This window comes from Nerophis lumbriciformis, linkage group LG32 (genome assembly GCF_033978685.3).
Source record: "Nerophis lumbriciformis linkage group LG32, RoL_Nlum_v2.1, whole genome shotgun sequence".
NCBI lineage: Eukaryota > Metazoa > Chordata > Actinopteri > Syngnathiformes > Syngnathidae > Nerophis > Nerophis lumbriciformis.
In genome coordinates, this window is record NC_084579.2 from 28,911,119 (window position 1) to 29,036,998 (window position 125,880).

The 125,880-nt window shown below is 38.4% G+C and overlaps 1 protein-coding gene across 4 annotated transcripts; it reads right to left on the reverse strand.

Moving 5' to 3' along the window:
* Positions 1-43,380: 43,380 nt before the first annotated feature.
* thbs4b (thrombospondin 4b) lies at positions 43,381-105,726 on the reverse strand. Of its 4 annotated transcripts, none has more exons than XR_012049267.1 (23): positions 105,349-105,726; positions 80,268-80,465; positions 75,322-75,575; positions 75,149-75,251; positions 75,001-75,083; positions 74,891-74,942; positions 73,301-73,452; positions 69,238-69,375; positions 67,076-67,153; positions 66,849-67,001; positions 66,661-66,765; positions 61,875-61,982; positions 61,644-61,803; positions 58,198-58,316; positions 58,030-58,082; positions 57,752-57,945; positions 55,493-55,671; positions 53,550-53,598; positions 53,270-53,466; positions 50,867-51,039; positions 46,413-46,552; positions 43,786-43,920; positions 43,381-43,727 (listed from the first exon to the last, which is right to left on the reverse strand). XR_012049267.1 is itself a non-coding variant. In XM_061927290.2 (23 exons), exons 2-23 carry the CDS (start codon positions 105,428-105,430, stop codon positions 43,865-43,867), a joined length of 2,826 nt encoding a protein of 941 aa, XP_061783274.1. In that variant the 5' UTR covers positions 105,431-105,516; positions 105,619-105,686; the 3' UTR covers positions 43,381-43,864. The 4 variants fall into 4 exon arrangements, 3 of the variants coding, with proteins under 3 accessions (XP_061783274.1, XP_061783276.1, XP_061783277.1); XM_061927290.2 differs by having other exon boundaries at positions 43,381-43,920; positions 105,349-105,516; positions 105,619-105,686; XM_061927292.2 differs by lacking the exons at positions 80,268-80,465; positions 105,349-105,726 and adding an exon at positions 78,964-79,091 and having other exon boundaries at positions 43,381-43,920.
* Between the last annotated feature and the right edge of the window lie 20,154 nt (positions 105,727-125,880).

The following is a 125,880-nucleotide window of genomic DNA, read 5'->3' on the forward strand; positions in this document are numbered from 1 at the left end:
TCTGCTCCGTCAAAACTTCCCATAGTGACGTCAAATGTTGCATTGTTCTTTTTTTGCCATGGTGTACTGTTGTGGATGAGAATGGAGTTTTTTGCGTGGATGATGATGTTTCTTTCATTGCCTGTGATTGAGTCGTAGTCTGAGGCGAAGTCTAGTGCTTGAGTCAGTAGGTCTTGCGTGATGGAAGGGTAAAATTCCTCGATATCAAAGGAGATAAAGTTGTCTTGGATGTTGTTGAACCATTTGATTACTGCTGCTGTATTTCTCCATTGGTTGAGTGGTGTTTTGTCCTTGATTTTTGTGTTGACTCTGTCCAGGATTATTTTGCTGATTTTTCCTATTTCAGATTTAGTTGGGTTTATTAGTCGGCATGTTGGGTTATTTGCGAAGTTGGGTTTGTGGTCCTTCAATGTGATGAAGGCTTCCTTGTTGGCTGTGGCGTCCACCAATAATGTTGAATATTCAATAACATGGTAAATTCTTGCATCCAGCACACCTTACAATAGTGGTAATAAAAGATGCAACCTATGCTTGAAAGAGAAACTGTTTATTATTTACCGTCCAGACCTGTCATCCCTCAACAAGCGCAGCGAAATTGTAACAGCATGCCACCATAGACGGAAACACCTCCTAGGTAACACATGAGCCAATCACCACGCCCCTAGGCCAGCCTGTACCCACCCACTCTGTGCCCTATATAAACCATGGTATGCGAATGCTCCCATTAAAATCTCCTGATGATTGAGGGTACCCCCCCTCATGAAACAGGCCTGTAGAGATGAAATAGTCTTGTGATTTTTTTTCCCACACATACATATATGTACATATATATAGATGTAAATATAAACGGAATTCAATTATTTGCAAATCCTTTTCAACCCATATTAAATTGAATGCACTACAAAAACAAGATATTTGATGTTCAAACTCATAAACGTTATTTTTTTGCAAATAATAATTAACTTAGAATTTCATGGCTGCAACACGTGCCAAAGTAGTTGGGAAAGGGCATGTTCACCACTGTGTTACATCACCTTTTCTTTTAACAACACTCAATAAACGATTGGGAACTGAGGAAACTAATTGTTGAAGCTTTGAAAGTGGAATTCTTTCCCATTCTTGTTTTACATAGAGCTTCATCGTTTAACAGTCCGGGGTCTCCGGTGTCGTATTTTACGCTTCATAATGCGCCACACATTTTCAATAGGAGACAGGTCTGGACTGTAGGCGGACCAGGAATGTACCCGCACTCTTTTTTTACGAAGCCACGCTGTTGTAACACGTGCTGAATGTGGCTTGGCATTGTCTTGCTGAAATAAGCAGAGGCGTCCATGAAAAAGACAGCAATTAGATGGCAGCATATGTTGTTCCAAAACCTGTATGTACCTTTCAGCATTAATGGTGCCTTCACAGATGTGTAAGTTACCCATGCCTTGGCCACTAATGCACCCCCATACCATCACAGATGCTGGCTTTTGAACTTGGTCTCGATAACAGTCTGGATGGTTCGCTTCCCCTTTGGTCCGGATGACATGATGGCGAATGTTTCCAAAAACTATTTGAAACGTGGACCCGTCAGACCACAGAACACTTTTCGACTTTGCATGAGTCCATCTTAGATGATCTCGGGCCCAGAGAAGCCGGCGGCGTTTCTGGATGTTGTTGATAAATGGCTTTTGCTTTGCATAGTAGAGCTTTAACTTGCACTTACAGATGTAGCGACAAACTGTATTTAGTGACAGTGGTTTTCTGAAGTGTTCCTGAGCCCATGTGGTGATATCCTTTAGAGATTGATGTCAGTTTTTGATACAGTGCCGTCTGAGGGATCGAAGGTCACGGTCATTCAATGTTGGTTTCCGGCCATGCCGCTTACGTGGAGTGATTTCTCCAGATTCTCTGAACCTTATGATGATATTATGGACCGTAGATGTTGAAATCCCTAAATTTCTTGCAATTGCAATGTTGTTCTTAAACTGTTTGACTATTTGCTCACGCAGTTGTGGACAAAGGGGTGTACCTCGCCCCATCCTTTCTTGTGAAAGACTGAGCATTTTTGGGAAGCTGTTTTTATACCCAATCATGGCACCCACCTGTTCCCAATTAGCCTGCACCACTGTGGGATGTTCCAAATAAGTGTTTGATGAGCATTCCTCAACTTTATCAGTATTTATTGCTACCTTTCCCAACTTCTTTGTCATGTGTTGCTGGCATCAAATTCTAAAGTTAAAGATTATTTGCAAAAAAAAAAAAAAATGTTTATCAGTTTGAACATCAAATAATAAATGGGTTGTACTTGTATAGCGCTTTTCTACCTTCAAGGTACTCAAAGCGCTTTGACACTACTTCCACATTTACCCATTCACACACACATTCACACACTGATGGAGGGAGCTGCCATGCAAGGCGCTAACCAGCACCCATCAGGAGCAAGGGTGAAGTGTCTTGCTCAGGACACAACGGACATGACGAGGTTGGTACTAGGTGGGGATTGAACCAGGGACCCTCGGGTCGCGCACGGCCATTCTTCCACTGCGCCACGCCGTCCCAAATATGTTGTCTTTCATAGAAATATTATTACTATGGACCTCGTGTGCCCAGATTTTAAATAATAGCAAGTGTTTTTCATTGACAATTAAGAATAAAGGCATCTTCTTTCTAACATGTGCTTTGATTGAAAAAATCCCTTGTTGGTAGGTCACATGCTGTATTACACAACAAGGTTTTGAGTGACATTGTGTTCTGACACATTCAAGCAAATGCAAATGAGACATTTGATAAAATCCCCAGCTGTAGACACAATACTTACATAAGTGAAAATCCTGACTTGAAGAATCCTCCTTTTTTTTGTCAATAATCACTATATAAAGCCTTTATTATATTAAAAATAGAGCACAGCACCTGCTTGTACAACGCCCCCCCAAAAACCCCCAAAAACAATCAGGATAATTTATTTGGCTCTGAAAGAGCAGAGAGCAGAAGAGTACATACATGGCAAAACGTCCTCTCATCCAATCAGGCTTGGAGTTTCCTGGGGATTCTCTGCTACGTCTCTCACAGGAAGCCAAAGACAAATTTGGTCGGGAATGAGTCGAGCCAGGGAGCGTCACACATCTCACACTTTTTTTTCCTTCTTCTTCTTTCCACACACGACTCAACAGCCCACGGGAACAGTCTGACTGTGTTTGGCCTTCTTTTCTCATGCAACACACACACACTTTCTTGTATATGTTACCTTCTTGAGACCTCTGAAGAGTGTCTACCTCTTTAGGACCACCCTTTCTATAGGTATATAAAGATTTATATGTACAACATGAATAATATATACATACTATGCAAATATAAAAATGCTTGTTGTGAAAAATCAGTTGGAATTTCACAAGAAAAACTTTATAATAAAAGTCGTCATTTTACTCAACGCAAGTCAAAATTTTACAAGAAAAACGGAACATTTGTGCAATATTATGAAAAAGTTGGAATGTTACTCTAACATTCGCAATTTTACAAGAAAAGCTAAACATTTTGACAATTTTATGAAAAGAGTCATAATTTTACTCGACAAAAGTCACAATTTTAAAAGAAAACTTAAAAATGTTGGCAGTATTATAACATTTAATCGGAATTTTGCTTAGCAAAACAAGTCACTATTTGACAAAAACAAAAACAAAAATTGGCAATATTGTCATAATAGTCAGAATTTTATATGACATATTCACCATTTTGCATTAAAAAGTAATAATTTGACATAAAAAAATTATAATTTTAAGAGAAAATATTGTAACATTACAGAAACAGAAATAATATGAGAAATTGTTTCCAATTTTATAAGAAAAAAAGTTGACACATAGTTAGAAAAAGACTGCTTTTATTTTTTTAATTTATTGTTTGTAATTGGTTTTTAATCTTCATTATTTACTTTGTTATTGCAGTATGTCTTTATATACATATTTATTTATTTGTTTTAATTAATTTTGGCCACAGGGGGCGCATTTCAATTTCTTACACACACTTGTTATTTCATATATTGACCAGAGGGGGAGCACTTTTGAAACCGACACACAGTCAATTTGAAAAATCCATCCTTTCTGGGTCCACCCTAATTTGGATAGATTTCACCACCAGGGGTGCAAATGAGACATTCTCTGTTAGATGCAATGGTTTTCCGTTTTGGGACCATGATCCAGGGACCCCCCACGACCCCAAAAGGGACAAGCGGTAAAAAATGGATGGATGGATGGATTTATGTCCTAACTTATTCACCGGTCCTCATATGGAAGGTACTTTTCCTTGTTGTCTCAAGAAGGGTAGAAATACAAGAACACACATATACACACACGCACACACACCCACACCCACACACACCCACACATACAACACACAACCTGTCAGCCTCTCACACAGTCGATGCTAATTCAAGTGGAGACACCACCAGGCTATTTTGCATGCGAGAATGTCGCCAGCAATTAGTCAGTGTCGTGTTCTTTTTCTACACGGGAGAACATTTGTGTATTGTTTGCATGCTGGTTATCAAACCATATCAATGTGAAGTTAATAAAACGAGGAAGATCGGTTTCTTTTCACTTGTTTACCGAACTTCATAGAACACTTGCGGCACCTGCTCTTGGCTCGACTCGGCGGAATGATATCAATAACACACATGCGTAAGACCTAGATCTCCTGTAGTATAACTGCACATAAAATACAAACCCCGTTTCCATATGAGTTGGGAAATTATGTTAGATGTAAATATAAACGGAATACAATGATTTGCAAATACTTTTCAACCCATATTCAATTGAATGCACTACAAAGACAAGATATTTGATGTTCAAACTCATAAACTTTTTTTTTTTTTTGCAAATAATAATTAACTTAGAATTTCATGGGTGCAACACATGCCGAAGTAGTTGGGAAAGGGCATGTTAACCACTGTGTTACATCACCTTTTCTTTTAACAACACTCAATAAACGATTGGGAACTGAGGAAACTAATTGTTGAAGCTTTGAAAGTGGAATTCTTTCCCATTCTTGTTTTATGTAGAGCTTCAGTCGTTCAACAGGTCTCTGTGGTCGTATTTTACGCTTCCTAATGCGCTACACATTTTATTGATAAATGGCTTTCGCTTTGCATAGTAGAGCTTTAACTTGCACTTACAGATGTAGCGACAAACTGTATTTAGTGACAGTGGTTTTCTGAAGTGTTCCTGAGCCCATGTGGTGATATCCTTTAGAGATTGATGTCAGTTTTTGATACAGTGCCGTCTGAGGGATCGAAGGTCACGGTCATTCAATGTTGGTTTCCGGCCATGCCGCTTACGTGGAGTGATTTCTCCAGATTCTCTGAACCTTTTGATGATATTATGGAGCGTAGATGTTAAAATCCCTAAATGTCTTGCAATTGCACTTTGAGAAACATTGTTCTTAAACTGTTTGACTATTTGCTCACGCTGTTGTGGACAAAGGGGTGTACGGTACCTCGCCCCATCCTTTCTAGTGAAAGACTGAGCATTTTTTGGGAAGCTGTTTTTATACCCAATCATGGCACCCACCTGTTCCCAATTAGCCTGCACACCTGTGGGATGTTCCAAATAAGTGTTTGATGAGCATTCCTCAACTTTATCAGTGTTTATTGCCACCTTTCCCAACTTCTTTGTCACGTGTTGCTGGCATCAAATTCTAAAGTTAATGATTATTTGCCATCCATCCATTTTCTACCGCTTATTCCCAGCGGGGGCGCTGGAGCCTATCTCAGCTACAATCGGGCGGAAGGCGGTGTACACCTTGGACAAGTCGCCACCTCATCGCAGGGCCAATACAGATAGACAGACAACATTCACACTCACATTCACACACTAGGGCCAATTTAGTGTTGCCAATCAACTTATCCCCAGGTGCATGTTTTTGGAAGTGGGAGGAAGCCGGAGTAACCGGAGGGAACCCACGCAGTCACGGGGAGATCATGCAAACTCCACACAGAAAGATTCCGAGCCCGGGATTGAACCCAAGACTACTCAGGACCTTCGTATTGTGAGGCAGACGCACTAACCCCTCTACCACCGTGCTGCCCATGAGTATAATTATTTGCAAAAAAAAAAAAAATGTTTATCAGTTTGAACATCAAATATGTTGTCTTTGTAGCATATTCAACTGAATCTGGATTGAAAATGATTTGCAAATCATTGTATTCCGTTTATATTTACATCCAACACAATTTCCCAACTCATATGGAAACGGGGTTTGTAGATCCCTACACCACGTCACCCTTCCTTTTGAGCTAACTCATATCTTTAGATAAACAAGCTGTTGATATACATGAAGTAGGCTGTATTCTTTAACAGTTATGTCATATCTCGTTTCCATATATTCTATTGGAACACACTCACACACACTCATTCAGTTCCATTGAACATATTGTCTAAACCTCTGTAATATAACTGTTTGCAAATTACCTATTGAACTCTTTGTCTCTGACAGACCATAACACAACTCTACTCCAAGGCTATTTCAATCCTGTGGAGGGAAAAGTTAATAATCTCTACATATGGTCTTTATATCGCTCAGGAGGCTTCACCACTCAGTCACTGTGTGTTTTCGCCAAAGACAGTGAGGCCTCTGCTGGTGGTGGCTGGTCAGATCTGGTAGAACTTCTCTATCAGCCTGAACCTCTTGCACAGGTGTTGGTGGCTCTGGTGCAGATGTGTCTTCGGTCGTGGTCATGATGGTTTCCAGAAGTTGCATATGTAGCCCACATATGAAACTTAACTAGTTGCCCAAAACACCGGCCACCGAATGGCGAACAAGGTCTGATTGACCTAGACGATGACATGTTGATCTGGCTGAAAATCTAGAGACACACGACAGAAGAAGAAGAAAAGTGGTCATGATGTGAGTCTTCTTAGACTCTAAGTCTAAGTCTAAGAAGAAGAAGTGGTCATGTTGTGAGTCTTCTTAGACTCTAAGTCTAAGTCTAAGAAGAAGAAGTGGTCATGATGTGTGTCTTCTTAGACTCTAAGTCTAAGTCTAAGAATAATAAGTGGTCATGATGTGTGTCTTCTTAGACTCTAAGTCTAAGTCTAAGAAGAAGAAGTGGTCATGATGTGAGTCTTCTTAGACTCTAAGTCTAAGTCTAAGAAGAAGAAGTGGCCATGATGTGAGTCTTCTTAGACTCTAAGTCTAAGAAGAAGAAGTGGTCATGATGTGTGTCTTCTTAGACTCTAAGTCTAAGTCTAAGAAGAAGAAGTGGTCATGATGTGTGTCTTCATAGACTCTAAGTCTAAGTCTAAGAAGAAGAAGTGGTCATGATGTGAGTCTTCTTAGACTCTAAGTCTAAGTCTGAGAAGAAGAAGTGGTCATGATGTGTGTCTTCATAGACTCTAAGTCTAAGTCTAAGAAGAAGAAGTGGTCATGATGTGTGTCTTCATAGACTCTAAGTCTAAGTCCAAGAAGAAGAAGTGGTCATGATGTGAGTCTTCTTAGACTCTAAGTCTAAGTCTAAGAAGAAGAAGTGGTCATGTTGTGTGTCTTCATAGACTCTACGTCTAAGTCTAAGAAGAAGAAGTGGTCATGATGTGAGTCTTCTTAGACTCTAAGTCTAAGTCTAAGAAGAAGAAGTGGTCATGATGTGAGTCTTCTTAGACTCTAAGTCTAAGTCTAAGAAGAAGAAGTGGTCATGATGTGTGTCTTCATAGACTCTAAGTCTAAGTCCAAGAAGAAGAAGTGGTCATGATGTGAGTCTTCTTAGACTCTAAGTCTAAGTCTAAGAAGAAGAAGTGGTCATGTTGTGAGTCTTCTTAAACTCTAAGTCTAAGTCTAAGAAGAAGAAGTGGTCATGATGTGTGTCTTCTTAGACTCTAAGTCTAAGTCTAAGAATAATAAGTGGTCATGATGTGTGTCTTCTTAGACTCTAAGTCTAAGTCTAAGAAGAAGAAGTGGTCATGATGTGAGTCTTCTTAGACTCTAAGTCTAAGTCTAAGAAGAAGAAGTGGCCATGATGTGAGTCTTCTTAGACTCTAAGTCTAAGAAGAAGAAGTGGTCATGATGTGTGTCTTCTTAGACTCTAAGTCTAAGTCTAAGAAGAAGAAGTGGTCATGATGTGTGTCTTCATAGACTCTACGTCTAAGTCTAAGAAGAAGAAGTGGTCATGATGTGAGTCTTCTTAGACTCTAAGTCTAAGTCTAAGAAGAAGAAGTGGTCATGATGTGAGTCTTCTTAGACTCTAAGTCTAAGTCTGAGAAGAAGAAGTGGTCATGATGTGTGTCTTCATAGACTCTAAGTCTAAGTCTAAGAAGAAGAAGTGGTCATGATGTGTGTCTTCATAGACTCTAAGTCTAAGTCCAAGAAGAAGAAGTGGTCATGATGTGTGTCTTCTTAGACTCTAAGTCTAAGAAGAAGAAGTGGTCATGATGTGTGTCTTCATAGACTCTAAGTCTAAGTCTAAGAAGAAGAAGTGGTCATGATGTGAGTCTTCTTGGACTCTAAGTCTAAGTCTAAGAATAAGAAGTGGTCATGATGTGTGTCTTCATAGACTCTAAGTCTAAGTCTAAGAAGAAGAAGTGGTCATGATGTGAGTCTTCTTAGACTTTAAGTCTAAGTCTAAGAAGAAGAAGTGGTCATGATGTGTGTCTTCATAGACTCTAAGTCTAAGTCTAAGAAGAAGAAGTGGTCATGATGTGTGTCTTAATAGACTCTAAGTCTAAGTCCAAGAAGAAGAAGTGGTCATGATGTGAGTCTTCTTAGACTCTAAGTCTAAGTCTAAGAAGAAGAAGTGGTCATGATGTGTGTCTCCTTAGACTCTAAGTCTAAGAAGAAGAAGTGGTCATGATGTGTGTCTTCATAGACTCTAAGTCTAAGTCTAAGAAGAAGAAGTGGTCATGATGTGTGTCTTCATAGACTCTAAGTCTAAGTCTAAGAAGAAGAAGTGGTCATGATGTGTGTCTTCATAGACTCTAAGTCTAAGTCCAAGAAGAAGAAGTGGTCATGATGTGTGTCTTCTTAGACTCTAAGTCCAAGAAGAAGAAGTGGTCATGATGTGAGTCTTCTTAGACTCTAAGTCTAAGTCTAAGAAGAAGAAGTGGTCATGATGTGTGTCTTCTTAGACTCTAAGTCTAAGAAGAAGAAGTGGTCATGATGTGTGTCTTCATAGACTCTAAGTCTAAGTCTAAGAAGAAGAAGTGGTCATGATGTGAGTCTTCTTAGACTCTAAGTCTAAGTCTAAGAAGAAGAAGTGGTCATGATGTATGTCTTCATAGACTCTAAGTCTAAGTCTAAGAAGAAGAAGTGGTCATGATGTGAGTCTTCTTAGACTTTAAGTCTAAGTCTAAGAAGAAGAAGTGGTCATGATGTGTGTCTTCATAGACTCTAAGTCTAAGTCTAAGAAGAAGAAGTGGTCATGATGTGAGTCTTCTTAGACTCTAAGTCTAAGTCTAAGAAGAAGAAGTGGTCATGATGTGTGTCTTCTTAGACTCTAAGTCCAAGAAGAAGAAGTGGTCATGATGTGAGTCTTCTTAGACTCTAAGTCTAAGTCTAAGAAGAAGAAGTGGTCATGATGTGTGTCTTCTTAGACTCTAAGTCTAAGAAGAAGAAGTGGTCATGATGTGTGTCTTCATAGACTCTAAGTCTAAGTCCAAGAAGAAGAAGTGGTCATGATGTGAGTCTTCTTAGACTCTAAGTCTAAGTCTAAGAAGAAGAAGTGGTCATGTTGTGAGTCTTCTTAGACTCTAAGTCTAAGTCTAAGAAGAAGAAGTGGTCATGATGTGTGTCTTCTTAGACTCTAAGTCTAAGTCTAAGAATAATAAGTGGTCATGATGTGTGTCTTCTTAGACTCTAAGTCTAAGTCTAAGAAGAAGAAGTGGTCATGATGTGAGTCTTCTTAGACTCTAAGTCTAAGTCTAAGAAGAAGAAGTGGCCATGATGTGAGTCTTCTTAGACTCTAAGTCTAAGAAGAAGAAGTGGTCATGATGTGTGTCTTCTTAGACTCTAAGTCTAAGTCTAAGAAGAAGAAGTGGTCATGATGTGTGTCTTCATAGACTCTACGTCTAAGTCTAAGAAGAAGAAGTGGTCATGATGTGAGTCTTCTTAGACTCTAAGTCTAAGTCTAAGAAGAAGAAGTGGTCATGATGTGAGTCTTCTTAGACTCTAAGTCTAAGTCTGAGAAGAAGAAGTGGTCATGATGTGTGTCTTCATAGACTCTAAGTCTAAGTCTAAGAAGAAGAAGTGGTCATGATGTGTGTCTTCATAGACTCTAAGTCTAAGTCCAAGAAGAAGAAGTGGTCATGATGTGAGTCTTCTTAGACTCTAAGTCTAAGTCTAAGAAGAAGAAGTGGTCATGATGTGTGTCTTCATAGACTCTAAGTCTAAGTCTAAGAAGAAGAAGTGGTCATGATGTGAGTCTTCTTGGACTCTAAGTCTAAGTCTAAGAAGAAGAAGTGGTCATGATGTGTGTCTTCATAGACTCTAAGTCTAAGTCTAAGAAGAAGAAGTGGTCATGATGTGAGTCTTCTTAGACTTTAAGTCTAAGTCTAAGAAGAAGAAGTGGTCATGATGTGTGTCTTCATAGACTCTAAGTCTAAGTCTAAGAAGAAGAAGTGGTCATGATGTGTGTCTTAATAGACTCTAAGTCTAAGTCCAAGAAGAAGAAGTGGTCATGATGTGAGTCTTCTTAGACTCTAAGTCTAAGTCTAAGAAGAAGAAGTGGTCATGATGTGTGTCTTCTTAGACTCTAAGTCTAAGAAGAAGAAGTGGTCATGATGTGTGTCTTCATAGACTCTAAGTCTAAGTCTAAGAAGAAGAAGTGGTCATGATGTGTGTCTTCATAGACTCTAAGTCTAAGTCCAAGAAGAAGAAGTGGTCATGATGTGAGTCTTCTTAGACTCTAAGTCTAAGTCTAAGAAGAAGAAGTGGTCATGATGTGTGTCTTCTTAGACTCTAAGTCCAAGAAGAAGAAGTGGTCATGATGTGAGTCTTCTTAGACTCTAAGTCTAAGTCTAAGAAGAAGAAGTGGTCATGATGTGTGTCTTCTTAGACTCTAAGTCTAAGAAGAAGAAGTGGTCATGATGTGTGTCTTCATAGACTCTAAGTCTAAGTCTAAGAAGAAGAAGTGGTCATGATGTGAGTCTTCTTAGACTCTAAGTCTAAGTCTAAGAAGAAGAAGTGGTCATGATGTATGTCTTCATAGACTCTAAGTCTAAGTCTAAGAAGAAGAAGTGGTCATGATGTGAGTCTTCTTAGACTTTAAGTCTAAGTCTAAGAAGAAGAAGTGGTCATGATGTGTGTCTTCATAGACTCTAAGTCTAAGTCTAAGAAGAAGAAGTGGTCATGATGTGAGTCTTCTTAGACTCTAAGTCTAAGTCTAAGAAGAAGAAGTGGTCATGATGTGGTGTCGGTTGCGACGAAGCACTCCCTTTTCCGTTTGAATGAGATAAGACCTTGGTGTCTCAAATCTCTTGAGGACTTTGCCTGTTTTTCGTCTAGCTTCAGGGCTGTAGTTTCCCGGACTAAGCTCAGGTAAGTCTCCGACATTGAACCTTCTGTTGAAATGACGTCTGTAGCGTTGTTTTGCGTTGGCGTCCGCGTGCCTCACCTGCTGTAGTTCTGGCCATGCTGGCTGCAAGTGTGACTCCAGCATGGGGATGGTTGTCCTTATCTGTCTGCCCATCATCAGTTGAGCTGGGCTCACTCCTGTAGATTGAATAGTGGTGGCACGGTGGCTCATAAGAGCAGCTAAAGGGTCTTGCTGTTTCAGTATTTCTTTTGCTGTTTGAACAGCCCTTTCGGTTTCGCCATTAGCTTGGGGATAGTTGGGACTGGTTGTAATATGTTGGAAGTCATAGTCTTTTGCAAACTGATGAAAAGCTCGGCCTGTAAACTGTGGACCATTGTCCGTAATCAGAATGTTGGGACAGCCCCACCTTGCAAACATATTTTTCAATCTGAAGCGTGTTGTCTCACGAGATGTGCAATCTTTTTGTATCTAGAGAAATCCTCATCATCGGCGGTCACTCGAAACAAGTATGACCATCCTCCTGGGAGGGGGGTATCCCTTTATGGAGGATGCCTGTGCGTGTCTTTGTTTGACGTGGGGAGACTGGTGCACAGACAGTCACCACACGATCCTTGACAGATCCGGGTCAGGGTCCAGTGGCACGAAGTCCAAGACGACTGGGGACCCTTTTCTGCTGCAGCCTTCATCCGCCATCCCAGCCATTGTCAGTAAGACAAGATAATTAACGTTCGAACTGAGAAACGTTGTTATTTTTTGCAAATATTATCTCATTTGGAATTTGATGCCAGCAACACGTGACAAAGAAGTTGGGAAAGGTGGCAATAAATACTGATAAAGTTGAGGAATGCTCATCAAACACTTATTTGGAACATCCCAAAGGTGAACAGGCTATTTGGCAACAGGTGAGTGCCATGATTGGGTATAAAAGCAGCGTTCATGAAATGCTCTGTCATTCACAAACAAGGATGGGGCGAGGGTCACCACTTTGTGAACAAATGCGTGAGTAAATTGTCCAACAGTTTAAGAACAACATTTCTCAATGAGCCATTGCAAGGAATTTAGGGATTTCACCATCTAAGGTCCGTAATATCATCAAAAGCTTCAGAGGATCTGGAGAAATCACTGCACGTAAGCTGCAATGCCCGTGGCCTTTGATCCCTCAGGCGGCACTGCATCAAAAAGCGACATTAGTGTGTAAAGGATATCACCACATGGGCTCAGGAACACTTCAGAAAACCACTGTCAGTAACTACAGTTGGTTGCTACATCTGCAAGTGCAAGTTAAAACTCTCCTATGCAAAGCAAAAGCCAGTTATCAACAACACCCAGAAACGCCGCCGGCTTCGCTGGGCCCGAGCTCATCTAAGATGGACTGATGCAAAGTGGAAAAGTGTTCTGTGGTCTGATGAGTCCACATTTCAAATTGTTGTTTTGAAAACTGTGGACGTCGTGTCCTCCGTAACAAAGAGGAAAATAACCATTCGGACTGTTGTAGGCGCAAAGTTCAAAAGCCAGCTTCTGTGATGGTATGGGGGTGTATTAGTGCCCAAGACATGGGTAACTTACACATCTGTGAAGGTACCATTAATGTTGAATGGTAAATACAGGTTTTGGAGTAAAAGATGTTGCCATCCAAGCAACACTATTTCATGGACGCCCCTGCTTATTTCAGCAAGACAATGCCATGCCACATTCTATATGTGTTAAAACAATGTGGCTTTGTAGTAAAAGAGTGCGGGTACTAGACTGGCCTACCTGCAGTCCAGACCTGTCTCCCGTTGAAAATGTGTGGCGCATTATGAAGCCTAAAATACCACAAAGGAGACCCCCGGACTGTTGAACAACTTAAGCTGTACATCAAGCAAGAATGGGAAATAATTCCACCTGAAAAGCTTCAAAAAGTGGTCTCCTCAGTCCTCAAATGTTTACGGAATGTTGTTTAAAGGAAAAGCCATGTAACACAGTGGTACAAATGCCCGTTTGCCAACTTTTTTGCAATGTTTTGCTGCCATTAAATTCAAAGTTAATGATTATTTGCAAAAAAAAACAAGTTTCTCAGTTCGAACATTAAATATTTTGTCTTTGCAGTCTATTCAATTGAATATAAGTTGAAAAGGATTTGCAAATCAATGTATTCTGTTTTTATTTGCCATTTACACAATGTGCCAACGTCACTGGTTTTGGGTTTTGTAAATAATAATAAAATAATAAATAAATAAATAATAAAAACAATATTCTGGTTATTTCATTCACTATATACGGCTATTATGCGAGACTCCTTGACTAGAGGCGTTAAATGGAGCGTTTATGGTGACCACTGATCTGACCATGTGTTTTACACATGAATGATGTCATGAGTTATTCAATCCCTGAAAGATTGAAGATAAACTGACACGGACATGTGTCTTCATATACCCTCGTTTGGAACATCATGTTGCCTATCATGAGTAGGAGCTCTTGCTCGGACAAAGGAAAAATAATATATTGCTAAAAAAACGTTCTGATCATTTTTGTGATCCGTCCAGTGCATGCAATGACCTTTAACCTCCGGTAAACGACAGAATATGTTGTTCATCACTGAAGATGTTCAGGGTTCTTTTTAATGAAGATACAGGGATTAATATATTTGAATCATACAATCCTATGCTGCAATGTAGGCAGCGTTACGCAATACACACACTTGTAAAAGGAGCTATTTTTACAAGACTTGAGTAGGTCACTGACCAGACGTTAAAAGCACAGCCTCTTTGTCTCCCCGCTGGAATGAAAAGCTCTCAGGTGGGAGGCTTGTTATTTTTAATCAACGCGACTGCCGTTCATTCTGGCTGATTGTGCTCGGTTGTCGCCGTCTGAAGTAGATAAAAGGTGACTCACGAAGTGGACCCGACATCTCTCGCTGCTGCCGACGCTTCTGTCCTTCACGGGTCGCGAGGGTGAATCAACATTGTGTAAGCCATAAAAAAAACAAAAAACGATGTGAAAATAGAGCAGTAAAGCTTTTATTAAAGTGTGGAAAAAAAGTGATTATCCAACCATATTATAGGATAGGACCGTTTCTGCAATCAGCAGTGTGTCCTCTGATTTAAACAAATCAGTCCTTTAAAAAGGAGTGACTATGTGTTAGCAAGACTACCAAATGTATTGAAACAGGATTTAAACATAATAGCACACGAGACAGGTGTAGAAATCACTAAGCATATACTCACATACATACATACATACATAAATACATACCGTATTTTTTGGGGTATAAGTCGCACCGGAGTATAAGTCGCACCTGCCAAAAATGCATAATAAAGAAGGAAACATTACGCAACTTTCATAAACTATGAAAAAAACTGCGACTTATAGTCCGAAAAATACGGTACATACATAGGTACCTACGCTCCCACATACATACACAAATACAGTACATACCTACATACTCAAAGTTCGTACATCCACACGCACATTCACACGTGGACCCCGACTTGAACAAGTTGAAAAACTTATTGGGGTGTTACCATTTAGTGGTCAATCGTACGGAATATGTACTGTACTGTGCAATCTTCTAATACAAGTTTCAATCAATCAATCAATGAATGCCTACTGTTTGCTGTTGTTGTTTTTGTCTCTCTGTCTAATCCCCCTCTTGTCCCCACAATTTCCCCCTCTGTCTTCCTTTTTTTCTCTTTCTATCCCCTCCTGCTCCGGCCCGGCTGCACCAAATGATAATATAAATACATTTAATAAAGTCAAATACAAATAAGGCAACAAGAGAAGTAGCCTACACTTCTCTTTTGTAAAGTAAATCTGAAGAGCCGACATGGGTATCTACATCAACTATATGATTTGCCTGAGAAGCTGGACAGGACAAAAAAAAATAAATAAATAAATAAATCACTAAGCTAGCTAATGCTAATCGGTAGCATGCATATGGCATATCCAATGTAAATTAGCATCGAGCTAGCTTGTAAGTGTAGCCTTACCCTCAATTCCCCCCAAAAATGGATTAACTCACTGGAATATAAAGACAATATAACATACATCCATAAACGTGGATGCATATGCAAAAGTGCAATATATGTATCTGTACAGTAATCTATTTATTTATATCTGCACCTTATTGCTCTTTTATCCTGCACTTCCATGAGCTAATGCAACGGAATGTCGTAATTATCTGTACTGTAAAGTTCAAATTTGAATGACAATAAAAAGGAAGTCTAAGTCTAAGTCTTACGTTCCAGCGCTTTCTCTCAGGCAAACTTCCTTTGTCGTCACCATTACCTATGAGGCAGTCCGTTACGAGTACACCTGTTTTTGCTCATCAGTGCCATTTTGACCCTCTAAGGCCACCATATTTCTCATTCGTGTCCTGTGATGCCAAAGTAGTGCAAAAGAAGTCTGAGAAATATTTGTTGTTGTTGCTTCAAGCATCAGCTCTTTCACGTACACACATACTGGAAAAGTTAGACTCCTTTACATTTTTTTTCTGCTATTTTTTTGTACTTTAGGAAACTTTACGCCCCTGAAAATGAGACACCTTTCAACCTTGGCAGCGCTACACCACTTTTTTCTATAGTTAAAGTAATTTTTTTTTTGGATTACGAATTGTTTATCTGGTTACAAAAAATACAAAACATGTTTTGTTAAATAATAATAATAATAATAATAATAATAGATTTTATTTGTAAAAAGCACTTTACATCGAGTAAACAACCTCAAAGTAATACAGTGTATTTAAAAAAAAATAAATAATAATAATTAATTAAAAATAAATATTTTTTTCTTACTTACAACATTCTTTGGGGTCGTAAATCCTTTTTTTGTTAATAATATTTTGTTTTCAAATAATTATTTTATGACAAATTGTTATTTAGATTACACACATATATATATATATATATATATATATATATATATATATATATATATATATATATATATATATATTTTTTTTTAGGGTGTGGGGGATTAAAATATTTGTTTTGGTCATAAATCTTTTTTTTTGGTTTTAATTTTTTTCGGGTAACACATTATTTTTTTTGATTGCCAATCGTTTTTCCGAATACAAAACATTTTTTTGGGCTACAACATGTTTTTTTTTTTTTTACTTAAAATAAAGTTTTTGGTTATAAATGAATTTTGAAGGTTGCAAGTATTTTTTGTTTGTTTTGCAAATCTTTTCTTTGGTTACAATTCAGTTTTTTGGGCAGAAAATCAATATATATAATATTTGGGTTCCAAAATTGATTTTCAATATATATAATATTTGGGTTCCATGGTTACGAAGCATTTTTTGGGTTGCAGCACATTTTTTTAGGAATAATATTTTTTTTGTGTTACAAATGAAACATTTTCGGTTGAAAATCTGTTTTTGGTTTGGGAAAGTCTTTTCTTTGGTTACTTTTTGGGTTGCAAATATTATATTTTTTTTATCAAAATTATAATTTTTTTGGTTAAAAATCAAAGTTAATGCTGCAATAATTTAATGAGAAATTTAAAAAAATGTGAAATGTGAAAAGAAACATATTCAGTGTAAGTCTGGGCCAATGGAGACGGGGGATGGGGGGGAGGGGGGGTCCAGACTGACGCCAAGGAAAAAAACCTCATAGCCATAGCACACAAAAACATTATTTTGCTTGTGAAGTGAATTAATTAACTCAGATTATGTTTAGCATATGGTGAATGTTTCCTTTCATCTGGGGGAAAGCAAACCACCAGTTTAAATAGTCGGTATTTCAGTTTGGGCACATAATAACATAGGGCCCTTTAGTACTGACATTTGTGTGTGGATTGGATTCGTTCTTGCGAAAGAAAAGGCAATCAAATTGGACCTTGGTATGCAAAGGTGATGGCCCTATCCATGAGAAGACACTGCATGTGTAGCCTAATGACAGCATCTAAGGCCCCTTTTACACTAAGCCGGATAATATTATCCAGGATAAATCCCACCTAACCTTATCCGTATCCACAAACAACAATGCCACTGTTTAAGACCCCTTACCCCCTCCGTCTGCCGGCGCAACACGACCTAATACGCATGCGCGGAAAATGTGCACGTCATAGTCACTTCCAGTGTTGCTTTGTGTGCAAGTTCTTAAATTTAACTTATCTGAACAATATCCAGTGTTGTGGTATTTCAATTAACTGGAATCCAGTGTGCTGTAGTGAATCACACCTGAGCCATCATAAATTAATCAAATCTTTAATAAACACTTGAAAGTAAAAAATGTGATAAAGAACATTTTACAACAATCAATCTAGGGATCGAGATATCTGGTCAGGATACTCCTCACTTTTTTGCCTTCACCTTCATTGTTCATTCGTTTTTGGTGACTTTATATACTCTGGACCTAGACGTTGAGTCTGCGACATACATGGCGGACAATAACTGATACAGTCTGCTTTGCCAGTCTAAATGCATTCACCGTTTTCCGTAGTCTTCCATCGACGACCAGGTAATACAAAGCACGCGCTACCTTTTTTTTTATATCACATCCACGGTAGCTCGCATTCTCGTTGTCTCTCCTTGGACAAATGGACAATGTTTTTTGGTAAGTAGAATCACAGCTGACCTGTACATTCGAAAGTTCTCTTGCCGTCTGAGATGTGTTGTATCCCAAATAGCTGCAATCACTTTCTCTTAAGGTATTCATGTGTGATTTCCACAAGCGTCTTTACAGATGGATAGAGAAACACGGGAATGTCTGGATGACTCGCCTTCATATTTCCAGTGGTTAGCTCCGGGTTACGAAACCGCTTTATTATGAAGCTGGCTGTGGCGCCATGTCTCTTCTTCGTTCTTCTGCTTCGTCTCTGTTATGTTTTTGGACATTACTACTTGCCGTAGTTTTGAAGCAATGCATGATGAGAATCCGGATGTTGTGTGTCAGTGTATTAATGTAAATAAACACACGCTGAGAAATAGCTCCGTGCCTGCCTACTTTATGGGTTATAGATAAACCTATGGATAACGGAGACATATATAATAGTCTCCTTTTCAGGTGGGAGAGGACACTGAAGGCAGTGCCTTTAAGGCACGCCCCCAATATTGTTGTCCGGGTGGAAATCGGGAGGAATTCGGGAGAATGGTTGCCCCGGGAGATTTTCGGGAGGGGCACTGAAATTCGGGAGTCTCCCAGGAAAATCGGGAGAGTTGGCAAGTATGCTTGCAAATCTTGTTTTGGTTGATAATAATTTACAAGTATTATTATCCCTAGAGAGGTGTTTAGGGCACATCCGACCGGTAGGAGGCCACGGGGAAGACCCAGGACACTTTGGGAAGACTATGTTTCCCGGCTGGCCTGGGAACGCCTCGGGATCCCCCGGGAAGAGCTGGACAAAGTGGCTGGGGAGAGGGAAGTCTGGGCTTCCCTGCTTAGGCTGCTGCCCCCGCGACCCGACCTCGGATAAACAGAAGAAGATGGATGGATGGATGAAGTATTATTAGTCATTAATACATGCTAACAATACAACCAAAAAACTATTTAACCCCCAAGAAATTTGCATTCAATCATTTTTTTGTAACCAAACAGATACAAATGTAAAACATTTTTAAAATTAAAAATATATTTTGTACATTTTGAAACATTTTTCTTGTTTGTACATTTTTTTTGTTTGCAAAAAAAAAAAGAAGAAAAAATATGTTTGGGTGCAGAAGAAAATGTATAAATCCACTCCTTTTGTAAATCAAACAACAACCAGAGTAGTGTTATGAAAATCAGTTTGGTAGTTTTTTGAAGACATTTCAGCAAATTGTTGAGAAAGACGCGGCAGCGCTGAAAAGGACACATTTGAAGGAGCCAATTAATCAGCGAGATGGCAAGAAAACGAGACGTTCTCTCTTTTCGCCTCCCTTCCTCGTCTGGCACTTTTCTCTCCCACACGTCAGAGAGCGACAATGGCGAGACGAGACCCATGTGCTTGTTGTTACATGAATGCAATCACCGTCTGTCCATCAAAATTGCACAACACCTCTTATATAACAAGGAGAAGAAAGGATGTGAAAAAGGAAGAGGAGCCTACTTTACAATCAGTCTAGGATTTGTGTGGCAAGATGTATCATTACTTGGGTTTGGTTATATAAGATGTCGTTGGAATTGAACCCTCCAAGACTGCAAACGATAGTCGCCTTTCTGCTCATATGCTAGTGGTTGTGGCCCTGTACAACCAGCTAGTGTTTATGCCAGGGACCGGCCCTGATTCCAATAAAACAAAGGTTGCAAATATTATATTTTTTTTATCAAAATTATTATTTTTTTGGTTAAAAATCAAAGTTAATGCTGCAATAATTTAATGAGAAATGTTAAAAAATGTGAAATGTGAAAAGAAAAATATTCAGTGTAAGTCTGGGCCCCTGGAGAGGGGTGCGGGGGAACTGAGGCCAAGAAAAAAACCTCATAGCCATAGCACACATAAACGTGTGCAAGATGGAAACAGCGAAGAACACAAAGGACATTAAAGACATTAAAAGAGCAGAGCTGATGCAACCAGCCACTTCTACACACAGTCACAAAAGTAAAACAACAAACAAACATACAAACCCCGCTTCCATATGAGTTGGGAAATTGTGTTAGATGTAAATATAAATGAAATACAATGATTTGCAAATCATTTTCAACCCATATTCAGTTGAATATGCTACAAAGACAACATATTTGATGTTCAAACTGATAAACTTTTTTTTTTTGCAAATAATCATTAACTTTAGAATTTGATGCCAGCAACATGTGACAAAGAAGTTGGGAAAGGTGGCAATAAATACTGATAAAGTTGAGGAATGCTCATCAAACACTTATTTGGAACATCCCACAGGTGAACAGGCAAATTGGGAACAGGTGGATGCCATAATTGGGTATAAAAGTAGATTCCATGAAATGCTCAGTCATTCACAAACAAGGATGGGACGAGGGTCACCACTTTGTCAACAAATGCGTGAGCAAATTGTTGAACAGTTTAAGAAAAACCTTGCTCAACCAGCTATTGCAAGGAATTTAGGGATTTCACCATCTACGGTCCGTAATATCATCAAAGGGTTCAGAGAATCTGGAGAAATCACTGCACGTAAGCAGCTAAGCCTGTGACCTTACCTTCGATCCCTCAGGCTGTACTGCATCAACAAGCGACATCAGTGTGTAAAGGATATCACCACATGGGCTCAGGAACACTTCAGAAACCCACTGTCAGTAACTACAGTTGGTCGCTACATCTGTAAGTGCAAGTTAAAACTCTCCTATGCAAGGCGAAAACCGTTTATCAACAACACCCAGAAACGCTGTCGGCTTCTCAAGGCCTGAGCTCATCTAAGATGGACTGATACAAAGTGGAAAAGTGTTCTGTGGTCTGACGAGTCCACATTTCAAATTGTTTTTGGAAACTGTGGACGTCGTGTCCTCCGGACCAAAGAGGAAAAGAACCATCCGGATTGTTATAGGCGCAAAGTTGAAAAGCCAGCATCTATGATGGTATGGGGGTGTATTAGTGCCCAAGACATGGGTAACTCACACATCTGTGAAGGCGCCATTAATGCTGAAAGGTACATACAGGTTTTGGAGCAACATATGTTGCCATCCAAGCAACGTTACCATGGACGCCCCTGCTTATTTCAGCAAGACAATGCCAAGCCACGTGTTACATCAACGTGGCTTCATAGTAAAAGAGTGCGGGTACTAGACTGGCCTGCCTGTAGTCCAGACCTGTCTCCCATTGAAAATGTGTGGCCCATTATGAAGCCTAAAATACCACCAAAAAAAAATTAAGTTTATGAGTTTGAACATCAAATATCTTGTCTTTGTAGTGCATTCAATTGAATATGGGTTGAAAATGATTTGCAAATCATTGTATTCCGTTTATATTTACATCTAACACAATTTCCCAACTCATATGGAAACAGGGTTTGTATACACTGTAGTGGCCTCTGCGGTGTTCCACGCCATCGTCTGCTGGGGTGGGGGAGGGGGAGCATGGCCAGAGACAGGAGCAGACCCAACAAAGCAACCGAGAAAGCCGACTCCACCCTCGGCTGCCCACCAACTCTCGACCAGTGTCCAGTCTGCATGGATGAGCAAGGATACGTTCAAGGAGACCGAGGTGTCCGATACCTCGCAGAAACCAGTCTGGGTTTGAAGGTTGCCAGGAGAACGGTACATTTCGGACTGCATCGTGCCGAGTGTGACATTTGGTGGAGGAGGAATTATGGTTTGGGGTGGTTTTTCAGGAGTTGGGCTTGGCCCCTTAGTTCCTGTGAAAGGAACTTTGAATGCTCCAGGATACCAAAACATTTTGGACAATTCCATGCTCCCAACCTTGTGGGAACAGTTTGGAGCGGGCCCCTTCCTCTTCCAACATGACTGTGCACCAGTGCACAAAGCAAAGTCCATAAAGACATGGATGACAGAGTCTGGTGTGGATGAACTTGACTGGCCTGCACAGAGTCCTGACTTGAACCCGATAGAACACCTTTGGGATGAATTAAAACGGAGACTGAGAGCCAGGCCTTCTCGACCAACATCAGTGTGTGACCTCACCAATGCGCTTTTGGAAGAATGGTGGAAAATTCCTATAAACACACTCCGCAACCTTGTGGACAGCCTTCCCAGAAGAGTTGAAGCTCTAAAAGCTGCAAAACTGAGTGATTTCCTCTCCTGTCGTCCTTCATATCGACAGCCATCAGACTGTATAATGCATATGTTCCTTTTTGACTGTAATTAAATGTATAATGTATTTATATTATTCACATGTGAATAATGCTGTATAATAGACTGTATTTATATTATTCACATGTAAAAAATACCTATTCTATCCATTCTAAAAGGTGGACCGACATCATATTGAACCCTATGGGTTAGGAATGGGATGGCACTTCAAGTTCATATGTGAGTCAAGGCAGGTGGCCAAATACTTTTGGCAATATAGTGTACATATTACTGAGAGAAGTTTTTTCAAGCAATTGGAATTTGATAACAATTGGCTCCACCCCCACAGGAAGTTGACTTTTAATTACAGGAAATAGAATTAAAAGCATTGCGATTCAGATAAATTCCTTATGTAAAAGGAAAAATTGGTCACGTTTAAGAACTGTTTTGGCTTGAATGTTAAGAATATTTCGCAAACTCAAAAATGAAACGCTAATGTTGTAAAGTTGGATAAAGTAAAGCATTCTGAGAAAGTTTCATCGTCATAGTAATATTTGTACCAAACACGAGTGTCAAACTCTTTTTATTTAGCTCGCATGGAGGAAAATATGTGCACACACGGGCCGAACTATTAACATCATGCCATTAAAACCAAAAAATAAAGACAACTTCAGATTATTTTCTTTGTCTTACTTTGGCCCAAAATAGAAAAAACACATTCTGAAAATGTTACGATAAAAATACAGATAAAATACTGGCAGCGGTAAAGTTTAGATCCATGAAGGAAAGAAGAAAGTGAATGAATGTTTATAACTAAATAAATGTAAATATGCATAACGATTTGTTTTCTATTGTTTTTTTATGAATTAAGTAACGTTTATGACAACCTTTTTCCAAAACACAATATAGAATGTGAGATACAACAGGATAATGCATACATTTATCATTTGTTTTCAAAACGGTTACAAAAACATACATAAAAATGTTTGGGGTGCCACTTTTTTGTAACCGTTTTGAAAACAAATGATAAATGTATGCATTATCCTGTTGTATCTCACATTCTATATTGTGTTTTGGAAAAAGGTTGTCATAAACGTTACTTAATTCATAAAAAAACAAAACAGTGTTGGAGCAAATAATTTAGAAACCGGGTCCCAGGGACCCCATTCTTTGCTCCAACACTGATGGAGTATTGGTGCGTGCAAAACAGCAGCAGACGGCCGTGGCCTGCGGGCCGGTTCTAATACTAATCAAATTTCATCCTGGGGGCCATAGATCATTCTATCAGATTCGGCCCACGGGCCTTGACTTTCTAACATGGGTACAAAATATGCAAAACAGTCAAGTGTGGAATATACTGTAGAATATGATTCTGGAAAACACCAAAATCATCAATTGGAATTTTTTTGCAATTCTTATTCCTTTACTTCCAAGTGGAATTGCAATTCTACTTCCTGCTTGTAACCTCAATTCTAATTCATGGAATCAAATTGGAACGTGGGAAACATTGTCAATCTAATTCAGAATTTGCCACAGTGGAGGTTGTGTAATTAATTCTTTCAAATATATTTGAGTGGGGTAAATTTTTATATTTTTCATTTCCAAAACCCATACAATATATATATATATATATATATATATGTACTGCGATGAGGTGGCGACTTGTCGAGGGTGTACCCCGCCTTCCGCCCGATTGTAGCTGAGATAGGCTCCAGCGCCCCCCGCGACCCCAAAGGGAATAAGCGGAATAATGGATGGATGGATATATATATATATATATATATATATATATATATATATATAAAGGTAAACTATATATTTTTGTGTATATATATATATATATATATATATATATATATATATATATATATATATATATATATATATATATATATGTATGTGTGGGAAAAAAAATCACAAGACTATTTCATCTCTACAGGCCTGTTTCATGAGGGGGTTCCCTCAATCATCAGGAGATTTTAATGGGAGCATTCACATACCATGGTTTATACAGGGCACAGACTGGGTGGGTACAGGCTGGCGTAGGGGCGTGGTGATTGGCTCATGTGTTACCTAGGAGGTGTTTCCGTCTGTGGCGGCATGCTGTTACAATTTCGCTGCGCTTGTTGAGGGATGACAGGTCTGGACGGTAAATAATAAACAGTTTCTCTTTCAAGCATAGGTTGCATCTTTTATTACCACTATTGTAAGGTGTGCTGGATGCAAGAATTTGCCATGTTATTGAATATTCAACATTATTGTCTTTGAGGTCCCAAATGTGTTTGCTGAGTTCTGTGGTATTCCGCCGGTTTTGGTTCCTGAAAGAAGCCTTGTGATTGTTCCATCTGGTTTTGAACTCTCCTTCAGTTAATCCTACATATGTGTCGGATGTGTTAATGTCCTTGCGTGTTACCTTAGATTGGTAGACAACTGATGTTTGTAAGCACCCCCCGTTGAGAGGGCAATCAGGTTTCTTTCGACAGTTGCAACCTTTGTTGGTTTTGGAGTCGCTCTGGGGCCGACGGCTCATTTGCAATTGTTTTGTTGTGGTTTGAGATGATTTGTCGTATATTGTTCATACAGCTGTAGCTCAATTTAATGTTGTTCTTGTTGAATACTTTTCTTAGGGTGTTGTCTTTGGGAAAGTGTTTGTCAATCAGATTGAGGAATTTGTGTCCAATGTTAGTTGAGACGTTTTTGCTGTATGGGGGGTTGTACCAGATGATGTCGTTTCGTTTTCTGTTCTTTTTCGGTTGGTTTCCTGGCGTGGATTCATAGGTGAGGGTGAAATTGTATCCGCTTTCATCAAGGGCTTTTTGGTACGGGGGGGTTGCTTGGTCAAATTCAGCTTTGCTAGATGACAGCATCGATAGCCTTTTATTAATTCCGGTAGGTATTCTTTTCGTGGTGGTGGGTGGGTGGTTGCTGTCATGGTGCACGTATTGGAGTGTTGTGTTGGGTTTCGTGAATGGTTGGTAGCTGTTATTTCTCAGGTTGAAAGTGACGTCAAGGAAGTTGACGGTTTGCTTGTTGGCTTCAATCGTGATCCGTAGGCCGTTCTCTTTGAAAATTTGGCATATGCGCTTCTTGGTATTCTCGCTGCTCCTTGGCGAGGCGCGACACACTGCCAGTCCGTCATCACGGTAAATACCAAGGTTCAGATTGAGGCTGGCGAGCTGGGAGAGGAGGAAACTCCCAACGAGTTCACACGTTTCTGCTCCGTCAAAACTTCCCATAGTGACGTCAAATGTTGCATTGTTCTTTTTTTGCCATGGTGTACTGTTGTGGATGAGAATGGAGTTTTTTGCGTGGATGATGATGTTTCTTTCGTTGCCTGTGATTGAGTCGTAGTCTGAGGCGAAGTCTAGTGCTTGAGTCAGTAGGTCTTGCGTGATGGAAGGGTAAAATTCTTCGATATCAAAGGAGATAAAGTTGTGCTGTTGTTTGTCTTGGATGTTGTTGAACCATTTGATTACTGCTGCTGTATTTCTCCATTGGTTGAGTGGTGTTTTGTCCTTGATTTTTGTGTTGACTCTGTCCAGGATTATTTTGCTGATTTTTCCTATTTCAGATTTAGTTGGGTTTATTAGTCGGCATGTTGGGTTATTTGCGAAGTTGGGTTTGTGGTCCTTCAATGTGATGAAGGCTTCCTTGTTGGCTGTGGCGTCCACCCTGTCCTCAATGTCCAGTTCAGCCGCGATCCTTTTATTTTCCAGGTGGATGTTCTGTAAGGTGCTGGGTTGTGCTTTTTTGTATGATTTGGTGATGCTTCTGTCCAGTAAGGTGTGATGTTCTGGTATGTCCATTCTGTAGAAGTTTGTGGTTTTATCGGCAGCTATGATGAGGTTGTTTACTTTCTTGATGCGCTCCTTGTCATTTTTCAGCTTGGTGAGGAGTGGGTTGCGGATTGGCTTGAATTTGACTGATTGTATCATTTTGAGCATGTCGTTCTCAAAATCCTTTAGTTCCTCAACTGTGGGTGGGTTCTTGGTGGATTTGAATCCGTAAGTTTTCTTTTGCGTTCCTTTTGTTTCAGGGTGGAGGAAAAAATGTGCTTTCCACCGCATCTTTCTTAGGAAGTGTTCCGTCTTTTCTATGAGCCTTAGCTTGTAGTCATTCTGCGCGGGTATGGGAATGTTCTTCGTGGAGTAGTCGATGTTGAATTTTTCCATTTCTGATCGTCGTACAGTGCTCAACAAATGTCAATTTGGAGCGGAGTATATGTCTTAATAAGGTTATCCAAAAAATAGTGCTCGATACCGTAGTAGAGCGCAATATATGTATGTGTGGGAAAAAAAATCACAAGACTATTTCATCTCTACAGGCCTGTTTCATGAGGGGGTTCCCTCAATCATCAGGAGATTTTAATGGGAGCATTCACATACCATGGTTTATATAGGGCACAGAGTGGGTGGGTACAGGCTGGCGTAGGGGCGTGGTGATTGGCTCATGTGTTACCTAGGAGGTGTTTCTGTCTGTGGCGGCATGCTGTTACAATTTCGCTGCGCTTGTTGAGGGATGACAGGTCTGGACGGTAAATAATAAACAGTTTCTCTTTCAAGCATAGGTTGCATCTTTTATTACCACTATTGTAAGGTGTGCTGGATGCAAGAATTTGCCATGTTATTGAATATTCAACATTATTGTCTTTGAGGTCCCAAATGTGTTTGCTGAGTTCTGTGGTATTCCGCAGGTTTTGGTTCCTGAAAGAAGCCTTGTGATTGTTCCATCTGGTTTTGAACTCTCCTTCAGTTAATCCTACATATGTGTCGGATGTGTTAATGTCCTTGCGTGTTACCTTAGATTGGTAGACAACTGATGTTTGTAAGCACCCCCCGTTGAGAGGGCAATCAGGTTTCTTTCGACAGTTGATACAATCAGTCAAATTCAAGCCAATCCGCAACCCACTCCTCACCAAGCTGAAAAATGACAAGGAGCGCATCAAGAAAGTAAACAACCTCATCATAGCTGCCGATAAAACCACAAACTTCTACAGAATGGACATACCAGAACATCACACCTTACTGGACAGAAGCATCACCAAATCATACAAAAAAGCACAACCCAGCACCTTACAGAACATCCACCTGGAAAATAAAAGGATCGCGGCTGAACTGGACATTGAGGACAGGGTGGACGCCACAGCCAACAAGGAAGCCTTCATCACATTGAAGGACCACAAACCCAACTTTGCAAATAACCCAACATGCCGACTAATAAACCCAACTAAATCTGAAATAGGAAAAATCAGCAAAATAATCCTGGACAGAGTCAACACAAAAATCAAGGACAAAACACCACTCAACCAATGGAGAAATACAGCAGCAGTAATCAAATGGTTCAACAACATCCAAGACAAACAACAGCACAACTTTATCTCCTTTGATATCGAAGAATTTTACCCTTCCATCACGCAAGACCTACTGACTCAAGCACTAGACTTCGCCTCAGACTACGACTCAATCACAGGCAACGAAAGAAACATCATCATCCACGCAAAAAACTCCATTCTCATCCACAACAGTACACCATGGCAAAAAAAGAACAATGCAACATTTGACGTCACTATGGGAAGTTTTGACGGAGCAGAAACGTGTGAACTCGTTGGGAGTTTCCTCCTCTCCCAGCTCGCCAGCCTCAATCTGAACCTTAGTATTTACCGTGATGACGGACTGGCAGTGTGTCGCGCCTCGCCAAGGAGCAGCGAGAATACCAAGAAGTGCATATGCCAAATTTTCAAAGAGAACGGCCTACGGATCACGATTGAAGCCAACAAGCAAACCGTCAACTTCCTTGACGTCACTTTCAACCTGAGAAATAACAGCTACCAACCATTCACGAAACCCAACACAACACTCCAATACGTGCACCATGACAGCAACCACCCACCCACCACCACGAAAAGAATACCTACCGGAATTAATAAAAGGCTATCGATGCTGTCATCTAGCAAAGCTGAATTTGATCAAGCAACCCCCCCGTACCAAAAGCCCTTGATGAAAGCGGATACAATTTCACCCTCACCTACGAACCCACGCCAGGAAACCAACCGAAAAAGAACAGAAAACGAAACGACATCATCTGGTACAACCCCCCATACAGCAAAAACGTCTCAACTAACATTGGACACAAATTCCTCAATCTGATTGACAAACACTTTCCCAAAGACAACACCCTAAGAAAAGTATTCAACAAGAACAACATTAAATTGAGCTACAGCTGTATGAACAATATACGACAAATCATCTCAAACCACAACAAAACAATTGCAAATGAGCCGTCGGCCCCCGGACAGAGCGACTCCAAAACCAACAAAGGTTGCAACTGTCGAAAGAAACCTGATTGCCCTCTCAACGGGGGGTGCTTACAAACATCAGTTGTCTACCAATCTAAGGTAACACGCAAGGACATTAACACATCCGACACATATGTAGGATTAACTGAAGGAGAGTTCAAAACCAGATGGAACAATCACAAGGCTTCTTTCAGGAACCAAAACCTGCGGAATACCACAGAACTCAGCAAACACATTTGGGACCTCAAAGACAATAATGTTGAATATTCAATAACATGGCAAATTCTTGCATCCAGCACACCTTACAATAGTGGTAATAAAAGATGCAACCTATGCTTGAAAGAGAAACTGTTTATTATTTACCGTCCAGACCTGTCATCCCTCAACAAGCGCAGCGAAATTGTAACAGCATGCCGCCATAGACGGAAACACCTCCTAGGTAACACATGAGCCAATCACCACGCCCCTACGCCAGCCTGTACCCACCCACTCTGTGCCCTATATAAACCATGGTATGTGAATGCTCCCATTAAAATCTCCTGATGATTGAGGGAACCCCCTCATGAAACAGGCCTGTAGAGATGAAATTGTCTTGTGATTTTTTTTCCCACACATACATATATTGCGCTCTACTACGGTATCGAGCACTATTTTTTGGATAACCTTATTAAGACATATATATATATATATATATATATATATATATATATATATATATATATATATATATATATATATATATATATATATATATATATATATATATATATATAAAGATAAACTATATATTTTTGTGGATGTATATATAAAGATAAACTATATGTTTTTGTGTGTGTGTATATATATATATATATATATATATATATATATATATATATATATATATATATATATATATATATATATATACACGAATATATATAGTTTACCTTTAGGTTTCCCCTCAAGTTTGGTCTTGGATACCCGGAAGAGTCATAAAAATGTTAATTATATAAAATATTAGTAATAATAAAAAAATAAAAATCTACACTTAAATCTCTAGATCAACTTTAGGTCCATCTGTCGATACAAAGTAATTTTTTAAATTTTTTGCAATTGTCAAACCCTGTTTTTATGGCTTTGGATAAAATATACAATATTTTCCCTTAAAAGATTTTCAAAGTGTAATAATATTTGATGTGACGTATTTGGAGGCTTAAATGTCATTCATATGACAACATAGATTTTAATTATTATTATTATTTTTTTAAACAAATGACAGTTAAAAAACTAAACACTAAAACATTCTCAGGGATCCAAAAGGTTCCCAATCATTAAAAGTGTTAAAAATAAGTCATACATTTTATTGATTGATTTATTTTGAAACTTTTAACGCTTAAAGGTGCCATATGTAGTAATGTGGCCAGAAATGAGCTGGACGAAGTGGCTGGGGAGAGGGAAGTCTGGGCTTCCCTGCTTAGGCTGCTGCCCCCGCGACCCGACCTCGGATAAGCGGAAGAAGATGGATGTATATATATATATATATATATATATATATATATATATATATATATATATATATATATATATATATATATATATGCACGTTAGGTCAGGAAAAAACACAGACGCTATTTCACCCCTACAAGCCTGTTTCGCAGGTTTCACTGCTCTTCAGGAGATTTCCTCAGAATAACTGAAAGTAAATAACTGAAAACATGTTTTATATTCTAGTTTCTTCAAAATAGCCACCCATTCCTCTGAATACTACTTTGCACACTCTTGGCATTCTCTCGATGAGCTTCAAGCACACCTGTGCGGTGAAAACCATTGCGGGTGACTACCTCTTGAAGCTCATCGAGAGAATGCCAAGAGTGTGCAAAGTAGTAATCAGAGGAATGGGTGGCTATTTAAATTTTTTTGTAATTGTCAAACCCTGTTTTAATGGCTTTGGATATAATATACAATATTTTCCCTTAAAAGATTTTCAAAGTGTACTATTTGATGTGACGTATTTGGAGGCTTAAATGTCATTCATATGACAACATAGATTTTAATTATTATTATTATTTTTTTAAACAAATGACAGTTAAAAAACTAAACACTAAAACATTCTCAGGGATCCAAAAGGTTCCCAATCATTAAAAGTGTTAAAAATAAGTCATACATTTTATTGATTTATTTATTTTGAAACTTTTAACGCTTAAAGGTGTAGTAAAGTGGCCAGAAATGGTACTGCAATCACGGTCAAAATTCTGTAGTCCCCTCCGACTCTCCGTGACCGAGGTTGCCAGATATGCAGCCAAATCCGAATCCTACTCCAAGGAACTTCAAATAGCAATCGACGAGTCCTACGCTGTAGGTTTCTCTTGTTTATGCTTCTTGCAAGATGGTTTACTAAGTAATTATGCCACATTATATGCTTCTTGCAAAATGGTTTACTAAGTAATTATGCCACATTTTACTGATGTCGATGAGTCAAATGTATTTGTAAAGTTACGCAGCAATATTTTAATTGGGAGTCGGGACATATAGTTGCCATTATTACCCTGCTAAAATGTCTAGTTTGACCGCACGGACCACCATCGAAATAACCATATATAATAATATATCATATATTATATATCGCATAGGCCTACTTTGATGGCAAGCCAAGGCCAACAGTAAAACGACCGCCCCATTTCGTTCAGCATCCAACCTGACGCACTGCATTCTCTTCCATGTACGCACATCACCATCTTTCAGTGCAAAGTGTGATTCTATCAGCCAACCCACGTCACGCAAAAACCACGTTACGCATAAATCATGTAGCCTACTACCATGTCAATACACAAAGTAGAACATCATTACATGTAATGCATTATATTGTGCCAAGCAAATACCACCCCATATGTGTTTGATGCACATACAGTACCAGAAACCGCAATTAAGCCGTGCTAATGTTGGAAAGCATTTCCTCGGCGTATCAGCATATTGAGAAGGAAATAGGCACTGACACTACCCATATCCACATAGCTTTTATTTGTGGAATATTTATTTTGCCCTGTCAGTTGGATGACACATCGACATACAGGCTAATGGGCTAATTTCCCTCTGTTATGTACTATATATATTATATAAAAATATGATGTAATATAATAACATAATATATCAGTATATATTTGTGGAGGAGGGCGTGGTCGGCGCTCCTCCTGCAGGAATGGGGTGTGTATGGCCGGCCTCGAAGCCAGCGACAGGTGAGTGGATTGCCCAGCTGGGGCTGGTTATCTAATCACCTGTCGTCTTTATTAGCAGCAGCCGGGCCGAGACACGAGTTGTTGGAGTTGGAGCCAGAAAGCAGAGACACGCCGGACTGAAAAGTCCTAAAATATATACTGCAGGAAAGCAAACGAGACTCGTGTATGTCAATAAAAGACTTGCTCAAACCTGTACACCGGGCTCAAGAAAAAGATCTGTCGGCACCAGGAGAACCCTCACAGCAGAGAAACTTTCACAATATTATATACTATATATATATAATATGTAAATATTACATATATGTTATATTTTATATTGCTACTATGCAGAGGTGAGTAGTAACGTGCTACATTTACTCCGTTACATCTACTTGAGTAACTTTTGGGATAAATTGTACTTCTAAGAGTAGTTTTAATACAACATACTTGTACTTTTACTTGAGTATATTTATAGAGTAGAAACACTACTTTTACTCCCATCCATTTATCTACATTTAGCTCGCTACTCGCTACTGATTTTTATCGAACTGTTAATGCTGTCATGTCTGTGTGATCATGTTTTGTTTGGCCATGTGCTTTTTTGGATTTTGTCAGTTTCTGTTTTTTCACTCCCCGTTATGTTTCCATGACAACCCATTAGTTTTCACCTGTCCTCATGTCACACACCTGATTCATTTGCACTCACGCATCTGTTGTTAATCATGTCTGTGTTATTTAAGCTTTTCTTTTTCTGTTGGTTGGCCTGGCGTCATCACATTCATGCTCTGCACTCTTGACACGCTGCTTACTCTGTCCAGGTCACGCCATGTCCAGTCCAAATCCTTTGCACCATGGGAAAACAAACCACGCCATAGTCCTCGTCTTGACAAATGCACGCTTTGTTTGTTTTGTTTTGTCGGACAGACCTTCAAAGTAGGATCTATGCATGCCTGTGTTTCACCAATCAGATGCAGTCACTGGTGACGTTGGACTCCGTTTCACCAATCAAACAGAGCCAGGCGGTCACATGACCGTCACACGTGGACCCCGACTTGAACAAGTTGAAAAACTTATTGGGGTGTTACCATTTAGTGGTCAATTGTACGGAATATGTACTGTACTGTGCAATCTTCTAATACAAGTTTCAATCAATCAATCAATGAATGCCTACTGAGCCTATGGTGCTGTTAAGTTATTGTGGCTCAATTTGCCTTATTTTTTTTAATTTTAATGTATTATTATTTAATATATATTATTGTTTTAGTTGCTTAAGAGATATTCCTGGCTCTGAATTTGCTCATTGCTATTTTTATGTTTTTGTGCATTATTTGTTGCCGTTATCATTAAACGAACAGGTTACTCATCAGTTACTCAGTACTTGAGTAGTTTTTTCACAACATACTTTTTACTTTTACTCAAGTAAATATTTGGGTGACTACTCCTTACTTTTACTTGAGTAGTAAATCTCTAAAGTAACAGTACTCTTACTTGAGTACAATTTCTGGCTACTCTACCCACCTCTGCTACTATAGTACATTTTTTGTCTACTTAATACCTGCATTATCCTTTCCATCCTTACCCTTTCCATCCTTTGTAACTGAACTACTGTGTGGAACAATTTCCCTTGTGGATCAATCAAGTTTGTCTAAGTGAAGTAATTAAAGCCTATATAAGAAAATAATTTCAAAAAATTTTCATTTTTTGGGGTGACAGTTTAAATGAAATAAAACAGCCTGCATGGCAGCTTCGTGTTATTAGAGTCAACATTGCAACTTTTTCTTGATACCTTACACCTGTATGCTCTTTTATTCCACTTTTATGTTTTTTTTGGTAGTATTTGTAGAATGTGCCGTTAGAACGTTAGCTGCGGGCTGCACATGGCGCCCCCGCCACATTTTGGACACCCCTGGTTTAAAGTGTCAGTTCAGCAATTCTGGCTGTGGGTTTTTTGCTTTTCCTCTGACTTTTTTGCGACAAAAGATGGCTCGGCTTTCATAAAGTTATGGTAATTTTTTTTTATTGTTGAACTTTTTTCCATATTTGAGTGAAAACAAATAGTGACGATGACCTGCAACACACCACCTTCATCACATTGGCAAACCTATTTTTTTACACTTGAAATGTGTCTTAAAAACGTGTTTTGGATTTTGTGATTGTATTTCCATTATTTCCTGCATAAAAAATAGTCAGAATTGTCGCTATTCAGTGGTTTTGAATAGTTTGTATAGAACATGAGTGCTCTCTGCTGGCAAGTTGCGCGTACTGCAGGTGAAGATACAGCACATATGACGTCAGAGGTTGGCGCTTGAAGTTTATTTCGCACATGCAGACAGTTACAACATGATGCATCGCATATTTCACATATTCTCGTTTTCTCTTTCCAATGTGTCCGAAAAGGAGTAGGAAGAAGCAGAGCTGATCGAATCCTACACAATTGTGGACTTCCTGTCCTCAAATCAACAGGTAATACAACTGTTCTCTTAAATACATAGTTGAATAAGTTTTGATAATGTATCTAATTTTCATTGACGTTGAAGATTTTTATCAGGATTCTTCTTCCATGTTCTTTGTAAACACTTTCATTTTAAACTTTAAAAAAAATTTTTTAGGTCGGGGGCCGACTACATGCAAGGTAACTATATATATATATATATATATATATATATATATAGTGGGGCAAAAAAGTATTTAGTCAGCCACCAATTGTGCAAGTTCTCCCACTTAAAATGATGACAGAGGTCTGTAATTTTCATCATAGGTACACTTCAACTGTGAGAGACAGAATGTGAAAAAAAATCCAGGAATTCACATTGTAGGGATTTTTAAAGAATTTATTTGTAAATTATGGTGGAAAATAAGTATTTGGTCAATAACAAAAATTCAACTCAATACTTTGTAATATAACCCCTTTGTTGGCAATAGCAGAGGTCAAACGATTACTATAGGTCTTTACCAGGTTTGCACACACAGTAGCTGGTATTTTGGCCCATTCCTCCATGCAGATCTTCTCGAGAGCAGTGATGTTTTGGGGCTGTCGCCGAGCAACACGGACTTTCAACTCCCTCCACAGATTTTCTATGGGGTTGAGGTCTGGAGACTGGCTAGGCCACTCCAGGACTTTCAAATGCTTCTTACGGAGCCACTCCTTCGTTGCCCGGGTGGTGTGTTTGGGATCATTGTCATGCTGGAAGACCCAGCCACGTCTCATCTTCAAAGCTCTCACTGATGGAAGGAGGTTTTGGCTCAAAATCTCACGATACATGGCCCAATTCATTCTTTCCTAAACACGGATCAGTCGGCCTGTCCCCTTAGCAGAAAAACAGCCCCAAAGCATGACGTTTCCACCCCCATGCTTCACAGTAGGTAGGGTGTTCTTGGGATGCAACTCAGTATTCTTCTTCCTCTAAACACGACGAGTTGAGTTTATACCAAAAAGTTCTATTTTGGTTTCATCTGACCACATGACATTCTCCCAATCCTCTGCTGTATCATCCATGTGCTCTCTGGCAAACTTCAGACGGGCCTGGACATGCACTGGCTTAAGCAGGAGGACACGTCTGGCACTGCAGGATTTGATTCCCTGTCGGCGTAGTGTGTTACTGATGGTAACCTTTGTTACTTTGGTCCCAGTTCTCTGCAGGTCATTCACCAGGTCCCCCCGTGTGGTTCTGGGATTTTTGCTCACCGTTCTCATGATCATTTTGACCCCATGGGATGAGATCTTGCGTGGAGCCCCAGATCGAGGGAGATTATCAGTGGTCTTGTATGTCTTCCACTTTCTGATAATTGCTCCCACAGTTGATTTTTTCACACCAAGCTGCTTGCCTATTGTAGATTCACTCCTCACAGTCTGGTGCAGGTCTACAATTATTTTCCTGGTGTCCTTCGACAGCTCTTTGGTCTTGGCCATAGTGCAGTTTGGAGTCTGACTGTTTGAGGCTGTGGACAGGTGTCTTTTATACAGATAACGAGTTCAAACATGTGCCATTAATACAGGGTAACAAGTGGAGGACAGAAGAGCTTCTTAAAGAATAAGTTACAGGTCTGTGAGAGCCAGAGATCTTCCTTGTTTGAAGTGACCAAATACTTATTTTCCACCATAATTTACAAATAAATTCTTTAAAATTCCTACAATGTGAATTCCTGGATTTTTTTTCACATTCTGTCTCTCACAGTTGAAGTGTACCTATGATGCAAATTACAGACCTCTGTCATCATTTTAAGTGGGAGAACTTGCACAATCGGTGGCTGACTAAATACTTTTTTGCCCCACTGTATATATATATATATATATATATATATAAAAATAAATAAATAAATATATATATATATATATATATATATATATATATATATATATATATATATATATATATATATATATATATATATATATATATATATATATATATATATATATATATATATATATACGTTAGGTCAGGAAAAAACACAGACGCTATTTCATCCCTACAAGCCTGTTTCGCAGGTTTCACTGCTCTTCAGGAGATTTCCTCAGAATAACTGAAAGTAAATAACTGAAAACATGTTTTATATTCTAGTTTCTTCAAAATAGCCACCCTTTCCTCTGATTACTACTTTGCACACTCTTGGCATTCTCTCGATGAGCTTCAAGCACACCTGTGCGGTGAAAACCATTGCGGGTGACTACCTCTTGAAGCTCATCGAGAGAATGCCAAGCGTGTGCAAAGCAGTAATCCGAGCAAAAGGTGGCTATTTTGAAGGAACTAGAATATAAAACATGTTTTCAGTCATTTCACCTTTTCTTGTTAAGTACATAACTCCACATGTGTTCATTTGTAGTTTTGATGCCTTCAGTGACAATCTACAATGTAAATAGTCATGAAAATAAAGAAAACGCTTAATTATTACAATTGTATTTGAAAATTCAACTCAGATCTTGTTTACTTCCGTGACAACGTCTTTAAGGTTTTGTAATCAATCAGAAATATCAAGCAACTAAAATGCACCAAACATGGATAATTGTGGAGAGATTTGTTTTACATTTTCCCCATTATCCCTTGTAATGGATTAAGTGTAATTTAGAATTTTTTTAATTATTGATTGAACTTTTTTTTATTTTTTATAATATCCACAAAGTTCAAAGAACAGGTTGTGTTTGTTAGATTTTTGTGCTGGTAGATTTTTTATTTGAATTTTTTCTATACCATGACTAGGGTAGGTTGTTTGGATTGGGTCCTATAAAAATGCTGTGCTGTAGTTTCAATGAGTACATTCAATGGTTGTGTTACTATCAATGGCCACCAGTGACAAATGGGAGTGACCAGACCACTGCTTATTTGTGTACACATGACACTGCATATTGCACATTGAAGTGTCATGATCCGTGGTCCGGATCATGTTTTGTTTGGTTATGTTTGGTTAGTTTTGGACTCCTTTTGTTGTTACTCGTGCACCTGTGAGTTTGTTTCGTCACCATGGTTACTTGATTTTCACCTGCCTTGCACGCGCACCTGTTGCTCATCAGAGACTCTATTTAAGCCTACCTTTGTTTGTCACTCATTCTGCCTTCGTTGTGTTTGCTCCATGCAAATTGTCACGTAAGTTTTTGAGTTCCCTGTCTTTTGCCTGTGCTAAGTTTAGCCTTAGCTTCCCGTGCGTTTCGGCACGCTTTTCTTTTGCTTGTTTTCTGTTTTTTGTTGAGAAATAAATCACTTCCTACCTTTACGCTGTCGTCCGGAGCCGTTCTTGCGTTGGAAGAACAACCCCGCAGCAAGCTGCGACCCCCATGTGACATGAAGATGCTGACGGGTTTCACTTTGGCTCGCGGGCCGTGGTTTGGGCACCACTGCACTAGTGCAAGGCGGGATGATTTAAAGGCCTACTGAAATGCGATTTTCCTATTTAAACGGGGATAGCAGGTCCATTCTATTCTATCATACTTGATCATTTCGCGATATTGCCATAATTTTGCTGAAAGGATTTATTAGAGAACATCGACGATAAAGTTCGCAACTTTTGGTCGCTGATAAAAAAGCCTTGCCTGTACCGGAAGTAGCAGATGATATGCGCGTGACGTCACCAGTTGTGGAGCTCCTCACATCTGCACATTGTTTACAATCATGGCCAACAGCAGCGAGAGCGATTCGGACCGAGAAAGCGACAATTTCCCCATTAATTTGAGCGAGGATGAAAGATTTGTGGATGAGGAAAGTGAGAGTGAAGGACTAGATGGCAGTGGGAGCGATTCAGATAGGGAAGATGCTGTGAGAGGCGGGTGGGACCTGATATTCAGCTGGGAATGACTAAAACAGTAAATAAACACAATACTCTATTAGCCACAACACAACCAGGCTTATATTTAACATGCCACAAATTAATCCCGCATAACAAAAACCTCCCCCCTCCCGTCCATATAACCCGCCAATACAACTCAAACACCTGCACAACACACTCAATCCCACAGCCCAAAGTACCGTTCCCTTCCCCAAAGTTCATACAACACATATATTTCCCCAAAGTCCCCAAAGTTACGTACGTGACATGCACATAGCGGCACGCACGTATGGGCAAGCGATCAAATGTTTGGAAGCCGCAGCTGAGTACTCACGGTACCGCGTCTGCGTATCCAACTCAAAGTCCTCCTGGTAAGAGTCTCTGTTGTCCCAGTTCTCCACAGGCCAATGATAAAGCTTGACTGTCATCTTTCAGGAATGTAAACAATGAAACACCGGCTGTGTTTGTGTTGCTGCAGCCGGCCACAATACACCGCTTCCCACCTACAGCTTTCTTCTTTGCTGTCTCCATTGTTCATTGAACAAATTGCAAAAGATTCACCAACACAGATGTCCAGAATACTGTGGAATTTTGCGATGAAAACAGACGACTTAATAGCTGGCCACCATGCTGTCCCAAAATGTCCTCTACAATCCGCGACGTCACGCGCTGACGTCATCATACCGAGACGTTTTCAGCAGGATATTTCGCGCGAAATTTAAAATTGCACTTTAGTAAGCTAACCCGGCCATATTGGCATGTGTTGCAATGTTAAGATTTCATCATTGATATATAAACTATCAGACTGCGTGGTCGGTAGTAGTGGGTTTCAGTAGGCCTTTATTTTATTCTTATATTTCAATAGTGTTACTGTTCAAACTGTGTGTAATGTTACAGTGGCCAAAAATATATTAAATATACTTGTTAAATAAAACCTCTGCCTTGTTTTTAATGAATAACTAGGCCTACTATGGTACTGTATTTTAATGTTGGTCATTATGGTGGTAAAAGTTGAAGAACCACTGCTGTATCAGAAGCAAAGACCATTATAGTGTATTACAGAGGAGGTTATACAAGCTCACATGCGGAGGAAGACGAAGATGGACAGGTGGAAAGACAAGGTGCGGGACTGTAATGCAAACTGAAAAGGAAGTAGACACAGCCTGGTGACACTTCTGTAAAAATAGTTGACGCTTATTGAATCGGACTTCTTACTCGCAGCGCGGCGGTTGTCAGGCTTACAGAGGAATTTCGCAGAGAGCCACACTCGATCCCTTCTGATTTGCACGGTACTTGTCAGACCTCCAACACGTGTTCTGTGGGGGGTAGAAGATGCATGGCTGCACACCAAATCACCAAGTGGACTGGAAAGCTAAGTTAAACAACAGCTGACAGTCCACAGTACGGTTCACAGTTTGTTTTTGCTTATAAAGTTGCATAAAAACCCAGAGGTTGAACTCAAGTGAAATTTATGCAAAGTGTGGCGGCAACCATAGAAAAAAAAAAAAAAAAAGAAAGAAGAAAATTAGAAATCCAAGCAAAATTAAATAATAGATAGATAGATAGATAGATAGATACACTGCAAAAAGTCAGTGTTTAAAAACAAGAAAAAAAAATACAAAAATTAAGAGTATTTTATTTGAACTAAGCAAAAGTATCTGCCAATAGAACAAGAAAATTCCGCTTGTCAAGACTTTACAAAACAAGTAAAATTAGCTAACCTCAGGCCGATATTATCGGACATCTCCAATATATATTTATATATATATATTTATATATATATATATATATATATATATATATATATATATATATTTATATATATATATATATATATATATATATATATATATATATATATATATATATACACACCGTATTTTCCGCACTATAAGCCGCACCTAAAAACCACAAATTTTCACAAAAGCTGACAGTGCGGCTTATAACCCGCCTTATATATGGATTAATATAAATATTTATTTTCATAAAGTTTCGGTCTCGCAACTACGGTAAACAGCCGCCATCTTTTTTCCCCGTAGAAGAGGAAGCGCTTCTTCTTCTATGGTAAGCAACCGCCAAGGTAAGCACCCGCCCCCATAGAAGAGGAAGCGCTTCTTCTTCTACTGTAAGCAACCACCCGCCCCCATAGAAGAAGAAGCCCCCGGATATTGCGTTTCATTTCATTTGTGTGTTTACATCTGTAAAGACCACCAAATGGCTCCTACTAAGCGACACGCGTATAACGCAGAATTTAAACTTAAGGCAATATTTAACCAAAGAACTCCAACCGCTCGATATTGGTGTCAACAGGGCATTTAAAGCACGACTGCGAACGGCGTGGGAACAATGGATGACCGAAGGCGAACACACCTTCACTAAGACAGGGAGACAGCGCCGGACGACATACGCCAACATCTGCCAGTGGATCGTAAATGCCTGGGCGGATATTTCGGTCACAACTGTGGTCCGAGCTTTCCGGAAGGCAGGATTCACAGAACTGCGACGAGACGGAGCCGGCCATTTTGGATCCCGTATTCGCCCAACTTTTTAATTCGGACACCGAAGGAGAAGAATTCGAGGGATTTATGAATGAAGAATAACTTCAGAAAGTGAGCGTTATGTTTATTTTGTGTGTTGTGACATTAACGTTCGAGCAACATTAAGTTATTGATGCTTATTGATTGCACATTTGCACATTACCGTACATTTTGGGAGTGAACAGAGTTGTTAGAACGCTGGTTTTTAATATATTATTAAAGTTTGACTGACCTATCTGACTGTTTTTTTGACATTCCCTTTAGCGCAGTTAGATGCGGCTTATAACACGGGGCGGCTTATAGGTGGACAAAGTTTTGAAATATGCCGTTCATTGAAGGCGCGGCTTATAACCCAGGGCGGCTTATGGTGCGGAAAATACGGTACATATATATATATATATATATATATATATATATATATATATATATATATATATATATATATATATATATATATATATATATAGAACACGTACAAAAGAGAAGTACGTGTGTTCTTTTCGTGCATAGGGATCGTGGATGATGGTCAAAATTCCAAAAGTTCCATTTTAAGAATGGTAAAATGTTTCAAAAACATCACCTTAACACAGAGTGTCAAACTCATTTTAGATTGGGGGCCACGTGGAGAAAAATCTACTCCCAAGTGGGCCGGACTGGTAAAACCACGGCACGATAACTTAAAAACAAAGACAACTTCAGATTGTTTTCTTTGTTTAAAAACAGAACTAGCACATTTTGAAAATGTACAAATCATGTTTTTTTTTGTTTTTTTACACTTACATGTTGTGGTTAATTAATAGTATTCTATCTTTATTTGTCGTTATTTATACTTTCTGAATAAATTATCTGATAATGTTCATCAGGCAACTCATTGGTGTTGATTTTCAATCTATCCAGATAAAAAAAATATCAAAATCAAATTTCAGGATGTTATTTATGTAATTTGCTCATTTTCCTCGATTGGTGCACTAACATCATATGTAGCATAATATACAAAGATATAAAGAATTGCTATTGCGACATCTAGTGGACACATTTAGAACAGCAGTTTCTTTCATTCCAAAATTTCGGCTCATTTTTATACTTAGCAAACTCATCACGCTTGACACCCCTGCCTGAACATAAAGGTTTTGATAATGGCACTAGTTTAAACCTGACAGATTACCGTATTACCCCCAAAAAAGCAACCCTAAAAACACGATGACCCCTTTTTTAAGAACCACTTTACTAAAGCAGCTCCCCGTTCGTCTAAAACAAACTCCTCCTAGAAATGCTGTCCGATTGTTACCAAATTTGAAAAAAATGTTTAGGAAGAACCTTCACGTTATTTTGGGTGTGATAATAAATACAAACAACATCCGTTCCATTTATTGTAGATGAGCAATATACTGTTTATTATCAAATAGACCATGGAACGGTACTATTAGCGTACAAATCCCACACAATTAACAACAATATTTTCTGTTGTGTCCACATGTGTGTACGTTTATGATTGTGCGTAACATGGCGTGATCAAAACAGGAAAATGGGCAAGCTGACGTGACGCCTTATTCACATACAGTACATAGAACAAGTGGTCATTAATGCACACAAAATGTACACGGTAAAAAACCCAAAAACAAACACAAACTGTCACCCACTCTCTCTCTTTCTCTTTGTCACACACACACACACACACACACACACACACACACACACACACACACACACACACACACACACACACACACGCACACACACTGGTTATCATTTGGAATGGGGACCAAGTTTTTGATCATCACTTGTGGGGGACCACCCTTTCTACAGGTTGTGGAGGCTTAAAAAAAAAAAAGGTAAAATGACCCCTGCCCAGTTAGCTCATACACGTCTTTAAATCTCTGGATTGATGAAGTAATGTGTTGATCAGTCTTACTGGGGACCCTGGGGAAAAAGAGTTAATATAGTTAATGGGCACCAAATTTAAATAATATTGCATATTTCACACAAATTTGTACGTGACTACTGAGGACCATTTAAAAAAAAAAAAAAAAGAAAGTTCAAATGAAATATGACATGATGGTCAGAATACAGCACTACAGCTGTCCTCTTATAGGAAGTTTCACCACTTAAATATTAAAGCAAATCCTGCATCTTCTGTGACATTACTGAAAACTGCTATTTAGCATGAATGCAGTTGTCTGCAACTCCAACTACCATATATAGAAGGATGGAAAATTCTGAATGTGAATCATACTTTAAGGTAATAATGTTTTATAATCATGCTGCATGAAAAAGTCATCCTAAGGAAAACTAAACCAGATTTTGTTTTTGGAAAAATGTATTAGTTTTAACAAAGGATGGATACCATACAGAATCACAGTACTATTAATGCCAGGATAAGAAATGTTTCACTTTTCAAGAAAACTAATTTTCTCTTTTACCAATATTTAAAAACACGTAAACTGTCATGTCTGTGTGATCATGTTTTGTTTGAGTTATGTTCGGTTTTGTTTTTGGACTGTTTGTGCACTCTTGTTTTGTCATAATGACGACCAATTAGTTGCACCTGTTTTCACATTCGGTCTCACACACCTGTTGTCAATCATGTCTGCAGTATTTAAGTCCATTGTTTTCAGTTAGTCTGCCTGGAAACATCACACGTTATCATCACACTGCTTTATGCCATGTTCACAGTCCCATGCCAAGTAAGTTTTTGTTTCATGTTTATAGTTTTTTGCCTTTGTGCACGTCTTTTGTTTTCATTAGCCAAGTTTTATACCTCCGCCATTGTGCGCGCCTTTCGTTTGTTCTTTTTTGATAGTGTTAAATAAAATCATGTACTCACATTCCCGTCTTGCCCGCGCCAACTTTCCGTTGCCTTCCGGGAAAACAAACCCAAGGACCAAGTCCTAACATAAACAAAGTAACCCACATTTCCCTGTTGTGGGATCAATACAGGATTATCTTATTTTATCTTAAACCGCAGAAATAAAATACAAACTCATTTAAACTTTTATTTTTACTTTTTATTTTTAACAACATTGAACATAAAGAACGTTATGGGGACCAGGTGGAAGTGATTAACTATACACGGAAGAAGTGTGAACAGAGCAGCGAGTGCAGTACCAGCTACAGCCCGATGAGGGGGCTGCTGTGCAAATGTCTCACACTCAAGCTAACCAGTAAACATGTTTTATGGGCCAAAGCTTAAAAATCACTTAGGCATCTTCAGAATGGACCTGACTATCATTTAAAAAGGTTTCCCTTTAGGGGACCTGTTTTTTTGTCCCCATACCGTCAGAGGTCCCCTAAAGGTGACTGTGTAAACAGAGCAATATCCCCATTGCCAGAACACACACACACACACACACACACACACACACACACACACACACACACACACACACTCACACACACACACACACACACACACACACACACACACACTCAAACACACACGAAAGAGTCATGTTTCTTCACGGTGACTTCTAGAGGGAGTCAACATGCTGAGCGCGGAACTCTTGAAAGTCCTCGGGGATGGTGTCTAAAAAGAAGAAGAAGAAGAGATTGTCATATTTATGTACTTAATAAGGATGTGAATCGTACAACAACTCAGGATTCGATTCGATTCAGAATCAATTGTCGATTCAAACCAATTCTGGCAATATATTATTTGGTGTTAAATGCAAACTTTCCAAAACAGTTTAAAGGTTGCAAAAGCAGAAAGTAAGCGTGGAGAGGGCCTAAAAAAACGGCTTTTCAAAAGTTTATTTTTAAAATAATAAAACAAAATGACTGTACACATTCACTCTTGGGATTCACTCATAAAAGTGTCACAAGTCAGCAATAAATCATTTTATTTTACACTTTTAAATGCTTATTATAAATCTTTGAACAACTTCAGATTAATTTGTTGATACAAAGCTTTTAAGTTTTTTTTGTGTTGTTTTGTATGGCCTTTTTATAAAAAACACCAAAATGCAAAATTTCTAAAAAAAAAATTACAAAGTGGAATATTTGATGTTGGGTAACTACAGCCTTGAATGGGTCAATATTTCATGACAACATTTATTTTGATACAGTAGTAGACAAAACAAGATTATTTTTACAGTGCCTACAAGGGTCCAATAATGGCTTTTTTGCCGATATCCGATATTACGATATTTTCCAACTCTTAATTACCGATTCCGATATCAACCGATACCGATACATACAGTCGTGGAATTAACACATTATTATGTCTAATTTTGTAGTGATGCCCCGCTGGATGCATTAAACAATGTAACAAGGTTTTCCAAAATAAATCAACTCAAGTTATGGAAAAAAATGCCAACATGGCACTGTTGAAGTCACAAAGTGCATTATTTTTTTTAACATGCCTCAAAACAGCAGCTTGGAATTTGGGACATGCTCTCCCTGAGAGAGCATGAGGAGGTTGAGGTGGGCGAGGTTCGGGGGTAGGGGATAGCGGGGGGTGTATATTGTAGGGTCCCAGAAGAGTTACTGCTGCAAGGGGTTCTGGGTATTTGTTCTGTTGTGTTTATGTTGTGTTACGGTGCGGATGTTCTCCCGAAATGTGTTTGTCATTCTTGTTTGGTGTGGGTTCACAGTGTGGTGCATAGTGTTAAAGTTGTTTATACGGCCACCCTCAGTGTGACCTGTATGGCTGTTGACCAAGTATGAATTGCATTCACTTGTGTGTGTGAAAAACCGTAGATATTATGTGATTGGGCCGGCACACAAAGGCAATGCCTTTAAGGTTTATTGGCACTCTGTACTTCTCCCTACGTCCGTGTACCACTCCGTACAGCGGCGTTTTAAAAAGTCATAAATTATACTTTTTGAAACCGATACCGATAATTTCCGATATTACATTTTAAAGCATTTATCGGCCGATAATATCGGCATCCCGATATTATCGGACATCTCTAGTTGATCGGATACCAATATTTTGGTACCGGCATTGGTACCAACATTTTTTTCGTTACTTTTTGATACTTTTCTAAATAAATCTGCTGGATCTACTCTCTATTTTATGCTGGCCTTTATTTTATTTTTTATTTTTTTGCTGCAGCTGTTGCATATACTGTAATATTGTAAATGGTAATTGGGATTTGCTATATAATGTATATAATATATAATATATTATATCAGTTTATATTATATACTGTATATATAATATGTAAATATTACATATATGTTATATTTTATATTGCTACTATGGTACATTTTTAGTCTACTTAATACCTGCATTATCCTTTCCATCCTTTGTAACTGAGCTACTGTGTGGAACAATTGCCCTGGTGGATCAATAAAGTTTGTCTGAGTCTAAGTCTAAAGGGGACCACAAAAACGGCATATTGGCTTTAGATTACCAAAACAATCTTATGATACATTTAAAATAAGTTTCTTTTTGCAATCAAATAACAATTTTGGCATTAAATACCTGAGTGAACATACTAGAAAACTTCACTTTTAGTAGTAAGTAAGCAAACAAAGGCTCCTAATTTAGCTGCTGTTGTATGCAGTAACATATTGTGTCATTTATCTTTCCATTATTTTGTCAAAATCATGAGGGACAAGCAGTAGAAAATGGATGGATCTTCTTATTTATGGATTGTTATTATCTGGTTATTTTGTGTTTTAACATGTTGTATCCACACTTCTGTTAAAATGTAAGACACACATATTATTCTGTTGTTTGGATACTTTACATTAGTTTTGGGTGATACCACAAATTTGGATATCGACCCGATATCAGGTAATTACAGGATCATACATTGGTCATATTTAAAGTCCTCATGTGTCCAGAGATGTATTTCCTGAGATTACAAACAACAAAAATTTGAAAACGATTTTATGATTGTAAAAAACATGAAGGTAATTGTTGTAATTGTTGTTACACTCGATATCTGTGTAAACTCACACTTGGTTGGCAAGTAAGACTAGAACTGGTGCCAGGTAGTAATGTGAAGAGAGCCAAGTGGGTACCGTGGGGTGGAAAAAGTGGCAATGACAAGACAACACCGTCCTTACCGTTGCAGCGGTATCTCAAATTGGACCAGATGATATTTTCTTGGGAGAAGCAGAAGACACCAAGTCGTCCTCCCCTCATGGTCGTGTCGATGGTCACGCCGGAGTCAGCCACCAGCTCAGATCCCTCGTAGAAGCGAGCCCTAAACAGGACGTGGAAGTAGATGAATTTGTGATGTATAGATTTCCCCCTGCACTGCTTTAATCAAACATTCATTTATCAGGCAGATATGAGTCAGACCACCAAGGAAATAACATATCCAATATGCTTATCCAGCTCTCAGAATGACGCACTGTAGTTCTACAAGACTGCAAAGTAAACCACAAAAATAAACCACCATATTTTTCAGACTTTAAGGCGTACTTAAAATCCTTAAATGTTCTCTGAAATTGTCCGTGTCTTATAACCCAGCGTGCCTAATGCACTGATTAATTCTGGTTGTGCTTATTGACCTCGAAAATGTTTCATTTGGTACTTGGTGTAATAAGTGCGACCAGTTGATGGCGGTCACACATAAGAGATACATGTGGCCTGTAGGCTGATACCTGTTCAATAAAATGTAATGGCCATAGGGGTCCATCGAGGCGTACCGTATTTTTTGGACTATAAGTCGCAGTTTTTTTCATAGTTTATATATGTTTTTTTCCTTCTTTATTATGCATTTTCAGCAGGTGCGACTTATACTCTGGTGCGACTTATACTCCGAAAAATACGGTATATATATATAATAAATATTGCCAGTCACAGTTAACTTGTGCTCAGCTGGGAAAATAAATATACATATACTTATTATGTCATCCATTTACTTATTATAAACGGTTGCAGGCGTATTTAATAATCATGTTAATATTAAAAATGTAACTTAATAATATGTGGGGATATAAAAGGTATCCGGTGCTATCAGACCGGGTGGAAGCGGAAATTGACGTCACAAACCACCTAGGTGCACCTGTCAGACCCAGCGGTTTTTTTTGCTACGGAGCCACTACATGGAAGAATCCTAATTTTTTACCTTTTTTGTGGACTTTCCATTGGCCTGTGGAGAACCGGGACAGCAGAGACTTTTTCCAGGAGGACTTTGAGTTTAATGCGCAGACGCGGTACCGTGAGTACGCTGCTGCTGCGGCTTCCAAACATTTGATCGCTTGCCCGTACGTGCGTGCCGCTATGTGCATGTCACATACGTAACTTTGGGGACTTTGGGGAAATATATGTGTTATATGAACTTTGGGGAGGTGAACTGCACTTTAGGGTGTGGGATTGAGTGTTTTGTGCAGGTGTTTGATTTGTTTGGCGGGTTATATGGACGGGAGGGGAGAGGTGTTTGTTATGCGGGATTAATTTGTGGCATATTAAATATAAGCCTGGTTGTGTTGTGGCTAATAGTTATACATGTCTTGTGTTTATTTACTGTATTAATCATTCCCAGCTGAATATCAGGTCCCATCCGTGACTCCTTAATTTGCGTAGTGGCAGAGACACCCGGAGAACTTGGGTGCGTTTGTTACAAAATGACCCTAGCAAGTACCCGAAAGCAAGCAACAGCAACATTTGGATGTTTCATTAAGAATGGAGAACATTACGCACGGTGCTCAAAATCTGTAAACCGCTTGATGGATTGTAGGCGCATTACGGCTACCATAGTCAAACGTACTGTGCTTCAACATACGGTATTATTATTATTATATGTCCTGGGCATGACATTAAAGTGCATCCGGCAGTGGAGGCTCCTCTATGGGGTTTTGGGGCACTAGGAGGTTAACCCCTTTACTACTGTTACCCCAGGTGGCCCTTGGCAAAGGCCTAGTACCAGACTGCCCCCTAGCCAGGAATACGGTGAAGACCTCAATGGCGGAGCAGGTGGAAGACGATAGATGTATGAACCACTACAACGGCTGCGATGGCGAAAGAAGGCCCCCCCACATCCATGTGGGCCCAGTTATGGGGAAATAATAACCCAAGACCTCAACGGTGGAACAGGCGGAGGATGACTGCTAACCCTATGGAGCGTCATAACGGCTGATATGGCGGATGAAGGCTGCAGCAGAAAAGGGTCCCCATTCGTCTTGAACTCGGATCCGTCAAGGATCGTGTGGTGACTGTCTGTGCACCAGTTTCCCCACGTTAAACAAAGTCACGCACAGGCATCCTCCATAAAGGGATACCCCCCTACCAGGAGGATCGTCATACTCGCTTCGAGTGACCGCCGATGATGATGATTATTATGGTATGTGTATAAGGACCCCATAATGGCACCTATTAGGTGACATAATCTGACGTTTTGTTTCGCAATATTATGCAAAGGCAACTTTTCTTACCTATTCGTACCTGCTGATGTGTATTTGGCATCTGCATAAGTACCGATAATGTGCGCTCATCCGCCACTGTAGTCCGCGCCGTAATAATAAGCTCCTACTTTTTTCTCTTTCTTGTTGTTGTGGGGCATTCGTCTTCCGCTGTTGCCATTTCTAATTTAAAGTAAAGTACAGTTCTAACATAAAAAACTACTGGTAGAACAAAGCTGACGGGGGTAAGACACTGTCGAAGTGGAGCCACGTAAATAAGACCGCCAACAAAACGGTGCATCCTGAAGAGACGGTCAGAAAGTGACTTGAAAACATAATTTATGCAACATTTTGACCTAAGAACTACCATTACATGTTATGTAGACCAGTGTTTTTCAACCACTGTGCCGTAAGATTTTGTCTGGTGTGCCATGGGAGATGATGTCATTTCACCTAATTGGGTTAAAAATATTTTTTGCAAACCAGTAATTATAATCCGCAAATAGTGTGCCATTGTTGAGTGCCTGTGATGTCTAGAGTGCGGCAGAGTAACCATGTAATACTCTTCCATATCAGTTGGTGGCAGCAGTTAGTTAATTACTTTGTGGATGTCAAGAACATGGTTTGTCGTGATCACAATATGCAGACTACAGCGGGAGGCAGGGTGCAGGTAAAAAGGTATCTAATACTTTAACCAAAAATAAACAAAAGGCGAGTGCCGCTAAGAAAATGCATTGAAGCTTAGGGATGGCTATGCAGAATGAACCTAAAACTGAACTGGCTGCAAAGTAAACAAAAACAGAATGCTGGACGACAGCAAAGACTTACAGCTTGTGGAGCAGCAGACGGCGTCCACAAAGTACATCCACATGACATGACAATCAACAACAAAATAGGAAACACTACACACAGAAAAACACAAAAAAACTCAAAATAAGTCACGGCGTGATGTGACAGGTCGTGAAAATACACCTACTTTGAGACAAGAGCTATAGTGATGCATGCTTGGTTGTGGTTCGAATTTATATCCAACAAGTGCGAGAACGACTTTTTACTGTCAATATCGGCTGCTGAGTTTCATTTTTTTATGTTTTCTGCTAGTGGTGTGCCTCGGGATTTTTCCAATGAAAAAAAATGTGCCTTGGCTCAAAAAAGGTTGAAAAACACTGATGTAGACCACAGGGAAGTGTTTTAAATGTAGAAACAAAATCATAATATGATTCCTTTAATGTGGTTTAATCCTTAGTGCCTTTTGTAAGAAAATAGACCTTTATAAGGCAGTGCGCCTTAGAATCCAGTGCGCCCGTGGTCCGAAAAATAAAACGTCAATCAAAAAGAGGGCTTTCAAAAATAAAGTGTTAACTCATGCGACTAATCACAAAAAAATCATCGCATTAATCATGTATTCAGCTGTGAGTCAACATGTTCAGTTTTGTTTAGCAGCACCGACATTTAAAAGCCTACAGACATCATTGCTAATTTAGCATCGCTTCGAACGCCGTCATTGTGGCAGATTTACGGCCGTATTTCTAAAACGACCGTATATTGATATTGTAGCTGAACCTTTTCCCTAAAGCTATAATGTCTGAAGAACATTTGTTTGTTCATAGTTTTTTATTGTGTTTTGTTTACTTTTTCAATTCATGCCGAAGCAGCGTTAGTTTTGAATTGGCCTCACTGCGATAGGGAATATAAAACAATTGTTTTCCCCCTTGGACATATCAACATATTTTATTTACCTTTTTATATTAACTTTAAACATGATCTAAAATATAAACATATGGCGACTAAACATATTGGGTTGAACTGAATTGTAGACGTCAATGTAGTCTTTTTGGTTATTGTTCGTACGTGATCATTTACAGTAAATACAAATCTTTACATAACTTGTAAAATATTAACAAAACGTTATTTCTTAATATCTAATTTAACTGCATTTTTGTTTGTGTCTCTTATGCACACATCTACTTCTGGTTGCCAAGAGTAATATGTATAGTAAACCCTTCTTTTGGGACTGTTTGGTCAAAATTACAATATGTAAGCAAGTCATTTATATTATGAGTCATCGTGATTCATCAAAATTCAAATGTGTGAATAATATGCTTAGAAATATCATCAAAACTGATCAATATCATCTTTAGAGGCATATTTTATTTTGATGTTGACTTTACCTGATGTATCCAACCTGCGGGCGGTGCTGCAGATACCAGCGATAAGACACCTTGTCCTTCCAGCCAACGTTGCGGGGGTCCTTCCACAGGAGGCGCACCTGGTCTTGTGTGTCTCCAGTGTGCCACAGAGAGTTCCTCAAATGTTCCCCGGGGCCCGATCTTGATTTGACAGCCTGACAAAGAGAGACAGAACCGGACTGGTGAATTGTCGTTAAGCGGAACTTTGTTTTTGAGGCTTTTGTTTACAGAATCAAAACAAGGAAAGGAAAACGTAGATCTCTTTGAACTCGTGGTCTCTTATTAACATTACACTGTTGTAATAGCAGGTAAGGAGCTAACTCTAGCCTTTAAATAGACCCTTTTTTAGACCAGTTGATCTGCCGTCTCTCTTTTCTGCTCTGCCCCCCTCTCCTGCGTGGAGAGGTTATCAGGTGACCACGGATCAGCCTCCATGCTGTTCCAAGTCGGGATCCAGCAATCAAATGGTGACGTCTCTGCGCTGCTGACTTGTCTACATGCAAGAGGATCCCCTGCTGGCCCCACTATGGACTGGACTCTCATATTATTAACCGTGTCTACTCAGCATCTGTTGCACCGGTCACCCAGGAGCGCATCCCCACATCTGCGGCCCCATCCAAGGGTTCTCGTTGTTCCCTTTGGTTTGAGTTTTTTCTTGCGCTGATGTGGGATCTGAGCCGAGGATGCTGTTGTGGCTTGTGCAGCCCTTTGAGACATTCGTGATTAAGGGCTATATACAAACCCTGTTTCCATATGAGTTGAGAAATTGTGTTAGATGTAAATATAAACGGAATACAATGTTTTGCAAATCCTTTTCAACCCATATTCAATTGAATGCACTACAAAGACAAGATATTTGATGTTCAAACTCATAAACTCTATTTATTTTTGCAAATAATAATTAACTTAGAATTTCATGGCTGCAACACGTGCCAAAGTAGTTGGGAAAGGGCATGTTCACCACTGTGTTACATGGCCTTTCCTTTTAACAACACTCAGTAAACGTTTGGGAACTGAGGAGGCACATTTTTTAAGCTTCTCAGGTGGAATTATTTTCCATTCTTTCTTGATGTACAGCTTAAGTTGTTCAACAGTCCGGGGGTCTCCGTTGTGGTATTTTAGGCTTCATAATGCGCCACACATTTTCAATGGGAGACAGGTCTGGACTACAGGCAGGCCAGTCTAGTACCTGCACTCTTTTACTATGAAGCCACGTTGATGTAACACGTGGCTTGGCATTGTCTTGCTGAAATAAGCAGGGGCGTCCATGGTAACGTTGCTTGGATGGCAACATATGTTGCTCCAAAACCTGTATGTACCATTCAGCATTAATGGCGCCTTCACAGATGTGTAAGTTACCCATGTCTTGGGCACTAATACACCCCCATACCATCACACATGCTGGCTTTTCAACTTTGCGGCTATAACAATCCGGATGGTTCTTTTCCTCTTTGGTCCGGAGGACACAACGTCCACAGTTTCCAAAAACAATTTGAAATGTGGACTTGTCAGACCACAGAACACTTTTCCACTTTGTATCAGTCCATCTTCGATGAGCTCAGGCCCAGCGAAGCCAACGGCGTTTCTGGGTGTTGTTGATAAACGGTTTTTGCCTTGCATAGGAGAGTTTTAACTTGCACTTACAGATGTAACGACCAACTGTAGTTACTGACAGTGGGTTTCTGAAGTGTTCCTGAGCCCATGTGGTGATATCCTTTACACACTGATGTCGCTTGTTGATGCAGTACAGCCTGAGGGATCAAAGGTCACGGGCTTAGCTGCTTACGTGCAGTGATTTCTCCAGGTTCTCTGAACCCTTTGATGATATTACCAACCGTAGATGGTGAAATCCCTAAATTCCTTGCAATAGCTGGTTGAGAAAGGTTTTTCTTAAACTGTTCAACAATTTGCTCACGCATTTGTTGACAAAGTGGTGACCCTCGCCCCATCCTTGTTTGTGAATGACTGAGCATTTCATGGAATCTACTTTTATACCCAATCATGGCACCCACCTGTTCCCAATTTGCCTGTTCACCTGTGGGATGTTCCAAAAAAGTGTTTGATGAGCATTCCTCAACTTTATCAGTATTTATTGCCACCTTTCCCAACTTATTTGTCACGTGTTGCTGGCATCAAATTTTAAAATTAATGATTATTTGCAAAAAAAAAAAAAAGTTTATCAGTTTAAACATCAAATATGTTGTCTTTGCAGCATATTCAACTGAATATGGGTTGAAAATGATTTGCAAATCATTGTATTCCGTTTATATTTACATCTAACACAATTTCCCAACTCAAATGGAAACGGGGTTTGTAAGTAAACTTTGATTGATTGATTGGCTGCTCAGTCAGCAAAAACGCCAAATATCAGAAAAGTACGCCGACCTTGAGTTGGATTCCGGGCTCGGCCACTGCCCTGAAGGGCGTGGCCTGCCAGTACGTCTGCTCCGTCTGCTTCCACATCACCACGTAGAAGGATGACGAGTCCTGGTAGCCGAAGATGAAGCCGGCGTAATCGTCGTCCGTCACCGTGTTTACGTGGAACGTCCCCTCAAAATCGACGCCGCTGAACGCCGTGTAGCCTATACAACCAAAATTGAGTTATTTTTTTATTTAAAAGCTTTAAACGTACTAAACAAAGAAATGCGGTGGAGGAACGTCTTACCCACAGCGAGACCTGGATCACTGTTCATGGTCTGAACAATTTCCATTCCCTGACGGAGGAAAAAGATGGATTCCTCATGAACTGAACATTACATACTTAGGGTTTATTGTTGTCCGACATTTTTTGTGAGCACTGACCTTAATTTTATTTGGATCATGTTCAAATGTGATACATGTTTGCAACTGTACTTGAAATGTCAAAATGGGGACACATTCTTAGCATTGTCTTCAACTTTAATGACGTTACACATTGTTGTTGTTGTTTACAACTAAATCTACCATTAATAATTTGAGCTACTTTTTATTTATTTTTTTTTTACCCATAAAACTGAACCAGAGTGGCTATTAAGCAAATGTTATATGCATATATATTTATTTCTGAAACGTACATATTTTTTATATTATTTTTAAATACATGTTTACCTACACAAACAATCTTTAGTGGCTATTAGGAAATGGTATTATGCATACTTTTTTCGCCGTTTAAAAAAAAAAAAAATTTTACTTGCAAAAATTAAGTATAGTGGCTATCAAGCAATTGTTATATATTCATATTTATTTCTGAAACATACATATTTTTTCTTTGTTTTTGTTTTTATTTTCAATCGTTTTACTTCCATTTCCATATTTTCACAATTTTTCTGTACGAAGTGAATGTTTTTAATTTTATGTCAAATTATTTAACCAGAAACATGTTTATACTGACTATCACAGTATTTCTAAAATGGTTAGTATATTATTTTCTTCCGATATTGTGCATGTTTTTTGTCCAAATGTAATATGATTTTATATATTTATTTATACTCTACATTATTTGTATATTGCAGATTTTTCTACAAAATGTATATTTTATTTTATTTTATATTAAAATACTTATCCACAAAACATTATTTTATTTAATGGTAAAGTATTTTTATATTTAAATTGTTATGGAATATGTGCATATTTTATTAATTTTGTGTGTGTAGAATCTTACTCTTTAAAATAATTTATGCATTGTTGTTGTTTTTTGTCATATTATATCAAATTATTCATCAAAAATATTTTTTTTATACAAATGTTTTCTGGTAGTCTGAGACATGCACCTGGTGATAGGTTGGTTGGCAACGTTACATTGTAGATTGTCACTGATGGCATGTGGAGTTATGTACTTAACAAAAAAAGATGAAATAACTGAAAAAATGTTTTATATTGTAGTTTCTTCAAAATAGCCACCCTTTGCTCTGATGACTGCTTTGCACACTCTTGGCATTCTCTTGATGAGCTTCAAGCACACCTGTGAAGTGAAACCCATTTCAGGTGACTACCTCTTGAAGCTCATCGAGAGAATGCCAAGAGTGTGCAAAAAAGTAATCAGGCAAAGGGTGGCTATTTTGAAGAAACTACAATATAAAACAGGTTTTCAGTTATTTCACCTTTTTAGTTAAGTACATAACTCCACATGTGTTCATTCATAGTTTTGATGCCTTCAGTGACAATCTACAATGTAAATAGTCATGAAAATAAAGAAAACGCAGTGAATGAGAAGGTGTGTCCAAACTTTTGGCCTGTACTGTATATATATATATATATATATATATGTATATATATATATATATATATATATATATATATATATATATATATATATATATGTATATATATATATATATATATATATATATATATATATATATATATATATATATATACATATATATATATATATATATATACACAAATATTATTTACTTTGTATATTCAACACGTTTAAGAGTTAATTTTCTTAAATATATTATGAACATATTGTAGTCCTCTACATCCATGCATTTCTAGTTCAACTCGTAAAAATGCACAGACAACAACAACATATTTATAATTTATAATCCACATACAGTACATCAAAAATACAATCTAAGGACATCCAATACAAGAGCTGTATTTAATTGTGATTTATCAACTCACCTGGTTCAGAACGACCCAGTTGGGGTCAATCTGAGCATCGCCCTCCGGGTCCAGCACCACTGTCTGGAAGGCCCTGAAGTCTGTCAAGGTGACTTCAGCGTTCTCGGGGCAATTGTCGATTGTGTCGATCACTTTGTCCTGATCAAAGTCGGACTCGCAAATGTCTCCGACGCCGTCATCTGAGGAAACAAAGGAGTCATTGGAGCTTTAAGGACACTAATGCTTCTTAAAAAGGTTATCCATAATATAGCAGCACAACAAAGCCGAAAGTGTCACATCCGTTTTAATTTGACGTTCATTTGTTAGCGCTCACTCGGGCCTGCACCCTGCCTAGAATCTGTCCGATGGGATGGATTATTTGACGAGGGGAGGGAGGCAATTACTGCTGAGAGTGTGCAAGCACACTATAATTGCCATTGACAGCTCATCCATCCACCGGTACACACATTTAGCTGCATGCCTCGACACTTTGCTAGGGACGCTGCATTAGGGAACTCTGACTCAACACTCTTTTTCTGTCTTCTAAAATGTATTCAATACTGAGCAACCATTTACGAGAAAAAGTTCATGTGGATAAATGTATGATAATCCTGAAATTCACCCGCGAGACCCTGCCTAGCAACGAGCGGCATCGCTAATATGTGTTGTAACAAAAAACAAGAGTTCCAGAACTCTTGTTGAACTAAATTGCAGACTCTGCTGGGTTATATACTCAAATACTGTATAGAATTAAATACATCACATATTAAATTATAAGAAATTATAATGATCTATCTATAATCTATATTGTTTGTGGTCTTTATTTGCAGTCTGTTAATATATCCTCGGGATTTGTTTTGCTGTTCAGTTTTTTATTTTATTTTGGCAGTGTTGACTCATTGTATGTATAATTTGCCATATCATGTTTTATTATATGGCAATATATATATATATATATATATATATATATACACGTTAGGTCAGGAAGAAACACAGAGGCTATTTCACCCTTACAAGCCTTTGCCTGCTCTTCAGGGGATTATTTTATTATCCATCCATCCATCCATCCATTTTCTACCGCTTATTCCCTTCGGGGTATTTTTTTTTTTTTTTGACAAATTCCCTGAATAGCAGGGAAACTTGCGAAACAGGCTTGTCGGGATGAAATAGCCTTTGTGTTTTTTCCTGACCTAACATATATTCCCCTCTACCCCAGTATTGAGCACTGTATAACGGACAAACTACAGAAACCTCAACTACACACACACACACACACACACACACACACATATATAAATATATATATATATATATATATATATATATATATATATATATATATATATATATATATATTAGGGCTGCAACTAACGATTAATTTGATAATTGATTAATCTGTCGATTATTACTTCGATTAATAATCGGATAACTACATGTCTATCCTTTCCAATATTTTATTGAAAAAAAACCAGCATACTAGCACCATACTTATTTTGATTATTGTTTCTCAGCTGTTTGTACTTGTTGCAGTTTATAAATAAAGGTTTATATATAAAAATAAATAAATAAATAAAACATTTTAAAATGAAAATAAAATATTGCCTCTGTGCATGCGCATAGCATAGATCCAACGAATCGAAGACTAAATTAATCGCCAACTATTTTTATAATCGATTTTAATCGATTTAATCGATTAGTTGTTGCAGCCCTAATATATATATATATATATATATATATATATATATATATATATATATATATATATATATATATATATATATATATATATATATGTATATATATATACATATATATATATATATAGTCGAGGTCGAGGGAAACCTGCAAAACAAGCTTGTAGGGATGATATAGCCTCTGTGTTTTTCCTGACCTAACGCACATATATATATATATATATATATACAGTATATACATGGATAATAAAATGATTTTTTAAAGCTTTAAACAGACAGTAAGAGAAAGTAGAAAACTTTCAACCCAAGTTTTTAGTCGCTGCCTGTAATTGCTTTTTTATGCAATAATTCCACTGCAGCCCTTGTGGACATCTTAAATAACTTCATCACATTTGTTACGTAAGCACAAAAAAGATCTTCTCGGGAGGTCTCACTCTCAACCGAGACTCACTATGAGTCATAAAATTGCCCCAAAAATTAAGAAATTGCCCTTAAATTGGGATGAATTCTGCTTAACAAAGCTCGAGGCTGAAATAGTGACAATCCAAATTGCATGTATTGAACATTTCATTGTGTTGCTACTGACTGTTGTCATCCGTCTGGTCAGGGTTAGGAACCAGTCTGCAGTTGTCTGGGCCGGGCGGAATGGAATCGGGGATTCCGTCATTGTCGTCGTCGTCGTCGCACTCGTCTCCCAACCCGTCTTTGTCGCTGTCTAGCTGGGAGCTGTTGATCACGTAGGGGCAATTATCCTTGGAGTCCTGGTGACCGTCTCCATCGCTGAAGGGGATAGGGGATAAATGTGTTGTTAGCAACAATGATAATTGTTTATAAATATTAATTCATTAATCACAGGCTCGGTACCTGTCCTGGTTTGTGTCACAGGAGTCACCCACAAGATCGTTGTCCACATCAGACTGAAAGCAGATCAATTATGTTTGAGTGCTTTACTATTATTATTAAATATAGATCTTGTATGGCCTTTAAGGACTTGGGTTAGGTCCAAGGTCAAAGGGTTCCTTATCCACTAACCTGGTTTGGGTTGGGGATGTCCGGGCAGCTGTCGCAGGCGTCTCCCACACCGTCTCCATCGCGGTCCAACTGGTCTCGGTTCTGGACGAGCTGGCAGTTGTCCAGAAAGTTCTTCAAGCCTGATGACCCGCTCACACCATCAGTCAATCATTTGTGTTTTCATTATCTTCTAAATAATTATTTTTCTTTTAAACTAGAACATCCTTCCACAGAAATTAACCATACTATTTAAGCGTATAATAGTATCTAGTTTTTTTATCCCTGATATTTTGCATATTTTTGTACTTAACTTTTTAAATGTTGTAAATCTCCTTTATTCCTTCTGCATATACCTGTCATGTCTGTGTGATCATGTTTTGTTTTAGTCATGTTCGGTTTTGTTTTTGGACTTTTTGTGCACTTTTGTTTGTTTGTCACCATAGCAACCATTAGTTTTCACCTGTCACGTCACGCACCTGTTTCACGTTTTGAGTCACGCACCTGATTTCGTTAATCATGTCTGTAGTATTTAAGTTCATTGTTTTCAGTTTGTCTTGCTGGCGACATACCTCTGCGCACTTCATAGTCCATGCCAAGTAAGATTTTTGTTTATTAATGCCACAGTTAGTGTTTTTGTTTAATTGTTCACAGTTTCTGCCTATGTGCAAGTTTTGTACCTCCGCCATTGTGCGCGCTTTTCGTTTGTTCCTTTTTGATATATAGTGTTAAAATAAATCATGTATTCACCTTCACGCCATGTCTGGTCCAAATCACTTGCACCTCGGGAGAACAAACCTCGCCACAGCCCCAGTCGTGACAATGCCACCCATTTGGTATAGTTTTCCTTTACCTACTGACAGTTAATATATTGTCTGATATTTTGTATGACATTTTTTAAATTGTTATACTTTTTGTATCATTTATGTATCCATATCTTATTTGTATTGACTATTATAACATATTCTTATAATTAGACATTACTTGGACTGTAATTCTATTGTTTTGCGGATGAAGAGACAGGGCTGCGGAGCTTCACGGTGTCTTGGCTGAATGAGCAGGTATCGGACACCTCGGTGTCCTTAGACGCATCCTCGCTCATCCATGCGGACTGGACACAGGCCAAGAGTTAGTGGGCGGCCGAGGGTGGAGTCGGCTCTCTTGGTTACTTTGTTGGGTCTGCTCCAGTCTCTGGCCATGCTTCCTCCACCCCAGCAGACGATGGTGTGGAACACAGCAGAGGCCACTACAGTGTAAATGTTTTTTTTTTGGTTTTTATTTTTGCTTTTGTAGCTAGCTGTATGTAGCAATGGCTGGTTGCATCAATTCTGCTATTTTAATGTATTTCATGTCCTTTGTGTTCTTTGATGTTTCCCTCTTACACACATGCTTATGTGTGCTATGGCTGTGAGTTTTTTCCACCCCTGGGCTCAGTCTGGACCCCTTCTGCAGGTGCCCAAGCTTAGACTGAATTTTTTTTTTTCTCACCACCCCCCCAACTTTTACCTGTTTCTCAACTTTTTTGTAAGGGGTGCCGGAAGTTGACAGACCCATCAACGATCCTGTTCTGTCTCCCTGTAATGTTTATCTGATCTTGAATGGGATTGTGCTGAAAAAATCTTAATTTCACCTCTGGGATTAATAAAGTATTTCTAATTCTGATTTACATCAGATTATTTAATCACATAAATTAGTGTGTATTTTCCATTCATTGCATTTTTCTGTAAGGAATTCTTATTTTTTTAATATTGCAAATTATTTACAAACACTGTAAAAATAATTACAATAATGTATATTAGGTTTGTTAGGTTATTTTGATTTTTAGATAATAATGCATACATTTTCTTTCCTTTAAACCATGGGTGTCAAACTCTGGCCTGCGGGCCAAATCTGGCCCGCCGTGTAATTTCATTTGGCCCTTGAGGCAATATCAAATTAACATTAGAGCTGGCCCGCCGGTATTATACAGCGGCGGTGCCGCTGTTTCACCGCTAATACTCATATTTGCCAACCCTCCCAAATTTCCCGGGAGACTACCGGATTTCAGAGCCCCTCCCGAAAATCTCCCGGGGCAACCATTCTCCCGAATTTCTCCCGACTTCCACCCGGACAACATAATTGGGGGCGTGCCTTAAAGGCACTGCCTTCAGCGTCCTCTACAACCTGTCATCACGTCCGCTTTTCCTCCATACAAACAGCGTGCCGGCCCAGTCACATACTATATGCCGCTCTTACACACACTCGTGAATGCAAGGCATAGTTGGTCAACAGCCATACAGGTCACACTGAGGGTGGCCGTATAAACAACTTTAACACTGTTACAAATATGCGCCACACTGTGAACCCACACCAAACAAGAATGACAAACACATTTCGGGAGAACATCCGCACCGTAACACAACATAAACACAACAGAACAAATACCCAGAACCCCTTGCAGCACTAACTCTTCCGGGACGCTGCAATATACACCCCGTGCTACCACCAAACCCCGCCCCCGCCCACCAAGTTAATGTTGATATTTACCTCAGAAGGCTGCAAATAGAAAAGAGGCATTCAATTTTTTTTATTTTTTTTAAATTTAATATACCATTGATGTTTTTTCGTTTGTTTTTTGAAAGTTGATTTTGCACTATTAAGTTATATAAGCGTTGCTTGTTCCATATTCAGTGTTAAAGCAAAGCAGTGTAGCAAACTGAGCAATAATTAACGTTTTATTCATGCACTTTCTCTTGCTACTTCAAGGCTTGAATGTTTGATTCATTCATTATTTTTATTTTATTTTCAAATTTATTATTAGCCTGTGGAAAAAGTTCATTTTGATATTTACCTCAGAAGGTTGCAAATAGAAAAGAGGCATTCAATTTTTATTTAAATTTTATTTGATATGCCATTGATATTTTTTAATTATTATTATTATTTGAAACTCGATTTTGCATGTCACTATAAAGTTATATAAGCCTTGCTTGTTCAATATTCAATGCACAACTTGTTTGGGTCCCTATTAAAAGGTTAATTTGTTCAACCTTGGCCCGCGGCTTTGTTCAGTTTTAAATTTTGGCCCACTCTGTATTTGAGTTTGACACCCCTGCTTTAAACGGAAGGTTGTTATTTGTCAATGCACCACTAGGACGCACTGTTGCTCTGCACTTAAAGGATGTGGTTTTTTTTAAGTAAATTCGTTCAGTGAGGCAGCATCAGCACTATAAATGCATAAAGGTCAAAGAGAAGCAATAGAGAATTTTTTTTTTTAGTCCTGTGGGGGTTTATAGATGTAATCACACTGGTGAACGATTGAAGCCCCTTTTTCAGTTTGGGGCCAGACCTTTTTTTTTTTTCCTCCTCTCATTTTAGGATGCTACATGAGGAAGCATGCAGAGCATTAGTATACGCATGTGGAACCTAAATATAGAGGTGATAGGGCTACATGATGCTGCTTATGCAAGACTAGCGTCACTATTATTGCGTACCGTCTCCGTCCATGTCGTCATCGCAGGCGTCCCCTTTGCCGTCGCCATCTGTGTCCCTCTGGTCGGGGTTCTCCACCATGCGGCAGTTGTCGCAGGCGTCTCCGTGCGTGTCCTTGTCGCTGTTCCTCTGGTCCAAGTTGGGTCTTAACCAGCAGTTGTCCTAAAAAGACACAAAAAACGAATGAAGGCGTTTGCCTGGGTTTGCGCTGCTGTCCGAACTTAACAAAAGACCTGCTCGTTCGGTATGCCGTCGCCGTCCGCGTCGTCGTCGCAGGCGTCTCCTTGGCCGTCTCTGTCGGCGTCCTCTTGGCCGGAGTTTGGAACGAAGATGCAGTTGTCCTGTCAAGACATCGGCAAACTTTGTAGACCACATCGTACAGTATATGGATGTGTAGTTGCTCTACCTAGAGGTGAAGTTGGTGAACTGCATCTTTATCAGTCATGTAACTCTTTCACACCAAACAGATGGTTAAAATGTTCTGATTTACGATAGAGATGTTTTGATCAGGGTTTTATACTGCCGTTTCCGATACCAATCATCCATGAATGAGATCGGTTGATACCAGTGGCGGGCCGTGCGTTTCCCACCTAGGCCATCAGTGTTATCCGACTTCAATGATTACCTCTCAAAATACCATTATTTATGTCACCACATGACCATTGCTGGAGAAATACGATACAGAAACACATTTACGCCCTACTGCGGATTGAAACACATCAACAGTGTACAAAACGGGTTATTTTCTGGCGCATTTAAAAATCAATAAATCCGCATTAGCAATTAAAAGATATCTTATGTGGCACTGTCAAAATTAAAATTGCCAAAAACATATTAAACGTAAAAAAATAAAGAAATAAAATATTTGAACTCACAGTTTGTAAAACCCATTTGACGTCGGTTGATTTGAGTGGAAATGGCGGGTATTTCCCCATTTCATCGCTAGAACAGCTGAGCTAGCTTCCGGGGTTGGCCGACATCGTCTCACAAGATGTAATTTCTCTTTAAATATCCTTCTTGAAAATGGCCTTGCAAATATACGTATATCTGCCACCAGGGCCGGCCCGTGGCATAGGCCGTATAGGCAAATGCTAAGGGCGCCGTCCATTAGGGGGCGCCACGCCAGTGCCACAAATGTTGGAGAAAAAAAAAAAGTTGGTACTATTATTTCTAAATGCAAAAAATAATCCCTCGTTAATTAAAATGCAAAGTAAAGCCTATATAATAGAAATATTATTTGTTACATCATTACGCCCCCCCCCCCCCCCCCCCCCACGGTGCACCCCCTCCCTTCCCGTATCATGACTCTTTTTGGACGTCACCACATCAAAAAATCAACACAAGATGTCAAAACGGCCAAAACTGTCAGGTGCCCAGGGAAGAAAAAAGAGAAAAGAAGAGGAGGAGAAACGAGAAAAGACAGAGGTAGCAGGTAGGTAACGTTAGCCTACATGAAATTATTTGTCTGTTACAGAATGTGATAGTAACCTGGCTTTTTAGCATTAAGCTAATGTTGCATGATTCGGCAATTGCTAATCAATAAATAGCTAGTTCTGTTTTAACGTCGGGTTAATTGTGGAGGGGGCTAAATTGTTATGGAAAATAATAATGTAACGTTAGGTAATTACAGTACTCCCACCTTACATTCCTCAGGGACATTTGTATTAGATCTTTTAAGCAGGTGTTTTTTGTTTACATTGTTATTGCCTTCTGGTTAGCTAATGTTTGCCCTGCAGGTAATAGTCACTTTTCCACCCCTTTATATATTAGGTATAGTTGTAAGCCTAGTTGTTAAAGTGCACATCATTAATGTTAATTAAGCAATATGTATGTAAAAAATATTGTATTTCATATATTCATTTTTTATTTTTTGCATTCATTTATTTATTCATATTTTTTTTTATCTTGTTAACTATTCTGATTGTTAATTTGCTTTCTTTAAGTAAAAAAAAGGTCAAAGACAAAGCTATTCGGTTTCTTGTGAGTATATACACTTCACTGCCGATGTGGGGGGGGGCGCCACCTAAAATCTTGCCTAGGGCGCCAGATTGGTTAGGGCCGGGCCTGTCTGCCACCTAATCAACGTTTCGTTCTCCTTCTCTGTGGGTTAAAAGAGTGAGTGTCACTGATTTCTCCGCTGGCCGGGTATAGCTCTGGTGCCACTTTCTGCTTTCGTAAATCACAACTTGTGATTGGACAAGTGAGTATCCAATCACAGTCTCGTTACCTACCGTATTTTTCGGACTATAAGTCGCAGTTTTTTTCATAGTTTGGCCGGGCTCCAGTGCGATTTATGTATGTTTTTTTCCTTCTTTATTATGCATTTTCGGCAGGTGCGACTTATACTCTGAAAAATACGGTATATAGGCTATTGCCAACAACTTGTGATCTGATTGGCAATCGCAACTGTCTCTCAACTCTATGTGTTCTCAAATTCATCCGCTAACGGTCCCGGTGAGTATCCAATCACAGACGCCTAATCGTCACGTTCAACGTGAGACCATCTAGAAGGCCTTACTGACAACAACTCGCGATCTGATTGGCTATGGCAATTATCTATCAACTGTATGTGCCCGTTCACTTACAGTGCACATACATTGTTGATTCTGAAGGCCCCGGGCAGATTTGGTACAGCATGGCAACATAAGCTAGCTGAATTCTGATTGGATACAAACTCTAAACTAAAAACAAAGGCACTGGAAGGAACTTAATATGACGTGAAGAGAATATGAATACTTTTAGATATTTAGGGAAAGTCAATTAAAAATTACTTTTATCTTTACTTACGATCATGATTTCCGGCTATGTTAGGCCAGCAGAGAAGGCCTTGCTGGCCCTGACTGCACACCACTGGCTGATACCAATACCGATAAAGATCACACTTATTAGCTGTAAATGTTTCTATTTATTCATGCTAAATGGTATTGACAGTTTAACAATATCAACACAATATTTAAGTACTTCCTTATTCTGTTTTATTACCTACAATTGTTTAAGCAAAACCCATCAACCCAAACCCAAAACAAAATCAACAGTGCACAATAACTTAACAAAAGAAAAAAACTACTCTCTTCTACACATTTAAAACCTTAAAGTCCTCCCCCGTCTAGGATATTATCGGCCGATAAATGCGTTAAAATGTAAAATCGGAAATTATCGGTATCGTTTTTTTAATTATCGGTATCGTTTTTTAAATTATTTTATTTTTTTAATTTTTTTATTAAATCAACATAAAAAACACAAGATACACTTACAATTAGTGCACCAACCCAAAAAACCTCCCTCCCCAATTTACACTCATTCACACTCATTCACACAAAAGGGTTGTTTCTTTCTGTTATTAATATTCTGGTTCCTACATTATATATCAATATATATCAATACAGTCTGCAAGGGATACAGTCCGTAAGCACACATGATTGTGCGTGCTGCTGGTCCACTAATAGTACTAACCTTTAACAGTTAATTTTACTAATTTTCATTAATTACTAGTTTCTATGTAAACTGTTTTTATATTGTTTTAATTTATTTTTTATTCAAAAAAATGTTTTTAATTTATTTATCTTATTTTATTTTATTAATTAAAAAAAAAAAGTACCTTATCTTCACCATACCTGGTTGTCCAAATTAGGCATAATAATGTGTTGATTCCACGACTCTATATATCGGTTGATATCGGTATTGGTAATTAAAGAGTTGGACAATATCGGAATATCGGATATCGGCAAAAAGCCATTATCGGACATCCCGACTTGAGTTTATAAACATTAGTAGAAACAACAATAAAAAATTATTTCCAAAAAATAAAAATATCGACCTAATCACTTTAGTATTGATTATATACTGACACTACCCTTGGTATCGACACCACCGATATATGGATCGATCCGCCCTCTTACGTGTTGTGTACTGATTGTGACAATGCTGACACACCAACAGTTGCTGTTATTTTATTCTCTCTCTAGACTCTCCAGACTCTTATTAATCTACTCAACTATTCTTGGCTTGATTTCGGTGTTTAACATGTTAGCTTCGTCCTCCAGTGATCCTACTTGATGATGATACTTAAGACACTAAGAAATGCAGTTTATTTGCTGTTTTGGAGGTGATTAGTAGTATTATTTGTGTTTTCATTTTCTTCTAAATAATTATTTTTCTTTTAAACTAGAACATCCTTCCACAGAAATTAACCACACTATTAAAGTATATAATAGTATATAATGTTTTTTTTATCCCTGATATTTTGCATATTTTTGTACTTGATTTTTTAAATGTTGTATATCTTCTTTATTCCTTCTGCATATGTACCCATTTTGTATAGTTTTCCTTTATCATACTGATAGTTAATGTATTTAATGTATTGTCTGATATTTTGCATGTCATAATTCAAATCGTTATACTTTTTGCATCATTTATGTAAGCATGTCTTATTTTTTATTGACTATTATAACACATACTTATAATTAGACATTAATTTTAATGTAATTCCATTGATTTACATCAGATTATTTAACCACAGAAATTAGTGTGTTTTTTCATTCATTACATTTTTCTGTAAATAATTATATATTTTTTAATATTGCAATTTATTTACAAACACTGTAAAAATAATAACTATAATGTATTTTAGGTTTATTAGGTTATTTCGATTTTTAGATAATAATGCATACATTTTCTTTCCTTTAAACGGAAGGTTGTGATTGGTCAATGCACCACTATTAATGATGGTACTTGAAGATGATACTTAAGATACTAAAAATGCAGTTTATTTGCTGTATTGGAGGTGATTATTATTATTAACTTAGGAGAACTGCTGCACACTCAGTATGTAAACACATAATTAGCTGCTAGCCACTTGTCATCCGGGGGACTACAAGTAAATACAGTGCCAGGGAGAGGGGATCCGCGTTTGAGATCGGCATCAAAAGTCATCACAAAAATCGACCAAATGGTCACATCCCTAATTTACAGAAATGTCTTATTTCAGAGTAAAAGCAGCAGGTTCAGGTCCTCTATTACCTTTTTACAACTAGCGTCCTTGCATTTGAGTTTCTCATCGGGATATCCATCAATGTCGGTGTCCTTCCCGCATAAGTATCCGTTTCCAGCCCAGCCGATTCCACACTAAGAGATCAAAATAGGTCAGTCAGCTTGTATGAAGATGGTGATGATGTTTACTTATAAAATATGGAAGGTTTGTCCTGTACCTGGCAGGAAATAGAGCCGTCCCTCCCAGCGACACACTGGGCGTTGATGTCGCAAGGGTTGGTCAGGCTATTAGCACAGCTGATCTCGGGCTTGCAGCCTTTCACCTGGTCTCCTGTGAAGCCCGTCTTACAGCTGCCGCAGTTATACGAGCCCTGTGGGGACGCAAAGACATCTGCTCACACGTCTGCTACTAGTAAATGAAGGTGGTGGTCACGTGATGTCTCACCGCAGAATTGTGACAGACGGAATTGGCCGCGCAGCCGCCATTGTTTGGTCCTTTGCATTCGTCGATGTCGTCACACACCTGAAAAGAAGCCCGGTAGTCGGAAACATGAGCCTCTAATTTAACACTTTCACAAAATATTTTTTGTGAAAGTGCCCAATGGATCAAAATAGAATGACTTCTTCCTTGATCTTCTGCAAAGTTATACTTTATAACAACAACAAACTAACTCAATCTTTATTTACTCACTCACTCAATAACTAACGAAACAATGTGACTAACTAACTGAGTGACTTACAAACTGATGGAAAAAATAAGGACTAACTGACTATCATGCCCACCAATTGACTAACCAGATGATATACTAAATTAGTGACCTGACCACTAATCAACTGCTATACTAACAAAATAACAAGCTAACAAACTAATTACTGACCGACTAACTCACTGACACACTGGCAAAATAGCTGATAAAGTAAACTACCAACTCACTAACAAACTAAATAAATGAAAGATTGGCTGACTAACTGATAAGCTAACTAATTGACTACTCATCTAACTAACAACTAACCAACTAACTAATCAATTAACTAACTAAATGACCAACCAACCAACTAACTAACTAACTAACTAACTAACTAACTAACTAACTAACCAACCAACCAAACAGCTAACTAAATAACTGCCCAACACACCAATCAGCTAACTAAACAGCTAACCAAATACCAATCATTTGACTAACCAGCTAACTAAACAACTAACCAAATACATATCAGTGAACTAACCAACTAACTAAATAACTAACAACTAACTAACCAACCAACCAACTAACCAACTAACTAACCAACCAACCAACCAACCAACTCACTCACTCACTCAATCACTAAATAGCAGACCAGCTGACCAACTAACTAACTATCTAACTAAGTAACTAAGTACATCAATGAATAAATAGCTAACTAATGGATAAGCAAACAAATTAGCAAAATTAAAACGAAAAGCTAGCTAACTTGTTGATTGATCTACTAACTAACTAACCAACTAACTAACTAACTAACCAACTAACTAACTAACTAACTAACTAACTAACTAACTAACTAATTAATTAAACCAATGACTGAATAGGTACATTACTGTTCAGCTAACAAATTAGCAAAGTGAACAAAAAAAACGAACTTGTCGATCTTTTAGCTAACTAGCTAGGTAATGAATTAATGGACTAACTTGCTGATCAATCAACTAACTATAGCTAAATAACGGACTAATTTACTGACTAACAAACACACTATCTAAAAATGACTGACTAAATCAATGACTGAATAGCTAACTAACTAATAAGTAAATAAATTAGCAAAGTAAACGAAAAACTAACAAACCACTTAATGATCTGTCAATTAACTGGATAACTGGCTACCTATCTATCTATCTATCTATCTATCTATCTATCTATCTATCTATCTATCTATCTATCTATCTATCTATCTATCTATCTATCCATCCATCCATCCATCCATCTATCCATCTATCCATCTATCTATCTATCTAACTATGTAAATGAATGAATAGCTGACCTACTGATAAGCTCACTAATTTGCAAAGTACCGTAAAACTAAGTGAAAACTGACTGATAAGCTAACTAACTGATAAGCTAACTAATAAACCAATCAATCTGATTACCTGGCAAATTAAATATGTAACTAAATGGTTAGGGCAGCACGGTGAGACAGGGGTTACTGGGTGTGCCTCACAACAATTAAGAAGGTCCTGGGTTTGATCCCCGGGCTCAAGGTCTTTCTGTGTGGAGTTTGTACGTTTTCCCCTTGACTGTGTGGGTTCCCACCGGGTACTACGGCTTCCTCCCCCCTCTAAGGACATGCACCTGGGGACAGGTTAAATTGGCCCTCGTGTGTGAATGTGAGTGTGAATGTTGTCTGTCTGTCTGTGTTGGCCCTGTGACAAGCGGGAGAAAAAGGATGGATGGACTAACTGGCTAGCAGAGTACCTTCGTGATGGAGTGACTGAGTAAGGAATCGAACAACTAACTAAGTCTCTTGCCTGCTGCTTTTAGGTAATAATGTTGTGGTTGCAATGCTTCATATTCAAACGTGGTATGTAAATAAAGTGACCAAACTAGCGTATGTATTGTGCGCCATCAAGGACTGTACCTGTTTGTTTGTCTGGGCGAAGAGCACTCCGACGCCCTCTATTGGCAGGCCTGTGTAGCCCAGAGGACAGGCCTCGCAGCGGAAGCCCGGCGCCGTGTTGACGCACTTCACCCCGGGGAAGCAAGGGTTAAACTGACACTGCGAGGAAAAGAAGAGCGTAAAAATCGAAACCGGTCGCATTTCAGCCCAGAGATCTGGGAAGCACTGCCGATGTCACCAGCTGAAACAAATGGACTATATCATATTCACTTTTATTAAATACCACAAAACTCTGTGTTCCCTTCAATAATCCCACTGTGAGATTATGTTACAAAATAAAAAGTTTTGTCTTATTTCCAGCAGACCTTTTGACGCCTGCTTTGACCTTTTTTTCATTGAAACTAATCTAAAAAAATCTAATCTGCCTCAACTCCACTGGCCTTCTATTCTGGTTGGCACCCTGACTTCTCTGTTTGCAGTTGGCCAAGCTACTTTTTATGTCGGACCTAATTCCTCCCTTTTGCTTTGAAATTTTGAAAATGTCCTTGTTTTTGGGATGTCTGGAATCCGTCCCTTTGGGGGAAGGGTACGGTCCGTGTTCCTTCCGTTCATTCTATTACCAATTCTTAAATGCAAATCAAAAAACACATTTCAGGCCATTTTTTCTATTTTCATTTCTGAAACAAAAGTTGGACAACAATTTAATGGCACTTTTTAAAAACGACAATAAGACTCCTGCTAAACAAAGATGTTACCATTATGCTAAAAACATGGTAAACGCAAAGGAAAAGCTAAAATACTGCTTACGGTTCAATTTGTCATCAAACAGATAACCACACATTTTTGCATTTTGGATGAACTTTTGATGTGTTTATCTGGAAAAAAAACAAAACAGGAAAACAGCATAAAAACCAATTTTATAGCTCTATATTAATGAAAATCAACCCTTATTTGTTTGTTTTAAAATCTGCCATACATAACACAAATCAAAAACAGCCCTAATTTTTTTTTTGATTTGTGTTTAAGAATTGGAAATAGAATGAACATGGTTCATTCTATTTCCAATTCTGTTTTTCGATTTTTATTATATATGGCAGATTTTAAAACAAACAAATAAGGGTTGATTTTCATTCAAATATTGCCATGAAAATGGATTTTGTACTGTTTTCCTTTTATGAATTTTCATTTTTCCAAATAAACACAAAAATCCTATTTATGTTAATCCAAAATGCAAAAATGCGTAGTTATCTGTGTGATGACAAATTGAACCGGAGGCAGTGTTTTAGCTTTTCCTTCTCGTTTAGCATGTTTTTAGCATAACAGTAACACCTTTGTTCAACAGGGGTCCTATTGTCGTTTTAAAAAAGTGTCATTAAATTGTTGTCCAACTTTTGTTTCAGAAATGAAAATAGAAAAAAGTTGGTTTTTGGATTTGCATTTAAGAATTAGAAATAGAATGAACTGGTACGGACTGGGTACTGTCACAATTTGTTTCTGATTGTCCTGTGTTTTCTTTCTCATGTGCTCACTTGTGTCTTGAGTTCCACCTGTGAATTTTGACTTTTTGGGCACCACACAATTCGATTCGATTCGAGAGGGTAATGACACGATTCAGAATCGATTCTCGAATCAAAACGATTGTCGATTCAAAATCTATACTTCTGAATAACATTGGGTGCCAGCTCTAATATTAACTACATTTCTCCATTAACTAGATCGGTGGTCAGCAACCCGTGGCTCTCCAACCTCATGCTGCTCTTTAGTGCCACTCTAGTGGCTCCCTGGAGCATTTTAAAAAAAAGGATTGAAAATAGAAAATGATGGGAGAAAAATGTTTGTTTTGTTTTAGTATGTTTTTTGTTTGAGGACAAACATGACACAAACCTTCCCAGTTGTTATAAAGCCCATTGTTTAATATGTTTGTGTGTATGCTTCACTGATGACAATATTTGGTGAACATCGTTTTGTTCTACTAATTTCGGCGGTTCTTGAACTCACCATAGTCTGGACTGTGACGCAACAGTTTGCTTACATGTAAAATGTTCCACTCCTACTTTGTCTCATTTTGTCTACCAAACATTTTATACTGTGCGTGAATGCACAAAGGTGACCTTTGTGGATGTTATTGACTTGTTGGAGTGCAAATCAGGCATATTTGGTCAGTGCATGACTGCAAGCTAATCAATGCTAACATGCTATTTAGGCTAGCTGTATGTACATATTGCATCATTATGCCTCGTTTGTAGGTGTATTTGAGCTCATTTAATATCCTTTACTTTTATCCTCTTTGTATATAATTTAGTTTTGCATGTCTCATGACACATTACCATATTGGCTGCATTTCTGATAGTTGTTTGTGTGCCATGTTGTTCTAGACCACAGCAAACATTACCTAGCTTGCCAAAGATTGTAATAAATCTATTAGAAGAAGACAACCTTCCGTTTCCTTTAACTTGGACACACATATCTATACCTTTGGCCATTCCAAGACAGTCATTTCCAGGAGTTATCACACCTTTTTAGTAGCCTCTGATTTACTAATGTTTTCCAATGTTGTAAAAATGTGTAGAATAAATATTAAATTTCAACATTTCTGAAACAAAGATTTGCTTCAGCCTGCGACACATAGTCATTTTGATAGTAGGCTAATGTAGACACTTACATCATGTGTTGTCTTCATTACAACACTTATATAAGACCTCTAAAGGCCTTAGTGGCCACATGCGTGGACAGCACCTTTTAGCTCTTATTTCCAAAATTGTGGACACTACTGAATTGGGGTCTTATGCCGCTTATGTGGACACTTACACTGCTATCTGGTGGGGTCAGAAGAGTATAACATACAATGGAATTTGGAAAAAAAAGTGCAAAAATAAAAATTAGAAGGTCACTACACATGAAGTACACGTTTGTGTACTTATGAACTAAGTACATCATATCAAAAGATGATTTTTAGTTTTTATTCTAATTAGGGTCCCATAAGCCCAAATAGCAAAGAACATTTAAAAAAAGCATGAAAACAAACAGCTTGGGCCTTAAGAGGTTGTCATTTTGATAGTAGGCTATTATAGCTAGTCGTGTGTTGTCTTCATTATAAGACTTATATACGGCTTTTCATTTTCTGCGGCTCCAGACAGATTAGTTTTTTGTATTTTTGGACCAATATGGCTCTTTCAACGTTTTTGGTTGCCTACCCCTGAACTACATAAACAGCTCTAATAATAGTACTACCGTATTTTTCGGACTATAAGTCACAGTTTTTTTCATAGTTTTGGCCGGGCTCCAGTGCGATTTATATATGTTTTTTTCCTTCTTTATCATAAATTTTCGGCAGGTGCGACTTATACTCCGGTGCGACTTATACTCCGAAAAATACGGTATATTTAAAAAAAAAAAAGAAAACTGTTTTTTTAATGAAATTCTACCCAAACATTTAATAAAGTCAAATACAAATAAGGCAACAGGAGAAGCATCCAATACTTCCCTTTTCTAAAGTAAATCTGTACAGCAGATATGGGCATCTATATCAACAATATGATTTGCCTGAGTGGCTGGGCAGGACAGATTAAAAAATAAATAAATAAATAAATAAGAAAATCAATTTTTGATTTTTTTTTAATCGATTAAGAATTGTTACAAATAAGAATTGCGGTTAATTCGGAAATCAAATTTTCTGACATCCCTACTTTTGACTACCTAAAGTTGAGCTACTTTTGTGTAAGGTTAATTAATGAGAGCGCCCGTGAAGCCTGAGGTGCATACATGACACTCACAGTGGCACTTTGCATGTGCAATTTATGTAAATGTATCATCCATGTCTCCTCTGAATGTGTTTTGATTAAAAGCCGAAGCCCCTCTGCGATTCAACTGTAGGCGCATCCGTAAACAACAGATTTAACAAACAAAATGGTAATTTTCCTCCCCGTGTTACATAGATCATTATTGTTTTACCTCGGTACAGCACATATGCAATATTCATAAGCTATGCCACACAAAACGCTGACTAGGCTTTTACGTATTGAAGGTCCAGGTCAAGGACTCCTCATTAGCATATCTTCCGCTCACACTGAAGACGACGAGATACCTCGTCCACATCGTCGCAGTTGAAGCCGTCTCCCGTGAATCCGTCGGGACAAGGGGCGCATTCCACACCATCCGCCGTCTCCCGGCACATGTGGTCGCGGAAACACACCCCAGGGCCACATTTTGGTTTGACCACTTCAGTTCCACCCAGACCTTGGAATAAAAAAAAAAGAATTGGTAACACTTTAGTATGGGGAACATATTCTAAGTAACAAAGACTTAATTTAGAGTTATTTCGACACTAGGGGATCATATAAGGGTTAGGGTTAGCTACGGTTAGGGTTACTAATAAGCAATAACTCTGAAGTTATTGAGGGAAGACTCTTAGTTAATGGCTTACTGGTTGTATAATAAGACAATGCAGAATACGGCATTAATAAGTACCCTTGTGTGGTGTTCGGGTCTGTGGGACCCGTTTTCATTTTTTATTAAAAGAAAAACGATACAATTAATTAATTTTTCAAACTGAGACTCAGTGACTTTGGCTCATTTTCTGTGAAGAACATATATCAGAATACATATTTAATAACCACACACCATACACCCCCCCTACACATTTCTATTACATATAAGATGTCCCGGTCAACTGGACCCGGGGCTAATAGAAGTGTGGAAATTGATGTTCTGTGTACCACACACACACACACACACACACACACACACACACACACACACACACACACACACACACACACACACACACACACACACACACACACACACACACACACACAGCAGGCCTAGACAGGAGGAGGACAGAGTGTAGGTACACAGAACATCAGAAGGTCAAATGTGCGAGAAAATGAGAGCAGACAGTGTTGACAAACAGTGTTGCAACCTTGGGTGGGAACCACAGGTGCAGAAACACAAAAGAAGAATCCCTGTGGGATGCAGAAACTGGCAGATAAATTTTCCGTGCAACGTTCATATTGTTGTTACTTAGCCAGCGTTTGTGGGTCTGATGGACCCGTTGCATTTTGTGGCTTTTAATGCCTCACAATCAAACACTTTTATGTTAAAATACTGAACAGATGTTTATTGGGATAAGATATTCATCTGTTAAAAAATAAAAATTAGCATGTCACTACACATGAAGTACACGTTTGTGTACTTATGGACTACGTACATCATATCAAAAGATGATTTTTAGTTTTTATTCTAATTAGGGTCCAATAAGCCCAAATAGCAAAGAACATTTAAAAAAAAAGCATGTAAACAAACAGCTTGGGCCTTAAGAGGTTGTCATTTTGATAGTAGGCTTTTAATGCCTCACAATCAAACACTTTTATGTTAAAATACTGACCAGATGTTTATTGGGATAAGGTCAACATCTGTTCAGTATTTTACCATAAAAGTGTTTGATTGTGAGGCATTAAAAACCACAAAATGCAATGGGTCCAACAGACCCACAAACGCTGGCTGAGTAACAACAATATGAACATTACACAAGGGTTAAGAGACAATATGTTACTAATTTGCATGTTAATAAGCAACTAATTAATGGTGAATATGTTCCCCATACTAAAGTGTTACCAACAATTTTAATCAAATGTTTTTCATTTAACACAACCGTTTTTGGCGATGAACTTACCACAGGCCTGGCACTCAGAGATGGTGTTTGTGAGGAAGGAGGTCTCTTTGACCTACACGGTAAGGTAAGGGTTAAAGTCCAAAACTGAAGAATGCGATCAGAGGACTTACCTGCTGGATGAGGATATCTTTTAGCTCGTTTATCACCTTGGTTAAATCCATCATTTGATTGGACAGCTGCTTGGTGTTGACCCCTGACACAAAGAACATGTTTCAGTGAAATGTATCATTCCACAATGACCGGCGGTTAGAACCTTACCAAGAGTTTGGACCGAGTCTCGTTGCTGGAAATGACAGTCTTGCAGCGAAGCCACGTTCTCAAACGTGTCTCCAACCACCAGCTTGAGCTCGTCTAAGCCCTCCTGTGACCATAAATGCGTGAGTGAAACCTCCACGGTGGTGCTTTAAGATTGAAGGGCATGGGGGGGTAACCTGGTCTTTGGTCAACATAGTCTTCAGCTCCACCATGCTGTAGCCTGCTGGCAAACCCTGGAAAGCGGCGGGGAGATCCCGGATGGTCTCCACCAGCTTGCAGTCCAGATGTAAGTCGACTCCACCCGCACCGCCGGGCTGCTGGAGACCCCTCAGGTGGAACAAAAGCTTGTGGACCTGACCGTCTGCCAGCACCAGATTGTTGAAGGTCACAGAGCTCGTCCTCTTGTCCGTCCGCAGGTAGCGCAGCACGCCTGTGGGAGGGAACCAGGAAGTGACACAAATGAGAGAGGGATAATGAAAATTATAACCACTAATTATTATTATTCCATCCATTTACTACCACTTGTCTCTCTTGGAGTTGTTGGGGGGCGGGGTATGTGTGTGGGTGGAGCCTTTACCAGCATAAATTATTTATATATATTTTTTTGCTTAAAAATTTTATTTGCATATTTTTAATTAATAAGCACACTCATATAAAACGTTTTTGCTGGATAGGTTGGGTAGCTACCTATTTATATATATATATATATATATATATATATATAAAGTGGCAAAAAGTATATAAAGTGGCAAAAAGTGACAAAAACATTAATGAATTTCATCCCTTCTGGTATATTTAAAAAAAAACTAGTAAAATAAAAATAAGAAAATAAAAGCTAAATACATTTTGTTAAAAAAACAACAGCAAAGTGTTACATTGTTTTGCACAATCGTACCAACTAACCTAAAGCTTTTCAGCATTGAATTTATTTTATATTTGTCTTACAAGTATTTATTCCAGCCTTGCCGGACCTAGCGTGGCGTAGTAAAAAAGTAAAAAAAACAAATGATTAAATAAAAATTGTAAAAACAAAATTAAATTTTAAAACAATTTTTCCATGCTTTGAAATGGTGCGGTTAATTCATGGAATTTTCTTCGCTAACGGCCATAATGTTTTGTTAAAGTTAAAGTACCAATGATTGTCACTCACACACTAAGTGTGGTGAAATTTGTCCTCTGCATTTGACCCACCCCTTTGTTCACCCCCTGGGAGGTGAGGGGAACAGTGGGCAGCAGCAGTGGCCACGCCCGGGAATAATTTTTGGTGATTTAACCCCCAATTCCAACCCTTGATGCTCAGCCAAGCAGGGAGGTAATGGGTCCCATTTTTATAGTCTTTGGTATGACTCGGCCGGGGTTTGAACTCACAACCTACCGATCTCAGGGCAGACACTCTAACCACTAGGCCACTGAGTAGGTATTGTATTGTATTGTATTCAGCAAATCATTGGGATTCAACACAAGCAAAGACTCTGAAATGGCGTGTTATTGTTTGTGCTATGGCGCCATCATTTGGATGAATTTGCTCACTGCAGGTGCAACGGGTTGAACGTCTACAGTATTTACTTCCCTTTTAGTGCTTTAAACCGGAAGTACACGTGCCGTTTCGTCTTTTAGTTCTCCTTAGCGTTTCTACTCGTGTTATGCCCGTTTGATTGTAGACTCTTACTGGAGCCTTGTGGCGAAAGGAAAATACTACACTTGATTTGTTTAGGCACTTCCGGGTTGACGATGTCAGGAAGTCAGTTCATGAGACAATTGAGAAGCAGACACGTTGTGTTAGCTCTTACAAGCCTTGGAAAAGATAAGTCTGTAAGTAAACTGTTTGACTTGTTTATATAACTCATTATTAAGGAGGAAAGTGGTTCAATTTGATAGTAAGATGTTTATTGAAAAACAATTTTTGTGCACTGTTTTAATGGATGTTTTGAGGACTTAAAATGGCTGCCAGTCATATATTTCCACCATTGAAATAGTTTCAACATTCAGAAGTATTTATTTGATGATAGTATTGTATATTTGTGTAAAGCTAATATTTACATATTGTTTATTACATTTCAGTATGTTATTTGAATCACATAGATTATACATTTATCATTGTGTGCATTTCAGTTTTACAAAAAGACAAAGCAAGATCAACGACAATAAAGAGCCTAAATGGATTCATCGTTCGTTCACGTTAGCTGTCTGCCAAGCTGTATAACCTCATTACATATAGTGAGGGCAAAACAACTCGTATGGGTTCTTTATCCATCAGTCCAAACGTTTTTAAGTTTTACAATATAACTAAAGCAATTCATACTTACTAAACTGCCCCATGTGTGATGTCTGTAGGGGGGTTTTCATGCATATTTGCACGTGCTATCATAATGGTATGAAGTTAGCGTCATTAGCATTAGCTAAGATACTAACAAGTTTACAAGTGTCTGTGTTAGTATTATTAATTTACAATGGCATTCCTTTTGTATTGTTTCAGTTTCGTAAATTCACCAAAACATCACCGTGGAGTTTATGAGTCTGTTTAGCTGATTGGAGAGCGAGCTTCTGCAGCTAGTGGGTCCATGACGATAACTCGTTTTACTGCCGTGTTACAGGCATCGTTTGTAAACAATTAAGGTATAAGCGTAAATAAGCATTTACAAAACCTTTTGTGTAAATATAGGGTCTCTGCAGGTTTCAACTAAGACTTTTTTAAGACCATAATGAATACAATTTAAGACCCATTTCACATCGATAAAGGCAAACAAGTACAAAAGACTGGAAGGAAAATTGGAGGCCCGGAATTATATATGAATTTATTCACAGCTCTTTCAGATTGGAATACAAAATGCTTAACCTAATTAAAAACACCAGACACCTCTGTGTTGTGAACCAAGATTTGTTTGGATGTCAGAATAAAAAAAATTGCCCGGGCAGCACGGGTAGTTCCGTTGTGTAGTTACGTTACAGCGTCCTCAAAAATCTAAACATTTCAAAGTGAGACTGAAATTTATGCATGATTTAAATAAAAGCAACTTCAACAGATTTTTAAGACCTTTCAAAATCATATTTAAGACATTTTATGAGATTTTAGGAGAATTTAGACATTTTAAGGCCTTAAATTCAAATGATTGAATTTAAGACTTTTTAGACTCCGCGGATACCCTAAAATAACTCACTTCACAACGAATATATCTGCGGCTTATAGTGCGGTGCGGCTAATATATGGGTAAAAAAAAGTCTTCCAAAATTTAGTGGATGCATACTTGCCAACCCTCCCGAATTTTCCGGGAGACTCCCGAAATTCAGCGCATCTCCCGAAAACCTCCCGGGACAAATATTCTCCCGAAAATCTCCCGATTTTCAGCTGGAGCTGGAGGCCACGCCCCCTCCAGCTCCATGCGGACCTGAGTGAGGACAGCCTTTTTTTTATGACGGGAGGACCACAGGGTGACAAGAACTAAATCATCCAGACTAGAGATAAATTGTATTATTATGTTTATCTTACCTAAAAATAAATATATTTATTAATTAAAAAAAAAAACAAAAAAAATTTTTTACTATATTTTGCTAAAAACATCAAAATTAGTTGTATTTTTATTCGTATTTTTTCTGACTCCTTATTACATCCAGCCATAGAATTATTGTAACTCCCTCCAAATAGCACGGACACAATGGCTTTCGTAAACTGATTTATTTGAAGGCTTCCTTTCCCTTCAAATTCACCGTGAAAACTGAAATAAAATAAAGCACGTTATAAATGTAAAAATAACAACATGCACAGCATGTGGATCGAACATTTACCAAAGTAAATACAAACAGAAGTGACAAACAAATACCTCGTTGGCCTGCATGCTTCTTTTAGGAGGAAATTGTGATCTTCAGGCTCTTATAGCCCAAATGCTTGGAGTCCTTGTGACACTTTTTAGTCTTTGGGACAGTCAGTCTCTCTCTTTCTGCCTTCACATGGCATCAAAAATGTTTACTCATACCCGGAAGTAGCTTCCTTACATCAGACGACAGACCAAACGAGACACTTCAAAATAAAAGTATGCCCACAAACTTAACAAAAAAGCATGAAATTACATTTTTGACCATAGTAACTTAAATATAGCCTTCTTATGAACTTTTATGCATTTTGATTTGAATTCCCTTTTATGAACTTAACTTATTATTCTGTTTTTAGAGAAATAAAACAAATTATAATAATTATTAGTAGCAACAGTTACAATTATACATTAAAATAAACATATTGGAAATAATTAATAATTAAATGATCATAATAATTCTTTTAAAATGACCATATTTAATTATTAAAATAATTGCTTGTTTATCAACAACTTTAGCATTTTATTCATCACATTTTGAAGCTCTCAGAAGCCAAGTTATGTTATATTCCTTAAGATTTATTTATGCAAGTTTGAAGTATCAATTATCTAAACACAGTTTTGTTTGCATATTTTGAGGATATATATATATATACACATATATATATATATATATATATATATATATATATATATATATATATATATATATATATACATGTTTGAAATACTTGACTTGGTGAATTCTAGCTGTCAATATACTCCTCCCCTATTAACCACGCCCCCGCCCTCAACCACCCCCCCAACCCCCACCTCCCGAAATCGGAGGTCTCAAGGTTGGCAAGTATGAGTGGATGCGACTCATACACCGATGGTCTGGAAAACACGGAAAATGTAAACTTAATCACATCTCTAGGGGACTTTCTTTCTGCATGTCTTGTCAACATATTGTCAATAATTGATCAAATCAAATAGCATAACAAGTACAAAAAATTTGTAGGCTTGTGCGTATGAAGCGTTACATTTTTGTCAGTGTAAGCTGTTTGCCCGGAGACAACATCAGCATTAAAGGTTTACACCATAATTAAAGTCACAAAGAGCATCCATGCGTGGTTGACCATGGTTATGCAACGCTTATTCAGCGCTCTGATTCATTTATGAAGAGTGCTGCAATAAAGTTGGCACATTTGCATTAATAAACAGCCAGTGAATGCTTATTTGTGCGTCGTTATAAACTGCCAGATGACAGATTCTTTATTTATTAACATAATGGTAATCACCGATGCTTTTTGAATATGTGGAGAAATATGAGCTACCTTTGTTGAGTTTGCCCATCACGGTGAACTCAAAGTGCTTGCTGTTGTCCCGGGGATTGTACAGGCCGAACACCGTGGTTCCGGTCTTGGGTTGCAACTTGAAGGAGGCCAGGATGAAAGCCTCGTTGGCCCCCTGCTCGACAAGACCCCCCTGCAGCAGGTCCGGCAGGCAGTCGGGCGAGTTGAGCAGATCATACACTGTTGACGGAGGATGCTGTGAGATGAATATTTAGCAACCTGGGGCCGTGCACAGATCACAGAGTAAACAACACCAGGAATCGTCAAGAAGAGCATGTTGTCAATCAAAAAGCGCACCGACGCTTATCTGCGATCAGATCTGTTTATTTGCCCATGTCTCCAGACCCGTCGTGGCAGTTTCGGCGAAAAACAGCCGACGGCGTACACTTGAGGTCACGGTTATCCTTTAATGATGTGACTTCGGAGCGTGCCAAGCCACTTGAGGATGTGGGGTGGATGTGTGGGCCGCCATCTGCACACATCATTAATGCATAAGCAGCCCGAAAACCCCCCCCCCCCAAAAAAAAACAGCAGACGGTGAGGCCCTCTATCGCGAGTGAGCAAAATTGCTCCCAAATGCTTGACAAAAAGTGTCCCTCGTCGGCATCTTGCTCGCTTCGTTGCAACTGAAACTAAACTTAAAGTGCCAGCATCATTTTGCACTAAAGAGGAACTCTTAAAGCTTTCGGGAATGTAATAGGATTTTGTACAAAAAATGGTCAGCAGTGGTCTCAAACTCAATTTACCTGGGGGTTGCTGGAGGTAGTATCGTGTATTTACCGTATTTTTCGGACTATAAGTCGAGGTTTTTTTCATACTTTGGCCGTGGGTGCGACGTATACTCCGGAGCGACTTATGTGTGAAATTATTTACACATTATTGTAAAATATCAAATAATATTAATTATCTCATTCGCGTGAGCGACAAAGCAAATGTCCGCAATCGTCACTCACATGCCAACCAATAAGAATTCGGCGGGGGCAAGTCATGGCAGAAGTGCATTGTGGGATTTGGAATGCTAACTGCTATATGCTATACGCTACTGTCGGAGCTATTAAAATAGATCATAGCAACATTGGCGGTAACTTATAAAAACTGAGAAGGGCTGAACTAAAATGGCACCGAAAAGGAAATCATATACTGCAGATTACAAGCTGGACGTAGTGAAATATGCACCAGAAAACGGCGATCGAGCAGCAGAAAGAATGAACGCTAGCGGCGCATACCAGGAGCGACACCGAGGAGGAAGATTTCATGGGATTTAGCTATCGGGTGTGACAGATTGTTTGGTAAACGTATAGCATGTTCTATATGTTATAGTTATTTGAATGACTCTTACCATGATGTGTTACGTTAACATACCAGGCACGTTCTCAGTTGGTTATTTATGCCTCATATAACGTACACTTATTCAGCCTATTGTTCACTATTCTTTATTTATTTTAAATTGCCTTTCAATTGTCTATTCTTGGTGTTGGATTTTATCAAATAAATTTCCCCCAAAAATGCGACTTATACTCCAGTGCGACATATATATGTTTTTTTTCTTCTTTATTGTGCATTTTCGGCCGGTGCGATGTATACTCCGGAGCGACTTATTGTCCGAAAAATACGGTACTTCCCTTTGGTGCTTTAACCCGGAAGTACACGTGCCGTTTCGTCTTCTAGTTCGTATGGATTTTTTATTCATCAGTCCAAACACTTGTAAGATTTACAATACAACTAAAGCAATTCATACTTACTAAACTGTCCCATGTGCGTACTTGCCAACCCTCCCGATTTTCCCGTGAGACTCACAAATTTCAGTGCCCCTCCCGAAAATCTCCCGGGGCAACCATTCTCTCGAATTTCTCCCGATTTCCACCCGGACAACAATATTGGGGGCGTGCCTTAAAGTCACTGCCTTTAGCGTCCTCTCTCACCTGAAAAGGAGACTATTATATATGTCTCCGTTATCCATAGGTTTATCTATAACCCATAAAGTAGGCAGGCACGGAGCTATTTCTCCGCATGTGTTTATTCCAGCCGGCACATTAATACACCGACACACAACATCCGGATTCCCATCATGCATTGCTTCTAAATTACGGCAAGTAGTAATGTTCAAAAACATAACAGAGACGAAGCAGAAGAACGACGAAGAGACATGGCGACGACGAGTAAGAAGAAGAAGTACGCTTGCAAGTTCCAAAATGATTGGAAAAAGTAATATCAGTTCATCCAGGACAGCTCGAAGGGGAAGGGGCTGCCTACACATTTTGTAGATCAGACTTCTCCATTGAACACGGTGACCGAACGGATATACTCATTCATGAACGGATTATTTATATATATATCAGTGACGTGCGGTGAGGTTCATGGCTGGTGAGGCACTGACTTCATCACAGTCAGATTTACAAACATATGAACCCTAAAGAGTATCTTATTCACCATTTGATTGGCAGCAGTTAACGGGTTATGTTTAAAAGCTCATACCAGCATTCTTCCCTGCTTGGCACTCAGCATCAAGGGTTGGAATTGGGGGTTATTAAATCACCAAAAATGATTCCCGGGCGCGGCGCCGCTGCTGCCCACTGCTCCCCTCACCTCCCAGGGGGTGATCAAGGGGATGGGTCAAATGCAGAGGACAAATTTCATTACACCTAGTGTGTGTGTGACAATCATTGGTACTTTAACTTAACTTTAACTTTACACATACAAACTGTACATACCAGAGGTGGGACCAAGTCATTGTTTTGCAACTCACAAGTAAGTCTCAAGTCTTTGCCCTCAAGTCCGAGTCAAGTCCCGAGTCAAGACAGGCAAGCCCTGAGTCAAGTCCAAAGTCAAGACTGGAAAGTCTCAAGTCAAGTCCTAAGTCCTGCATTTTGAGTTTCGAGTCCTTTCAAGTCCTTTTAACCACAGACTAATATATTAACACAGATTGTGTATGCTTTTCAAACGCTGTATTTATTTATTAAAACAAGTGCATTTTAAATTGCAGGAAAGAAAATTGTGCTGACATTGCACTTCATAATAGCACTATTAACCAGTCATTTTAAACATTAACTCATTCCTATACAGAACAAGCACATTGAAAAATAAAGTGCAAATGTACTTATTTGTACAAAAGTGTTAACATTGAAAAAACATGACATATACGTGAACATAACAAAAAAGTTGTACTTTTTATATGTCAGGGCCCTATGCTGCATTGCATTTGCAAAAGACCAAATTAGCCAAGAGTCTGTCAGTCATTTGTGCACGATGGGGGCGTAGTATGATGCCACCATGGCTGAAAACTCGCTCCACTGGAGCACTGGAGGCAGGCACTGCCAAGACTCTCATGTCCACTCGTAACAGTGAAGGAAGAGTCTTCATGTTCAATGCCCAGTACAAAAGGGGGGAGAGAGTTTTTTTGGGTTGGTGCACTACTTGTAAGTGTATCTTGTGTTTTTTATGTTGATTTAATTAAAAAAAAAAAAAAAAAATATATATATATATATATATATATATATATATTTCTTGTGCGGCCCGATACCAATCGATCCACGGACCAGTAGCGGGCCGCGGCCCGGTGGTTGGGGACCACTGAGGTAAACAACCAACAGTATGTCAGAAAGCTAGCTAAAACGGTACACATAATCATAATATAGTATACATTTTAACTGACCTTTATTTGACTATTTTTGTCTTTTTTTAGGTGGCTAAAATACGCGGTGCTGCTGACTGCCGTCTAACGTTACGTGTGATATATTGACTAACCCTGCTTAAAAAAAATCACTGAACAAAAAGTATGAATAAGGTAGTGAACTGCAACAGATTCCCGTGTTTGCAATAACGTTATAACGTTAGCAGTGAGTTTACAGCCTCACTGATTTAACTACACAGCAAATAAAAGTCACGTTACTTAGCCAATAAACGTTATCTTACAGTCAAAACTTACCGTTCTTTGTGCAACTTCAAATGCCGGACGAAGTTGGAAGTTGTTTCCTCTCCATCAGTAATTTTCGAACCGCATGTGTTGCATATTGCAAACCGTTTTGTGTTGACCACCTCGTAATTTTTATACCCAAACGAAATTATTTTAGGTATCATTTTTTGTTCACTGGCGTGTGGTTTGGACATGTCTTCTTCGTTGGTTGTCCTGCAATTTGATTAGATGAATGCTGTGTGATGAAAACAAAGTAGATCTAATTTGATTGGCTATTGTACTGAGACCACACCAGCTGACACACGCAGCGCTGATAGACAAGTACACAATGAAAAATACGGAGCGCTCCCGAATAACTTTTTCATCTTTGGGTTTTGGGGAAAGTAGCAAGTCATGTCAAGTCATGTCAATTCAAAAGGCTCAAGTCCAAGAGAAGTCACAAGTCATTGATGTTAAAGTCTAAGTCGAGTTGCAAGTCTTTTTATATTTTGTCAAGTCGAGTCTAAAGTCATCAAATTCATGACTCGAGTCTGACTCGAGTCCAAGTCATGTGACTCGAGTCCACACCTCTGGTACATACTGTATGAAACTACAAAATAACAAACACGGAGGCTCCAGTTTACACGAGGACCACTTTATTTACCTTCTTTCAAAAACTTCCGCTCAACTCCAACGCTCTTAGCGCCTTCAAAAAAAGAGCTCAAGGCATATACTGTTTAACAGCGCATAACAGGAACTTAACATCACAAAGAGGAAAGCCCATAAAAATAGGTTACAAAAGTTATTTAATAAGAAGCCAAAAAGTGCAAAAACAATAATGTTCGTGTTGGAGGAGTTGTGAATTAGGTACACCTGCAGTCGGCAGGTGTACCTAATGTTGTGGCCCTGCAGTCATTCACAACTCCTCCAACACGAACATTATTGTTTTTGCACTTCTTGGCTTCTTATGAAATAACTTTTTTAAATAGATTCAATCTTGCATGTGGAAAGTTTAAGTGTGGGCTTTAGTTGATATAACACTCCCGTCAGGGGGTGCAAATTCTACGGCGGGGGTGCAGGAGGCGGGACTACTGGAGCCTCAGCCAGTGCGTCTTTTGCAGCCGTTTTATGATCGCTCAGCACAAGAAACACGTTACACACATACAGTTGTTGACAAAATACACTGTACATTATATACCTCAGCTAACTAAACTATGGAAATGTATAATATAATTCATATAGCAATACGGTCTCACTGCACAGCAGGCCAGCAGTTAGCCAAGTCCGGAATCCATGTTGAGGCACTGAGTGACGTGCCTCAACTGGCTGCTGTTCACCACACCGTCTCTTCTCAGTATTTGAACGGCAAATGTGAAAATTCAGCGATTTTAAATAAAAATAATCTAAAACGGGTGAAGTTAAATGGAAAATAACTTTATAGTATAATCACTGGATACATATAACAATTTAATAAAAAAAAAAATCTTTTTAAATTTTTTTTCTTTCCATGATGGCGTCACTGATATATATATATATATATATATATATATATATATATAAGAAATACTTGAAAATAAATACCCCCCCCCACACACACACCTCAACACCCCCACCCCCATCTCCCGAATTCGGAGGTCTCAAGGTTGGCAAGTATGCCCATGTGTGATGTCTGTAGGGGGGTTTTCATGCATATTTGCACGTGCTATGTAGTTAGCGTCATTAGCATTTGCTAATATGTTAGCACGTGTACAAGTGTCTGTGTTAGTATTATCAACTTACAATGGCATTCTTTTTGTATTGTTTCAGTTCCGTAAAGTCACCAAAACGTCACCCTGGAGTTTATGAGTCTGTTTAGCTGATTGGAGAGCGAGATTCTGCAGCTAGTGGGTCCATGACGATAACTTATGTTTTTTTTTTATCAGTTGTTTTACTGCCATGTTACAGGCATTGTTTGTAAACAATTAAGGTATGTAAATAAGCATTTAAAAAACCTTTTTGTGTAAATAACTCACTTCACAACGAATATATCGGTGGCTTATATATGAAGGCATTTTTTTTCTTCCAAAATTTTGTGGATGTGGCTCATATACCGGAAAACACATGAAATATAAACTTAATCACATCTCTAGGAGACTTTCTTTCTGCATGTCTGTAGTATTGGGGTGAGGCTGGGCCACACAAGACATTCACCTCAAAATCCCGTTTTAACCATATGACTAGAGATGTCCGATAATGGCTTTTTTGCCGATATCCGATATTCCGATATTGTCCAACTCTTAATTACTGATTCCGATATCAACCGATTCCGATGTATACAGTCGTGGAATTAACACATAATTATGCCTAATTTTGTTGTGATGCCTCGCTGGATGCATTAAACAATGTAACAAGGTTTTCCAAAATAAATCAATTCAAGTTATGGAAAAAAATGCCAACATGGCACTGCCATATTTATTATTTATTATAAGTGCATTATTTTTTTAACATGCCTCAAAACAGCAGCTTGGAATTTAGGACATGCTCTCCCTGAGAAAGCATGAGGAGGTTGAGGTGGGCGGGGTTGAGGTCGGGGGGGGGGGGGGGGGGGGGAGTTAGTGCTGCAAGGGGTTCTGGGCATTTGTTCTGTTGTGTTTATGTTGTGTTACGGTGCGGATGTTCTTCCGAAATGTGTTTGTCATTCTTGTTTGGTGTGGGTTCACAGTGTGGCGCATATTTGTAGCAGTGTTAAAGTTGTTTATATGGCCACCCTCAGTGTGACCTGTATGGCTGTTGACTAAGTATGCCTGGCATTCACTTGTGTGTGTGAAAAGCCGTAGATATTATGTGACTGGGCCGACAAGCAAAGGCAGTGCCTTTAAGGTTAATTGGCGCTCTGTACTTCTCCCTACGTCAGTGTACACAGCGGCGTTTTAAAAAGTCATACATTTTTCTTTTTGAAACCGATACCGATAATTTTGAAACTGATACCGATAATTTCCGATATTACATTTTAAAGCATCTATCGGCCGATAATATCGCCAGTCCGATATTATCGGACATCTCTACATGTGACCACAATTGAAATCTACTCCGACCAGCAGCTATAGTGACCTTTAGTATGGTTGACCTTACTGAAGTTGTTAAAAATGTAAAATCGAATATTAAAAAAAATCTATATTTTGACGCTGTTGAGTTCCCCAGGAGATGGTCAGAGACACCTCTGCTTGCTTAAGGGTAGTTGCTCTTCGCGTTGACCAATGTGTGTTTGTTGTGTTGTTATTGTTGTGGTTTCACCATTATTTGAGTTAATGGCTAGTGATATTCAAGATTGCCATAATTGCCATAATACATTTAACTATTACAGTGGTACCTCAACTTAAAAGTGAGGTACCCCAACTTTTGTTTTGAGATAAGAGCTGTCTCTCGGTTAATTGGGTTGCAAACAAATAAAGGGAGTTACAAGCAATCATCCCCCCATTAGTTACCCCAGCAAATGTCACCGTGAAGCCCGTAAGATCCGCCCAAAACATCTTGGTCTTACTCGCTAGCATTAGTTTATAGATATAGAGCAGGGGTCCTCAAACTACGGTACGTCCCGCCAGCATCCAAAATCCATCAAAATTAACATTTAATATATTTTTTTTATTACTATTTTTTAAAATCTGTCCTTTCTAATCCATTTTCTACCGCTTGTTACTAACCGTGTCTCCTAGCAAATCAAATATTGTCTAAATATGCATTTTCTCATTGATAACATTACATCGCGCTCGCGCCACAGCAAGTGCGCGCTCTTTCTGTCAATTAGTTCGTGAGGAATATATATAGGAATATATATATATATATATATATATATATATACAGCTCGGCCCCCGGCCAAATTTTTTTTAACCCAATGCGGCCCCCGAGTCAAAAGTTTGGGGACCCCTGAGCTAGAGGTTGACATAACTTTATTTTCCAAAGCATATCACTGCTAGTCAGCACCATACTGAAGCAGAATGAGTCTAATACCAAAAGAGAATGCTGAAAATAATACCTAAATGTACCGTACTTTTGGGAATATAAGCCGCTACTTTTTCCTACGCTTTGAGCCCTGCGGCTTATAAAATGACGTGGCTAATTTATTTGCTAACGGTCACTATGTTTTGTATTCAACAAATAGTTTTCAACAGACACTGAAAAGGTGTGTCATTGTTTGTGCTATGGCGCCATCTTTTGGACAAGTTTGCTTACTGCAGGTGTGGCAGGGTGAAAATACACTTCCTGTTTTATCGCCTGGAACCAGAAGTAACACTGTCGATAGCGTTTCTGCTCGAAAGGATTCCTCATTCATCACTCTAAGCAACATTTATACGTTTTACAATATGAAAAGTTAAAGTTAAAGTACCAATGATTGTCACACACACACACTAGTTGCGGTGAAATTATCCTCTGCATTTGACCCATCCGCATATTCACCCCCTGGGAGGCAAGGGGAGCAGTGAGCAGCAGCGGTGGCCGCGCCCATGAATCATTTTGGTGATTTAACTGCCAATTCCAACCCTTGATGCTGAGTACCAGGCAGGGAGGTAAAGGATCCCATTTTTATAGTCTTTGGTATGACTTGGCCGGGGTTTGAACTCACAACCTACCGATCTCAGGGCGGACACTCTAACCACAAGGCCACTGAGCAGGTTCAATATAACTAAAACACTTCCTGCTTAGGGGTGTTTTAATGCATATTTGTACATGTTATGGTAACGTAATCAAGCTAGTGTCAATAGCGTTAGCAAATACGCTAACACGTTTACAAGTGTCTGTGTTGGTAGTGTTAACTTACAATGGGAGTATTTTTGTATTGTTTCAGCTTCGTAAATTCACCAAAACGTCACCGTGGAGTTATGAGTCTGTTTAGCTGATTGGAGAGCTTTGACGATGACTTCTGATTTGTTTGAGCTCCCGTTTTACTGCCATGTGACAGGCACCGTTTGGAAACAATTAAAGTATGTAAATAAACATTTACAAAATCAAAATTTGTCTTAGGCTTATAGTGGTTCGGCTAATATACAGTATGTGAAATCTTCTCAATTTTGGTGGGTGCGGCTTAAATACCGGTGCGCTCTATATGGTATATATGGAAACGCTGCTGATGGTGTGTTTGACGGAGAAGCAGCTGGAAGGCGATACCATAGACACCCGCTCAATAATGTAAACGCAGTATGTTATCGTTACTTTGTAAAACTACTGTACATGCTATTGCAGTGTTTTTCAACATTTTTTGATCCAATGCACATTGTTTGCGTTGAAACAATCCGGAGGCACACCACCAGCAGAAATCATTCAAAAACGAAACTCAGTTGACAGTAAAAAGTTGTTGTTGCAGTTGTTGGATATGACTTTAAACCATAACCAAGCATGCATCAATATAGCTCTTGTCTCAAAGTAGGTGTACTGTCACCACCTGTCACATCACGCCGTGACTTATTTGGAGTTTTTTTTGCTGTTTTCCTGTGTGTCGTCCAGCATTCTGTTTTTGTTTACTTTGTAGCCAGTTCAGTTTTAGTTTCGTTCTGCATAGCCTTCTCTAAGCTTCAATGCCTTTTCTTAGCGGCACTCGCCTTTTGTTTAATATTGGTTTAAGCATTAGACACAATTTTACCTGCACGCTGCCTCCCGCTGTTTCCGACATTTACGAAGCAATTAGCACCGGCTGCCACCTACTGCATACTTGCCAACTTTGAGACCTCTGAATTCGGGAGATGGGGGGACGCGGTTGAGGTGGGGAGGCGGATTTTGGGGGTGCGGGGTTTGGAGGTAGCGGGGGGTGTATATTGTAGCGTCCCGGAAGAGTTAGTGCTGCAAGAATCTGGGTATTTGTTCTGTTGTGTTTATGTTGTGTTACGGTGCGGATGTTCTCCCAAAAAGTGTTTGTCATTCTTGTTTGGTGTGGGTTCACAGTGTGGTGCATATTTGTAACAGTGTTAAAGTTGTTCATACGGCCACCCTCAGTGTGACATGTATGGCTGTTGATCAAGTATGCCTTGCATTCACTTATGTGTGTGCAAAAGCCACATATATTATGTGACTGGGCCGGCACGCTGTTTGTATGGAGGAAAAGCGGAGGTGACGACAGGTTGTAGAGGATGCTAAAGGCAGTGCCTTTAAGGCACGCCCCCTATATTGTTGTCCGGGTGGAAATCAGGAGAAATTCGGGAGAACTGTCAGAGTATGTTGGTGACAAACCCCAAGATGCAGAGAAGGCGGAAGGCATTGTGCGGGAAAACATGATTTAATTTAACACTATAGCAAAAAAACAAACAAAAGGGTACAAACTTGGCTATGAACTAAAATAGCACAAAGGCTAACTGTCGACAAGAAACAAAAACACTTACTGTGACACGAAGGAACTATAACATGAGCAGAGTGAACAAAAGTAGACAGAGCTACAACGACAAGTATTATGACAGGTAGTAGTGACAACAAGTATTAGCGACAATAATCCAGCACTGACTGGAGGGGAAGGCAGGTTTAAATAGCAGCTGGCTGATTGACACCAGGTGTGGCCAGGTGCCAATCAGTCGCAGCTGAGGGGAAGCAGCACTCAGGGAGACAATGAGGAAATAACCAAAATAAGAGCGTTGACAGGAAATGACAAAGGAAAAACTAAAACTTGACCAAACTGTCAGGGACAAGCCTGACAAGAATGGTTGCCCCGGGAGATTTTCGGAAGGGGCACTGAAATTCGGGAGTCTCCCAGGAAAATCGGGATGGTTGGCAAGCATAACTTACTGATATGGAAGAGTATTACACGTTTACTTTGCCGAGCTCTTGATAACACCGACACTCAACAACAACACATCATTTGCAGATTATAATTACTGGTTTGGAAAAAATATTTTTAACGCAAATAGGTGAAATTAGACAATCTCCCACGGCACACCAGACTGTATCTCACGGCACACTAGTGTGCCGCGCCACAGTGGTTGAAAAACACTGTGCTATTTTATGCTTTTTTTCATCCAATATTTCTCCTCTAAGAGTGAGATTTTTCTCTTTACAAGTACATGTTTAAATGATGGTGTTTGGGGAGGGCCAAGCACCAATTAGATTGTGTGTCTCTGCGTTTCTGCTATGTGTGAGTGACAGGCAAACAATCTCTACCTGGCTCAGGAAGAAATCTTTTGGCGCCATCAGTCGATCTGTGTGTAAAAATCTCCAGACTCCAAATAAAAGATTTTCAAGGGGGAGAAAGAAAAACACCGAGCAGCATAACCACCATCTTTGTTCAGTCAAAATGTAATAAATCGCCTCGCTTTTTGCGCAATTTCCTGCCAGGTGTTAAGTCATCAAGATAGCCTGGAGGGTGTTATACAACTCCTCTTTGACTTGTGTGTACTAAAAGTCATGAGGGATAGTCGTACCACATTGAGCTCAATACACACAAGTGTGTTTAAGGTTTACACTCGCACACACACGCACAACATTTTGTAGCGTTCATAAGTCTTGTGGACAGAGCGTTTTGTGTGGGTCAGGGTCGTCGTACACCAGAGAGCCAGAGAAAGTACCTTATTTCACCCGGTAATAAAGCTCTTCGTAAAGCAAAAAGTAGTTTTTCTTGAAGGCCATAAAGTGAATTTGTGTCTTTTTCACTCCGCTGCTTGAATCAATCACCGACACCAGAAGGCAAGCAGGGCTTCATTCCGCACATTAAGGCTTAACAAATACCTCACTTTGGATTAGGACTGCTCTCTCGTCTCTTTAAGTACAGCAAAAAAAACCCTCTAAAGTTGTTGGACAATTTGGCCCCCCAAAAAAACGCATCTCTGAGGTCTAACACAACTTTGAATTTCAAAGTGCATTCACGAAAAAAACAACAACCCCGCAGCAGTTCGGCAAGCATCAAAGGATTCATGAGCATTTTCTTTGGCTTTTTTGTTACACTTATTCCAAAAAAAATCCAGAAAAAGAATAATATACACCGGTGGACTCACTTTCACAGCATCACAATGTTTTATCGGTTTCATGTTTTACTTCTTTTTACACTGGTGTGAATAAGAAGGAAGTGTTTCAGATTTTTCAGAATATCCTTTTGAGAACAAGCATCATCTGCAGTTGATATCAACTCCATTTTCAAACCCCTCATTCTACAAAGTTTTAGATTGACGAATAAAAAAAATTGGTAACACTTTAGTATGGGGAACACATATTCACCATTAATTAGTTGCTTATTAACATGCAAATAAGTAACATATTGGCTCTTAATTAGTCATTATTAAGTACTTAGTAATGCCTTATTCTGCATGGCCTTATTATACAACCAGTAAGCCATTAACTAAGAGTCTTCCCTCAATAACCTCAGAGTTATTGCTTATTAGTAACCCTAACCCAAACCCTAACCCTTATATGTTCCCCTAGTACAGGGGTCGGCAACCCGCGGATCCGGAGCCGCATGCGGCTCTTTGATCACTCTGATGCGGCTCAGCAGCTTACTTGCTGAACCCCCCAATTTTCCCGTGAGACTTCCGGATTTCAGTGCCTCTCGCAGAAAACTCCCGGGATTAATATTCACCGATTTTCACCCTTAAAGCTATAATGAGGGCTTGCCGTGATGGTACAACATTTGGCGCCCTCTACAATCTGCATTGACAGCGTGCCAGCCCAACCCTTGCTATACAATATATATCATCTGCTTGCACACGTAAGTGACAGCAAGGCATACTTGGTCAACAGCTACACAGGTTACACTGACGGTCATCATATAAAACAACTTTAACACTCTTACTAATAATGCGCCACACTTTGAACCAAAACCAAACAAGAATGACAAACACATTTCGGGAGAACATCTGCACCTTAACACAATATAAACACAACAGAATACCCAGAATCCCATGCAGCCCTGACTTTTCCGGGCTACGTTATACACCCCTGCTACCACCAAACTCCGCCCCCCCCCTCTGTGCGTCGGTTGGGGTGGGCGGGGTTTGGTAGCAGGGGTGTATAATGTATCCCGGAAGAGTTAGGGCTGCATGGGATTCTGGGTATTTGTCCTGTTGTGTTTATTTTGTGTTACGGTGCAGATGTTCTCCCGAAATGTGTTTGTCATTCTTGTTTGGTGTGGGTTCACAGTGTGGCGCATTATTAGTAAGAGTGTTAAAGTTGTTTTTTTTATACCGCCACCGTCAGTGTAACCTGTGTGGTTGTTGAGCAAGTATGCCTTGCTGTGACCTACGTGAGCAAGCGGAAGCCCCATACAACATGTGGTGAATCAGGCACGCTGGTTGTAGTGGGTGCTATATGCTGTAACATCACGGCACGCATGACGCTGACAAGCGTTATTCATTAAAAACCCGCGTGCCGCACCAGCTCAAAAAATCCTTATAAAGGTGTGGGCAGCGTGTCTGAGACCCCAGGTTTGTACAAAGCAAAACAATTTTTTATATGCAGAGTTATGTCATTTAAAATTTCAAAAAAATTTTGCGCTCCCATTGTTTTCTATAATTTGTGAAACTGGTCAAAATGGCTCTTTGACTGGTAAAGGTTGCCAACCCCTGCCCTAGTGTCCAAATAACTCTAAATTAAGTCTTTGTTACTTTAATAAGCAACTAACTAATGGTGAATATGTTCCCCATACTAAAGTGTTACCAAAAATGTGTTTGGTGTACGACTTTTGTCTTTGTGTACGAACGTTTCATTCATCCATTGTGTGCTTCACAGTGTGGTCATCTTGTGCTCGGCAGCACATGCATTGTCAGCAGAGCAGTGCCGTTGTTAGCTAATGTGCTCATTTTTATATCGTGTTGCTTTTAGTGTTGTCCCGATAGCAATATTTTGGTACCGGTGCCAGTACCGAAATTATTTAGATACTTTTCGGTACGTTTCTAAATAAAGGGCACCACAATAAATTGCATTATTTTTTTTATTTTAACAAAAAATCTTACGGTACATTAAACTGCAACGTGCAAAGGCGCAGGACTAAATTTGACCAAATGGTGGGGACTATCAGAGGCATACAGTCAGGGAACAGGCTGCCAGCCCATGTCAGAAACTGGGACACCTATTTAACATTTAAAACTGCACTGATACACTGGTTGAAAACTAATCAGACATGCACGCACAATTAGATTATTCACATGTTTTTTGGTTTGTTGTTTGTTTTATTTTTTTAATTTAGTTTTTTGCTCATGGTCTGTGCTTATGGTATGCTTGTAATGTGTAATGTTTTCCATCCATCCATTTCTACCGCTTATTCCCTTTGGGGTCGCGGGGGGGGGGCGCTGGAGCCTATCTCAGCTACAATCCGGCGGAAGGCGGGGTACACCCTGGACAAGTTGCCACCTCATCGCAGGTGTAATGTTTTGTGATTTATGTATTCTTTTGTATCATGACCTGTTGAATGTTTACTGTATTAACCTGCCTTAGGACAACCGATGAAAAATAGCTATTGTGCTAACTCCGGCAGTTTTACATTGTTGCTCTATGTTGATGAATATGCATTGTCCTAATTCAAATAAATATGTTTATTATTGCAAGTTTGTCCTTAAATAAAATAGTGAACATACTAGACAACTTGTCTTTTATTAGTAAGTAAACAAAAAGGGCTCCTAATTTAGCTACGTATGCAGTAACATATTGTGTCATTTTCCATTCTATTATTTTGTCAAAATTATTAAGGACAAGTGGTAGAAAATGAGTTATTAATCTACTTGTTCATTTACTGTTAATATCTGCTTACTTTCTCTCTTAACATGTTCTATCTACACTTCTGTTAAAATGTAATAATCACTTATTCTTCTGTTGTTTGATACTTTACATTAGTTTTGGATGATACCACAAATTTGGGCGGACCGGTACTTTTCAAAGGCGGTATAGTACCGAATATGATTCATTAGTATCGCGGTATACCGTACAACCCTAGTTGCCTTTAAGTGTTCTTTTACCTTTTTACAACATTGTTGTAGTTTTGACAGCTTAATAGGAATCCAAAGAAAGTAATGTACAAGCAATGTGTGGTTTGAAGCATTCAGGAAGTATCCACAGCGTTGTCGACTCTGCTTCTCCTCCTCCTTCCCCTCCCGCCATTTTTTATTCCTAATCAGAGTTTTGTGATTTCAAATTGAGAGTGCACCACAGTGCTAGTGACAATGTTTGTATGTGTGTGTGTGTGTGTGTGTGTGTGTGTGTGTGTGTGTGTGTGTGTGTGTGTGTGTGTGCTTGTGGCATGAGAACCTTTCAACTAGTTGTTGTTTTGGCTTTGTTGTTAAATATAAATTGTATCCATCACACGCTTTTTACGATTGTTTGATATACAGTGCTGTATAGCGCCCTATATTGTGTTCAAAGTGTATAAACTTTTACTAAAATATAGACTTTTCTCAAGGCTGCAACCCATTTTTCATGTGCACACAAGCGATAGAAAATGGATGGATGGATGGACATTGTTTCTTAACATTTTCTATTTATAAACCCTGTTCAAAAACCGATTAAGTTCATAAATCGAGGTTCCACTGTAGTTCTGTTGTCATAGTCACACATTTCGGTAAAAAAACAACAACCTTGTTATGCAAAACACAAATGTCCACCGCAGTGGACGCTGGTTTTAAGGTGGATATAAATCAGTTAACACTTTACCTGTACAATTTTACACAAGGTTATTTCTGTTTTCACTATTTTTAAGGGAAACTATTCTAGATTTAATCAGAATTGTTAAGATTGTGACTAAACATCAAGGCAGACTGATTTGTGTTTTTTTTTTACATTTATTGGTATTCTTTTTTAACTGTACATATTTACGAATGTAAAAAAACAACAACCCAAAAAACAATGCATCTGCAACGCAAAATCACGTTTGCCTATTAAACACTGTGCATTTTCTTTTTTTGCGTCTTATTAATAGTAACAGTTTATTTATCTTTACAGTTGTTTGTAAAAACTTAAATAGTTACTTTAAAGGGGAACTGCACTTTTTTTGGAATGTTGCTTGTCATTCACAATAATTATGAAAGACATGACAACGGAAGTATTTCTTTATTAATGCAATCTAATTTGTAAATAAACGTTAATAAAAATCTGCTTACAGCGAAGCCAATGGGAGGCATCTCTATTTCGCTCATAATATCCAATAAAAAAAAATTAAAAAAACATCCAAAAAGCGCCAACAATGCTACATCTACATTTCTTGATTTGAATAGTGATATTGTTATTACAAGTGCTAACGCAGACAAACTATTTATAGCGGCTCCGTGATCATGAGCTTGTATGTAGGGTTTACATCATCGAGTGGCAAGCTGCTTCCTCGCTTCCCTGCTCCCTGGAAGTTTATTGTAAATTATAAATCATGCATCTCACCTGGATAGAAGAAGGCCGAGGACGCATTGCGACAAGTTGGTAAACTTTGACAGCCAAATTAGACTCGGAAATGGCGAGAAAGACCCGAAAAGACACTTGGCTCCACCTCCCTTTTCTTTGTGAGGATTTTGAGTCATTCTTCATCTAAATGGGAATATATATATATATATATATATATATATATATATATATATATATATATATATGTATGTGTGGGAAAAAAAATCACAAGACTATTTCATCTCTACAGGCCTGTTTCATGAGGGGGGGTACCCTCAATCATCAGGAGATTTTAATGGGAGCATTCGCATACCATGGTTTGTATAGGGCACAGAGTGGGTGGGTACAGGCTGGCGTAGGGGCGTGGTGATTGGCTCATGTGTTACCTAGGAGGTGTTTCCGTCTATGGCGGCATGCTGTTACAATTTCGCTGCGCTTGTTGAGGGATGACAGGTCTGGACGGTAAATAATAAACAGTTTCTCTTTCAAGCATAGGTTGCATCTTTTATTACCACTATTGTAAGGTGTGCTGGATGCAAGAATTTGCCATGTTATTGAATATTCAACATTATTGTCTTTGAGGTCCCAAATGTGTTTGCTGAGTTCTGTGGTATTTCGCAGGTTTTGGTTCCTGAAAGAAGCCTTGTGATTGTTCCATCTGGTTTTGAATTCTCCCTCGGTTAATCCTACATATGTGTCGGATGTGTTAATGTCCTTGCGTATTACCTTAGATTGGTAGACAACTGATGTTTGTAAGCACCCCCCGTTGAGAGGGCAATCAGGTTTCTTTCGACAGTTACAGCCTTTGTTGGTTTTGGAGTCGCTCTGTCCGGGGGCCGACGGCTCATTTGCAATTGTTTTGTTGTGGTTTGAGATGATTTGTCGTATATTGTTCATGCAGCTGTAGCTCAATTTAATGTTGTTCTTGTTGAATACTTTTCTTAGGGTGTTGTCTTTGGGAAAGTGTTTGTCAATCAGATTGAGGAATTTGTGTCCAATGTTAGTTGAGACGTTTTTGCTGTATGGGGGGTTGTACCAGATGATGTCGTTTCGTTTTCTGTTCTTTTTTGGCTGGTTTCCTGGCGTGGGTTCATAGGTGAGGGTGAAATTGTATCCGCTTTCATCAAGGGCTTTTTGGTACGGGGGGGTTGCTTGGTCAAATTCAGCTTTGCTAGATGACAGCATCGATAGCCTTTTATTGATTCCGGTAGGTATTCTTTTATATATATATATATATATATATATATATATATATATATATATATATATATATATATATATATATATATATATATATATATATATATATATATATATATATATATATATACATATATATATATATATATATATATATATATATATATATATATATATATATATATATACATACATATACAGTATGTATATATATATGTACAGTATATGGTTTTTAGTTAATTAAAATTATATATATATTATACATACATATATGTATTGTTACTTTGCATTCAGTTCAGTCCAGTTCAGTTTATTTCGAACATGCATACAATAAAATTACAATGTAATGCATCATATATTTCCAGTTGTTTCAACATACACATATATGTGTATGTGTGTGTATATATATATATATATATATATATATATATATATATATATATATATATATATATATATATACAATAGTTTTTTTTTATTACGTGAAAGTTAATAAGGTAAAAAAAAAGTGATGCATCTACAGTAAAAATTTATATTGTAAAACATAAACAATGGTTAACTTATATTAACATGTTTGACAATAAAACACGTTAAAACTATTTCGGTATTTTCCGGACTATAAGCCGCTACTTTATTCCCATCTTTGAACCCTGCGGCTTATAAAACGATGAGGCTAATTTTGGATTTTTCTTCGCTAATGACCACAATGTTTTGTATACAACAAATCATTTTCATATAACACTGACAGAGACACTGAAAAGGTGTTATTGTTTGTGCTTCGGTACCATATTTTGGATGCGTTCACTCACCGCTGGTGCTGTGGTTTGAAAATGTACATCCTGTTTTGTACTTTGAACCAGAAGTATAACCGTCCATAGCATTTCTGATCAAAATAACTCGTTATCACTCCAAGCAACGTTTGTAAGTTTTACAATATAACTAAAACTATTCATACTTACTAAACCGTCTCATGTGTGATGTCTGTAGGAATGTTGTCATGCATATTTGTACGTGCTATTGTAATGCAATCAAGGTGGCGTCGCTAGCATTAGCGATTATGCTAACACGTTTACAAGTGTCTGTGTTAGTATTATTAACTTACAATGGCATTCTTTTTGTATTTTTTTCTGTTTCGTAAATTCATCAAAACTTCACCGTGGTCTCATTGAGTCTGTTTAGCTGAATGGAAAGCCGGCTTCCGCAGCTAGTGGGTCCATGACGATGACTTCTGTTTGGTTTGATCATCAGTTTCACTGCTGTGTGACAGGCACCGTTTGGAAACAATTAAGGTATGTAATTAAACATTTACAAAACCTTTCGTATCCGTTTATGTCTGCGGCTTATAGTGTGGTGCGGCTGGTATATGTAAACATATTTATTTCTTCTAAATTTTGGTGTGTGCGGCTTGAATTCCAGTGTGCTCTATAGCCCGGAAAATATGTTTTTGATTAATCACATTTTGGAATTTTGATTGATCATGAATAATGTTAGTAAATTACTCGAATGCATAATTCAAATGAACTGCAAAAAAGACCCCTATATTCACACAAATGCAACATTATTAGGGATGTCCGATAATGGCTTTTTGCCGATATCCGATATTCCGATATTGTCCAACTCTTTAATTACCAATACCGATATCAACCGATACCGATATCAATCGATACCGATAATCAACCGATATATACAGTCGTGGAATTAACACATTATTATGCCTAATTTGGACAACCAGGTATGGTGAAGATAAGGTACTTTAAAAAAAATTTAATAAAATAAGATAAATAAATTAAAAACATTTTCTTGAATAAAAAAGAAAGTAAAACAATATAAAAACAGTTACATAGAAACTAGTAATTAATGAAAATTAGTCAAATTAACTGTTAAAGGTTAGTACTATTAGTGGACCTGCAGCACGCACAATCAAGTGTGCTTACGGACTGTATCCCTTGCAGACTGTATTGATATATATTGATATATAATGTAGGAACCAGAATATTAATAACAGAAAGAAACAACCCTTTTGTGTGAATGAGTGTGAATGAGTGTAAATGGGGGAGGGAGGTTTTTTGGGTTTGTGCACTAATTGTAAGTGTGTCTTGTGTTTTTTATTTTGATTTAATGAAAAAAAACAAAAAAAAACGATACCGATAATAAAAAAAACGATACCGATAATTTCCGATATTACATTTTAACGCATTTATAGGCCGATAATATCGGCAGGCCGATATTATCGGACATCTCTAAAAATTATTGTCAGAATCTCATACACGGAACATATTTTAAAAGTTTTCCTTGAGTGTACGTTGTTTATATGTTGAAAATGTGCTAAGAGTTTCATTTTAAAGAGGAACTTTATCACCAGACCTATGTAAGCGTCAATATATACCTTGATGTTGCAGAAAAAAGACCATATATTTTTTTAACCGATTTCCGAACTCTAAATGGGTGAATTTTGGCGAATTAAACGCCTTTCTATTATTCGCTCTTGGAGCGATGACGTCACATCGGGAAGCAATCCACCATTTTCTCACTTTCGTCGATGTGTTGTCGGAGGGTGTAACAACACGAACAGGGACGGATTCAAGTTGCACCAGTGGCCCAAAGATGCGAAAGTGGCAAGAAATTGGACAACATTTGTTCAAAATACGAGGCTGTGGGGAAAGCTGACGAAATGGTCAGTCATTTGTTCCGCACACTTTACTGATGAAAGCTATGCTACGACCGAGATGGCAAGAATATGTGGATATCCTGTGACACTCAAAGCAGATGCTGACATCAACTCCAAAACTGGACGGATCAGCTTTCAGGAAAAGAGAGCGGATGAGGGTATGTCTACAGAATATATTAATTGATGAAAACTTTATTCATTACTCGTGGTTTTACGTAAATTATTATACATAAACTGTGTTTACCAATAATTTAGCTTAAAAACATTAATTTTTTCAATCATTCGAGTACATTCGGGTAGTCTTGTGTAATGCAGTATTTTGTTTCTATTTAGGTATGGTTAACCTGAGTGCTGAAATCGTGGAAAAATATGGGCTGTCTGCACTCTCAAAGTGCATGTTGTTGCCAAATGTATTTCATATGCTGTAAACCTAGTTCATAGTTGTTAGTTTCCTTTAATGCCAAACAAACACATACCAATCGTTGGTTAGAAGGCGATCACCGAATTCGTCCTCGCTTTCTCCCGTGTCGCTTGCTGTCGTGTCGTTTTCGTTGGTTTCGCTTGCATACGGTTCAAACCGATATGGCTCAATAGCTTCAGTTTCTTCTTCAATTTCGTTTTCGCTACCTGCCTCCACACTACAACCATCCGTTTCAATACATGCGTAATCTGTAGAATCGCTTAAGCCGCTGAAATCCGAGTCTGAATCCGAGCTAATGTCGTTATACCTTGCTGTTCTACCCGCCATGTTTGTTTGTGTTGGCATCACTGTGTGACGTCACAGGAAAATGGACGGGTGTATATAATGATGGTTAAAATCAGGCACTTTGAAGCTTTTTTTAGGGATATTGCGTGATGGGTAAAATTTTGAAAAAAACTTCGAAAAATAAAATAAGCCACTGGGAACTGATTTTTAATGGTTTTAACCCTTCTGAATTTGTGATAATGTTCCCCTTTAAGTGCTTTGGGGAAGTATTTAGAAGTGACATTCCCTCACAGAGCTGCACTGACGTTTGCATCGACCTGATCACTGACCGAACAATAACCCATGCTGCGCTTCAGTTAAGATAAAGGAGCATGCCAGTTAAAGCGTGATTAATTTGGGTGTATATTAGATCAATGCAATATTTTTTGTGATTAATTATGTGTTGTTTTGGAAAACAAAATATATATATATTTATTTATTTTCAATCACTCGTTGTAGCGATTTCACTTTGACAGCCCTAATGTAAACATTACCTGTAGCGTTGACAAATCTAATACGGTTGCGACAGTTTGACCCTGTAATGCAGGGGTCCCCAAACTTTTGGACTTGGGGGCCACATTGCGTTAAAAACATTTGGCTGGGGGCCGGGCTGTATATGTGTATATGTATGTATATATACAGTACAGGCCAAAAGTTTGAACACACCTTCTCATTCAATGCATTTTCCTTATTTTCATGACTATTTACATTGTAGATTGTCACTGAAGGCATCAAAACTATGAATGAACACATGTGGAGTTATGTACTTAACTAAAAAAAAGGTGAAATAACCAAAAACATGTTTTATATTCTAGTTTCTTCCAAATAGCCACCCTTTACTCTGATTGCTGCTTTGCACACTCTTGGCATTCTCTTGATGAGTTTCAAGAGGTAGTCACCGGAAATGGTTTTTACTTCACAGGTGTGCCTTATTAGGGTTGATTAGTGGAATTTCTTGCTTTATCAATGGAGTTGGGACCATTAGTTGTGTTGTGAATGAGAAGGTGTGTCCAAACTATACATATACAGTCGTGGTCAAAAGTTTACATACACTTGTAAAGAACATAATGTCATGGCTGTCTTGAGTTTCCAATACTTTCTACAACTCTTTTTTTTTTTTGTGTTAGAGTGATTGGAGCACATACTTGTTGGTCACAAAAAACATTCATGAAGTTTGGTTCTTTTATGAATTTATTATGGGTCTACTGAAAATGTGACCAAATCTGCTGGGTCAAAAGTATACATACAGCAATGTTAATATTTGCTTACATGTCCCTTGACAAGTTTCACTGCAATAAAGCGCTTTTGGTAGCCATCCACAAGTTTCTGGTTGAATTTTTGACCACTCCTCTTGACAAAATTGGTGCAGTTCAGCTAAATTTGTTGGTTTTCTGACATGGACTTGTTTCTTTAGCATTGTCCGCATGTTTAAGTCAGGACTTTGGGAAGGCCATTCTAAAACCTTCATTCTAGCCTGATTTAGCCACTTTTGACGTGTGTTTGGGGTCATTGTCCTGTTGGAACACCCAACTGCGCCCAAGACCCAAACTCCGGGCTGATGATTTTAGGTTGTCCTGAAGAATTTGGAGGTAATTCTCCTTTTTCATTGTCCCATTTACTCTCTGTAAAGCACCAGTTCCATTGGCAGCAAAACAGGCCCATTGCATAATACTACCACCACCATGCTTGACAGTATGAGTGGTGTTCCTGGGATTAAAGGCCTCACCTTTTCTCCTCCAAACATATTGCTGGGTATTGTGGCCAAACAGCTCAATTTTTGTAAACTTTTGACAATGACTGTATATTCCTCGCCCACTAATTGACAATAGCGCGCACTTGCCGCGCGCTCGCCCAACACTGCGGCGCGATGATGTCACGTCATCACTTTAAAAAGATTTTCCATTAAAGGGGAACATTATCACCAGACCTATGTAAGCGTCAATATATACCTTGATGTTGCAGAAAAAAGACCATATCTTTTTTTAACCGATTTCCGAACTCTAAATGGGTGAATTTTGGCGAACTAAACGCTTTTCTTATATTCGCTCTCAGAGCGATGACGTCACAACGTGACGTCACATCGGGAAGCAATCCGCCATTTTCTCAAACACCGAGTCAAATCAGCTCTGTTATTTTCCGTTTTTTCGACTGTTTTCCGTACCTTGGAGACATCATGCCTCGTGGGTGTGTTGTCGGAGGGTGTAACAACACGAACAGGGACGGATTCAAGTTGCACCAGTGGCCCAAAGATGCGAAAGTGGCAAGAAATTGGACGTTTGTTCCACACACTTTACCGACGAAAGCTATGCTACGACAGAGATGGCAAGAATGTGTGGCTATCCTGCGACACTCAAAGCAGATGCATTTCCAACGATAAAGTCAAAGAAATCTGCCGCCAGACCCCCATTGAATCTGCCGGAGTGTGTGAGCAATTCAGGGACAAAAGACCTCGCTAGCACGGCAAGCAATGGCGGCAGTTTGTTCCCGCAGACGAGCGAGCTAAACCCCCCTGGATGTCTTGGCTCACACCGTCCCGAAGATGATCAAGAGAAGAATATCGACCATAGCTTCCCTGGCCTGCTGACATGAGGGTATGTCTACAGAATATATTAATTGATGAAAATTGGGCTGTCTGCACTCTCAAAGTGCATGTTGTTGCCAAATGTATTTCATATGCTGTAAACCTAGTTCATAGTTGTTAGTTTCCTTTAATGCCAAACAAACACATACCAATCGTTGGTTAGAAGGCGATCGCCGAATTCGTCCTCGCTTTCTCCCGTGTCGCTGGCTGTCGTGTCGTTTTCGTCGGTTTCGCTTGCATACGGTTCAAACCGATATGGCTCAATAGCTTCAGTTTCTTCTTCAATTTCGTTTTCGCTACCTGCCTCCACACTACAACCATCCGTTTCAATACATTCGTAATCTGTAGAATCGCTTAAACCGCTGTAATCCGAGTCTGAATCACTGTGTGACGTCACAGGAAAATGGACGGGTGTATATAACGATGGTTAAAATCAGGCACTTTGAACCCTTTTTAGGGATATTGCGTGATGGGTAAAATTTTGAAAAAAACTTCGAAAAATATAATAAGCCACTGGGAACTGATTTGTAATGGTTTTAACCATTCTGAAATTGTGATAATGTTCCCCTTTAAAAATTATATATATATATATTTTTACCGTAGTTTGGGGACCCCTGCTGTAACGAATTATTTTTATTTCCATATTTTTTTAACGGGAAAAAAAGAGTCTACTTTTGAACAAAAACGGACATTGATAAGCATCCCGCAAAGGGATCACTCCTGTAGCGGTGATGAGAGAATTGCATTGTCAGCTTCAATTAGCAGTAAAGTTTAAAGAATCTCCCTTTTTGTGAGAAGAGAGAGAATTATAAAGTAGATTTTTTTTTTTCTCAGTTCTTTTTTTTTCTTCTTTCAAATAGTAATGATTGCTGCTCCCAATAGATATTAATATCAAAAGATGAACATCACAATCGGCCTTGATTGGAACTTTTATACGGTCGAGGCATGGATTGCGAGTGAAATGACGGACGACGCGGACGTGTTTATTGGACTTGATGGACTTTTCATCAGCCAGAGGACTCTGTGGGGTGGGGGGGAGTGGAGGGGATTAATGGGCGTTTGAAAGGTAGCCCATCCTTCACTGTGGTGATTTGTAAGAAGCTCATAAACTGTAAACACCAATTTTTCTTTTCCTTGCCTGCAGCTACAGCTGCGCGTGCGTGTGTGTGCGCGAGTGCGTGTGTGTGTGTGTGTGTGTGTGTGTGTGTGTGTGTGTGTGTGTGTGTGTGTGTGTGTGCGTGTGCGCGAGTGCGTGTGTGTGAGAGTGTGTGTGAATGCAAGTACAACATCAGATTGTGGCTGATCACTTCCATATGTGTGTGTGTGTGTGTCCTGGCTTGGAAACAGTGTTTCACTTAAAAGGAGCCATGACTTCACTCCAGCTCGGAGATTTTTTAAAACCGTTTTTGAGCGCAGAATTTGGCATTTGCCAACGTGCCTCACTTTCACACATCATGTATAATTCCTTGTGTTCGGCGGGCCTTCATATGATATTCCTTCCCCCCCACCCGCCCCCCGCGTCGGCTTCATCCATAATGCACTGAAATCAAACACAGCGGGTTCGAGTACACACACCGGCGGAGCTGTTCGACCTGCTCTTTTCTGGCGCGGGGTATTACATCAGCGGCGTTCAAATTAACATCAAAGCTTTTTCAATGATGTACTTTCACTCACCTAAAGCTTGAGCTCTGACGTGTGAACACAGCTGGAGCAGGAGGAGCTGCAAAGCCACGGCCCAGGCTGTCGGCGAGGCCATGTCGTCGGAAGGTTATTCTGCGCGTGCACTTTGCATACGGTCCTGCTCACATTGCCGATGGACGCTTGGTAGAGTGGGAATGTGGGCTAGAGGAGAACCACAAAATTAGGAGGAGGAGCGTCAGGTCCAGAACCGGCTTTCTAAACCTTCCCCTTTGGACGACCACATGCAGAGAAGGAGTGACCCACCGGAACTCTGGAGCAAATGTTCTGTCACGTCCGAACCTGCACAAGTGGGCACAAGTGTTTAGGCTGGTTTCATTCACTTGTGCTGTCACAAGGCGTGTCCTGAGACACCTCATGTCCCACATCTAACCCCTCCTCCGCAGCCCCCCCCCCAACACACACACTTTCCATCCCAGGGCAAAGTCATGAAATAAGTCCAGGTCTGCAGAGCCGCAGACATGCGCGCCAACTCGGCCTCCGGGGGCGTCAGTATGTGTGGCAAAGGTGAAAAAGTCTTAGGGGGACGATTACATTGTTGTTTAACAAAACCCCAGAACTAGTGAAGTTGTCACGTTGTGTAAATCGTAAATAAAAATAGAATACAATCATTTGCAAATCCTTTTCAACCTACCATATATTCAATCGAATCGATTGCAAAGACAATAACGTTCGAACTGGAAAACTTTGTCATCAATACCGGGGTGGAGCGGAATATACGTTAGGTCAGGAAAAAACACAGAGGCTATTTCATCCCTACAAGCCTGTTTGGCAGGTTTCCCTGCTCTTCATGAGATCGGTATATGTTGTGAGTTCAAACCCCGGCCGAGTCATACCAAAGACTATAAAAATGGAAGCCATTACCTCCCTGCTTGGCACTCAGCATCAAGGGTTGGAATTGGGGGTTAAATCACCAAAATCATTCCCGGGCGCGGCTACCGCTGCTGCTCACTGCTCCTCTCACCTCCCAGGCGGTGAGCAAGGGAATGTGTCAAGTGCAGAGGACAAATTTCCCCACACCCAGTATGTGTGACAATCGTTGGTACTTTAACTTTAACTGAACTTTAATATATATGTAGGCTTGTAGGGATGAAATAGCCTCTGTGTTTTTTCCTGACCTAACATGTAATATATATATATATATATATATATATATATATATATATATATATATATATATATTTATATGTATACCTCCGGGCTGATGATTTTAGGTTGTCCTGAAGAGCATAATACTACCACCACCATGCTTGACAGTAGAGATGGTGTTCCTGGGATCAAAGGCCTAAAATTTTCTCCAAAATGCATTTATAGACAATATGATTTGCCTGAGGGGCTAGGAGACACTGAAAGTAACAAGTGGTAGAAAATGGATTAGAAAGGACAGATAAAAAAAAAAAATAATAAAAAAAATTAAATACATTTTTTTTTCTTTTTTACTTGGGACTTCACGCGGGCCGGATCCGCGAGCAGTAGTTTGGGGACCCCTGTACTAAAACCAGATCAATATTTAATGTTTCTTCTGCCAAGAAAGTATATTCATCCATCCATCCATTTTCTACCGCTTATTCCCTTTGGGGTCGCGGGAGAAAGTATATTGTGCGTCTTATTTTATTTTTGAAATAAAAATGTTCAATGTGTGTATAAGATTATTGAGCACATTCAAACTAGAACCCTCAAACTCCCAGACCTCTGGTAGAGGACCCGATCTTGAGGATGACACAGATACCACCCCACCGGGGTGAGAAGGAGATTTTTCTGTTTATACAGTCCGGCCCCCGGACAGATTTTTTTAACCCAATGCGGCCCCCGAGTCAAAAAGTTTGGGGACCCCTGGTATACGCTTTACAAATCCCCATGTCTCAATGAGAGATCAGGCACACACACACACAGTCCATCCTTGACTCCATTAAAAGCAGAGATGACGTTTCCACGAGAAGGTTTAACAGTTAAAAAAAAAAAAAGGCAGCAAATGAGTCATAGTTTCCTGCTATTTACCACAGGTGTTCTTTGTGGGTTTAGTCCTGCCCTCTGCATGTTGATTCTAGACTTCTTCTGGGTCCAAAACAGCCTCAGATGACGCCAGACGGTGAACTTTATAGATTAAAGAAGTGTCTGACAGCATCCTCTGACTATTTGCGTGCGTAATTCTGATTGGTACGAATCCCTAAGAGCCAACAGACAGACTTGTAGTTCACATGAGATTATTTTCGGGCTCCAAACCGCACCGTTGACAACATGAGTGCTACTCGGGAGGAGAGTAAAAATCTCACCTCTTCAACAAGAGGATGTTTAAGTTGTGAGAGAACGTCTAGCCGTTAATCACACTTTCAAACATTTCAAGCATAAAATACGAGGAGAAGTCCAAAATCACCCCAAGCGAGACCATTTATTTACTTTATAGCAACAAAGTAGAAGGAAAACACCTATTTTGTTCAAGTCCCTCAAGTCCAAAACCCACTTTTGGAATGAAAAATAGAATATAATGTGAGATAAATCTTGTTTATTTTCTATTTTATTTAATGCTATTATTACTACGATTATTCTCTCAATATTATTTTTTTGAATACATTTTTAATATATTATTTATATTTTATTTTTACATATATTTTAAAATATCTTTCATACTATGTATTTATTTTTTTTATTTTTTTTTAGATGGAGTTAATTTTAATTATTCTCCAGTGTGGACGCCTCAAAGGTGCGTTTTTTCTTCAATCCTTCGTGCCATTCCATATTTTGTTTTTGTATGTGTATGTCTTCCTCTCTTCCTTTTTTCTTCTTCTGCCTGCACACGAAATGTGCTATATAAATAAAATGTATTTGATTGATTGATTGTTTATCGGGCTTGAGTATGTAAAAAGCTGTCCAAAGTAGAGTCAGGGGCCAAGTTTGCCACGTCGAGTCGTTTGATTTGGCCCTCCCTATTCATACTGACCTCTTTCAAGCTCACGAAGGGTGTCCCGATTCGATATCAGAAAAAAAAAAAAAAAAACATGCACGGAATTATATCGGCTTCTATTTAAATTACCGATATAAGCGCTCCGATACAAGCGATACAAGCACTTGTGCAAAACTGGACACCAAGGTTGTTTTTTTTCTCTTATTTTAGTTAAGTAATTTACAAAAACGTAGCCTAAAAGGCTGTAGGCTACAAGGAGCTAGCAGCTACACAACAGCTAAGCACACAATAGCCCAAAAGGTAGACATACGTGTAATAAGTGTTCTTAATTGAACACTATTGCAGTCTAAAACACCACATTTGTCAATACAAACAAATATAAGATAATGATTGTATTATATTACTCACAGATACAAAGTGTGCAAGGCAGAAGCATATTAGAATGTACCCAGTAACAATCGTGTCCGCAAACTTCAACTTATTAGTGTGACCACTAAGAGACATATAATTTTAGAGAAAACTTTTATTTAAAACATTTGTGTATATATACATATATATATATATATATATATATATATATATATATATATATATATATATATATATATATATATATATATATATATATATATATATATATTCAAGAATATACAACAAAAATATTTATTTAGAATATTTTTATGAATAAAAACCTGCGAAACAGGCTTGTAGGGATGTTGTTTTTTCCTGACCTAACGTATATACAGTATATATATATGTATATATATATATATATATATATATATATATATACGCATGATATATATATATACGCATGATATATATATATATATATATATATATATATATATATATATATATATATATATGTTATGCATGATATATATATATATATACGCATGATATATATATATATATATATATATATATATATGTATATATATATATATATATATATATATATATATATACATATATATATATATATATATATAAATGTATATACATATATACATATGAACGCATGAACAACAAAAATATGTATTTAGAATATTTTTATGAATAAAAAAATTATAATAGAAAAACTTTTTTTTTTTTTACTTTTGTCCGCCTCTTAGCACACTGCTGTTACTTTTGGAGTAAATGTAAAAAAAAAAAAAAGGAATATTTTTCTCAAAAATGTCGATGTAATTCTGGATTATACCTCAGTGGTTTTGGAGGTTTGCATGCATGTCTTGGCTACCTTAGCTTCTGATGATGGTTATTAAATGCTGACTGGGCAAACGTTACTCATGTCAAAGTAATTACAGAGTTGAGAGTAAGTATTACCGACACTGAGCAGACTTTTCGTGAAATCAGCAACGGACACGCAGACGACTGTTACGACTTCAGCAAACCTCAGCTGGAAGTGACCACGAACCCAACCCAGGGCGCTGACGCTCATTACCCTGCGGGACGGCGAATGTCTTACGAGCTGCGAAGGTGTCTCACCTGAGGGAGGTTATGTAAGAGTCAGCACGTTTGTGGGTTGCTGCTTGTTTTTTCTATCCCCTCCAACGTGTTAATTCAGAGGCTCACACCTATCTGGGAGGAGAGGCCTGGCCACAAATTACAACTTTACGTTTTCTACCAGACTAAACTTTGAAGACAAAGTGATGTTTAATGGTGGATAAAACTTTTGAGCTTCCTAGAAACAACCGGAAAAAAAATCAGATCTCTTGAACTTACATATACTGTAGTGTACAATATACTGACTGTATAACACATTTGCAAAACTTTGAACAATGTAATATGTTACTTGTATTTATATGTTTTTTATTTATTTTGCTCATCATACAGTATCTTGGGGGAATATTTGTGTGTATAGATTCTCATTGTCATCTACAGTATGGGTCCTATCTGGGTTTTAAACCTTTGCTCTGGGGGCCAAACTTTTGCACTACAGAGGGGCCCAGGACCCACTCAAATATTAACACTGAATCAGTTAAGTCAGTCAAGTAAGGGACTTTTCACTTCAGATGACCCAAGGGCCCTTTTACTCTGCACACGAAATATAATTTTTTTGTGCCAGTCAAATCTGATCTTTTCACATCAGACTTGGGCCACTTCAGGAGGGAGTCCAAATCCGATTGGAACCTGATCTTATCAAATCTGACTTCAGTCTCAATGGAAACATGACCTTAAAGCGACTTTTTCATCATCTTTGGGCGAGCTACGTCATTCGTGTGCACAGGGAAAGTAGATATGTCACTGAAGAAATAGCGATTGTTAAAGGACCGAAATTGACGCTACTTCCATTTTCTACCGCTTTTCCCTTTCGGGGGTGCTGGAGCCTATCTCAGCTGCATATGGGACGGAAGGCGGGGTACACCCTGGACAAGTCGCCACCTCATCGCAGGGCCAACACAGATAGACAGACAACATTCACACTCACATTCACACTGCGAAAAGTCAGTGTTCAAAAACAAGAAAAAAAATACAAAAATGAGGGGTATTTTATTTGAACTAAGCAAAATTATCTGCCAATAGAACAAGAAAATTCGACTTGTCAAGACTTTCCAAAACAAGTAAAATTAGCTAACCTCATTGAACCCACAAATACCTTAAAATAAGTATATTCTCACTATTAACAAGTGCAATTTTCTTGGTAGAAAAAAAAAAGAGACTCAATATGTTGAAAAATATTCTTAAATTAAGTAAATGCTAGTGCCATTATCTTGACATAATGATATGCGCTCGGCATCATGATTTTTTTTGTCATGCTTGAAGTAAGAAATTATTACTTTAAAAAAGTAGTTTTATACTTGTGAGTGTTGATGACACAGCTTTGCATCAGTTGATATTCTAGTTTCAAGCATGTTTTACTCAACATAGGTCAGAAAATCTCAGCTACAAGCTGTAATATCTTACTGAGATCTTTTAGGGCCGAAACCCTTAAAACAAATAAAACATAAAATCTGCTTCATGAGAAGAATTATCTTATCAGACAGAAAATAAGCAAATATCACCCTTATTTGAGATATTTAATCTTACTTATATTTCAGTTTTTGCAGTGCACACACTAGGGCCAATTTAGTGTTGCCAATCAACCTATCCCTAGTTGCATGTCTTTGGAGGTGGGAGGAAGCCGGAGTACCCTATATATATATATATATATACAGTACAGGCCAAAAGTTTGGACACACCTTCCTTCTCATTCAATGTGTTTTCTTTATTTTCATGACTATTTCCATTGTAGATTGTCACTGAAGGTATCACAACTATGAATGAACACATGTGGAGTTATGTACTTAACAAAAATAAGGTGAAATTGTCACGACTGGGACTGTGGCGTGGTTTGTTCTCCCGAGGTGCAAAAGATTTGGACCATACGTGGCGTGAAGGGGAGTACATGATTTATTTAAACACTATAACTACAAAACAAAAGGATCAAACAAAAGGCGCGCACAGGGGCGGAAGTACAAAACTTGACTATAAACACAAAACTTGCACAAAGGCAGAAACTATGAACCATTAAACAAAACTTGCAAACTATGGCATGAATAAAGAAAACTTACTTGGACGAGAAACCGGCATGAAAAAAGAGCAGAAAGGGTCTTAAGGATGTGTGGAGAGTGTGCAGAAGCATAAATGTGGGATGTCACCAGAAAGACAAACTGAAAACAATTAACTTAAATACTACAGACATGATTAACGAAAACAGGTGCATGACTCAAAACGTGAAACAGGTGCGTGACGTGACAGGTGAAAACTAATGGGTTGCTATGATGACAAACAAGAGTGCACAATGAGTCCAAACGTGAAACAGGTGAAACTAATGGGTAATCATGGAAACAAGACATGGGAGTGAAAAGCCAGAAACTAAAGAGTCCAATAACTAAACAAAACATGACTAAAACAAAACATGATTACACAGACATGACAGAAATAACTGAAAATATGTTTTAGATTCTACTTTCTTCAAAATAGCCACCCTTTGCTCTGATTACTTTTCCGCATACTCTTGGCATTCTCTCGATGAGCTTCAAGAGGTAGTCACCTGAAATGTTCCTCACTGACACAAACGCCTCCAACTGCGTGCCAATAGTTTGGCCGGCTTTCCGGATCAGTTTCTCAATCTGGTTTAAGTCCCTGTTGCTGGTGCTGCTCCCCCAACAAACCACTGCAAAGTACAGGGCACTGGCCACAACGGACTGATAAAATATCTCTAACAGCTTGATGCACACATTAAAGCTTCCTCAGGCCCTTCTTGTATACATCTTTGCTGTTGTCCTTCCAGTCCAGTCTGCTAGATAGAGGCATGTCAGGGACGTTATTGTGTCATTTTTGCGCAACAGGGGACGTAACATTCTTGGAAGAAACGCTGTCAATCCTAAATATGAACAAGCTCAAGATAATGATAAGATCATGTCAGCATAACACTTGTAGTCACGTGTGCATTCAATCACGAAAACGGCTAAAAAAGACGGAAGACATTTGATTGATTAAAACATTGTACAAAACTTCGTACAAGTCACGGTACAAAATGTCGTACGCAATGTAGCAAAAAATGTCTTACGAAACGATGTAATGTGCATACCAGGCCAGTAATTGGCGAAGTTGGTACAGTAAATATATATTTATTTTTGTGTGATCAGTGTTTTCTTTTTTTTATTTAAAAATATCTAACAAAAATGTATTTTAAAGTTAAGAAACGGCCAAAACCACACTATTTAAACAACAGTGAAATTCGACAGGATTGTTCTTCTAACCACGGAATATTGGATAGTGCTAAAAGAAAATGATAAAACATGACCCGTATTTACCTCATACTCCCGCCTTCACGTCACGTCTGTGGAATCACTCAAGATGTTTGCGGACAGTAAAACACAAACCTCAGTGCCCTTCTTGGAAAACGTCAGTTTGGTCGGTGAGATTGATGAGAGGGAACGCCGATATTCTGCGAGTCGGCTCAGCGTGACAGCGTAAAACATATCGTCTGTTTAAGAAAAAACCACACACACAATAACGATCTGTTTTTGGTGTCTCGCAACATTCCTCGGCATTACGCAATGTCACTTTGAAGAGCCCGGTGGAGGCTGATGGTTTCTCCATGTGTACGCGGCCCTCTAATTCGTCACACTTTAAGCGGGACGCATTCGTCTCGGTGGTTCTCACGTCCACCTGTACGTAACACGGCTGGTAAATCATCAGTGAAGTCCCGAGGGAGCAACTTGGTTGTTATTTCAACACCGCCTCCATTTCTTCCACTTGCAAGAACATCAACATCTCGGCTTATTGACCTCCACAGACTCAATGATTGCATCATTCCTCCAGTAAACACTTTTTCTTTGAGGATTCTCTAACAATCGTACTTATAACATTTTGTTTTTCGTAAAATTGCTGTGTTCAGTAATATTTCTTAAAAATTCATTAAAAAAACCTACCCCTATAGTTTCATAAATCAGAGGTCCCTAAACTACGGATCCGGCCTGCCAGCGTACAAAATCTGGCCTGCGAGAAGTCCCAAGTTTAAAAAAAATAAAATAATTGTTATTTATTTATTTTTATTTTTTTTTAATCTGTCCTTTCTAATCCATTTTCTACCTCTTGATACTCTCTGTGTCTCCTAGAGTAGAGAGTAAATCATATTGTTGAAAAATTCATTTTTTCATCGATTATGTGACATCATCGCGCTCCGAATATATATATATATATATATATATATATATATATATATATATATATACAGCCCGCCCCCGGCCACATTTTTTTAACCCAATGCGGCCCCCGAGTCAAAAAGTTTGGGGACCCCTGTCATAAACATTACGACATTTTTCTATACTGTAGCATCTAAAGTGATTATTACATAAAGAAATGTTTTTGCGTTACATTAAATAAATTGATGTGAAAAACATAAATTATTGAGCCAGCGCCCGGCCAAATTGTTTTAACCCAATGCGCCCCCCGAGTCAAAAATGTTTGGGGACCCCTATCATAAACATTATAACATTTTTTTGAAGTTATTATTACATCAATAAATGTATTTACGTTACATTAAATAAATTGATGTGAAAAACATCAATTATTTCACAAAAATATGACGTCATTGTAATACTCTGACTTTTTTTTGTAGTATTCTGACTTTTTTGTGTAGCAGCCTTAATCTTTTTTCTTATTCGGCCTTTCTCGTCCCAATATACGTTTTTTTTCTAAAGCAATTTATATATACATAGTTTTTTTCTCAAAAAATTATGATTCAATTCCTGTACTATTTGGAAATGTTTACAGAAGCATTACAACGTCTCTCATGTATAGCATCAGGACTCGATCGGAAACTAATATGATTTAGTTCTTGAATCATTATGACTGTTTTTACTCGAATAAATCTATATAATATTTGACTGTTTTTTAAATGTTTTTCAAACTTTTTTCCCACAAATTCTGTCTGTTATAACACCTCCATTTTTTTTTTCAATATTAAGGCTGTGTGACTTCAGCTCAACACACTCCAAGTGAATCCTGCCTAGACAAGACAAATCCTCCAGGAGTTGACGCAAGGTAGTTTGTATACACTGCATGAACAACGCTGTATTGGACACCATTGATTCTTATTCCAGGTGTTATCATTCATCCTCCACACGTCTGGCGCATTGACACGGAGCTTGTCTGGGCTAGAAAGGTCCATATGGCACATGGTACCGTCTTTGTCTTAGTGGCCTACTGGATGTGATGTGACACCTATGAGAAAGTCCCAGATAGGAGATGAAAGAGCACACATGTAGGCAATTACAGATCCTTCATTGTGTGTCATGGCGGGGTATAAATGACGTGACGTGTCTCTACGTGCAGAAACTCAGCCGTTTGTCACTATGGAACCTTTATAGTCAAAACTCCCCACTCCAAAATATTTTGCTTTTTCTTTGGCATTTTCCCATGTGCCGTCAAGTGGACCGATTTTTTTTTTCTTCATGAAATTTAAAACACGGGAAAGATGTGGGAGCTGAAAGAGAAGGGCAGCGAATTTAAAGTTTACCGGGCAAAACAGGAAGGATGAGGGGTATATTTAACCCTTGAATCAAAATATTGTCATGAGAACATGAGAATCAATACCAGCATTGGCTTCTTTGTTATAGCACACACAGTATATACTTTAAATACATGGAACTGGTGAGTATTGGATTTATTTTTAGCATATTTCATTTAACCCTCAAAGTATATTGGGGACTTTTCTGTCCTTTGAGGTAAATATTTGCTCTATTTATTTGCCATAACTTTGGTTGTGTTACTCTAAATCAGGGGTCCCCAAACTTTTTTGGCTTAAAAAAATGCGGGCTGTATATATATATATATATATATATATATATATAAAAAAAAAAATATATATATATATATATATATATATATATATATATATATATATATATATATATATATATATATACATATATATATATATATATATATATATATATATATTGGTTGTGTTACTTTAAATCAGGGGTCCCCAAACGTTTTGACTCCGGAGCCGCATTGGGTTAAAAAAATGTGGGCTGTATATACAGGTAAAAGCCAGTAAATTAGAATATTTTGAAAAACTTGATTTATTTCAGTAATTGCATTCAAAAGGTGTAACTTGTACATTATATTTATTCATTGCACACAGACTGATGCATTCAAATGTTTATTTCATTTCATTTTGATGATTTGAAGTGGCAACAAATGAAAATCCAAAATTCCGTGTGTCACAAAATTAGAATATTACTTAAGGCTAATACAAAAAAGGGATTTTTAGAAATGTTGGCCAACTGAAAAGTATGAAAATGAAAAATATGAGCATGTACAATACTCAATACTTGGTTGGAGCTCCTTTTGCCTCAATTACTGCGTTAATGCGGCGTGGCATGGAGTCGATGAGTTTCTGGCACTGCTCAGGTGTTATGAGAGCCCAGGTTGCTCTGATAGTGGCCTTCAACTCTTCTGCGTTTTTGGGTCTGGCATTCTGCATCTTCCTTTTCACAATACCCCACAGATTTTCTATGGGGCTAAGGTCAGGGGAGTTGGCGGGCCAATTTAGAACAGAAATACCATGGTCCGTAAACCAGGCACGGATAGATTTTGCGCTGTGTGCAGGCGCCAAGTCCTGTTGGAACTTGAAATCTCCATCTCCATAGAGCAGGTCAGCAGCAGGAAGCATGAAGTGCTCTAAAACTTGCTGGTAGACGGCTGCGTTGACCCTGGATCTCAGGAAACAGAGTGGACCGACACCAGCAGATGACATGGCACCCCAAACCATCACTGATGGTGGAAACTTTACACTAGACTTCAGGCAACGTGGATCCTGTGCCTCTCCTGTCTTCCTCCAGAGTCTGGGACCTCGATTTCCAAAGGAAATGCAAAATTTGCATGGTTGGGTGATGGTTTGGGGTGCCATGTCATCTGCTGGTGTCGGTCCACTCTGTTTCCTGAGATCCAGGGTCAACGCAGCCGTCTACCAGCAAGTTTTAGAGCACTTCATGCTTCCTGCTGCTGACCTGCTCTATGGAGATGGAGATTTCAAGTTCCAACAGGACTTGGCGCCTGCACACAGCGCAAAATCTACCCGTGCCTGGTTTACGGACCATGGTATTTCTGTTCTAAATTGGCCCGCCAACTCCCCTGACCTTAGCCCCATAGAAAATCTGTGGGGTATTGTGAAAAGGAAGATGCAGAATGCCAGACCCAAAAACGCAGAAGAGTTGAAGGCCACTATCAGAGCAACCTGGGCTCTCATAACACCTGAGCAGTGCCAGAAACTCATCGACTCCATGCCACGCCGCATTAACGCAGTAATTGAGGCAAAAGGAGCTCCAACCAAGTATTGAGTATTGTACATGCTCATATTTTTCATTTTCATACTTTTCAGTTGGCCAACATTTCTAAAAATCCCTTTTTTGTATTAGCCTTAAGTAATATTCTAATTTTGTGACACACGGAATTTTGGATTTTCATTTGTTGCCACTTCAAATCATCAAAATTAAATGAAATAAACATTTGAATGCATCAGTCTGTGTGCAATGAATAAATATAATGTACAAGTTACACCTTTTGAATGCAATTACTGAAATAAATCAAGTTTTTCAAAATATTCTAATTTACTGGCTTTTACCTGTATATGTATATGTATATATATTGTAGAGGTTGCCCTCGAGTGGGTTCTTCGGACCACCACCCACTGCCAGGAGAGCCCAGAATTCAGGGTATAACACTCTTTCATTTTCATCAATCTTGCAAGGCTTTTGCTTTCCAGCAAAATTTATTTTTCTGAGTTTGTGTCTCTCTCTCTCTCTGGCTCCCACTCCAACTCCAACCGCGTGTCTCATCCCGGCTGCTGCTAATAAAGGCGACAGGTGATTAGAAAACAAGGCCCACCTGGGCCATCTACTCACCTGTCGCTGTCTTTGAGGCCGATACTGGCACATCCCGTTCCGCGGCAGGCCCGCAGGCCACGCCTCCTCCACATACATATATGTGTATATATATATATATATATATATATATATATATATATATATATATATATATATATATTTTATTTTATTTTTTCTTCCTCTAATTGACTTAAAGAGCGCGACACTGCGCTGCAAGTGCAATGATGTCACATTATCGATGGGAAAATGCATTTTTAGACAATATGATTTGCCTAAGCGGCTAGGAGACACTGAGAGTAACTAACAAGCAGTAGAAAATAGATTAGAAAGGACAGATTTTTAAAAATAGTAATAAAAAAAATTAAAATAAATATATATATTAATATATATATATATATATATATATATATATATATATATATATATATATATATATATATATATATATATATATATATATATAGTTTTGTTTTGTTTTTTAACTTGGGACTTCCCGCGGACTGGATTTTGGACGCTGGCGGGCTGTAATTTGGGGACCCCTGCTCTAAATTAAACAATTTTTCAAAAAAAGTTTTTTTTTACCATTTCATTTTAATACTTTCATTTAAAATAATTTCACATATCAACGACACACAGGGATAATATATGTTTGACCAATCCAGTAGCGGAACGACAAAAGCTAGAAGTAGCTAAAAGTCTTCCTGAGTATTGTACATGCTTATTTTTTACTTTTCAGCGTCAGACCGAACCTCAGAGGGAGCTTTCTGCATCAGGGATTAAATCGGCCATATCTGTGGAGGAGTTTTGTGTCAGCGTCCTTGTAGCCATGGTCTGACGACCTCCTGGTACAGATGGCTCCTGTGATAGTGCTTCTTCACCTGGCTCCTCTGTACTCAGCCATGCATTCATCTGTTTGTGTGTGTGTAAATCTAATATAACTATATTTATATAGCACTTTTCATACACAGGCAAGTGGCAAACACAAATTGCTGTACAAAAAAAAAAAAGAAAAGTAGAAGAGAAGAAACACACATTCACAAACACAAACACAGCACTATTGACAATCAAAAACAAAACAAAACATCGATTTGAGGAAAAACGCCACCTTTGAGGCATCCACACAGGAGGATAACTAAAATTAACACAATCTAAAAGATAGTATAAAACATATGATAAAATGTATGTACAAATAAAATATAAATATTACATTAATAAGTTAATAAAAAAAATAAATAAATTGAGAGGATAGTAGTAGTAATATTAATAATTTAGATGGAAAACAACACACAAAAAAAATAAAAAACATAATACTTTAAGAAAGATGATCAGTAAAAATAGGAGGAGGAGAGGGGGCATGTGGGGCTAACACATAAGTGTGCCCGCGATGTAGAAAACTGACAAAAAAAGAAAACATGCCTTGTTTGCTATATTTATTTTGGACTGAAGTTGATTGAGGGATTTAAGCAAAAAAGTACAAAAATGCGAATTCAAACATGTTTTTTACACTCTTAACTCCCTGAGGACTTTTTCGACCTTCAGCTACTCTATTGCTATTAAAGGGGAACTGCACATTTTTTTGGGAATTTTGCCTATTTTTCACAATCATTATGACAGACATGACAACAGATGTATTTTTTTATGCATCCTAAATAGTGTATAATAAATGGGATCAAAAGTTTGCTTACAATGGAGCCATTAGGGTTTTATATACATGATATAAGTATATATGTAACAGGTAACAGTATAGTATATTAGTTATTATTATAATATTATTAATTAATATTAATTATATTATGTTATTATATTAATATATATATATATATATATATATATATATATATATATATATATATATATATATATATATATATATATATATATATATATATATATATATAATTATATATATATATATATATATATATATATATATATATATATATATATATATATATATAGTGTGTGAATGTTGTCTGTCTATCTGTGTTGGCCCTGCGATTAGATGGCGACTTGTCCAGGGTGTACTCTGCCTTCCGCCCGATTGTAGCTGAGATAGGCTCCAGCGCAACCCCGCGACCCCGAAGGGAATAAGCGGTAGAAAATGGATGGATGGATGGATATATATACACACATTAATTAATAATATTATATTATTATTATTATTATTATTATTAGTTATTATTATAGTAACAGGCATATTTAAAATAACATTCAATATTTACGTATTTTGATCATTTTAAGCATATGCGGCACATTAATGATATTAATAATATAATACAACATCACTTACTTTGCAAGGTCTGCTCTCATTAGGATGCCGACTTCTAGGATGTTCATATATTCCCATTTTGGTGAGAAATGTCTCATAATACATATGAAGAAAAGAGGGATGGAACCAAGCGTCTTTTCATGTCTAATTTGGCTGTCAAAGTGTATCAACTAGTCATCACACATCCTCAGCCTTCTTCTAAACAGGTGAGATGCTTGATTTATGATCTACAATAAACCTCAGGGAGCAGGGAAGCGAGGAAACAGCAGATGTAAACATTACACTTGCGCTCGTAATCACGGCACCGACTATAAATAGTCCGTCTGTGTTAGCGCTTATAATAGCAGTATCACTAATACTTGGTTAATATTCAAATCACAAAATGTAAATAGAGTATTGTTGGCGCTTTTTGGATGTTTTTTTATTGGATTTTATCGGCGTAAGAGAGAACCTCCCATTTTCTCTGCTGTAAGCAGACTTTTATTTACGTTTATTTACAAGATAGATTGCATTAAAAACAAAATCCATCCGTCGTCATGTTTTTCATAATAATTCTAAACGATAGACCAAATTCCCCAAAAAGTGCAGTTCCTCTTTAAGTATTACCCAGTGGGTTAATAAATAGTATTTAGCACATTACCAAATGTATATGATTATTTGTAATAAAAAATGTTCACACGCAACGGCATTATTGGTCCTGAGTTTATATAAGAGCTTGAGAGAGTTTTTTTCGGCGCATGGGCGTGCATGAGTGTTTTGGTAATAGGTCTCCTGTTATATAGCCCGCATATTTTTGTAGGAGTTCGTCCTTTTATCACGGAAAATTACAACCCAGCATTCCGTACAGAGTGGCGTTTCACAGGACAGGAAGTGGGCCACATGTGGTAAAATGAAGATATTCGAGACAGACGCGACCTTGTTCGAGCGTGGAAGGCGCAGACGCCGGCTGCGCTAGCTCAGCAGGTTTCCTCTCTTTTGTCTCCACATTTTTTTTTTTTTTGAAAACGCCACTTCCTGTCCCGGGCGGTAGGTAATGTCATAAGCTAATACTTTTCCCAGAGATGTTCTGTGTGAAGGTACAGTACACGTCGCCCTGACATGTATAGATTTTTAAATAAATGTTAAATGGGTTATACTCGTATAGCGCTTTTCTACGCTTTGACACTATTTCCACATTCACCCATTCACACACACGTTCACACACTGATGGCGGGAGCTGCCATGCAAGGCCCTAACCACGACCCATCAGGAGCAAGGGTTAAGTGTCTTGCTCAAGGACACAACAGACGTGACTAAGTTGATAGAAGGTGGGGATCGAACAAGGAACCCTCAGGTTGCTGGCATGACCACTCTTCCAACTACGCCACGCTGTCACGCATGGAAACTAAGCTGTAATTGTTACAATTTCATAAAATATTACAAAAAAACATGTTGAAGTGGTTGTCGTCAAAATCGAAACCAAAACTTACCTATTTGCTTGCCACTTTCACTAGACACTAAGATATATTGGGGTTTTTTTACGTAGTATTGTGATGTTTTTCTTGTAAAATTAAGACTTTTTTTTTGTAACATCTTAAGTTTTTTCCTGTAAAAAAACAATACAATGCAATTCCCGTATTTTTGTTCTTGTAATCTAAAATAAAATTGTTCCCCCAAATTATTGCTTGTAGCATTATGAATGTATTCTTCTGATTTTACGATATTATTGTTTTAGTACAATACAACTTTGCTCTTGTAAGAATGACATGACTTTATTCTTCAACAAATACAACTTTATTTCCTAACTGGTTGGAGATCCAACATTTTTTTGTAATATTATGCATCTCTTTTTAAGACATATTTTCTCGTATAAAAAAACTACTTAAAAAAAATCTAAAATTAGTCATTAATAATGCAGTTTTTTTATAGTAACCATGATAAGATTTTATTCTCGAGGAAATATTTTTTTAAATTCTTAACTGAATGGAAAGCCAACTTTTTTTACTTGTAATATTATACATTTCCAAGTTTAATACCAAAATATTAATTTTATCATAGCATTACAACACTATTCTAAAAAAAATAACAATTCTCGTATATCATTATGATTTTTTTCTTAATTAATATATATATATCTATATATATATATATATATATATATATATATATATATATATATATATATATATATATATATATATATATATATATATATATATATATATATATATATATATATATACATATATATATATATGCAGTACAGGCCAGAAGTTTGGACACACCTTCTCATTTCAATGCGTTTCCTTTATTTTCATGACTATTTACATTGTAGATTGTCACTGAAGGCATCAAAACTATCATGTGGAGTTATGAACTTAACAAAAAAAGGTGAAATAACTGAACACATAATTTATATTCTCGTTTCAAGAGGTAGTCACCTGAAAAGGTTTTCACTTCACAGGTGTGCTTGAAGCTCATTGAGAGAATGCCAAGAGTGTGCGAAAAAGTAATCAGAGCAAAGGGTAGCTATTTTGAAGAAACTACAATACAACACGTTTTCAGTTATTTCACCTTTTTTTGTTAAGTACATAACTCCACATGTGTTCATTCATAGTTTTGATGCCTTCAGTGACAATCTACAATGTAAATTGTCGTTTGGACACACCTTCTCCTTATTCAATGTGTTTCTTTATTTTCATGACTATATATATATACATCCTATTGATTTTTTTGTACGTTGATGTTTCAGGTAATCTAATATTCAGTGAATGTATAGGATAGGCAAATATAAGCCTTGGCTTCAGCCTATTCCTTTTCGGTCATTCTGTTTATTTTCTTTTTGTGTATGTGTATGTGTATGATTGTTAAATATGTATAATCTGTACTGCTAAACTGATCACACAAAATGGTTGATTATATGCCTGAAATAAACGTATTTCATTCATTCATTCATTCATTCATTCATTCATTCAATTATTCTCCTAATATGGCAAAGTCATGACGTAATATGACCCTCCCTAGTGTTCCTCTGATTGGCTCGCCAGTGTCTGACCATGTCTGTGACCCAGACCGCTCTGGCTGCAGTGCCCTCTGCTGGTTGTTCAGGGGCGTGTGTAACTCCAAATTCAAACTCGGTCACATTTATTTGTGCATCTGGTTTGTGGTAGGAATGTCTCATCGACACAAAAGCAAAACAACGATCCACATATGCAAATTCAATACAAATACAAATACACAATCAAGCATATTTATATTCAAATCTCAAAAATATATTTACAAATACACGTTTATTGATACAAATTATTTTGTATGTCACATTTTTATATTTAAAACATTTATTTGTATATATTTTCAAACGCGTTTATTTATACAAATGATTGAGTTATTTGTACATCACATTTGTATTTGTATATTTATTAATATATGCATATGTATTAATATCATCTTGATTAGGGATGTCCGATAATGGCTTTTTGCCGATATCCGATATTCCGATATTGTCCAACTCTTTAATTACCGATACCGATATCAACCGGTACCGATATCAACCGATATAAACAGTCGTGGAATTAACACATTATTATGCCTAATTTGGACAACCAGGTATGGTGAAGATAAGGTACTTAAAAAAAAAAAAAAAATACAATAAAATAAGATAAATACATTAAAAACATTTTTTTAATTAAAAAAGAAAGTAAAACAATATAAAAACAGTTACATAGAAACAAGTAATTAATGAACATGAGTAAAATTAACTGTTAAAGGTTAGTACTATTAGTGGACCAGCAGCACGCACAATCATGTGTGCTTACGGACTGTATCCCTTGCAGACTGTATTGATATATATTGATATATAATGTAGGAACCAGAATATTAATAACAGAAAGAAACAACCTTTTTGTGTGAATGAGTGTGAATGAGTGTAAATGGGGGAGGGAGGTTTTTTGGGTTGGTGCACTAATTGTAAGTGTATCTTGTGTTTTTTATGTTGATTTAATAAAAAAAATAAAATAAAAAATAAAAAAAATAAAAAATACCGATAATAAAAAAAAAACGATACCGATAATTTCTGATATTACATTTTGACGCATTTATCGGCCGATAATATCGGCAGGCTGATATTATCGGACATCTCTAATCTTGATATGTACATTGTACATAAGTTGATGTGAGACAATTCTACTTCCATACATGTCAAGCTATAGTACGGTAGTAGCTTGACCAAAACAGCTCAAGTAAACTTACAGAAAGTGTAGAAATTTAAGTCGATGTGTCTAATACGATTTAAAGGGCATAACTTACGAGAAACTAGCATTTCAATGCAGCTCTCAAACTTCGAGCGCAAGGTCAGAAAGTGTTTATGGCAGCCAAGGACGATGAATGTGCATTTCTAAAGCACATGCTATAGTTTAATCTCCCGACAAAGTGCTTCCTGTTGTTGGGCCAAAACACGTTGGCGTAACAAGGCACGGCCTCACAAGGGTATGTTAACGTGGGAACGTCTGAGAATGGAAACCAGGTGCCTCCTCATGTTGCATCGTCAGCTCCATGTTGGTCCTAATGAGCTCACCAGGACCCTCACATCAAACACAGCACTAATGGAAGATCAACTCATTTGGGGTCGGCCCGGGTCGACAAACGGCGACTGTCGGCTTACATGCAAACTTCTCAGTTTGTGACATTCACACTTTCCATTTTCACGAGATGTTCAGAGGAAACTATTCTTTGGGTTTATGGGTGGCGATAAAAAGTTGAATCCTTGTCTGGTCTACGAAAGCAGCTTGTTAAAAGAGAAGCAACGACAATGGCAGATGGGCAGACTGCGCTCTTGTCGTTTACAACAACAGGCCCGGTCGTCAACGGCAAGGACAGGTGAAAAAACAGTCGAGGTAATCAAATACCTGATCGGGAGAGGGATGGGGAGACAAATCAGCAGGGGGCGGAGCTTTGCCGTCATTCATCACTTATGGAAACTGTAATTAATTTCAAACAGATGCTGCAGGTCATTTGCAGGTTCTTACCAACACAGCGGGTTGTAATCATATGCAATAAAACGTACAGAAACGTGCGGTGACAGCTGGATGAGAAATGAGATGAGTGTCTCTATGCAAGGAAATGAAGCAGTCATTTGATTGAATTCAATACTCGATGATAAATTACTACAAGAACAACATATCACAAGCGTTAAGACATAATTAACAATACTGTAAAGTTAAACAGTAACATACATGACAAGTTAGGGATGTCACAGTATATACATTTCTTATCACAGTTGTTGTGACCAAAATGATCTTGGTTATCTTTATTATCGCGGTATTTTCAAATGTGATCATCATTTTCAAAAAGTATTTATAAGTAATTATTTTACATAAGCATTATAAACAAAGTAATATGTCTGGAAAAAAGCATATATTAGAGATGTCCGATAATATGGGACTGCCGATATTATCGGCCGATAAATGCTTTAAAATGTAATATCGGAAATGATCGGTATCTGTTTCAAAAAGTAACATTTATGACTTTTAAAAACGCCGCTGTACGGAGTGGTACACGGACGTAGGGAGAATTACAGAATGCCAATAAACCTTAAAGGCCTTTGCGTGCCGGCCCAATCACATAATGCCTACGGCTTTTCACACTCACAAGTGAATGCAAACGCATACTTGGTCAACAGCCATACAGGTCACACTGAGGGTGGCCGTATAAACAACTTTAACACTGTTACAAATATGCGCCACACTGTGAACTCACACCAAACAAGAATGACAAACACATTTCGGGAGAACATCCGCACCGTAACACAACATAAACACAACAGAACAAATACCCAGAACCCCTTGCAGCACTAACTCTTCCGGTACGCTACAATATACACCCCCCCGCTTCCCCCGACCCCCCCACACCTCAACTCCACCCACCCCCCAACCCCGCCCACCTCAACTTCCAAATTGTCCCAAATTCCAAGC

Coding starts and splice junctions, on each gene's coding strand:
- thbs4b (XM_061927290.2), bottom strand. CDS start 105,430: ATGGCCTCGCCGACAGCCTGGGCCGTGGCTTTGCAGCTCCTCCTGCTC. Junction 80,466..105,348: donor CGTCAGAGCTCAAGCTTTAG/GTGAGTGAAAGT, acceptor CTCCGTCAACAG/TGTATGATCTGCTCAACTCG. Junction 61,983..66,660: donor AGGACGCTAGTTGTAAAAAG/GTAATAGAGGAC, acceptor ATGTCTTGACAG/GACAACTGCATCTTCGTTCC.